The following is a 118,854-nucleotide window of genomic DNA, read 5'->3' as shown; positions in this document are numbered from 1 at the left end:
TGACAAAATTAAAAGATAAAAATTAAAAAAAAAAAAAAACCTATTGCGTCATAGACAATGAATTGTTTTTTCACTTTCCTGTTGTTTCTACAAATTTCATGCTCTTCCATACACTGCTTCACTTTCAAAATTTTGTGCTAACATGCTAGTGGTTACTCATGTAAATCACACAAAGTATGTTTGATGTCCACTTTCTATATTTTCCTATTTGATATACTTTAATACGGAATTCTATTAGTAAGAATATGTATTTGCTTGTGTCCTTGTTTTCATTTTGGTCCGGTTTTTTTTTTTGCTAATGGAAAATATTGTCTTATTTGCTCACTTAATTGTCTCGAGGAGTTTTATCAAGGTCCAGGTTTCCCCTTTTTGTTCTTGCGTCCAAGATTTAATAGGTAATCAAGTGCTAAGTTATGTTAAATTACTTACGGCTATGGATCTAGCCCAAAATAACACAATGGCATGGATCTAGCTCAAAAAAATGTTTTTTAGGGACGCAGGTATACTCAGATTGGCATCAAGAATTCTAGCCTGAAATACCACAGTGGCGTAGATCTAGCTCAAAAAAAAAGTTATTTAGGGACACAGATACAGTCAGATCGGCACCAAGGATTCTGAGGTGTACATGGATCAATTCAGTGAAAGGTCAAGACAATTCAATGAGTACATCAACACGATGAAGTGCAAGGACAACACTATCTTTCATTTTGGTATTATGTTGTATTTTAGTTGTTGTATGCTCTATTTTGGACTATATATTCATATCCATGATATCAAGGTCTAGGTTCACCTTTTTTTTCTTGATTCCAATATTTAATAGGTAATCAAGTTGCTAAGTTATGTTAAATTACTTACGTTTATTTATCTAGCCCGAAATAACACAATGGCAAGGATCTAGCTCAAAAAAAATTTATTTATTTAGGTTGAATAGAGTGGTGCACAAATGGTAGAGACTAGAGATTTGAAAGAGCTGCACTTGTGTCACCATGATATCAAATATAGAATAAGCATGATAATCTAAGTTCAAGATGAAAACAAAGGCTAACATACTAAAGAAAAAATTGGCTACCTCTTGAGGGGAAAAGAAAAAATGAAATGATTTTTGTTGGCGGGTGCGATGGTGTCGTTGGGTAGTTCTACCTACTCCTCTGTTCGGATTATGTCGTCTGATTAGGGAAAGGTGAATATTAAAAATGAGTTTTTTGTCACTGGGTCGTTTTCACCTTCTATTTCGGATTTCTTTGGTCTCTCTGACTAGGCTAAGAGAGGATGGAATCTGTCGTACTCTCCTGATGTGAAGATTATATGTGAGAACAAAGTAGTTTTTAAACTTCGGTCTAAGGATGAGGTCGGTAGAGCTCTCCGTAGTCGTTTCTGTAGGTTACGCAGGTGCCTTCTCTCTTTAGATTTATGGAAGCCTTCCGATCATAATTCCCTCATTCAGAGGAAACTTCTTTAGTTAGGCCTTATTGGTATTCCTCTGCATGCCTGGAACTTGACCATTTTTTAAAAGATTGCAGATGTTTTGGGAGTTTATGTGGATATAATTTGGGACTCATTTTTTGATCATAGACTCAATAGTTGGTGGTTCTCCTATACCTGGAAAAGTTCGTCTTTTTGTGGGAGAGGACACCTTCGAGATTGGAGTTGATAAAGATGGTGGCAAATAGGGAGTTCAAGCTAAACCTGCCTCCTTACAGCCTTTGAATTTGGATCAGGGTAGGGAAAAGTCTCTATTACCTGAAAGTGGGAGGTCACCGGAGACTACATACCGGAAAAATAATGTTACTAAGAAACAGTCTCGGCATAAGTTACACAATTTTGAATTCAAAAATCAAGTAACTCCTAAATTTTCAAAAAAGTGGATTGCGGTGGGTAGGTTTCAGGATCACACGGAGGGTTTTACATACGGTTTTGGTAACCACCAAATTGTGGCTGATTTTATTAAAGGAATTACTAAGATAGTCATGGAAAAGGAATGCAACAAGGTTTTTTTTGGAACCTTCCTCGGATGGGATTAGTGATGACCCCTCTTGCAGATTTTTGGGTGGTCCTTCAGAAGGTATTTTTGATCATGAGGATCCATCATACTTTTTTGAGCCTGGATGTGGCCTTAGTCCTAAGAAGACGGCGGATGACAGGCACTTGATATCCTTGGAAGGGGAAAATCTTCCACCATGTCAGCTAAAACTGGGTGGGGAAGGTACCAAAGTACATGTGGCCTTTATTCGGCTCAAGATCTTCGATAAAGGCATTCAACCTCAAGCTCCTAAGGTTAATCTTCCTACTCCGGCCCTTTCTTTGGTTTTCCTCCTTGTTCATCACAAACCAGTCGGCCAGGCGTGGTGCCTTTTCCTCTTCTATTGTATCATTTGCTCCAAAATGCATCCCCTTCTTTTCCGCCTCGGTGTTGCCAAAAAGAGCTGGTCTCACTTCGACCTCCTGCTTGTTGATCCCCTCGCCATTATGGTGATTGAGCAGGAGGAGCCTATGATGCTCCTAGAAAATGCACATGTTGAGCCTGCGATTGGGGAGGAAGTGGGCCAACGTTTGCTGCCGATGGCACCCATATAGGAGTTTGCTGCTTCTCAAATGCAGTTAGTAATCTCTCCTGAGGTTACGATTGTAAACACCGCAGACATTGAACAACCCTTACCTGACCTAGATTCTAAGGATGATGCACCACTAGTGAGAAAGATGTTGGTTGATATGGGAATGGACGATGCTCCACTTGCTGTTGGGATGGATGCTATTAGGAAGAATTGCAAAGCAAAGGCCGTGACTGCTAAAGAGAAGCAGCCTATGGATGCCGAGTAAGGGACAAAGGCTGTTGAGCATTTTCCATTAGCTGATGGAGACTCTAGGAAGGCAGATGATAAAACACCGATTGGTAAAATGAAGAATTCAGGCAAGAAGAAGAAGGTGTTCCATCGGGGTGTTCACTCTTGCGAGATTGGAGGCACGTGGAGTACCTAAAGGTGGATATGCAGCAGCTGCCCTTGCTTTTCGTGATCCAGAGGTGATAGCGATCAACTCTGATTCCTCGTCCGCGTCTTCGACTGATGAAGAGGCTATTGAGTCGATGATGCTTGAAGATGCCTACTTCGGTGGTGGTCCTTGTGGACCAGGTTCCTCTTCCTCTTCTTTTCCTTTTTAATGAATATTCTGTCTCAAAACGTGATGTGTGGACCAGGTTCTTCTTCCTCTTCTTCTCCTTTTTAATGAATATTCTGTCTTGGAGCGTGAGGGGTTTGGGTGACCCTAGGAGAAAGAGCCACTAAGTTTCAACCTTTTATTTTGGCTTTACATAAAACCAAACTTCCTAGCCCTACTCTTACAGAGGTGAGGGAAGATTGGAGCTAAGGTGCAGTTTCTTTTGTTGGCATTGATGCAGTGGGTAGTTCGAGGGGGCTCTGGATTCTTTGGGATCCTACAGTCCTTTCTTCCTTTGAGACTATTGTCAGAGACAACTTATTGTTGTTGGGGTTTAGGGGTCATAATATGGGGTTTTCTTGGGGTTTTATGAATGTCTATGGACCAAATGTTTCCTCCTTGAAAGATGATCTTATTTATGATATGCATAGTATTGTTCAGTCTGTGTTGTATCCTATCATTATTGGGAGGGATTTTAACCTTTTTAGGTGGCCCGATGAATGTTTTGTAGGCCACCCAATAAATTTGTTTATGAGAAAGTTTAACAATTTCATTGAAGACAATGCCTTTTTCGATCTACCTATTATTGGTGCTAAGTTTACGTGGTCCAATAATAATGTACGTAAGGTTGCCATGTCCAAATTGGACAGATTTTTAGTGGCTGCAGATTGGTTGGAAGCTTTCCCACTTGCCTCTGTGAAGTCTTTAGTGCGGCTCTCCTCTGACCATGTTTCCATTCTTCTACGTCTAGGGTGTCTCAAGGAAGGGCCTAACCCTTTCAGACTCGAGGTGGGTGGTTGGAGGAAAATAGGCAATTGAGATCATAAAAAGGACCTGACTGAATATGGTGGTGGTTGACCAAATGGAATTCCAAATTCATAAAAAGTTGTTGAATGTTAAACACAAGTTATTAGAATGGAAGAGATAGAGCAAGGTGGATATACAGGCAAAGATTGATGTGGTCTTAGCTGATATTGAAGGCTTAAAGGCTGATATTCAGAGTAATGTCGAGCTGACTGAGGCTTTGGTTATTGAGCACAGCTTGAAATTGAAGGAGCTTGAGGAGTTGCGGAGAAATGAAGAAGTTTATTGGAAGCAAAGATTTAGGAATAAATGGTTGAAAGAGAGTAACCTCAATATCAAATTTTTCATACTATTCTTTCCTCAAGGAGAAGGCAAAATGATATCTCAGGATTGACAATCCCTGGGATTGATCCTGAGAACTCTTTGGCCAATGGAAGAGGGAGTTGTAAATCATTTTAAGAATGTGTTTTCCGATGAGGTGTTCTTAAGTCCTAGTTTTACCAATGTTCCCTTTAAGGTACTGCAAGGGAGCAAGCTAGTCAGTCGGAGAGACCTATTTGTATGGAAGAATTAAAAAACGTTGTTTTAGCTATGGCTGGTGATAAGACACCTGGTCCAGATGATTTCCCTATGCTGTTCTTCCACAAGTTTTGGCATATTTTGAAAGATGATTTACTAAGTATGGTTAGAGAGTTTTTTATTAGGAGTCAGGTCTTTAATAAGTTATTAACTCTACCTTTTTTGCTTTAATTCCTAAAAATTTGAGTATCAGTGAGCTCTCTGACGTCAAACCTATTAGTCTGCTTACGAGCGTCTATAAAATCATTGTCGAAATATTTACTGAGAGACTTAAAGAGGTATTACCTTTCCTTCTCTCAAAGTCACAGTCGACTTTCATTAAGGATCGACAGATTACAGATAGTGTATTGGTTGCGCATGAATGTATTTACTCTCATATTCTCAGTAAGGTGTAGGGGGTTATGTTGAAACTGGATATGGAAAAAGCCTATAATATAGTGGAATGGGGGGTGTTGTTAGAGATTATGAAATTCATGGGTTTTGGAGATAGATAGAGGAGTTGGATATTTGGGTGCCTTTCTTCTGTACATTTCTCTGTCTTGTTCAAAGGAAGTCCCATTGGTTTTTTAATGCCTCAAGGGGACTCCGCCAAGGTGATCCACTCTCACTTTTTCTTTATACCATTTATGCATAGTATTTTAGCCTCATGTTGAGTACGGTTGAAAGGAGTGGAGCCTTCTCAGGATTCAAAATAGCAAACTTTGATATCATAGTTTCTCATCTGTAATATGCGGATGATATACTTGTGTTTTGTGATGCGAAGGCAGTGCAATTGGAAAATATTGCTAGATTTTTAGAAATCTGCAAAGCAATTATAGGGATCAAAGTAAACCTCCACAAGTCTTCCATGGTGACCATTGACTGTGAGGTAAGTGTGGCTGAGAATTTGGCAAGAGTTGTGGGATGTAAAGTGGGATCCATTTCAATATTCTACTTGGACCTATCTATATCTGATTCTAAATTCCCTATTGTTGTGTGCAATAAGGTTATTGAAAGAGTGCAAGTTAAACTTGATTTATGGAAGCACAAATACCTATCTCTCGGGGGTAGGGTCACATTGTCGCGATCTTACCTGACCAATCTCCCAGTGTACTAGATGTCTTTGATCCAAATTCTTGCCTCGGTAGGGAGAATAATTGAGAAAATGATAAGAGATTTCCTTTGGGGCTTGAGTGAAGAACACATGAAGTTTCACTTGGTCAAATGGGACAGAGTGTGCACTCGCAAACGTGAAGGTGGCCTTGGTATTTGAAATGTTAAAAAGTTTAATGAAGCCCTATTGTGTAAATGGTGGTGGCGTAGTGCCTATTTTAAAGATCATCTTTGGTATAATGCGCTGCTCTCAAAGTATGGATTGAACAATCACAATTTATGGCTTGGTGAAGGAAGAGGAAAGGAGATTTCTTTCACATGAAAAGCAATTGTTAATTGTAGGCCTATGATCTCAGGTTATTTCAAATGGAATGTTGGTAGTGGCCGGCAGATTTTGTTTTGGCACCATAAGTGGATTGGAGAGTTCCCTCTTAAAATCGCATTCCTTGATCTTTTCCGTGTGGTCTCTAAACCAAATTTGCTTATTGTAGATGTGGTGGAAAGAAGAGGGCATGGGTTTTCTTGGAATATCAATCTCAAATATAGACAGCTAAATGATGTTATTTTCTCTCAATGGTGTGCTTTGATAGAATTGTTGAAAAAAGTATATATATCACAAGATGCGGTAGATGAGTTGGTGTGGGAGATTGAGAGTGATGGCATTTTCTCAGTTAAGTCTTGCTACAATTTGTTCGTCCATGATCGTTATAGATGGTCTTTCCCTGAGATTGTTCAGATCTAGAAATGGCATGTTCCCCATAAAGTTTAAATCTTTATTTGGTTGGCGACACAACATAATATTTTAACTATAGACAACCTTATGAAGAGGTGTAAAATTCTACCTAATATTTGTTTACTTTGTAGACAAGATGGAGAATCTGTTGCACACTTGATGATGCATTGTCCTTTCTCTTCTGGGCTTTAGCATTGGTTGTTTAGCTTGGTTGGGATCGGTAATGCTGCAGAGGGTCTCAGGGATACTCTCTCATATCTCTCTTCCCTTTTACCTAAAACTGAGAGAGTTATTTGGAAGATTGCCATAGGTATGCTGATGTAAGAAGTATAAAAAAAGAAAAATAGAAGAACCTTTGAAGGTTTAGCTTTGCACCCCCCAAAAGGTGATTCAGTTAATTAAGCAGTCAATCTGGTCTTGCCTTTCTGTGACCAAGGAGGGCTGGGGTATTACAAAAGTGGATGTCATGGCCAATCTTTCCAGCCTTTTTTCTCTTGGGGTGAGAAAGTATCGTACTAAGGCATTGTGGGTTGCTCCCCCAATGGTTGCCTTAAGATTAATTTTGATGGTAGTTCTTTGGATAACCCAGGTATGGCTGGCATTGGGGATGTTATACGTGACTGTGTTGGGAACACTGTTCTATCCTATGCAGGACCCATGCGTATGGCAACTTCGAATTTTGCAGAGATGAGTACTGTACTTAGAGGGTTGCTTATTTTCATACACCATAACCTGGGCACCACTTGTCTTATCGAAGGTGATTCATTAAACGTTATAAGATGGTGTAGAAAGGAGCAGTCTGTTCCTTGGGAACTTCGACCTTTGTGGCTACAGATTATGGATGTTTCAGCATTTTTAACTGTTACTTTCTCCCATGTTTTTTGAGAAGCTAATGAGGTCGCTGATGTTTTGGCTAAGGGGGGTGTTGGGCTTGATTCTCTTACTATTTCTTCTGATGTAATTTTCTTTTAGCCTATCAATAAAGTTTTAAACATTGGTAAAAAAAAATAAAAAAATTATTTAGGGATGCAGGTATAGTCAGATCGGCATCGATGATTCTAGCCCGAAATAATATAGTGGCATAGACCTAGCTCGAAAGTTATTTAGGGACGCGGATATATACTCAGATCAGCATCGAGGATTTTGAGGCGTACATGGATCAACTTAATGAATGGTCAATACAATTCAATGAGTGGCATCTACACAATGAAGAAGAAGAAGAACGTCATCTTTCATTTTGGTATTAGGTTGTATTCTATTTGTTGTGTGCTCTATTTTAGACTATATATTCATATCCATGATTATTGTAAGCCTTTGTTTTCAGTGATATGAATGTAATGGTCTGCAAACATCTAGACATGAGAATGATGGCTTAATATTAAAGTATTTTTGAAAAATAATTAACCCCCCCCCCCCCTTTCCCTTCCCTTCCCTTCCCTTCCCTTCCTCATAAAAAGAGTTTGGAAACTCAACAAATACTATTTTAAAAGACTTTTTGTTATTTTTTGAAAAACTTTTAGGCCAAAATTGGCCGATCCAGCCGATTCTCTAATCTAGATAACTGATCCACCGATTCAACATGATATTTAGGTGACTGATCTAGGTCACCGGTACGTTTTTTCAAAACTTTGGTTTTAACTTTTAAGTAAAAGAGAGAGTATGCAAGCTACCGAGCTAGAGTTGTTCTTGAAGCTTCCTGGTCTTTGCACTATGGTCGAAGCTTTCTAAATATGGCAACACATCACATTGAGTATACCATGCAAACGCCTTGATCAATGACGACACCACGGGTGCTGAAATAATCCACACAATTTTTTTAAAAATATTTGGCACAAAATTGAGGCAGAATAGCCCATGATTCATTGCTTTGTAAGAAAATCACTACCCCACTGAAAATGGGCTGTGATCATGGACCTCAAGCCAAAAGAAACTTTGAAGCTAACATCTTTGGTTTTTTTTCCATGGTCAAGTTTTACACAAGTGGTTGAAAACAAAGGCTGTTAATGTTAATGGACCGGGCTGGGCATCAGGCTTCCGGAGCTCATCTGTTAACGGGCTGCTAACAGGCGTGCCACTGTGAATAGTAATGCTTATCAGGCATGGACGGGCCTTGCTGGCCAAGAAAAGGCCCAGAAATTTTGCCCATCGGGCATGACTAGCCCAGCAGCCTGAAATTACCTCAGGCTGGCCAATAAGGTCCGGCGTGGCCCATTTAGATTTTTTTTAAAAAAAATATTCACTCTTCAAAATTTTTTTATTTGTAGTCAGCCAAAAATAAATAAAAAATAATACATGCTAAAATATTTTAAAAAAAAATTAAAACCCACTCTCTCTCTAAAAATCTAATTTCTCTCTCTAAAACCATTCTCTCTCAAAAAACCTAATACCTCTCTCTCTAGAAACCCAATATCTCTCTCTCTAAAAACCCAATATCTCTCTCTAAAATTCCAATCTCTCTCTAAAAACCTAATATCTCTCTCTAAAAGCCCAATCTCTATCCCTTTTGTCCATTCTATCTCTTTAGATAAACCGAATTGCAAAGTCTGTTGAAGCCTAGGGGGCTCTCCAATCCTAGATAGTCCAAAAGAATTAGCAAGGTTGTCCAGATTGGGGCAATTCTCACGGCAACAAACTCTAAAATAGAGAGAGAGAGAATGGGCTTTGAAGGAGAGAGATTGGGTTTAGAGGGAGAGAGATTGGGTTTTTAGAGAGAGAGAGATTAGGTTTTTAGAGAGTGAGTTTTAAATTTTCTAAAAAATATTTTAGCATGTATTATTATTATTATTATTATACTATTATACTATTACTATTATTACTATTACTACTATTACTATTACTATTATTATTACTATTACTATTACTATTACTATTACTACTACTATTATTACTATTACTACTACTATTACTATTACTATACTATTACTATTATTATTAGTTTATTACTATTATTATTATTGCCCATCTAGGCCTAAAATAAGCATATCATTCTTCACAATGGCCAGCCCGTTACAGGCCCATTAACCAGCCTGGCCCGGTTAATTAACAATCTTATGTCTCATCTTGTTATGGCCTCGTGTGATTCCTAAGTCAGATGTTATCATAGGCTTCCAATATCATTTTTCTCAATTTTTTTATAAGACTGTCAGGCTATAAAGTTTTCATTGTGCATGTTAAACAATGCTACAAAATAGATTAAATTTATTATATATATATATATATATCAGGCCACCCTCAAAGGCTCTCAGGGAGCTTCAGCCAAAGGTCATTCCTAGGCTCCTGCTCCAGCTCCTATACCACTCTTGCGCCCAACCAATGGTTTAAAAAACGGATCGGTGACCCGGATCGGGCTTCCAAAAAACCGATCCGGATCGGCGAATCAGCGATCCGAATCGGGAATCTGGTGAATCGGTAAGAATAAAGCTTAAAAAAAATTCGAAAAAATTATTAAAATTCATTATAAATATTGTTTTTTAGGAATTCAATAAAAAATGAGGGTACTCCATTAAGAATTTTCATGTTTTTGAATGAATATGCGAATATTGATATGTTCTTTCCCTGCATGAACCGCCATTCAGCATTTAATTTACAGTATTTCGTGCTCATCCCTACACTGTTGCTGTTAGGACTCGATATGTGAATAATATGGCTGGGATAGGGTGGCCTCAGAATCATCATCTCTCTCATTTTCTCTTTGAATAATATGGATTAAAAAAAAAATAACAAATTTTCAAAAAAATCGATCATGGATTAAAAAAAAAAATCACAAATTTTCAAAAAACTCTATCATGGATTACAAAAAAAAATTCGATCATGGATTAAAAAAAAAAAATCACAAATTTTCAAAAAATTCAATCATGGATTACATAAAATTCGATCATGGATTACATAAAATTCGATCATGGATTACAAAAAAAACAAACAAAAAAAAACAAGAAAAAAAAAACAAAAAATTCAATCGTAGATTACAAAAAAAGAAAAAAACAGTTCGATAATGGATTACAAAAAATTCAATCATGGATTACAAAAAACTCTACCATGGGTTACAAAAAAAGCAAAAAACAAAAAATTCAATCATGGATTACAAAAAAAAAAAAAAAACATTTCGATCATGGATTACAAAAAAAAAACAAACATTTCGATCATGTATTACAAAACATTCGATCATGGATTACAAAAAATTCTATCATGGGTTACAAAAAAAAAAAAAATCGATCATGGATTACAAGAAAAGAAAACAAACATTTCGATCATGGATTACAAAAAATTCTATTATGGGTTACAAAAAACCAAAAAATTCGATCATGGATTATAAAAAAACAAAAACAATTCGATCATGGATTACAAAAAAATCGATCAAGTATTACAAAAAAATCTATTATGGATTACAAAAAAAAAAAAAAAAACCGTACGGACTCGCCGATTCCGTACAGTGAATCGGCGATTCACTGTACAAAATCGTTCGGTTCTCTCTAGAACCGGACGATTTCCGATTTTTTAGACGATCCGGTCCCCTTTTCACGATTTCCGAGTCGAACCGGGCGAGTCCGGTTTGACTCGGCGTTTTTTAAAACACTGCGCCCAACAATTATGCCTTATGTGGTTACGGAAACCATGTCTTCCAGCACTGTAGAACTTCCCTATTTGATAAAGAAACAGTTTTCCCCTAAAGAGGATACGTGCCTTATATTTAAAGCTAGAAAGTAGATATGGCTAGTTCCATAAGAGACCTTAGAACTTGGGATATCCACTTCCTAAAAATCACGTTTTTCCTAAATCATTAAAGTGGATACGTGCCCTATATTTAAGGATAGAATGTAGATATCGCTAGTTCCATAAGAGATCATAGAACTTGGGGTATCCACTTCCTGAAAATCGCTTTTTTCATAAATCACCAAAGAGGATACGTGCCTTATATTTAGAGTTAGAAAGTAGATATCGCTAGTTCCATAAGAGACCATAGAACTTGAGGTATCCACTTTATGGAAATTACGTTTTTCATAAAATCCACATCGCTATTTCCATAAAGGACAATAGAACTTGGGGTATCCACTTCATGGAAATTACGTTTTTCATAAAATCCACTTCCTAGAAATCACGTTTTTCATAAATCTCTAAAAGTTTAGAATAATAATGGGATATAAAAAAGTCAAACAGTTTTTATCAAAAAATCAATGGGTTTTAAGACAAAATTGCCCGTTTTTTCTTTCCTTCCTCTTCGATCTCTCTTTTTCTCTCTCTTTACCTCTCTCCACCCATCCTTTCTCTTTGTCACACTACTTGTTTCTTTCTCTATCCTCCCTCACTCTCTCTCTATTTTTTATGTGATCCGACATACTCTATGCCGAACCAAACATTTTTTTAGAATCAGACCACAAAACAAAAATTCTATTCAGCAAGGAGTGTGCTGGACTACAGAAATTCCAATAATTTATCCCCTTCCCATAATGTGGTCTGGCACACTCCCCGTATAAAAAATGGTGAGAGCGAGTGAGGGAGGGTAGAAAGAGAAAGAGAAAGAGTAAGGGTAGGGAGATAGAGAGAAACGAACGGAGAGAGAGAAAAACAATTAGAGAGTGAGGATAGGTAGAGAGAGGTATAGAGAGATAAAAAGAGAAGAAAGAAAAAAAAAAAAGCAATTTTGTATCAAAACTTATTGACTTTTGATCGGGGGTAAATACAAAAAAAATAGTATTGGTATTTAAGGTATAATACAAAAAATATTGGGAGATTGGATGCGAAGAAAGTTGATTTTTGGGGTATTTATCATTTTCCCAATGACAAATAGTTCAAAAACTCAACATGTCTAAACCAATGTATAGAAACTAAGTGAACCCGATTCAAAGTTGCTCCAGTTACCAAGACTCGGCTGGCTATCAAGTCCGAGTCGAGGTCCTTGACTGTAGCTGAGGGCCATTGTGTGTCCTGACTGGAGTGCTTGCTTTAAAACACTGAATAAAACTATCATCATAAAACCCATAGAGAAGGATAGATGGAGACAAATAAAACAAAAAAAATAAATTGGGAGGTAATTTATCCTCTACAGCAATTTTTAACAAGCGTGCAACTACAAGAACCCTACGCCTAAGAGCCCCTGTGTCTCTTTTGAAGAAGATATATGCCAAACTTACGGCCATTCGGTCAGTCCTTAACTGGTATTAAGCAACGAGACTCACCAACCATGAGCCTCAAAAATTTGTCCCAATATAATGTGGCCCCCACGGAACACCTCAAACTCGCGCACCAAATGCAATCACATTAGAGTCCAAATACGGGTTCCACCATGCTGTACACACCATTGCAATATTGTGGAGCCAATATAAGAGGTGCATAGGATACTTCTAACCTTATTTGTATTGAAAACAATTGTGAACATTGGGGGATGATAGGATACTTCTTACCATTTTGTATTGAAAACAATTGTCAACATTGGGATTTTGAATCATCATTAATTGAAGAAGATTATTTTTGATATCTTGGGTCATAAAGAATGGAAGGATTGAGGAAGATGTCGCACATGGAATTAGGACGGGGTGATCAAAGTGGAAATATGCTTCTAGAGTCTTATGTGATCATCGCATATCAATGACACTAAAAGAGAAGTTCTATAGGATAGTTGTAAGACCAACTATGCTTTATGGTAAAATGTTGGGCGTTTAATAAACAACATAACCCCATAGAATGAATATAAGCTAAGATAAGGATGTTGAGATGGATGAGAGGCAAGACAAGAAATGATAAAATTCAAAATGAATATATCTAAAAGAACTTAAGGGTAGCTCCAGGTGATAAGATAAGGGAAAGCAGACTTGAGTAGGCTGGTCGCGTGGAGCATCGACCTCGAACAACACTAGTTGGGATGGGTGATTTGGTTAATTGGAAGGCTCTAGAAAAACAAGGGGAATGTCCAAAAGGACATGAATGACAATAGTAAGGAAAAATATGCTAACTTATGGCTTGATTGATGATATGACCCTTGATAGAGAGGAATGAAAGAACAAGATTCATTTAGCCAACTCCAAATAATAGGCATAAAGCTCAAATGATGTTGATGGTGATAAACTAAAGAAAAGTGCCCAAAATACACTCTTGAGCAAGTAACGAGTCTCAACGGGCCTATTTAATTATTAGATGCACAGCTGATGAAATTCAATGTAGGCATACTTTGATCAAGTCAGATTTCTTATTTGGGCACCAGTGAAGGATAAAACTACAGATACCTCAATTTGGGAGTTCAAAACATGGCCAGTAAGCCCTAAAATTCCAAGCAACTCAAACTAAGGTGTTCTGAAAAATTTCCTTCAAATATTAAACAAATCATCAAGGGCCTCCAAAATAGAGCAAAACACCACTTAGTAGGCAAGCCACCTGCCAAGATATGTCGTGCACATGGAGGAACGCAAATATCATGGTGGAGATCAATGAACATCCCTTTCTAACGGTATCAATTGTAACCACATTGAAACTTGAAAACTGAAAACAAATTCCCCAACTAAGCAGATCAAGAACGCAAAGAGATTACTTTAAACTTTGGTCCATCTCATGTCAAGGTAACTTGTTATGTGAACCACAATGTATCTCTCCGTCTGGTGAAACTTGATGCTTGTGTTCACCTGCGCAATCTTTGTATTCTGAACTTTCAAAGGGAAAAAGAAAAGACAAAGTAGATGATCTCAAATTATATTCTCCTACAAGGACTTGAAAGAGTCCAACAATCGTGAAAGAAAAGAGAAGCAAGCCAACAACAACAAATATGTTTCCTGCCTTGAAATAAAACAAAACAAAATGCTATTTTCCAATTTCCAAAATCAGCACACTCCTCACTCGAGCAGTTAATCCCAGAGTCCAACATCCTCAATAGTTCTCATTCATAGCAGATTTAACAAAATAACTAGGATTGATCAGGACAACAGCACCCAGGTAATTTAGGCATTCATACAAGTGAAATCAAACATGAAAACAAATTGCAAATACTTTTCCTTTCCTATAATAGCTGGGCAATGAGCATCATGACTTCAACTTCAATAGCCATAGGTTGAAAGTCTCCTATTTTTTTTTTTTTATGAAGTTAACTTTAGGTTGAAAGTCTCCGATAACACCCCAAATAACTCATGCTGAAGTTCCCAACTGTTTGACTAGTGTCATCAAATGATAAATGTAACCAACCAAAAAGCAATTCTTGACTATGCACCCGATTAATGCAAAGCACCTGCAATGCTTCAAAATTCATGCATGTTCCATTTGAGTATCACGTGACATGTTCATGCCCTGTGCAAAGTTTATATAAGAGGCCCTAAACAATCAAACTAAGGCGCACCTCGAAAATTTCACTAGAAGAGGTTGTTTCGATGCCTAAAAATCCTCAAATCGATCATCTCAACCTCAAGATGTAAGTAAATGAGAAAAAAATGGATTTCAAATCTTAGAAATAATGCATCTTGTAATGCATTTTTTGGACAGTCAATTTTCAAGATTTTCAAGTGTCCATAGATTTGTTCGATCTACACTATTTTTAAAGCTTTAAATTTTATAAATTAAAGATGAAAATAAATTTTGAAGATATCCCAAAGATTTGCAGTGCTGAAAGATGTTCTTTCGACACTATTGGAAGGTGCGCCTTACTTTGATTGTTTAGGGCCTCAGCCTTATACAAGCCACAACCATGAAATAATCCAACCAGTAGTGGTAAGAGTTCTTTCCAGTTATTTCAAACCATCAGGCAAGAAGTTCACCACATGATAGTGAGGCACTTCCAGAATTGTCCAGCTAAAATACCATATTATCATTCAGATTTTAAAAGTTTAAATTTTTTATAATACATATCAAACTTCTTAAGCAACCCTGATTGTTAAAATGGTGATTTTACTACTAAATGCCTTGACAACTATATAGTAATCACCAGCAATTGCAATACAGGAAACTATTCGTGTAAAAAAATCAGTTGTCTCACCAAACTACTTAGAGATTAATTTCCATTTTCAAATCTATCATCCCAAATTGCATTTAAAAGAACCATAAACAAACCACATCTTTGCTTAAACCAAAAGAGAAAAAAAACTACAAGTTTTATGTAGGAGACAAAAACATATATACAAAGCCAATAAAACATAAGCTTCTATAACAATTAAAGTAGTCAACTTACAAGTGGAACATTGTGTGTTACCTTGACCCAAAAGAGAAGTTACTAAAACAAAAAAATGGCCTGAAGTTTCACTAGCAACGGCCACAGCAGTTACTGAACTTCCATTGTACAGGACTTCACAAGCTTATCTTTCAAATCCCTTACTTCTCCAACGAGACGACTCAAATGATCATCTTTTGAATCAAGCAGATCAAGCAACAACTTGGATCTACTCTCCCATTCTTGGAGAAAAGAGTTTGCCTTATCTTTCAGTGAGCTAAGAATTTCCCTTCTCTCTCTTTCCCTTTCCAATTGCAATTTCAGCAACTCATCAGTGCTAAGAACAACACCACCCTTTCCAGCATCTCTGTAAACTGGCTCCTCTGGTTGTGCACACTTTCTCCTATACTCAGCAAATGCATTTCTGGTATCTTCTAGTGATTTCTTGTATCCCCTTGCCAAATTAGTAACAACGTAGAGCTCAAAGTTAAGTTGACGAAACTCCGCTTCTTTGTTTTGTTGCTCCTCAATCTTGTTTCTGGTCAAGCTTTCAATGACATATTCCCTTTGCCTAAGCTCGTGCTCAAATCTCATTTGGGAATTGGCATGAGCTTCTTCCTTTTCAGCATGCAACATCCTGCACCTCTCTAGAAAACATTGTGCTTGATCGAACATAGCATTATAATCCATTGTTATCGAATCCCAATGGCTTTCCATCCGCATCTTCTTATGGGGTTCGCCATGAGCCATTCGAGGAGAATCGTCCCTCTCTCTCTTACATGGAAATGGCATATGGGATTCGCCGTGACCAATTGGAGGAGAATCATCCATCTCTCTCTTACATGGAAATGGCATCGAATCATGGAGTAAATTCCCATTATTTTCAACACCAGCAGTTGAGTTCATGATGTGAGACGGCAAACCAAATGTCATCTGGTTCTCCATGGATGACATTAGCTCAGCAGAAGCCATTCTCTCAAGATCTGAGAACTTACAAGACTGAAGCCCTAGGGAAACCCTAATTTCAGGTTCATCCTCCAGTTCTTTACCTGCATTGTGCTTGCTCAATCCTAGATCTCGATTCAGGTCACATGGCTTGAAACACTGATCGCTGATGCTCACCTCTGGTGCATCGTGGGTGTCCATAGGCCACTCACTGTGATCGTCACCATCCATCTCGTGATTCTCCTCGTTGACCGGCTCAGCAACTTCCTTGTGCTCTTCGTCAGCATGATCGGTCAGTTTTTCCGGCAACGCCCCCTCTTCTTCCTTAGCCTGCTCCTCTATTTCTCCTTCTTTCACTGCTTCAAGTTCTTCTTCTTGTGCTCCTTCTTCTTTGAATAGATCAGGCTTTTGTGATTTTATAAGAAGCTGAAAATGTGATGCATAGAAACACTTTTCAAGCTTAGGCCATTCCAAGAGCTCCTTCTCAGCCATGGCCCAAACCAAATTCGCCCAGTTAATCTTCTCAGGTTCACCTTCTCTTAGAAAACCCTCAGCCTTGGTCATCTCATCAGGCATGATCATGCATGTATCATCATCATGGAGAAACATCCAATTGGACATTAACTCAGAAAGAACGGCCCTCTCCTCTTCACTCACCTTCTCTGTACTCTCGGAGTTATCCGACGGGTTCTTCAAAGATTTTACAGGCAGGCTGAGCGCGCGTGCGAGCTCAGGCCTGCTGACCTTAACACGCACACCTTTAACCAAACTCAGACGATTCGGTGGGTCATAACCAGCAATAAAATGAGCCAAGATCTCAGAATCAATAGTTTGATCAAGCTCCAAAAGGGCAAACTCGTACAAGCCCAGACGCTTGAAGAGGCTTTGGTGCTTTTCAACATCGATAGTTTGGCTTCGGGTAAAAGGGATGGGTTGCAGTACGACGCGAAGGACTTCGAATTTCTTCTGGACGGCTGCCATCTTTTCACGGTTGAGCTTCTTCCGCTTCTTGCCGCCCTTGCGAGGAACAATGGTGGTGGGCGTGACGGGGCTCTGAGTAATAGGGCGCGGCTCGCTTTCAGGTAAGGGGGAGGCGCAGGGGGAGCTGGGCTCGTTGGCATCGGCCTCCATGAGTGGGTCAGGGTTTGGGGGGTTTGGGGCTCGGTGAGGGTTTCGTCTGGTGCGCATGAGAGAGGAACACTCTGACGAAGGAAGGAGAATACGGGTGTGTCTCTCTGCGGTTCTTTTGGTTTTTGACCTAAAACTTAAAACTGGTGCATTAGATGTGATCAAGTGGAGTACTGAACGGAGAAAGCTTGATGATTTTCCTATCGAGGGTTTCGAATCTGTTTTACCGATGATTATGAAATTTTTACCTGAAAAATAGTACAGATCTATGAGCACCTAAAAATTGGCAGTTGTGGTAATGTGATACAATATACATTATTTTTTTAGCTTCGAATCTTAATTTTTTCACAACAATAATAATCAAGATCTAAATTATTAATTAAGGGTGTGGTTTCTATGAGGTTGCAACTTTAAACAATCCAATTAACGTGCACCTTCAAATTTTATCATAACATGTAATTTTAGTGAAAAGATTATTAGGATTATCTCAAAATCTATTTTCATATCTAATTATAAAATATTAAACTTCAAAAATGGTTAAAATCAAGTAGATCTATAAATATTTCAAAATATTGAAAATGGACGGTCTAGATAATATATTGCAAGATGCACTATTTTTAGAACTATTTTTTTTATTTTCTTTTCATATTCATACATCTTGATGTCGAGATGATCAATTAGAGGCTTTTTCAACATTGAAACAACATTTTTCTGATGGAGTTTTGTGGTGCATCTGTAATTCTACATTTTAAAGTTGCAACCTTATATAAACTTTTTTTTTAATTAAAAGGTTTTCTAGGGCTAGAACTATAATTTTGGGTGAGTTTTCATGTGAGGCTTTACTATTTTCTTTTATAGAGTACCTTGGCCTTATTTTAACATTTAGTGAGGTTTGTACAAGGAATTTTCCTTGTAATATAAAAATAAATCATACGCCTAAATTTTGTTAAAAATGTGGTTCTCATGTCTGAAATCTCATAATGTCTTGAAAATCTAATTTTAATATTAGTTATAACATTTAAAATTTCAAAATGGTGCAAATCGATCGTATCTATAATACTTCAAAATCCTTGAATATAGATTATCTAGATAATTTATTACAAGATGTCTTATGTTTATAACTTAGAAATTCTTTTTTCCTTCATATCCTTGAGGTCATGATCCTCAAATTGAAGGGTTTTCCAACATTGGAACACTCTCTTCTAGAGGAATTTTGAGGTGCACCTTACTTCGGGTTGACACCTTATATAAACTTTTTCTTTTATTTTTTATTCTTTATTTATATTTTTGGGAAAGATAAATTTTATCAAAATACCCATAAAAAAGGATTAATTATTTAATATTTTACCCCTTTAGAACTATTCCAACTCAATACCATGTATTTTTATGGGTATTTTGAAATTAAATCAAAATACATGGGTAAAGTATTAATGTATTCATCTTTTTATATATAATTTTATAAATCTCCCTTCGGGAAATTATAGTACGAATCTATTTTTTCTAATTATTGAACAGTGATAAGTGTGAAAGGTGTGGCTACATAGAATTCTAAGGTATAAATTTATATTGGTAACTGGAATTTCTAGCTACAAATGCCACAACACAATATATAAATAGAAAGTAAACCTATTGATATCTATTATCATTGATTTTTACTGCCAAACGAAACTATATTCATAATACTAAATACAAACTTTCAATATGAATCCAAAAATAATTAGGAATTCTAATCTAAGTACAACTCTTGCTCCAAATGGGAATCCAAGTCAAAATAAGACTACTATTACAATTAGAACTTGTAAACAAAATATAAATCAATAAAAAACAAAAAAAGAAAGGGGGAAATTACATAAAACCTCCCAAAATGGACTTCCTAAGCACTTTACCCCGCACCTAACTTTTCCTAACAATTTTTTCCCTAAAGCAATATTTTCTAGCAAATGACCCCCAACTAAAAAAGCAAAAAAAAGTAAACGAAAATACCCCTCCCTTACCCACACGTAACCCTAACCCATTTTTTTATATTTTTATCTTTCTACTTTGAGAACCCAAGTTTTCCTATCTCAAACTCTCTCTCTCCACATCGGCCCGACACTTCAAGCAGTCAGTCTGGCAGTTCCAGGAGGTAGTCTGGCATTGAGGCCACTGCAACTCGCCGGTCTGGCATTTGGAAGGGGTAGTCCGGCACTGAAGTCACTGTAAATGGTACAGTCCAACATTTGGAATGGGCAGTCCGGCATTGAAGTCACTGGAATTGATCCGGTCCGGCATTTCGAAGGGGCAGTTTGGCACTTCAAGTGGCCAGTCAAGAAGTTCCAGGAGGCAGTCCAGCACTAAGGTCATTGCAACTCGCCGGTCCAACATTTGGAAAGGGCAGTTCGGCACTGAAGTTACTGTAAATGGTGCAGTCCAGCGTTTGGAAGGAGTCCGGCATTGAAGTCACTGGAATTGGCCCTGACTGGCGTTATGAAGGGGTAGTCCGACAAATACGTCAGTGGAGGGTGCGATGCGGTGTTTGTAAGACTCAGTTCGGCATTTCTTTTTATTGGAATCCGAAAATGATTTGTTATGTACGGGAGTGGTATTTTCATCCAAAAAAAATGAACTTTTTGAGTTGGGAGGTTATTTGCCAGGAAAGATAGATTTGGGGAAAAAATTGTTAGAAAAAGTTAGCTACGGGGTAAAGTGCTTAGGAAGTCCATTTTGGGGGTTTTATGCAATTTTCTCTAAAAAAAAGCCTAATAAATAAAAATGAGAATACTTACTGACCTCTTAGGACTTAGCACATCCGAATAACTAAAATTAGTGAACCGATGACACACTTTGATCTTTAGGTCCTTCTAATCCTCAAAAATTGGGATGTTCCTATGGAATACCCTCTAATTGATGTATGGGGGCTCAGAGTATGGAACAAGACTGGGTTTCTTTGAACCCTTAGACTCTAGGTCATGCCACAAAGGCACCTACCCTTACCTCAAGATAAGATATAGGTTGGGCGTACCCTTAACTTGCCTAGTTTGAATGCTAAGGCATGTAGACACCCTTTTTGAAATTTTAGTTGAAAGTTATCAAAAACTTGCATTTTTGAGCCTTAGGAACAACATTGACCTAGTGAGCCATCCATAGTCCATATGAAGCCATCAGCCAACCCAAATCTGGTCAAAATCATCAAACAATGCTAGAAATCTACTCCCAAGTTGGGTTGGAACTAGACCAGATCATTACTGTTGAGTTCCACATAACCCTCTCCTAGCTTCAATGCCTTCCCTCAGTCCAGGCTCACCTTCAAGCTTTGGCAAGCTAGGGAGGCAGGCTCACATTATGCCCTAGCCCAACAACATGGTCCGGGTCCTCTTCAGGGTCGTGACCAACTCAGTCACATGAGCCACCCCCTTTAGGCAGCTCAATCCCTATCACAATCATGAACTGTAACCACCATCCTTGGGTACAACACACCACTAGCCTCAAGCTCGGTCAGTTCCAACCACATCCCTTTCCTAGACCTACCTAGACCATCCGACATGCACATGCTCAATGCTTCCAAACACATCCAGCTTGCAGCACTGCAGTATGAGCCGAGAGCCCAATCAATCCCAGTGGCCCCACCACCACTGATCAAATCAACCTCTAGCCCAACCCAACCTGATAGTCTCCAAAAGCTCCAATCTGTAAACCTCCAACATATCTTAGTTAGACTATGTTGGTAGTCCAAGCCAACCCTACTAGCTCAACCGGCTTAGATATTCCACCGGTTTAGACTTGTCACCCTTCGGCTTAGCTTGTCCAGACCACACTGCAAGGTTGTATGTACTACTCATTGGTGTAGCCCCTCATGGTTGTGCCACAAGCTCAAGTTTAGCAGATTCTGCATGTTCCACAAATTCAACCCTATCATATCATGGCACATACCACTCCACCAATCCAGACCTATCATGCCGACCTATCATGCCAACCTATCTTGGTTGTTTCACCAACCCAACCTAGCCAACTAGTGGCAAGTAACCAACCTTCCAGTGAAGTCGCAATCGGTTAGTCAAATGAGCTAACCGACCTAAAGGGCAACTTAAAGAGCTTTTAAGACAACTTGGTGATGATGGGGATCCAAGATATTCTACCTCGAAAATCCTATGTTAAGGGCACTCTAAGAGATGTCGAATGTCTCCCACTTAGGTTCATTTTCCTCGAGTTCAAGAACAAGTTTAGTAAGCCCAAAGCAACGTAACCGCCTATTTGTTGACTATCCCTTCCCTTGAGGACTAGCCTCGTGGAATTAAGGTGATGATTCAATACATCATATTTGTCAAACCAAAAACATGGTATCGTTAGGTTATGAATATTTTTTCGAACCAAACCGTCAAATAATCGTTCCAATGATTTGTTATACAATATCACGGGGCCAGACCTAGGCTAGTGACCCATGGCTAGTGCACCAGTACTCAGAAGAAACCCAGTGAGTCATTCACGAACTTCGCCATTAGGTTTTGCGATGCTGCAGTGAAAGTTGTCAACTGCACTCTTTCTGAGCCATACCGCCAGGCCTTATTCCTTTGAGTCCATGTTGGAGAGAGTTGCTCTTTATGAGAAAGCAAAGGTGGCAATGGCTAGTGCCAAACCAGAAAAACAATCTATAACTGTTCCCTAGAATAAGCTCAAGGGAAATAATAACAATGGGAACAACAGAGACCCGGTAGGCAAAACTATTCTCAAACTCAAAACGATCAATTTAGGGAAACTGGTAGAAACAATAATAATAACAATAACACATAGAGAACTTTCACCGAGGTAAAGCTACCTTCTCTTAAAGAACCTCTCACTACAATCCTTAACAAGATCCTGAAAGCCAAGCTTGCCACGTTATTGGATCCAGTCCAGCCATGCTGCGAGGTGCAGGATAGGTCAAATTGGTGCACCTGGCACCACAACCATGCTCACAACATGGATACCTGTTATTATAATGTGGAACACCTTACCAAGGAATTGCTTGATAAATACGCTCTCAACACAATGACATTAGTAAGCCTTTCAAGGACCTGAGGACCCACCAAACGACAACCCCCAAGTCCTAATGCTCGAGGATGAGTAGACAAAAGAAAATTTCTTGATTTTCTCTCTATTCAAAGGGAGCCATTTTAAACCAGCAAGGCTGATGGCCAATACTTTGGAGAAAAGAAAGGAAGACCCTCCAAATAATGGACCGGTCACTTGCTGGTCCCTAGGATGCAGACTAGAATGCCCATGATCTACTAGTTAATTCCTTAGCCTGTAGAGCTCAAATAGGCAAGGTGCTTCGAAAGGCCCACGTCCTTATCGACACTAGATCTGAGCACTAAAGTGAAATGGTCATCTTCTCACTGCTCCAAGCCAATGACTTTCGCAAATGACGACATTCCACCATGGTTTGATCGCTTTCACAATCACTTATTTTACATAACAGTCTTCATAATAGGATATGAGATAAGAAGGGTGATGCATATGTCATTTTCCCACAAAAAATAGTAAAAGACCAAACAAAGGGGCTGTAAACATAACATATGAAAAATCAAGAGAAGTTTTAAGGGGACATGAACTTGAATTTATGAACTTTTTAGTAATAAAAAAGATTAAGAGAGGAGTTTGTCGTGTGAAAATAACATGTGCTAGCATTGTTTTCATTGACAACTATACAATATACCATCACAATCCTCTAAAACAATAGAAATTTGAATTTTTCATTTTTGGCCGGAAAAACAGAGAAATCTTTACAACGATTTATCCAATACTGAGATTGCCCTACAAAAACATATTAAAAAAACTTTATTATGACCACACTCCGTATTGACACGTGAACCCAATGTGTCTGTTAACGAAACACGTTGTATCCTCCTTTTTTTGAGGATGAGAATGCTCATGTCTTTGGTAGGGTTCGAACCCACAACTGTCATGGGATTTAAAGGGTTTAGCCACCATCCCACAAACTTTGTTAAAATGGGGAGATATATATTTATTTGGGAAAAGGTTTCTATACTTCCCCTACAGCATAGAAGATCTATGCTTCCCCTACCATCAAGCCCTTCAATTTTGATCAAGTGAGTCACTCACTGTTTGATCTTAGATCCAACATCTCCGAGTATTTTATTTTTAATTTTTTAATACAAATTTTAGGAGTATGAAATTTGGTACTTGCCATCTTCTCATTGGGATGCACCTATAAAAATATTAAAAATAATTTTGATAAAATATAATGACCAAAATACCCCTTAAAGTTTTCATCGGTATTTTGGTCATTTTATTTTAATGGGAATATTTTTTAAAATATTTTTTAAAAATGAGAGTTTAATAGAGGTTTGGACGCCCAAAATTTGGTGTCAAAATATTTTATATAAAAAAATTAAAAACAAAATAGTATAGAGATGTGATATTGTGATTGAACAATCTTAGCCCTCCATTCAGAATGAACAGTTGGATAAGGGGAAGCATATAAGTTCTGTGTCATATAGGAAGCATAGAAAGCTTGCCATTAGTTTGTTTGGTAAAAAGTGTACAACAATACATTTATTACTATATTTGTCATTCCACACACAATGGATTTTAGTAGTTTTAGTCAGCTACTTGGCAATGCATTTATAAGATAAAGCTCAACGTGAATGTATTTAAGATACTGTACACTTGTCAAATAAAAAAGGCTGACCTTTTAATAAATAATTAATAGTATAAGGGGATTAATAAAGATCTTTCTTATATAAATTTATTAGGAAGTGGAACAAATATCTAAATATTAATGCATGATGTTTAAAAAGTCCCTCATAAAATGTTGTATCAAACACGACTATGCATATATCTAATAAATAAGATTTTAACTGTGGTTCATACTTTAAAATTTAAAATATATTTTGTTGGGTTCAAACTTGTATAATAGATATTTGGAAATATAAATGGTTCTATAATACAAATGTGAAAGATGTTCAACATATATTTTACAAAATATTATTTTTAAATAAAATGATAGTATACATTTTAATTTGCTTATAAATAATAAATTTTTATTTTCATATCCTGATTTTAAATTTTAAATTTATTATTATTTGTATATAATAATATGAGAAAATTACAAAAACCCCAAAAAATAGACCTTTAAGATCACCTCCCCCAACTTAACTTTTTTTTTTTTTTTTTTTGCAACTTTTGACCCAAAACTATATTTTATAGCAAATACTTCCCAAGTAAAAAAGTCATATTTTTTAACAAAAATACTTTCGTTAGTACATGATGGCATTACATCATCGTTGGACGCACAATGTTTTGGGTTTATGTGGCCTTTAAAGGCCTTATGAGTGTTTGTAAAATGAAATGATATAATGGAACATGAACTCAATGGGAGTATGGTCCCTCGTGGATCATACTAAGCAAACGATGTTTGTTGATACCAGACTGTGTTTGACGGTCTAGACAGTCGGTTGGGAAAATCCATATTGCCTGGGCGTAAAGAACAATCGATAAGGGTTCTAATGGGTTAGCCTTTGATAAGATCGGAGAATATACCCGGATGAGTGAGCCGAAAGACTGTGTTACCCTTGTGTGCGATGGTAGCCTACAGAAACGGGGGCCAAAGCCTCATCCATGTGCCATCACATGACATGCATATTGATAAATCATTCAGAAAAGTCAGAAATCCACATTTTAGGGTGAAACGTATGTATGTGCGAGAGATACCCCTATGCACCATAAGAGCTGTGGTTGCATCAGGTCTAAGTGACATTGACTCGTCTTTAGGGGAGGACCTGAAATTCACAGATTGAGATTGCGACCCCTTAGCTCATTGGTCGGACTTTGGTGACCTGCTAATGAGTTCATGCTTGGACTGTGGGTATTGAAAAATACTGGGTCGGTCTAATAAAATAAGTGTGGTCTATAATCCACAATTGAAAGTGGAGTGCCCCATAATTGTTGATTCTTAAACGATATGGATCTTTTTCCCATCAAATTAATTTAATTTCATTTGTTTTATGATGGAATTATTTTAGGATTATTATTTGAATTTTATAAACCCCTAGATATTTATTTATATATTTTTATTTATAAAATTAAATATATTGATTTTACAATGGTTTAAGTATTCAAATAATATTCTAAAATCTTTTTTATTAAGTTTAAATATATAAAAATTTCATGGGAGCCCATTGTGCACACATGGGCTTGCCATATTTCTAGAAGTTGGGCCCCATGAGTGCCTCCCTTGGGTGGCACGTACCACCCTTATTCTCTTTTCTATTTTTTTTGTGATATGGCTTGTAGCCATATGGTTGGAAGATATTGACTTAATATATCTTTGAAAGATTTTGTGGAAATATTGAGTAGAATTGTGTTATTTTTTGGTATGTACAATATTTTGATTAGATTTAATTTATTTAATTTCTATTGATAGGAAAATGGTTTAGGAAAGAAGGATAATGGTTCATGCATCTTCCATAATGTTGATGGCCCACATATAGAATGGATGACTCAAATCTCTCACTCCACAAGTCACCCAAGATCAAATGATTCATATTCAATCTCACAAGAAGAGGCAAGCCAAAGAAAACCCTAAAAAATCCTAATCATATTCAAAGCTTATAAAAATGGATTTCTCTATAAAAAAACCTTTATACCTTATATTTATCTCTTGTACTTAATTCCCATCTTTCTCTCTCATATCCCACAAAGGAGCACACCCCACTTAGAATTTTTCTCTCTCTCTTAAGAAAAACTTATCTCTTTTATGAAAGCCAAGGGGGGCACACACTACTTTCTCCTCTTTGATCGCTCTCTCCCACATTGTGAAAGCCCCACTTAGAATTTCTCTTTCTCTCTTAAGAAAAACTTTTCTCTCTCATGAAAGCCAAAAGGGGGCACACACCACTTCCTCATCTTTGATCTCTCTCTCCTCCATTATGAAATAACCTAAGGATTTAGGTTATGGAGTTGTTTTCTCTCTTATCTCTCAACTATGGATTTATGGCTAAGGGTTTAGCATAAAGATAATCCATCTCTCTCAAACTAAGTTACTAAGAGAATTCACCTAGGGTTTGAATTTGTGATCAAAGGAGTTCATATTCTATTAGTGTGGCTTGGTCTAAACTTGATTTCTCAGTTGAGATTGAAAGTTGATCATTGATCCAGCACCATTTGATGGTAGTGACTCGGGTGTGGAGTGTAATATGCCCGGTTGAGGTAATCTCTAACACTCTTCTTTTTGTTTCTTGTAATCTTATCTTTTATTCTCAATTATAGTGCATAGTTGTTTCAATGGTATGAAGTTGTTAAGATCTTGGTATTATTGTTATGTTGATTTTATTTTGAAATTTATCTTATTGTAATAAAGACCACTTATAAGTTATCTTTTGCCAAATGAAAGGGGTGGAGAAAAAAAAAAAAAAAAAAAAGTATTCCGCTATAAAAGTAACCAAAGACGATTCAACACATATTTATGCCAAATCAATACCATGTCACAAGAACAATAGGTTCATTGCTGGACCGCGGAATACAAGTGCTGGACTGCGGCAAACAAGTATTGGACTGCAGCAAACAAGTGGCAGACCGTGGTAAACAAGTGTTGGACCGACGACACGTATTGCAGGAGCAAATTTTGACTTACCGGACCGAGATCACGATACAATGTTTCTGGACCATGCTAAATAACTACCAAACCGACGATGCATACTGTCGGAGCGCAATTTCACTAGTCGGGTGTGGGAGAGTTGTGAGTTTTCTGGTTGCATTTTCGTCCAATAAAATATGACTTTTTGATTTAGAAGGTATTTACTATAAAATATAGTTTTGGGATAAAAATTAAAAAAAAAAAAAATGTGGTGAGGGGTGGTCGTCTAAAAAGCTTATTTTTTAAGGGTTTTTGTAATTTTGCCTAATATTTATGTACAATGGTTGTATCGATATTTTATGCTAGCACTAAACACTCGATAGAGATGCTGCTACGACAGCCGGTTGGTGTCCGTGTAACGCGTCCTTGTTGAGGGGGCAGTGGCACCATCTAGTTTTTGCTCCAAAACAGAACCGGCTTTCAAACAAGAGACCGCCATTAGAGTTACATTATCTGCAGAGCTTTGCTGCTAAAAAATGTCGAGGTTTTGGAGGCCAGGCTCCGAAAGGCCTCAGCCGTCTTCTCTCTCTGTCCTTGAAGATGATGAACCTGGGTTTCTTCCTTTCTCGACCCTCGCTTCAAACTCGAGGTGGCCATCTCCTCTCCGACATCTTTGGTCTCCAAAACCTAATCTGTTATTCGAAGCTCATCTCTCTGTCTCTCATCCGCCCTTTTCAAATTTTCTCTCTGAAACTCTTTCTCACTCCTAATCCGCACGTTCTCTCTCTCTCTCTCAATCCATGCTTTCCAAACCTCCCCCTTTTTCTTTATCTTAATCCTCGCATTGCAGAACCCCTTCTTTCTCGTGCCCCCTGTTCCACGCTTTCTATAATGTATTTTTTAACTCACTCACTCACTCACTCTCTCTCTGTCACTCTCACACTCTGGCAGCTATGGATATGGTGGGTTGGAGAGGCACAGGCAGAGACTCCCCGTGTTCAAGTATAGGACTGCTATTCTGTATCTTTTGGAGACCCATGCCACTACCATCATTGTTGGCGAGACTGGGAGTGGCAAAACCACTCAAATCCCCCAGGTTCATCCAGCTCTACTCTTCACTCGTAATTATGTGTTTTTCAACGGCTGAATTTTACTCTTTATTATGGCTGGAGAGTGTTCCATGCACCCTATATGAATTGTTCTTAAGTAATCAAAATTTAAATTGGTATTGATGGGGTTATCTGCAATGAGATTCTATGAACAAATGACTTTATAGAATAATACATGCATTGTTTCTTTGAGTGTTCATCAAACATTCCAACTTGGTCTTTTATGTGTTTTCATGCTGTGATTTGGTTTTTATTTTCAGATGACCTTTGCTCAGTGAATTTTTCCGGGGAAAAAAAAAGGAGGACTTCATGATTTGTATCGTCATGGTAGCAAGTATTTCAATTAAATGGGATGATTAGAAGCATTGTTTTAAAAGTCGCTGAGTCTGACAGAGACTTGGGTGAGTGACTAGGAGTGAGTGAAAACCTTGGGAACTGTCTCTGGTTCCCATTTATGTTTTTAAAACTTGGTCAAGTTCGCATTGGACTCAGCAGAGTCTGACTTTCTGACTTGGGCATGGCCCATCCCGGTCCCAGGTCCTAGTCCGCATATAAAAGCTCTAATTAGAAGTGATGGAAACCAACATGTTGCTGCGAAATTGCAAGAGAATCATTGAGTCACAGTAAACACCTGCATTGTTTGGGGGAAGTGGTTAATTCCATAACATGTAACCCTAGAGAGAGAATTTTATGGCTCAAGAAGCTGATTTCGTCATAAGCTTGCCCAACTATAAAATGAAAACAACCTGTCCATTGGATTGGTTCTCCTGGTCTATGCAAATGGTCACCAGTTCATCTCAACTGAAAGATAAATACTTGTTATCCCATTCCAGTTGGTGGTCTTGATTGCTGGCAGCCTGGAAATGTCAGCATTTATGATCTATCTATGACAAACTCCGTAAAACAAAAACCTTTCTCCATTTTGATATGAGACCACAAAAGACACGTTGTGCTCCAAAACACCATTACTTGAATGTCTTCTTGGGTCAAATCCGAGATGTGCTTAGAAACAGAAAACTTTGTTTGCATTCCTGCCTGGGCGCCATTATTGAAAAAATATATACTTTTACTTCTTTCTGTCTTGTTATTTTTCCTATTAATGCTACTCCCCATGCTTCGGCTTTCATTAGATGGCATTTATGTGTACCATGTCCATGTCCTTAGAGTCAGTCCCGGTAACCAAGCCATGTAGTTATTGAAATTTAATGTTATTTCTGCTAGCTTGTAGGAGCACATTTTATTATCATCTTGCTAGCTGAATTTTGGGTTGTTTGTGCTTTTGGCTGGCTCTGTTATATGGTTGCTTGATACCTGGTACTAAGCTTTGTTGTTGTACGAGGTACAAGCATGTGCTGGACACAACTTGGCGGGGTGTTTCATTAAGTAGATTGGTCCTCATGTTTGGTGAGTGTATAGTGATATTGCCCCTTTTACATGTTGTAGTACTGAGAGAGTCAAGTTTTTGTTTTATGCATCTCTCATGCAATGTATGTCATGCTTGACTGCAGTTACTTTGATGTGGATTCCTTTACTTTGTTGGCTTCAATAGTAGAGAAAATATTCAACCTGAGCCCTTGATTTTGAATCTTGGCATTCTGAGAGATAAGTTTGCACATATTTACTTTGTTCTAGTTATTCTTTTGGTTTATGACTATCAGTGCTATGTGCTTTGGTGCTTGTATCAATGGTTTGAGTTCAAGATCTTGTCAATTGGACATCATAAAAATTGGTGCACATCATGACACGAACCTCAGTTGAGGCAGATCTCCCATAACTTAAAGAACATGTGTTGGGCATTTATATACTAAAAGCACCAACTACAAGTGAGACATACACGGGTGTGAGATTCATGCCTTGGGGTGCATGCATTTGGTGGCATGTACATTTCTCTCACATGATAAAATGCTGTAGATACTATGATTGTGCTATGGACTTAGTGTTTTAAAAAAAATTACTGCTAGTTTTGTTGACTGCTATGGAAAGATCACAATTTCCCCTTCCCTTGAATAGAGACTTTTTGTTCGCAAGATCACAGCCTTAAGTGTTCTCCATTCTATTTGAAGTGCCTTATTGCCCTGTGTGACGAGCTGCCCTTGTGAAAGATCACTGAAATGAAGAACCCTTTGGGAATGAATATATATATATATAGAAATTTGCATCAAGTTGAACTTTGAAAGGCCTAGCTATGTGCAATTGACTGTATATTAATATACGAGTCGTGTATTATGTTGAAGCATTTACTTTCTATAGGTATAGTTGGGCTCGTTGAGGTAGGGACTCGTGCATCTAAAAATGTGATATTTCTCTCTTAGCTTGTGCAACTTTTGGTCAATAATTCACATGCTTTCTTTGTTTAAGATTTTTACATGTTCGTTTTGTTTCTGTATCAGTATCTCAAGGAAGCTGGCTGGGCAGATGGTGGGCGGGTAGTAGTTTGTACCCAACCCAGAAGATTGGCAGTTCAGGTGTTTATTAGGATGAAGATTTGACAGTTTATACTTAGAACGGTTCTTGTTTTTCTTCTTAATTGTGTGCTAGCGGTACTTGATTGCATTTATGAATGGTTGAAACTTGGATTTCTTTTAGTAATTATTTACTACTTAGGGATATCGACGAATATTTCTTGAAATATATAATGGAGATACAATCATTCGTTTTTAGCAAATTCAAAACACAAGTTTTAGAAGGAGTGATTGGAAATCAAGGAAAGACTTTGGAGAACATTTTCATAGTCTTTTTAGTATTTTTAAGCCCTTATGCCTTCTGGTTTACTTAGTAATATGCATGCTAACCAAACATGGCATTAGTTTAGAATGGTGCTAGTTATATAGAAATATCATTAATTTTCCAAAAACATTGTTGTAGAATACCAACTACTCTTTCATGGTGCGGTTCACATGAAATGTGATTAATATTAGTATTTAGCATAGTTATGGTTGTAGAATACCAACCGCTGCACATGGTCAGCCCACCTAAGTCTACTTTCCCTCATCTTATCGTCTATTGAAGCCACACCTAAGCATATATATTTATTATGGATTCTATCCTTTCTTGTCTTGCCACTCATCCATCTCATCTCAGCTAAGCGCATCCTATGGATATGTTGTTTCTTGACTGCCCAACACTCTGTCTGATAAAGCATGGCTGGTCTTATAACTGTCTTATAGAACTTCCCCTCCATCCATACAAGTCTTACAACTCATGATAGATGTGTAATGTATTAAAAAAGGTCCAACAACCACTTTTGACACATTAAAAAAAATCCCAATTAGTTTCCTTGGCTGGGCAAAGATCAGATCAAGCGGGTCATATCACAAGAGAAGGGATTCATCGTCCTTTGTATAGAAAACGATACCCGGATTTGAACCGGGAAAAAGGGCTTTGCAGTCTCACATGTTACCACTCAGCTATGCAGTTGGTTTGTCGTCCTCCTCATTGTAGTCCCCCTAAAATCAATGGCATTTTGTCAGAACACATTCTGTCTTTTGACTTCCCCAATCCTCTCTAATATCTTCACTTCATTTTTCCTCACCATAGCAAGGAACAAAAAAGGTAGAAATAGCAATGTCTAGCAATGTCAAACCAAGTAACAATCTCCTAAGTAGCAGCATCATAACATCATAATCCAATCTCCTGTAATTGATTCTCCTAGTGCAAGGCTTAAATCAATGGCTCCAATCATGATTGCTAATGCTACTATTTTATATTAGGCTAGAGTAGTGTAGGAAAAATCGAATCGGAACGCTTAATCAAACATGGGCCCGGAAGCAATTCAACCGGCCTAACGGTCCCGGGTGGTAAAAAAAGTGTTAAAAAAAATACACCTTTCAATTAGAAGTAGACCCTAGAAAAGGATGGTGGCAACTATCGCAATGGCGGTCGGGAAGATCTATAAATGGGTAATTCCGACCTCTTCCACTACATCTTTAGTGGTCCCCTGAAATGATTGAGAAAATGACTACTCTCTATCCATCCCCTTTCGTAGGTCGAGAAAGCGTCGTGTCCAAAGGTAGAGAAAGCTACAAAAAATATAAATTTTTTTTAATAAAATATGGAAATTATATTTAAATTTTTAATAAAATATGAAAATTGTATTAAAGCATATGATTAAACAAGTAACATCGAAATGAAGTTGAAAATTAATAAAAAAAATGAATTTTAAAGAATCGAGTTGTGCCGATCCGTATTTTTGAAATTTTCCAAAAAAGATGGAAAAATGGAAAAATGGAAAAATAAATTTTAATGGCCAAAAAAATTTCCTATTTTTCCCATAATGATGAAAAGCATTAAAAAATACATTACAAACAATATCTTATTTTTTGAGATTTTATATAATATTTTTTTAAAAAATACCCGGTCGGTCACCAAAACCAGAACCGGCCATCGGTTGGAACGGACAATTTTTCCAACAATTGGCTAGAGTATTTTGTTTAACATCATAAACTTGATGCACATAAACCAAAGGAAATTCATTGAAAAAAAACCGTAGTTGCTAGGGTTTGACTCCCCATCTTAAATTTTGAGATCTGAGTTTTCCTCGATCCACACAAACCGAAGGAAATTCACAAAAAAATAACATGTAGTTATTAGGGTTTTTTGTCCCTACCTGATTTTTAGGAATATAGGTTTTCAAAGGCATATCCGAATGCCCCTTGCTTTGAAATCATGTTAAAAAACAACACTCTAGTTGGTTGGGAATCAAAAAGTTTAAGGAAGATTGGAGAGAGATAGAAAGTGATGAGAGAGATTCACATGAGAAAGAGGGGAAGAAAAGATAGTCACATGGTGTCTCCTTGACCCCCATGCCCCACTGTTATGTACTGTAACCAATAGTAAAAAAAATAAAATTACAAAAATACCGTTCAAGTAAGGGAGATGACAAAACTGTCCACAGGGACTTAAATACAAAAAACATAGATAAAAAACTTAATTATTCACAACAAGACCCTAAAGAAAGATAAAGAGAATGGGCACATTGAAAGTGGATGATCTGAACTAGCATGGTTTATATAGTTTAAAAATTTTCTTTTGCGATGCCTGCTAGAACACTTGCATAAATCCAAATATTATAATTGAAACTCAAATAAATAAAAAGGAAACAAAGCATGGATTCTCACTTGCTGTCACTTTCAAAACTCTTCACTACCTAATCAAGAATACATCAAATGAGATTTGTAGCAAGAAAACATAAAACAAGACAATGTGCCAAAAGATTACCTCTAATGAACGTTGCACATCCCACACTGGGTCGCCTCCATCGATGGTGAACAAGATCTAGGTCTTTCTTGAATCTCAGCAAATGAGAAGTAATGCCAAACCCTTACTTGGTAGTATAAAGAGCACACATACAAGATGGGGCCTCTCTTCTTCTCACACCATGTGGGGCATGCCCCTTCTATGTTTCACAAACCCTAGGGGCGTACCCCTTCTTTCTTTCTTAGAGACTATGTGAGAGAGAGAGAGAAGAGTAAGAGAGAGAAAGAGAGGGTGGCATACCATCTATGAGGAAGAAAGAGAGAGAGCTCAAGTCTTAGGTTATGGTTAGATGACCCCCATATGTGATATGATATAGAAGCAAGGCTAGGGTTAGGGTTTGGCCATGCTTATAAGATTCCATCTAGACCATCGATCAAAAGTGACCTATAGGATGAGATATTTTAACCATACATTCCATAGATCATCCATTAGGATCTAATGGAAGGTGTTGGAACTTTATCCCTCATCTTCTTTGACCTAATCCCATTGAATATTTAGTGTAGAGAAAGTATGTTGTATATTTTCTTTTATTTTCATTGAATCTCTACTCATTCCTTTTTGAAAATCAATTAGCCTCTTTTACAAAAGCTTCCATTTCTATTTCAAAACAAATAATTGGGCTTATGACACAAGCCACAATTTTAGGAAGGTGAGAATTAATATATGTAGAGACTTCAAAAAATTTATTTTAATATTCTAAAAATCATTTAAAAAAAAATTAATTAGTTCTAAATTAATTTGATGGGAATCATATCCAACTTTATTGAGAACAAATGTGAAAACACTGAGGCACTTCTGCCACTCCATATTTACCAGTGACTATGTCCCACACACTCACTTTCTTAAATTGACCCAGTAGTTCCCATGACCGACAGTCCACCACAGAGGTTCATGATTGGACTATTAAAGCCAGTCAATAGGTGATGAGAATACAATCCTAGTCTATGGACTACAGGATCTCCCTAGGTACAAGCCTAGGTCACATAGTCCTGTGCACACTCATTGCATTTGGTGCATGGGGGTATCTCTCGCACATGTACATGCAACATCCTCAATGGTGTCTACTTCCCAATACGGCTAACATATTTATATGCCGTGTGATGGTCATGATGGGGATTTGGTCCTCGTCCCTTCAGGCCTACAAAATCACACATAAGGGTCACAAAGTCCTGTGGCCAACTACCTGGGCATCTCTCTGACCTCATCAAGGGGTAACTCTGCAAACCCTTCTCGGTTGTGCGATATGCCCATGTATCATAGGGTTTTAGAACTCAACTTGGTCTAGATCATCAAGCCTAGCGTGAGTCATGACATTAGTATTGCCAACTTCTGCCCCTCTGGACCATACTCGCATTGGAGTTCATTCTTCCACTATTATGAAATTTCAATACATGATCTCGTAAGGCCTTTAAATGGCCACAAAACTCAACACACATGATGCACTATAGGAATGATTTTTCCCCCCCTCCTTTTTTCCCCTTCTCTTTTTTTTTTCTCCCATGATTTTAAAGCTATGTGAAGGGAAAGAGGAAGATGAAGAAAAAGAAGTGGAAGGGAATAAAATCAAGAAGATGTAGGAAGAGAAAGAAGATAAAATCTAGAATTATGTAAAGGGAAGGAGGAACTTAGATTTATGTGAAAGAAAAGAGGAAGAAGAGGATGTAGGTAGAGGGTTGTGATAAAATCTAGAATAATGTGAAGTAAAAGAAGATAGTGTCTTAGAGTAATTAATTAAGTGGAGCGAAAGGTTAGGGTTTTCAGGTGCTAAAGACAGAGAGGAGATACATAACCTTGTGTGAGTGTGGAGAAGAAGGGCTGCTGTTTGTTCAAAGAAGATTGAAGAAGACTTTGGCGGAAGATCCTTGAAGATCTAGGGCTTTCGAACCCACTCTGATACCATGATAGAAAAGCTTTGGGGGTGGGGTTGGGGTGGAGAGAGAGAGAGAGCGAGAGAGAGAGAGAGAGAGAGAGAGAGAGAGAGGTGTGAAAATCTCCTTAATCTCACTTAAGAAGTTCGTGCCTCTCTTTATTAAGTATGTATAAATGTATTCTGCAGTTATGCCCGACTATGACAACATGATACAAAGCAAAATATAAAATGACTACAATTAAGATTATACATGCGTACATATTCTTAACCAGAACATCCAAATGTTGTAACCGGATGACTTTTCTACGTGACTCATGGTGCGGTCATTAGATCACTTAGCCTGCAGGACGTCTTTGTAGCTTGATGATCTGCTTTCCTTCCTCAAGGTAGAGGAAGAAAGGCATAATGGGAAATGAAGCATATATCCTGCAATGTAGAAGAAAGGCATAATGGGAAAGGAAGCATATATCCTGCAATGTAGTGCATCGTATACGATGATCCCTTAGTGCAATGTGAAAGGGGAGCTGTCGTTGAAGCTTGACAGGCTCATCTCCCTCCTCAAGGCAGAGAAAGAGGCACGAATCCTTGGAGTGCGGTGCACACTATCAAACTGAAGTTACTGAACTTCAATGGAAGTTCAGTGGGCAATCCTAGCCTTGCAAGAGTAGGTGGACTACGAGGGGACTGTCGGGGTAAAATGTTGATGACTTATTCGAGCGCAATTCATAAATGTTATGCAAATGATGTGGACGCATGGTTCGCGCTGCATGGATTTCGAAGGGTTGCGCAGAGGTAGACCAATATAATTTGAAGAATTTAGGACGCTTACCAAAAAGGTTTCTGTTTTCCTTTATCCATACTTTAGAGTGAATGCAATTTGGAGAGCCTGCAGCCTGTACCCATACTTCATAAAGAAAAACATATATAGATATGCACCAATTTTGATAGTCTCGAGACCATAGTTGCTGGGGATCTCTGAACCTGGGCGATCCCACTCCTGTGCTCCGGTAAGGGATCTTCAATGGATATCGATTTTTAGAATTTGGGATCGTTCCCTATTGTTAAGGATCATGATCCCTACTATTAGGAATCTCGATGGACACCTAAAGACCAAGATGACAATCAAACTTTTGATTTTTTTTTTTTATAGCTAGCTAGTAGTACAACTATACTTTTAATATAGTTGCATTACTTTCTGACTATAAAATAGAGAGATTCCTACTTTGAAGGGTATATATAGTCCTAGACTGTATACTCTTTAAGGTTGGGATCAATATCACCAAAAGGTTGGGATCTTGATCCCTAACATTTGACTTTCTCGATCCCTGCGTGTTCATTGTACAAATGGTACTCCAACCAAAGGATCGTCTAGCCTTTCATGATCATGCGCTCCCAATCCCAATCCTGATCCCACTCTGACTTTGGATCCCAACAAATATGCTCAAGATACTCAAAATGCCTGAAATTATTGTTTAAAGGAAAAATCTTAGCATTCATAGAGAATTGATTTTGATTTGTATGTGTATCTTGGATATGGGGAAGTGAAGGAAAGTAAGCGAATCATTTGTAATCATAATGTGGAAGTTTGGGGACAAATATGCCCGAGTCATTCCTTTGTCTTGTGCAGGTTTAGGTAGGTCTAAGCTGGAATAAATGTGGACTGATCTCTGATGGTCAGCATTCTTGGCCATTTTTGTCATGGATTTTGAAACGAGTGAAATAAATAGGTCTTCGGCCATCGTCCTTTGCTTTTCTCAAATCCATATGCTGGGACCTGGGCCATGTTGAGACTAGAATTCTAAGAAGCTAGTGAGCTACAATTGTTAATTGAAGGTTGATTATGAATATTTGCATTCTTTTACACTAGGCTTGGAAATTTTGATGAAGGCCCAAAAGGGATGTCTACCTCTTGCCTAGTCCCTTAGGCCTTGGGTTAGTGATCGACATATTGGTACGAGGTCAGGGGTTCAAACATTTGAAGCTTGTCCCAACAAAGCCCAAACAAGCTTGCCTAACATCTTTTTCTTTTCTTTTTACTTTTCCTTTTTACTCTGATGGAGCTATTTCTACAATGCTGTCTATTTCCATATCATCCGAAAAAAATGCTGTGTAGATCCTCTAGGTGCCATTAAAGATGGATGAAAGCAAAAACACAAGTTGCAGTAAGGGACATTCAACCGCTGAAGGTGACTGTCTATTTTTTGTTTTGTATAGCTGTGGTGGACAGGGATGAGATGAAACTTTGGCCACTTTGTACCATCTTAAATGCTTTTATAAACCTTGTATTCCTAAATCCTCATGATCTGATGGATTGACATCTACCTCTAGAGTAAATGCCATATAATGAATGAAGAACACATCACGTATTGCAGGAAACAAAATTAGTACCCTGTATACCTTATAATGTACTAAATCAATGGTCATTTGTAAACCTATGTGGTCCCTTACTTTTAAAGCTGCATATGCATATGGGCGATGGGAGATCCAACCCAACAACTCGAATCGCACTGAAACTTCTGGATTGGTTTCAAAAATGAGTCTCCTTATATTCTATATCTAATTAGTTGAGTACCTTTAGTGAGGTTGAGAAGAAGTCATTTAATTAGTGATGGACAAACACGTATTGCAGGAAACAAAATTAGTATCCTGTATACTTTATAATGTACTTAATCAATGCTCATTTGTAAACCTATCTGTTCACTTACTTTTAAAGCTGCTTATGCATATTGATGACCACTTACCGAGAGAGGTTTCATACCATAGTCTTGATCAGTGAAATTTTGTGGGAGAATTTATTGATATGATTGCTGTTTAGAGAAGATGTTGATAACTAGTCATTAAATTAAGGGGATGCGTTTAGCTGTTTGATGGTTTAATGCTACTGATCTAAATGTTTCTCAAGAAACTGATTCTGAACTACAAGATGCCTTCTTTGCCATGAGATTTGTTTCAAATATTGACTCACTTTCTTTCTTTCTACACTCTCAAATACACCACACATGCATATATCATATTTGATTTGTGTTTCATCTAAATGTCTCATTGAATTCACATCTGTTATTCTAGGATTTACTTATTGATTTCATTCACAGACAGTGGCTTCAAGGGTGGCTGAGGAGATGGATGTCAAGCTTGGAGAGGAAGTTGGATACACAATACGATTTGAAGATTTAACCAAATCAGTAGAATATCTTCATTACTAATCCTCAATCTCCTATCAGATTTTCATGCAAAGGAGTTCAATCAAATAGAAACCTCAAGTGCTTGCAAATTATCTCTCAGCATGATCTCCATAGGATCATTAACTCTTTTTACTTTTTTACTTTTTGAATGTTAACTTGGGACTTTGTGGGAATGGAACTTATTATGTCATGTTGTGGCACCCAGCCACTCTGACATCCTATGCCTTGAGCCCATTCCCAACTATTTATGTTATTGTCTTCATTGAATTTTCACATGAGCTTAGCTAATAATTCTTTGAGTATTTGGCAGGCTGTTACCAGGATCAAATTCCTAACAGATGGTGTACTACTACGAGAAATGATGGATGATCCTCTTTTGTCAAAATACAGGTGTTTACCTTTTTTAAACTGTAAAAAGGGTTTATATTCCCAATTCTAGATACTGAAGGTCATATTGGAATGTTTAGTGAATACTAATGTAATTGGCTGTCACATTGGATTTGTCATCTATTTGTCAATGCATGCTAATGGAATGCTGCCCTTCACTCATTTCACATATATGTAAAATTACTTTGTTAGTTACCTATCTATAACTCCATAATCTTCCATGTACCAATTTTTTTTTTTTTGAGAGTTGTTAAATTGTATTACTAAAGAAGGTCAGAGATTACAAAATGTGTTGGACTGAAAGCACCCTCACTGGGTGGCAATCAGTAAAAAATACATCAGTCGTTTACATGCAGTTGGGCTTAAAAGATTCGCCCTAAAGACAAGATTTACAGTGAGAAAAAGAAAAGTTAAAAACTGAGCAGTGTCTTGGCGCATATGAAGGCGGGCTATCTAGAGCGGCTGTGGTCCTGAACAAAAAAGGAGGTGGACCTGGCCTGGATATCCATATGTAAGCGAGCTCCCTCCTTCGCCAGTAGGTCTGCGAGATCGTTGGACGTCCTCTAAGTATGCTGCCATAAGATGCTCGTACCCCTACAAAGGTGGGTAATTTCATAAAAAATGGAAGACAATTGCCAAGGTGGGGGGGACAAGCCTCTTGCCCAAGAGATGGTGTTCAAAGAGTCTCCTTCCACAATCAGACGAGTGCCCCAGGAAGGGTTGTGAAATCTCAAGCCTAGAAGAAGGGCTGAAGCTTCAGCGTATTCGGAGTCAAAGGTCCCAAGGTGCACAAAGAAGGACAAGAGGACATTTCGCTGGCAATTTCTGAAAACCACCTCAGCGCCTGAAGGGCCTGGATTTCCAAGAGAGCAGCCATCAAAATTTAACTTGATGCTGCCAACTGCTGGTGGCTGCCAGTTGCACGCTCTTGAGGGTTTTGAGGGCATGTGGATGAGGGCATTTTTTCAGTGAGAGAGAAGGGTGTTCCTAGAAAGGCCAGAGAAAGTCTTGTGGTTAGAAACCCAAAAGGTAGTCAGCGAGACAACCTTGTGGAAGAGAGCTGGTGGTGTAAGGTGGGCACCGTTGAAAATTCTGTTGTTCCTTTCAAGCCATAAGGTCCAAATGGTTGCAGCCACCGCGACCTTCCATAAGGCTTTTCCAGCTAGGGGCCACTAGGCTTCAAAATTGTAGGAGATCAAGGCTCCGACCGTGGGTGATGGGACCCAATGGATACCAAAAAGTTGAAGCAAAAGGGACCAAAGATTATGGGAAAATTCACATTGAATGAAAAGGTGAGGGTTGGATTCCTCCTCACAAAGACAGAGAGCACATCTATTGGGTGTAGAGAGACCTCGTTTTTTAAGTTGGTTGATAGTGAGGGCTCTCTGAAACTAGGCAATCCAATTGAAGAACTGAATTTTAGGTGGGCAATAGTGGACCACGCTTTTGACGAGATAGAAGTGGGGTTAAGGGGAAAGGTTGGGGGTTGGGTAAGTCTCTTGTAGAAAGAGGTAACAGTGAAGAGACCAGAGGGGGAGAGGCTCTAGACTATAGTATCACTCCTAGAAAGTGGGAGGAAGTGAGAGGATAGGGCACCAAAAAGTTGTTGGAACAACATGCTTTCTACATCCGAGAGATTTCTACAGAAGGAGGGAGTCCAGGTTCTCTGTCCACCAAAGAGAGGCATTTCATCGGCGACGGTAGAGTTAATATTAGAGGAGAGAGAGAAAAGGGTAGGGAAGGCCTTGCACGGAGGGGAATCTAAGGTCTGTCCAAAACTTGACCCTGCTGCCTTCTCGGGCATGGAATCTAAGGTGCCTTCTGAACTGAGGCAGTGAAGAGGCTAAAGACAGCCACACCCCTAATGCTCTGTGTTTCTGTATCCTCTCTGGCACCCACGTACAATCTAGTATATGGTATTTGCTGCGTAGCACCTGAGCCCAGAGGGAATTTGGTTGAGTGGTTAAGCTCCACCACCATTTGCTTAGAAGGGCAGTGTTTTTTTTTCTGGGGGTTTGAATGCCTAGACCTCCTTGCTTTCTAGGTAGGCAAACAATGTCCCAGGCAACGAGGTGGAACTTGATCTTCTTTACCTGTCCTAACCAGAGAAAATTTCGCATAAGTTGTTCTATGCGGTTAGACACTTGTGTTGGCATCTGAAACAGGGATATGAAGTAAACTGGGATGCCAAAGTCGCTTTGACGAGAGTAACCCTTCCTGTAGGGTAGAGGTATCGACCTTTCCAAGGCGTCTCTCTACCTTGTCTAAAACTTGAGACCAAAGTCTCTGTTTAGGTTTCCCCAAGCCCAAAGGTAGGCCCAAGTAATTGGAAGGAGGTCTTCTACTTTACATTCCCAATCAAGGATGAGCGCGACAACTTCTTCTTTTAACAAGGCTACTCCCATCATTTTGGATTTCATCATGTTAACCTTGAACCCTGTAGCTTTCTGAAAGCACAGGAGGAAGAGTTTGAGCGCGTCGGTTTCTTCTCGGGGAGGCGTCAAGGAAGGCGACGGTGTCATCTGCGTATTGTAGGTGTGACACCATGGGGCCTTGAGAAGTGGTATAGAAGCCTGAGAGGAGGCCAGTCTGGGAAAGCGGGAGAGGGATCTAGAGAATACTTCCGCGGCAATGGCGAAGAGGAATGGGGAGAGGGGATCCCCTTGGCGGAGTCCCCTGTGAGCAGGGAAGTATCCTTTCGGTGACCCATTGATGAGGATGGACAAATGGGGGTCAGAGTAACAACCTCTCATCCAATTTCTCCATTGATTCCTGAAACCCATTCTCCCCATGGTTTCATCCAAGATGGACCAGTCGACGTGGTCGTAGGCTTTCTCTCAATCTATTTTGAAAATTAAACCCGGTTTCTTAGCTAAGTGTCTCGAGTAAAGGCACTCATTGGCTACGTGGATCCCATCCAGAATTTGTCTATTTTGAATGAAAGCGGATTGGGAGGGCGAGATAACAGTGGGGAGTACAAGCTGGAGTGGGGAGTACAAGCTGGAGTCTAGAGGCTAGGACCTTTGCAAGAATTTTGTAAATTTGAGTTCAGGAGGCTGATAGGGCGAAAGTCCTTGATTTCCTCTGCCCCTTGTACTTTTGTACAAGGATAATGAAAGTGGCATTAAGAGCTTTACGGATGATTCCTCTGTGGAAGAATTCATCGAAGAAATTCAGGAAGTCAATTATGAAAGTGCTCCAGAAAGTTTTGAAGGCTATCGGGAATCATCAGGGCCAGGGGCTTTATCAATGGCGAGGGCTTAATAGCTTGGAAGATTTCAGCCTCAGAGAAAGGTAGCTCTAACGAGGCAACTAAGTCTTCTGAGAGAGGCAAAAATTCTAGGTCAGCCATTCTAGGCCTGGGGCCAGTAGGGGCAGAGTATAGGGTTTGGAAGAACTGTAAAATGGCATGCTCAATTAGTGCTGGCTGGTCCAGAAGGCTGTTGTTAACTTTGAGTGTCGAGATGGTGTTGTCCTTTTTGCGACAATTGGCTATGTGATGGAAGAAGGCAGTGTTGAAGTCTTCGATTTTTAACCACTTTATTCGAGATCTCTGGTACCAATTGATCTCTTCTTTTTTGAGGGTAGCCAGGTAGTCTAGTTTGGTTGGAGCTCTGAGGTTAAGTTCTGAGGTGTCCAGGGCTTTGATTTTTTCGAGGTGGTCAAGGCTTTGGATAGAGTCCAGGAGGAGTGATTTGGTTTTGGCGTAATTGCCGGGGAGGGTTTTGCTCCAAGTTTTGAGGGAAGTTTTAAGGAGCTGAATTTTAGTCTGAAGTCTGTACTCTGCTTTACCCCTAACTTGAGTTGAGAAAGATGCCCACCAGGTAGGTATTAAAGAAGCAAGGGACGTCTCTTGTAACCAAGCCAGTTCAAACCGGAAGGGTTTAGGCCCTCTTTGCACAACGTTTGTATCCAGAAGGATGGGACAATGGTTTGACATTGGTTTGGGTAAGACTAGAGCAATGGATCCTGGGAAAAGTTCTTCCCAGCTGGTGGAAAAGTGGAATGATCAAGTTTAGAGAGGGTGGGATTGGGAGAGTGATTTGACCAGGTGAATTGGCTGCCCTGAAGAGGGATTTCGATGAGTTCATTCCTAGTGATGAAATAAGTGAAATCTCTCATGTCCTGGGAGATGGAGGTTGAGGAGTTTCGCTCGTAGGACCATCACGTGATGTTGAAGTCTCCTCCCAAACACCACAGGGGGTGTGGAAGAGCTGCAACGTGGTCCAATTCGGACCAGAGTTTGGGTCTGAGAGAGGAGATGTTAGGCCCATAGACGGCCGTGAATTTTCAGAGGGAGCCGACATGGATACTAGAGAGGAGAACGGTTACCAAGAAATCCCCTAAGTGAGAGGAAATGAGGGTGTGTTCCAGTGGGTTCCAGACCACCCAGATGCCACTTGAAGCTCCATTTGCCGGTAAAGCTACCCACTTGGTAGGTTTATTCCCCCAAATTTGGCGGATGAGCTGCAAAGTGGGCTCTGGTTGTTTGGTTTCCATAAGTGCCAGAACATTGGGAGAGTGTTTGAAAACAAGGTCTTTGACAACTTTCTTCTTGAGCTCTTGACCTAGTCCCCTGATGTTCCATGTAACGAACTTCATGGATTAGTAAGGGAGTAGGGGGTGGAGGCAAGAAATAAGAGGGACAGAGGGGGTGACCCGGGGAGGCTTGTCTTGAAAAGAGGGAGAGGAGAAGAGACTAAGAAGTTCCTTGTGCCCTTTGGGTCTCATCTTGAACCTGCTTGGCGGGTCAGCGGTTAGAAACTTGTGGGCTGGTCCTTCAGGTTCGTTATGGTGAAAACCCATGATTCTGTACATGCCCTTCCTTTTTGCGTCCATGCTCAAATCCTTATCACCTATGGCGTCTCCCTTCCCAGGGCTAGGGGTAAAATCGTTGGGCTGGCTAGGACCAACCAAGAAATCTACAACTATAGGCGGCGGCACTTCGGGATCGAAGGGGGGGTAAAGATTAGGGGGAAGAGGAGGAAGGTGTTCCAGAGATGAAGCTGGCATCTGGGAGGGAGGAAGCTCAAAGATAGGCTCAGGTTCAAAAGAGGGGATGGTAGAGAGGGGTTGCGACAGTGAGGGGGGAGGCTCAGAGACAGGGTCAGGATCGAAAGAAGGGATGGGAGAGAGATGTCCCCGAGAGGAGGGGGGTTGGGGGGAAGTAAAAGCTACAGGGGGCTGATCCAAAGGAGAGGTGGGCTCCTGGTAAGGAGTAGGGGGGGTAGACGGGCCAATTGTAGGCATACTGGTTCGAGGGAAGATGAAACATAAGGGGGGGGTGGGAAGAAAGGGAGGAAGGGAGGTAAGCGAGATAGTGGAAGGTCTGAACCGAGGAAAAGGTGGCATTAAGGCTAGGGTGAGTGAAGGGCCAAGTGAAATGGAGGGAATTAACCATGGTGAAGCGAACCAGGTGGGGTGTGTAGGATAGTTAGGGGGCCAGCATAGAGGATAAGGAAACATAATCAGGGGGGGAAAGGTCCTAGGTTTGGGTGGTGACAAAGCCTTGGGGGAGAAAGTTCCTGTCCATGGATAGTAGGTGTGGGAGCTCAGTGAGTTCCGTAGGGGTAAGAGAGGGAGCGAGGATGTCAGAGAGGCAGAAGGGGTGGTAGGTAATGGTGAGAGGAGGGGGGGGAGGGGCAGGACAATAGAGGAGGTGGGAGGGGGGTGCAGGGCCGGAGTGAGACTCTTCACTGCAGGTTGAAGTAGGGGGGCAGGAAGGCAGGGGTCATTCGGTTTTTGGTCAAGCCCGGTGGGGAGAGTAGGGGAGGGGAGATCAGGAGGCGGCATCATTACACTTGAAGGGGGGGGGGGGGGGAGTCGGGGGCGGCTCTGGTGACAGATGGGCTGAAGGAGCAATCTGGGGGACAAGTGGCAGGGGGTGCTGATCGAGCGAGACGAAGACGGCGGTAGGTGGGCGGTAGGTGGCCGAAGTGGGAGAGGAAGAGGCATGGGGGACAAGTGGCCAGGCAGAGACGGTGACGTACGGGAGTCATCGAAGGAAGTCGGGGATAGGTGGCCAGGAAGTGATGGCGACGTACGGGTGTCATCGAGGGATGAGGCCACGATCGACACGTGGGCAGTGGAGGGGATGGGAGGCGACAGGTGGACAGGGGTCAACGCAAGGGGAGAGAGGGAAAGAGGATTGGAGAAGGATGGGCCCAGGTCGGTGGGAGGGCCCAGGGGGAGGGAGATGGGGAGCATTGCGTCGGGCCTCCTTTCCGGGTCGACGGGGGGGAAGCAGAGGCCAAGCCAAAGTGAGCATGCACTCCAGGAAGTGGGTCGGTGGAGGGGGGGGGCTTGTTTACCACAAGATGGGTCAAGAGGGAGTATCGCGGCCGAGGATAGAGGCGGCGAGGCCGACGACGGCTGGGCCTGAAGATCACGGTGGTAGACAGAGGTTGAAGAAGGGTCTGGGGGCCATCGTCGCCTTCTTCTTAGTCGCGCTTTCTTGGAGACCAGGGTCCAAAAGGCAGACTCAGGATCCTGGGATTTGGCAGGGGTGGCTTGGTGGAGGAAATGGGGGGAGGGAGGGGAGGCCTGAGACCAAGAAGTGGCGACAGGGAAGTAAAGATCGTCAACCTCGATCCACAGAGTCCTGGGAATAAGGCTAGGGTCCAAAACTTCCACCAAGACTTGTATTGAGCCCAAGGGAAGGGTTTTAATCGATATCCAGTGGATCGAGATGAGGGAGTTGCAAACGGCGGCTAGACGCTTGAAAGTATCAGGGGTCCAAGCAAGGAGAGGGATGTGATTGAACCTAATCCACACCCTTTGTTTCTTAAATGACCCCTCAGTTGGCGTCCCGGGCCTAAGAAGGCAAGGGGCTCCATGGAAAGTGAAGGTGTTGGAGTTCTGCATAGCAAGTTGGGCACAACTTGAAGAAGGGAAGGAGAAAAGGATTTCACCTTTAGCAAGGCAACTGCAAGTGATGTTGGGTTCCCTCCAGTGAATTTGTGTAGCACTTTCAATCCCTCTGATGTTATGGCGACCAGGCTGGAAGCGACCGACTAAGACGCAAGGAGCTTGGGCTTCGATTTCGAGGTCTCTTCAGAAGGAATGGAGATGCAAAAAGGGAGAAGAGGAGGCCTTTCGATAGGAGAAAACCGGAGGCAAGACGGGTGCAGGAGGGGATTGCGGGACAGAACCAGGCTTGGTGGAGGCAACCACCTGAGAGAAAGAGGAAGGGATGCGGGGGGGCGAAGAGGCGGGGGACGGACCTTCATACTTTTTTTTGTTCCATGTACCAAATATTTAGCAACGAGGACGATTACTAGCATGATGCTTCATTGTAGTACTTATTTTTTGTAATTGAACATGCATTAGCATTGTAGAAATATACATTATGGTTGAATTAATGCTTGCTGTGAGAGTGATTATTTAAGGCTTAGTCATCATTATATTGTATTTAAGTCTCTAGGGATTTATTTGTCCTTTTTCCATAAAAGGACATTCTTATACAGCAAGTAAAATCTTTTATAACTAATATAAATATATGAGAGGTGCTGGAGGTTAGTATGACCTAACATCACCTTCTCTCTTCTTTCTCTCTTAACGTCCTCTTCCGTCCTCTTTTTCTCTCTCACTTAGCACTCGATCTCGCCATCTTTTTTCTTCTTTTTCCTCATCCTTTGATCATTTACTGCTGTATTTTTAACTTGGTATCGGAGCAAGAAGCTTCATGGGGTTTTTTGTAGCCCTAAAGATGTTATCTGGTTGTGGGAATGTCCTAAAGCTGTACGGCCAGAATACCTAGATCTGAAGAAGAAAAAAGGAGGTTTGAAACTCTATATCTGAGAAAATGTATGGAATCAAAGAAAATATAGTTTCACAGTTGAAAAAATATAGTTTCACGTTTGTTTCCTCGAGTTTTTGATGTATGATACTGGGTGGATGGTGGATTTGGGTACAGGATAGGTGATGGACCAGGGAACCTCTTCTAGGGAATTTTTGAGGTGCGCCCTAATTTAATTGTTAAGGGCCTCATCAGGAACCCTAGATCTGGCTGTCATGGATAAAGTCTGGTTTCGGACCCCTTAGATGGATCAAATTATTGTTTATGAGTTCTGAAACTCAAATTTTTTCCCGAGATCTCTTGCTTGGACAATCTCAGGTTCCCGTTCAAAGTATTTCTGGGGGCTGGTTGTGTTGAACATGTATTTTGTGTGTTTTTTAGGCTGTGTTGTGGCCAATATGTTTAATTTGAGTGATTTAGGCAACTCTTGCACCTTCAGTAGTGCTTTCGGTGTTTGCTTCCACATTGGTATCCATGGAGATAACCCCTGGTCTACAAATTATTACTGTCAAACTCGATGAAAGTTATTTGGAGTGGAAGGGGAAAGTTGGGATATATCAATAGCAAGATTAACCTGAAGAAACAAATCTAGTGCATGAAAACTGGAAAATTGAAAGCCATACTGTTATGTCTTGATTATGCATTCCATGCAGCCATTGATTAGTATGTTCTTTTTGTTTCTTCGAACTGCAAAAGAGATTTGTAACTCTATATATCAAACTTATTCTCAAAGCAAGAGTGCGGCTCGAGTGTATAAACTGAGGCGGGATATTTGCAATCTTTGACAGGGGGAGAAGTCCCTAGCTGAATATTTTTTCTTACTGTGTAGTATGTGGGAGGAGCTAGACAGATGTTTAAACCATCTTGTATGGAAGATGGTGGGAAATATAAAAGAGTTCGTGGATCAACATCGTTTTTTTAAGTTTTTGGTGGGTTTGAATTTACTAGGGTTCAAATACTTAGTAGGGATACCCTTCCATCATTTAACTAGTTGTATTTGTTTGTTCAAAGTGAAGAGACTAGGAAAAATGTCATGCTGCCTAGCTAAGAAGATGATCAATATGCTTTACTTTAGCCTCCTTTCCTCCTAGAAACAATAGAGGGCGTGTGGGACGGAGGGGTAGGGTTAGGGGTAGGGGTAGGGGTGGGGTGGGGTGGGGTGGAGTGGGGGGGGGGAGGGAATAAAAAATTTAGAAAGGGAAGAGAGGGACATCCAGCCCCTTTAAGGATGTTTTATAGTGAGAACTTTGAGTAAGGGAAAATCCTGGAAGGGCTTCTTGAACTCTTTAATTGAAGGCTATAAAGAAGGTTTGCACCTCAGAGGTGCCCGCCTTCCAAGGTATTCTTCAATATCTTCTCTTCTGTCCCATATATTCTCTTCCTCTCCTTTTTTTCCTTTCTTCTCCAAAATTCTTTTGTCATCTCTTTTCTTTCCCTTCTTCCTTTTTTCTTTCCTTGAATTATTGAATAGTCTTTCTTTTTTCTTAAATTTTTTTTTTTCCATTTTTCTTGTTTTCTTTTTTCCTTAATTTTTTTCTTTTATTATAAACCTCCAAACAACAAAGCACCCCATTCAAAGAAACTATCAGAACCCTAAGAATAACCCTGATCTTGTTAGAATTAACCCAAATAAAATCTCTTGAAACCTTAAACCTAATTTTGCATCTAACGTGAAAACTTGAATTTATTCACTCCATTAACTTCAAAACCTTAGAACTAGTTGTAGAGGCATTCCTTAATTAGTATAAAGTTATTTTATACCCTCTTTTTCTCTCAGGCCTATAGCTAGCTTTAAATTTGATTGAAATCACCTGTATTTAGTTGATTTTGTCTAAGGACCGATTTCAACCCGTTATAGATTCAAAATCTCATTTCTTGGGCATTTAGAAACTATCAAATTTTCCTGTTAATTCTCCACAACTGATAGTTCACCGTTTTTCAATAAAATTAGTCATGATAATTAGGCCTATGTTGTTTGGTCAATGTTCATCATAAAGTTATATGAGACAAACTTATAGGCAGTATTACGTATAAGTTCATCTTTTTAAAGAGATGTTTTTACTTTATTCAAATTAATTTGCTGAAATCACAAGTTTTTAGCTAGAAATAGCTGAAAATATGTGAAAAAGACTGAACAAGTTAAATAAGTAAATAAGATTCTACATGATACGAGATTTGTACCATACTGCTAATAGAATAATATTATCCCACATATGTTAATTTGATATAAGATAGTCTGTTCCAAATAAAATTAATTGTCGTGCTAACAGACCCTTAGTTTTGTAGATGATTACCTATTAAAATTGTAGATATTGTAACCTTTTTTGAATTTGAGGTGTTCTCCAAACGTGTTTTAATTTCTTGTAATCGAGGAGACGAGACGAGGATTAGAAAATGGTGGATCTTAGGTTGCTTCAATTTGGTACCAGAGCAAGTTCTGTCCAGGGCTAGAAGTCTACTTTTAATTTGTTTAGGTTCTGTGAACTGTGATAGGGTTTAAGGGCTATCCCTTGGTTATGTCCCTTAGGTGTTGGCCTATTTGGTGTTATGGTGTTCCTTAGTGTTTTAGATGTTAGCCGTGGGTTAATTGGGAGTTCTTGAGATCTTTTGGTTGCTACCTCAGAACTCCTAGGTCAAGTTGTCCTAGTAGCCGTTTAGAGTGCAGGTAGGGTCCGTTCTTAGGTGTAGTAAAGTTCTCTTGAGCTCTCATTCCATGGCAGATCAAAGTAATATGTACCAAGGGTGTGGTCATGGCCAAGACAGTGGATGTGTCGAGTCAGGGGTGGTTGGCAACAATGCATCCTATAAAGACTTGATCGACATTATGACTCCCTCAAGTAGACAAGGGAGTAGTTGGCACAAATTGCATAAGCTGTAGGTGTTATGATTATGCTTTCTCCTGACCCTCCCTGGAAGCCATGTAAAGGTGCCAGTGTGCGTCACACCTAGAGGAGTCAAACACTAGAAAAGGAGGAGTGTGAAATGTATGAGGATAATTCTTGTGAGAATCATAAGAAAAGAGCAAGGATAAGGTAAGAGGTAATCTGATGCAGTGAGTAAAGGGACATTGGCAGTCTTACCTCTTGTGGCTAAGGAAGAACCAGAGAGCCACCAATTACAGAAGAGGTTCAGCTCTTTTTGGATAATTTTAGGAAGCACACCTTCTTGACATACTTCCTCCTATGAGAGATAAATGCTATGTAAGTCTCACTCTTGGATCATGTCTCCACACTTAAGATCCTCACTCTTGGATCATGTCTCCATACTTAGATTGTTATAGTCTAAGTCCAATGGAGCACTAAGAGTTGTATAGGCAGGTCAATGGATTGTGAATAAAAGGACTTATATGAGAAAGTTTGAGTCTATGCACGATCCCTGCACTCTTAACTCTAAAGAAAGATGTTAGTTGGAGAATTTGTTGATAGTCGCACAATTAGTAAGATTACCACCTAGCATAGATTTCCCATACCTAGGCTTGATGACATGCTAGATATGTTGAGTGGCTCTGAGATTTTATCCAAGATTGACCTCGGGCGTGGATACCAACATATTTGTATTCAACCTAGAGATAAATGGAAGACCCCCCTTCAGGACATGTGAGTCTTTGTGAGTGGTTTGACCTCGGGTGTGGATACCAACATATTTGTATTCAACCTATAGTTTGCATTATTCATAAAAAAGGAGAAACAATTGGTTGCATCACTCCATTTAAAGAGATTTATGTACTTGCATATTTGTAGTGTGTCGTCTTCCACCTCGGTTGTGTTATGTTACCCATGAGGGCAGTTTTAGTCATTTTCATTTGTCTCTAGAAATTGGGAATTGTGGCTTTTCTATATGTGTTTGTTTGTTCATTCCTTCTCTTAATCCATTTTATTGCATTTCCATCAATGGTATTCTAGGTAGAGCTGTATTTAGTCATTGCAGAAAATTTGTTTACTTGGAAGTTCATCACTAGGTGACTATGTTCTGAGAGTCTGAACAAGCACTTGTGCATGTGGAAAGGTCTATGATCTTAGAGTATGTGATTCTTAGGAGGATCAGTATGTTGGGTGGAGATTCTTGTAATTTAGTTTGTGTCGCAGGTTCATTTGGTCTTTGTGGATATTTCTTATTTGTTGTGAAGAATAGTACCAATGAGGAAGCACATGTTGATACAACGTAGTTTATGCTCTGCATGGATGAATTTCTGGGGAACAGGGATGCATCTACTACGTGTATTTTAGTCAATATCATTTAGTGTTATATGTGCCTTTGCAAAATTTGCCTCTACTTGTGCTTTGAAGTGCATTTTCCTTTATTGTTCAGGGTGGAAATTCTTGGAATTTAATATTTAACCTCCCAGCTTCTTCTAGTCTTTGTGCATATTCTTATTTGTTGTAAGAAGAGTACCCATGAAGAAGCACATATCGATATAACATATTTCATGCTCTGCATGGATAAATTTCTGTGCAACAATGATGCATCTCTTACTTGGATTTTAGTCAATAGTATTTTAGTTATATTTTCCTGTGCAAAACGTCCCTCTAATAATGTTTTGAAGTGCATTTTCCTTTATTGATTACGTTTCTCTTATAGTCTCATATATCCTGGATATATTTCTTATTTGTTGTCAAGAAGAGTGCCAATCAGGAAGCGCATATCGATAGAACATAGTTTATGCACTGCATGGAACAATGATGCTTCTATTATTCGGATGTTAGTCAATAGTATTTTTGGGTTGTATTTGCCTATGCAAAACATACCCCTACTGATGTTTTGAAGTGCATTTTCCTTTATTGCTCACATTTCTCTTATAGTCTCATACATCCTGGAGTTACAATAATTGAGTAACATGCTCTTGGCAGTATTATGTGCATTTTCAGTCATGCATTGGCAGTATTATTTCCTATTTTACAAAAGAATATCCGCATTTCTGCTGCTTTAAATGTGCTTTTTCTGTTCTTCGATGGATCCATTCTTGACGCACCTTTCTGTGGATCCCACATTCTGTTCTTGTTGATTTCCACTTAACCTAAGTCCTACTTCAAGTTGTTAAGGCCCGAGATGTGCTAAATTTCCTCTTGTTCTGGTTTTATCTTTTATTTTATTTTTTAATAGTTCCTCTTATTAAATATCGTCTGTCTTATATTTTGATCATCAGTCAATATTTTCTATTTAAAATTAAGATTTGTCTGACTATTGATGGGTCTTATTGCTTTTGTGCTTTGTGTTCAGTGTTGTAATGGTAGATGAGGCCCATGAAAGATCCCTTTCAACAGACATGTTATTGGGGCTGTTGAAAAAGGTTTGATTCTAAAATTGATAATTTCTCTGAGTTTATTATGTTGCTGCTCCTCTCCTTCTCCTGCTTTTGGTTATCAAGAAGAGTTACTGTGCTTGGCTATTTCAGATTCAACGTCGTAGACCTGAATTACGTTTGATCATTTCATCTGCAACAATTGAAGCAAAATCCATCGCTGCTTTCTTCAATCAAAGGTTCTATTCTGACAGTTTATTTATTAACTCAAGAGGACATGAGGTGGTTCTGCTGATGTCGTGCTGACATCATATCCAGCATTTAATTGCTTATTTGTTTATTATTTATTATCCTACTATCCATGGATTACTATTCACTAGTTACTGTTCACCTGTTACTGTTCACAATATCATTTCTGGGATTTTTAATATCGTTTAGGGGTGGTGTGGAGCTTTTTAGAATTGTTTTGGAACTTACTAATTAGTGGGGGTAGTTTGGTGTTTTATTATAATTTTAGGACAGAAGAGTGGGTGTTTAAAACTTTGTAAAGAGGCTAGAGGGTAATGTTGCTGTATGTTTCATTATAGAGAGTTTTCTCTCTGTTGGAGCATCTCAAGCTTAAATCTTAGTGAATCTGTTGAGTTTCAGCCCCATTTTCTGTTGGATTTTGTTCAACTATACTCTGTGCTGCGTCAATTGGTATCAGAGCATGTTGATTTTCTTCACGCATCGCGGCATTAAGTTTCTTGGGAAACATGAGGATGGCTGCACAAGGGTTTCAAGGAAGAGGTTGTGTGAGGAGGTCGCAGTCTAGGCGCCGGAGTTAGACCTATGATGGCTGATTTGGAAGTTGTTCTTCAAAGATTTGACACATTGGCTGCCAAGGTGTGCTATATCAGAAATGTCACCCTAGAATTGAGTCCGCAAGGGGTTGAACATAGGGATGATGTCATGCGTTCCTAGGGTTTCAAGCGCATATACAGGATTTGAGTACGGAAGATGGTTCAAACTGAGATAGCCTGGGATCAAATTGGTCGTAGGCAAGAAACCTTATCCAGTTTGAAGACCGGTTGGTTCAGGTTCTTGAAGGCGCTGAACGAAGTATTAGGGTTGATGTGCACGATTTGATAGGGAGATTATAGCCAGATGACTTCCTTGACTGGCTGCAAGGTTCGAGCAATTCTTGCAATGGAAGGATATACAGAGCATAAAATGCTACAATTTTGTTGGTACTAAATTAAAAGGCCCGACTTTGTTGCAGTGGCAGCCAATACAAGTTTTTTTTTGATAAAAGTTAACATTGTATTAATGGGTAAGGATTGTACAAGAGAGAGGAGGCCAAGTTCACCCCCTAAGGGGTGGACTGGAAAAATACAGACAGTGAATCATGTACAAGAAGATTTTGTAAGACCTCCCAAAAGAAAATTTTACATGAAGCTTTCAAAAACTACAAAAAATAGGGGAGGCCAAGAGAGGCCAGGTGAAGTGCTATGGAAGCGAGCTGCGCCAGAGATCTTGTGCAAAAAAGGAGACCATCCCGGCTTGATCTTGTGATTGCCTATTAGCTCCTTGTTTCGCCAGGCGATCATCGAAGTCGTTGGACGTCCTCCAAGTATGCCGCCATAAGACGTCCATATCCTTGCAAAGATGATCAATTTCATCGAATGTAGAGGTTAGGTACCATGGCTGAGTGGAGGCCCTACTAGCCCATGAGAGAACATTCTTTGAATCTCCTTCTATGATAAGGTGTAAACCCCAAGAGCAATTAAACTTTTTCAGTCCTTGAAGGAGGGCCAAGGCTTCAGCAATGTGTGCTTCCATGATGCCAAGGTTCTCTAAGTAAGAAAGAAGTACATTGCCTAGGTGGTCTCTGAAAACCCCCCCTACTCCCTCCGGTCCGGGATTCCTAAGGAGCAACCATCAAAATTAAGTTTGATGGTTCTTGCTGAGGTGGTGGCAGCCAATACAAGTTGATTGAATAAGAAAAGGAAAGCAAGATGTCTGCAGTTGGGAGGTGGAGATATTTGAAGGAAAAATTTCTGTCCACAGAGTATATGCAAAACCTTTACCAGTGACTCCATTTACATCAAAAAAGATGTTTAGTACAGGATTATATGGAAGCCTTCTATCAGTTGTTGAGTCAGAATGATATCGGGGAGTGTGATGACCAGCTGATTGCGAGATATACCAGTGGACCACATTCTGCAATACAAGATGAGCCATGTACACATCAGATTTTTACTTTGGGTGAGGTGTATCAGCTGACTTTGAATGTTGAGACCAAATTGCATAAATTTGGGCCCAATCACTTTGTAGATAAGTGATCAACCACTATGTAATCCAAGGAGGTAGTGGGGCAATGTCTTAATGTGTCCCGTGGTTAAGGTGGTCAGTTCAAGGGTCAAACCTATCAACACGGCCCTAACACAACACAACAGTCCCAAAACAGCAGTGAACCATCAACTTGCTTCAAGTATGGTGAGTTGGGACATCGGTCTTATGACTGCCCAAAGCACCGCGCTGGCATACACTTGCAAGGGGAATCCATAGAAGGTAGTGGGGAGGAAAACATGCACAATGATGAAGTTAGTGAGGCTGATATCGAGGAAGGTGAAGAAGATATATACCTTGATTAACATGAGCTCTTAGTGATTTGACCTATGCTAGCTGCACCCAAGGTTGTTGATGAGCCATGGCTCCATCCTAGCATCTTTAGCACGAGATGCATGGTGCAACGCAGGGTATGCAATAATTGTTGATAGCGGGAGCTGTGAGAACATGGTTTCTTAAGAGATTGTGAGCAAATTGAAGTTAAAGAAAGAGAAGCATCCCCAACCAAAAAGACACGGTTAACGGAGTTCCTGTTGATTTTTGTTCCTTAGTTTCTTTTTCTATCCGTATAGTGTGGTGTATTACCAATGGATGCCTATCACTTGTTGTTGGGATGTCCTTGGTAGTATGACTGTTCCATGATTTGTAATGATCGGAACAATACTTATTCATTTACCAAATGATGGTATGAATGCGAAATATTCCTTTTGATAGATGATGATAAAAAGTAGGTTAAGGTACAAAAGAAAGAAGCAGTTCTGTCCATGCACTGTCTTTTGGCAGAAAGTAGAGAAAAGGAGGTCATGTTTGCCTTAGTAATGAGGGATCATGTTGGTGTTGATGTGGGGAATGAGGGAGTTAAGCCGCTTTTGAATGAATTTAGGATTCGATGCCCTAGGAATTGCCTAGTGGTTTATCTAGCATTGCATGGGCTTGGTTCCGTTGCTAGGACCAAGTTTCGGACCTATTGGCTAAGGGATTGATTCGCGATGGTCTAAGTCCTTGTGTTGTCTCAACATTGTTGCCTGTTGGGTTTTGTGGCTTTAAAGGCCTAGAGAGTTTTGACCCATCAGTACTAGTCCACTTTTAAAAATTTATTTTGGTATTAGAAATGTTTTTATGATTTTTACAATTTTTTTAGAATTTAAAATTTCATTTCTACTGTAAATTCATTAAAAAGGGTATTTTTGAAATTTTCATAACTTGGAAGGGCACATGTGGGGACTTAGGATCCAGCCCCCATGTGTGTGCCACCCATGAGTGGGACGTGTGGCTTTGTGGGGTCCCACATAATGCCTATAGGGTGGCACACCCCACTTATTTATTTTATGTACTACTTTTAGTTTAAAGTTTGGATAGTTAGGGAATCTTTTAAAATTAAAATAGATTTGTTCCCTGTTCATGTGGGAGATTTTAAAATGAAAGATTGTCTTTGACTTCCTAAAAATTTGGGAAGATTTAGATAATACTAAAAGTGGTTATAATTTAAATTCAAATAGAAGTTAGACTTTCGTCAAATTATAAAGGGATAAGGTTCCTAATTTTCGCCCCAAATTATGATGGTTGATTTGTGGGATAAATGACTCATATTTACTCTTTGTCACCCCATAGATTTCCTAACGTCCTAAAAGTCAAGCTGGACAAATAAGTTAAGGCATACCTAGAAGAAATCCTATTCCATGTGGGAGATATATTTCTTTCTATTTAAACCCTATGTGAACCCTTCTCTCAAATTAGACGTAACCTCTCTCTCTCTCACCAAGAAAATCTCTCTTTCCTCCATGCCCCAATGTTTCTATCTCTCAATTTTAAACCACGTCTCTCCTCTCTCTTGCCTCATAGAGTCACGCCACTCTAAAGAAAGAAAAAAAAGGGAGGTGGCACTTTGAAACCCTAGGTGAGGACGCCGTTGTTATTGAAGAAGAAGAGTGGTACATCCAACTAAGAGAGAAATAAACCCTCAAGCCTAGCCCTCCCAATGTTTCTCTCTCTCTCAATGTTTCATTGTAGAGACTTCTCTCCATTGGAGTTTCTATTGTTTCTTTCTTTCTTTCTTTTTTTCTTTTTTTCTTTGGTGTGTGTTGGGGGGAGGGGTGGAGGGAGGGAGGGTTGGATTTAGTTTAGTAGGGAATCACGTAGCCTTGAGACTTCTAGGCATTTTAGAACTATGCGGCATCCTTAGGGTACTAGGATTTCTAATGATATTCAGTTGATAGAATGAATGAATGACTATTACGAGTTAGCTTGTCATTCAAATACTTCTATACCTCCAATGGCCATGGTATTTCATGCACCTCTGCAGTATTGGCCTTTGATGGGGCTTGTGCTAGGCCAAAGATTATACCATTCATAAGGGGGCAAAAAAGAGAAAAAATACTTTTATTCTCCCTAATCTATATGCTGTAAGCACAATACCTCTTATTGTATAAATGAATAAACTAAACTATGTTGCTAGATGTTCATGCTGGGTGACCTTTTAACTGTGGTTTTACTGGATCTCAAAATTGTGAGGTTAAACATTGTAAATAAGAATTATGAAAATTAAAGCAGACAATGACATTCACAAGATTTGTTGAGAATTTCTAACCCAAATCGATTACTAGGTGAATGCAGTTCAAGAATGATCCCTTCACTTAATAATCTGTTAGTTTCTTGTGTTGCTATTGAAGGCTGCTCATAATATACATGAATTCCATATATTTTTTTTTCTTAAATAGGTGGTGCTATCATTCGAGGGCTTTTGCTGTATTACTTGGACCATGATTAACAATTTAGCCACATTCACATCTAATTAATTAGAACTACCTTTCCAGCAGTACCATATCTTCCTTTCCAACTTGACAATCTCAACAATCAGTTTACCATTTCAGTTAACGTGCATGTGCTGAATTGTGGTTTCCAATATATATTGCATGTGCTAGATTGTTGTTTCCAATATATTTAATAGGAAGTCGAACTAGCAACCACTTTTTTGGGCATTAGCTATCTCGTATCTCCTCATATAAGAACCATGAAGATGCCCTATACATATTTCGGAGTGCACTCTACTGCCCAAATTATATTTCAGCATGCTTTGTGAGTATGAATCGATGGCTTCATTGTAGTGCTGCCAAGGATATAGCGGCCTCAGAAATCTGTCACAAAATAAAGCCAAAATCAAGGAAGATAAGTGCATGATTGATGCAAGATAGGATGCCCCTTATTTTTGAAATTTCCTGATTGAAATTTTAAGGATGTATTTTTGTGATCTTTAAGGTTTATTTTTAGGGTTTTAAGTTTTTTATGTATTTTATTTTATTTAAAATCTTTATGGGCTGTTTTTGGAAAAGTAATTTACACACCTATAGAATTATTTTTTTTATCAGGTAAGTGTTATTGCGATATTTTTTAATTAGGACTTTTATTTCAATTAGAATTAGAAGTTCCTGGATTCTAAGTTAGGTCTTTGGTTGTAAGTAGGGGTCCGTGTAGAGGATTGAGAAGCAAAGTTCATTACTGTTTTTTCATTGTTATTTGTAATTCCATTGAATTCTCGGAGCCATTGAAGCATGTATCATCACCTTTCATTAATTCTCAGTCCTTACATTATTTTCTTTGAATATTTTCTTCTGTTCGAATTTGCATTTTCTTGTTGTAGAGTAGGTTCCCAAAGAGCCCTAGCGTTGTTGCAAGTTATGCGGTGGCTGCTAGACGAAGTGGTAGTCCTAGTGGAATAATCACTATGCAGGAAGATATACATGAAATATTGAAGAGAATTGAGGAGCAAGTGTACGAGATATGTCAAAAACGGTCAAAGCGAAGGAGGTTCGAGGATTGAGGAGTTGGTGCAAGAGGTGCACCCAACCCGCTCTGAATGAGGGTAGGTCGTTTAAGGTAAACGAGGATTTGAATCCAGTTGCGGTAGTGGGTTAGATTCAATAAAGAATAGTCCATCTCACATTCAGGAAGAGGTAATCTTGCTGCTTATGAGGATCCACCGGTTGAGCTCTTGAAGAGACAGACCATGAAGAATCTTTCTTCTCATTAGATTGTTTCCAAAACTAATAGGTTGTAAATTGGGACTTGCCACCAATCGCCAATCCGTGCTTCCACGAGGAGCTAGATTTTGTGATTGAATCAATCCATGAAGATGATCGCATTTTTGATGCATGCTCTATCTTTGATCAAGAACAAGATGGTGAATATACCTTATGTGTGTTGGGTTTTTGTGGCCTATTAAAGGCCTTATGAGAGCATGTAACCAATTTCACTATAATGGAACAATGAACTCCAGTGGGAATATGGTCTAGAGGGACCGAAGTTGGCAATATTGATGCTAAGACTCGAACTAGGCTTGACGAGCTAGGCCAATTGAGTTCTAAAACCCTAAGATACCTAGGCATAGAGCATAACCGAGATGGGTTAGTAGGGTTTCCCCTTGATGAGGTTAGAGATGCCCATGGTAGTTTGCTAAAGGATTGTGTGGCCCTTGTGTGTGATTGGTAGGCCTGAAGGGACAAGGGCCAAATCCTTATCATTTTCCATCACACGGCATGTACACATGCTAGCCACATCAGGAAGCAAAGCACTATTGAGGATGTTGCATGTACATGTGCGAGAGATAGGCTATATGTGTGCATAGGTTTGTGTGACTTAGGCTTGTCCCTGGGGGAGTACTTGTAATCCATATACTAGGATTATGTCCCCTCACTTATTAGCTGACTTTGGTAGCCCAATCATGAACCCTTGTGATGGATTGCGGGTCATGGGAACTACTGGGTCAGTTTGAGAAAGTGAGTGTGGTTCATGGTCTCTAGTATAAGATGAACTGCTTTCGTATTTTTGTATTTTCCTTAATGAAGTTGCATCCGAATCCCATTAGTTAATTTAGGAATAATTAATTTGGTTATAAATGATTTTTAGATTGATAAAATAATTTTTTACGAGTCTCTGGATATTTTATTTTCTCATAACAAATTTATAAATAGGCTTAAACTGAACAATATTTAATTATTTAGAGAGAAAAATAAAATAGTAAATATTTTCTAAAAATCATTTTGTTAATTTTAAAATTATTAATAGACATTGGGGCCCATTATACTCTATGGGCCCCAACAAGTTAGAGCATGTGGGGAAGTGCGTGGGGCCCACTAGATGCCCCATGGGTGGCACGCCCCACATTGTGCACCTCCTTCCTATTTTGTTAAGGCATGCAATATGCCATTTAATTGATTGAATTGAAAAGGGAAGTTTTTGAAATAAAAAAAGATATTTGACTGTTTTTGAAGTCATGTGTCAGAGAATGAATAAAATAAAAGGAAAGAGTATTGATTTTTCTCTACACCATATATTTGATGGGATTAGGTTAAGGAAGCTGAGGGATAAGGAGGGTTGGGATGGTGTCATTCCATCTGATTTGAAACGAGTAAAATGGGTTTTTGACCTTGATTGGGGTTCCCAAAGTTGTAGTGGCCGATGGCTGGCAAGGAGTTTTAGGAGGGGTTGACAATCTAGAAGGAAGAGGGGCTGGCTTGAGTTAGGACTCACTTCAACGTGGAAAGAGAAAGTACACCTTGCAGAAATTCGGAAAGAACCAGTTGACTAAAGAGACAAGACACAACCATTGATGATGAAATACATGAAACGAAAAGAGATGGAAGTGGCCGATGCCCCCAAATTCGTATCCAATCCTTTTTTGAAGACTTGCTCTTCACAGGCAATTTTTGGGTACTTCAATTTCTAGAGGCAAAATATTTCGCTTTGGTGTCTGAACTATTATTTTTTTGAGAAATAATAACTTTGTATAAAAAGGTAAAGTTCTGGTGTCAGAATTATTGTTATTATAAAAAATGAGAACATGAGCACTACAATGTTGAAACAAGCGTTACCTATTTCGTTCCAGGATTTTGCATGAAAAATGCTTTCAATCAAAACTGAGTCTTAAATTTTTTGCACAAGTTTATGGATTGCTGAATTTGGTATTCTTGTGTCAATTCTTTATCATACATATCAAGATCCATTTCTTGAGGATTCTTCCCTGCCACACGTAATCCATTAGATATAGGATCAAGCCTCCATGCGCAATGTTCGGTTTGAAGCGGACTGTGGATTTGTCTGCATATTCATCTTGGCACCTTCGTAACGCAAGGACAAGTTTTCTCTAACTAGAAATTGATGCAAGATAGGATGCCTTTTATATTTGGATTCGTCCTAGTAAATATTAAGGATTTATTTTGGAGTTTTAGGATGTAGTTTTAAGGTTTTTATGTTCTTAAGAAAATAGGGATTTTTTAAGTTTTGTAGGATTTTAAGGGCTGTTTGGAAAAGTATCCTGGAGTCCTGAAGGAAGTATTCATTTTATCTAGGGTTAAAGTGTCATTATGAATTATATTTTAATTAGGACTTTTATTTTAAGTAGAATTGGATTTAAGTAAGGTCTTTTGTTATAAATAAGGGGCCCCTGTAGAGGGGATTTATCAATAGAGTTGATTATTATGTTCTACATTATTCTTCTCAATTCCATTGAATTTGCGGAGCCATGAAGTAGGGCTTGTTAACTTCTGTTAATTTTCTGTTAATACATTATTTTCTTTGCCTTCTTTTGTGCTATTCAAATTTTCTTCAAGCATGAGGTAACGGTACCTGATAATATGCATTGATAGTCACTCTGCCAGATTAGTTACTTTTTGTTGTGCATTGCCCTCTATCGATGAAGGAACCAAAAATACATTTGTTTGATTGTCGGAAGAGATGAACTGGTTAAAACAACATTTGGAAAAGGAAAAGCATGAGGTAAATTAGCAATAGGAGAGACAAATAGAAGGACCAAACCAAGGTAAGGATGCTGTACACTTCTACATTTCAGCCCTTCAATGGCACTGGAGAACACTAGTGGCCTGTTCATCTAAATGATCATATATGAAAAACCCAATACCATGTTCTTGAGATTGTCAAAAATAAGCGAGTCATAGAAGCTTGCTTTGTAAACTCTGAACCATAGTCATTGGAGGCAGGAGCAGTATCGATTCGGGATTTGCCGAACCGCCCTATAGTGGAAGCTCCCTAGGGTTAGGATCGGTGTACGTACAATGAACATGACAAGGAGCAAGATCCTTAGGTTTATGGGGGTGAGATCTAATGTCAATGGGTTCGATGTTTTGGCTAGCAGGAATCTAAGCTCCACTATAAAAAAGATGAGGTTGTAAGTAGAGCTAGTACAAGTTCCCTTGGTTAAAGAATCGAGGTTTTAAGTATATCATAAGATGGGGTTCGTCCTGCTCTAATATTGAGATTCTTAAAAGTAAAGAATCAAGGTCCTCAGCTGAGGTCTGCAAGTACCATTTACCAGGGATCCCTTATCAAGTGCCCCTTGCCCTTAGCAATGGATTTATTTATTTTTGCATGAATACCAACAGATTAATTGTAGCTCTATAAGTCGGTGTTTCTTTTGACCACTACATTTTTAGACCATGACACAAGTTTGGCATGCACCATTCCCTCTGAGTCCTCGGCAACCTAGAATCCTACCCACTCAAGAGTCATCTTCTTCGAATGTAGTCTCCTCTGCTTCCATTGTTTCTCAAAGGTTGGCTCTCCGAAGGGGCAAGAGGACGAGGAACTACTCTCTCTCTCTGATGTAAAAGAAGCTTTTTAATGCTTGAAAGGGAAGCATATTCTCATCTCACAACAATAATCAGATTTAAGACTAAAACAATAGGACATCATAAATTTTTTTTTCAAATTAAGAATCTAAAATAATGGAACTTCATGCTATGCAAAAAAGGGATTGGATTTTAACATTGTGGAACTTATGATTCCTAAATAATGGAAACTTCGAAAATTGGCAATTTCTAACCTGGTATCACCTATTAATGAAACTAAGGCATGAAACGAGTGTATTTGAAAACTAATTTAGTTTTATGTCAGGAAGGTCAACAACTGAGGCTATTTTCCTACTTAGACAATTGATTGAGAAGTTTAGGGCGAAGGGCAAAGACGTCCACATGGCTTTTATTGATCTAGAGGATGCTTATGATAAAGTACCTCAAGATTTGATTTGGCGGGTGCTGGAAAAGAAAGGTATCTTAAGACAGTACTTTGACTTGGTGAGAGATATGTACGATGGAGCAGTTACTAGTGTACGAACAACTAGTTGAGAGACAAGTGAGTTTTCAATGACAATAGGGTCTACATCAAGGGTCTGCATTGAGCCCGTACCTCTTTGTCTTAGTTATGGATGACTTAACTAAGCACCTACATGATGAGGTAATGTGGTGCATGTTGTTCGTAGATGACATAGTTTTGATTGATGAGACCCGAACGGTTTTCAACATAAAGTTAGAACTTTGAAAGGATGCTCTAGAATCCAAGGTTTTAAAATTAGTCGGACTAAGAAAGAGTATATGGAGTGCAAATTTAGTAATAACAGGAGTAGAGATGAGGAAGTAGTTAAGATTGATGGCTAGGAAGTACAAAAAAGACTGCACTTTCGATATCTTAGGTTGATAATCTATGAAAATGGAGAGATCAAAGAAGATGTCGCACACAAAATTAGAGCTGGGTGGGCGAAGTGGAGATGTGCAACTGAAGTTTTATGTGATTGACGCATACTAATGAGGCTGAAAGACAAGTTCTATAGGATAGCTGTGAGACCAACTTTGCTCTATGGAGCGAAATGTTGGGCAGACAAAAAAAATATACCCATAAAATGAGTGTAGCGGATGAGGATGTTGAGATGGAGGAGTGGCAAGACAAGAAGGGATAAAATTTGCAATGAATCTATTCGATAGAATTTAGGCATGGGACCAATAGTAGAGAGAGAGGAGACTTAGGGTGGCTGGCCATGTGTGACGCCGACCAAGTACAACACCTGTTAGGAGGTGCGAATTAGCTTAAGTGGAATGACTGAAAAGGGCAAGCAGTTCGCCCAAAAGGAAGTGGTTAGAAGCAGTCCGAAAAGATATAGGGACTTATGGCCTCATTGAGGATATGGCCTTTAATAAAACAGAATAGAGAACCAAGATTTATGTAGCGGACCCCAACTAAATGGGAAAAGGCTAAAATGTTGATGATGATCATCTGTTTAATGAAAATAGAACCCATAAACATGGAACCTAAGATTTTAATGAACTAAAACCTTGGATCATGGTTTATGGGAGCGTGAATCTATTTCAAAATGGATCTGGATTCCACTAATGGATGGAATGTGGTCCCCTTTTTTTGGGAGCGAGATTCTAAAATCGAAACATTGGGGTCGCTACAAGATCCCTTGCAGGAACCATGGGATCGAGATTCCGGAGCGGGATCGTCACCCTACCCACACAGTTCCCTTAACTATGCTCTGAACATATCACAAGTTCACTTTTGGCAGCTGCATTGTGCAAAGTGGAGACCAGCAATGGGACTTCTTCGCTGAACATCTCTGAATAAGGTCACATCCGAGTTACCTTTGATGTCCTAATCTAGTGATCCTCTTAGGTATGGATTTAGGATGTCTTCCGTTTTTGTTGCTTTCTGATTTACGTTGTGATGGATTGTAGTTCTTGCTTGTGTTCAAGTCAAGCAATCTTGATATTCAGCATTACCAGGTTTACCTTCAAATATGTTTGATTTACTCTTCCTGTTGGCTTAGTGAGGACGTCCCCTTGTCTATCTACACATACTTGGATTGGGACCAGTCATTGTGAGTTTAATAGTGGTACACAAGCTGCACTTTCAGTATTTTCTGATAAGTACACATGGAAGTTGGATTATCACTTTATTAGACTTTAAGGTGATTAGGGGTAGGTTTGTTGTTTCCTTTGCAATGCATGTGTAAGTACCACACAAAGGACTAGTTGGAGTAAATTGTTTATAATGTTGTCTCTATAGCTGTATTTCACCCTATTGGGAGTAACTAGTTGGACTGTTGAAGTGTTGATGTTCACATACTGTACATGTTAAGAAACCATATTTGTGTTTTGCTGTTTGTTTAGTCTCTTTTTATTTGTTTCACTTAGTCATTATTATTGAGCTGACCCTAATGCTATTTGCCTTTCCAACTTTCAATCTGTAACTTCGGTTTTCGCTCATCATTTTCTGTTATTGTACTCTTATCATGTTTTAAATAGATTTGGTAGTCTTTTTTAATCTTCAAGTCTGTTCTTGTTTAGTAAAAAGAAGCTACCTGCGAGTAGGGACTTTGGACCTAGTAGAGAACCTGCCATACTATCAGTTGAAGTAAGTTAAGCCTCTTTGTTTTTGCTTTTTGAAGTTGATTTTGTACCATCTGGTTTGTCAATGACCTTTTACAAACTAGACATATTCAATTTTTCATTAGACTTGAATTGTTTGCTTTGTCTAATCGATTGAAGAAAGAAAAGACATGTAAATGGTGGGGTTATTTGCTGGTATGCTGATATAGTTTAAAGCTTACTTGTTCTTCATTATCTCAGGGCAGGGGATATGATGTCCAGATTCATTTTCTTGAGGAGCCAGTATCCAATTATTTGCAAGCTGCTGTCTCCACTGTGTTGGATATCCATAATCAGGTGTGGAATTTTTTTTCTTGTTTTCACATTATTGTCGCCAATTGTACTTTTGCTGGACTTTGCAATACGTATATTAGAATGGGTCCTGGGCCTCCTGGCATAGAGGATAATTGATGGTTACATTATGCATTCCACTGTTAGTGTCACCATATCATTATTGAATTTTTGTTTCTTGAATGACTCAATGAATGAAAGGTGCAGAAATCATGTAAGTGCTGTAGGTGGGAGCAAACTGTCTGATCGATTTGATGCCTCCAGAGTTACACTACTTTTTGTTTAGCTTATACATCACCTAATCAGCCTCTTCAGGCCCATAATAAATATCAATAATGAATAACAAAGAGAAAGTTTCTGAGCTTCCAACACGTTAGGTATCCTCTACAGGATTGCACATTCCTTTCTAAGCCTTTCGATTAGTATTGGGATCTGAAAGTATTATTCTGAACTCATCAAAACCACAATTCGTAGAGCTTGGCCGTAAATCTTGAGGATTCCTGGATTTTAGCACTTGATAATATCACTCTAGTCATTGTAAAATTTTTATTGAAACCTTTGCCTGTTGCGGTTTCCCTTGGAGATGGAAAATTTTTTCGTCCGTTCCTTTAGGGTGTTCATACTATGGTAGCATATTATGGTAATAAACTGCAGTCCCCCATACTTAGTCTATCTTTTGCTTGTTGTTGTAGGAACCCATGGGTGATGTCCTTGTCTTCCTCACAGGTCAAGATGATATTGATGCTGCTGTTCAGATGCTAACTGATGAAGCTCAAAATCTAGCAGCTCACCGTTCAGGTAGCAACTTATCATGGTGTACTGTTGCTTTATATTTTATTGCATCGTTTTTGTTCCTAACGGGTGTCTATTGAATTTGCATTCTTTTGCCTGAATCTCAATCAAATGTTCCTTCTGCATTGGACGCTACTGTTCTGATGCTCCACCGAGATTGAGGCTTCAGTTCATTCTTAGGAACTTGAAAGCTGGTTTTTTCTGTTTATGATGTGTTACAATTATGCTATGTGACAGGTGTTAGATATTATTATGTGTAGCGGTAGGATTAAGTGAATGGGCCAAGTTGGCACTGCCTGTAGATTGATTTGGTGTTTTACACATGGACTGTGTCAGTCTTTTAGATATTATTATGCTTAGTGGTAGGATTAAATGAATGGGCCAAGTTGGCACCACCTGTAGATTAATTTGGTGTTTTACACATGGACTGTGTCAGTCCTTTCCTGTCTGTCTGATGACCTCCCGTAAAATTCTTCAGTCAAGATAAAGAATACACATCTTATAAAATTTCCAGTCTATCAGCCTGAACCTAACAAATAATTGTGTTGCTGTTGAGTGCAAAATGTTGCCCTCCCCTAAGGAAACTCTATATTTAAAACCTTTGTCATGTTGTGATACCGTTGATGTGACTGCTGCTATGCTGCTGACACATCTCCATTTTGGCAGTAGAAATAGTGAAGATTTGCTTCCATTATATTTGTATTGGAACAATTTTGCGAATGGTTTATACTATTGACTTGCGAATGGTTTATACTGATCATTGATTTGCTACTAGTGTTATGCTTATGACCAGAAAGTTCAAATCACACACTGCTTATTAAAAATAAAAACGGGAAATTGTTCTAGGTGTTTCAGTTGGGGTTTCATGTTACCCTGCCTGAATAGTGATTTAGTTCTGAGTCGGTGATTCATTGGGTTGGTGATGGAGGGCAAAATTATACTGATTTTTAATTTTTATTCAATTCAAATGATGTATATTTTGATATTAGTTTTAGTTTATTTTAGGGGTTTTAAGTCTTCTTAGGGATTCCAAGGTTTTATTTATTTATTTATTTACTATTCACTGGTTAGTATTCACAGATACTAGTCATAGGTTATGTTCATATAACTGTTCACAGGGGTAAAATTGGCATTACAAATCTTGTGTTTAAGTTAGTACTTTTTGGTCATTTGATTATTATATGGACATTTAATGCCTTTGAATATTAAATTATAATATATAAGAGGTGTGTGGGGCCTTGGGAAGTCATTCCACATGATTTTTAAAAAATTGAAAGAGAAAAAAAGCTTTGGATTTTGGAACCCTAGCCTATGGTGAGGAGGAAACCTAGGTTTCTCCAAATTTTGCACCTGTTTGGTTGAAAATCGTGCTCTTTTTGCTGTTCTTCAAATTTCTCCTACATTGATCGGGCTTGGGCCTGAGGGGCTCAGCTTGTCGGACCCCAATAGTAAACACATACCAAAATGCTCATGGGAAATTCAATGCTAGATTTGCGTACTAGAGGCATGTTGGTCTTTAGTTGATAAAAAAAAACCCAAGTTTCAAGTAAGCCAAACCCAAGTTTTAAGTAAGGCAATAGTAGATTGTGAACTTGAAACCATTTATATGCATATAAAAGTAATCCTAACCAGTTGGGAACATGTGCCACTGGTATTAACTATTTGACAATATATATATATATATATATATATATATGTGTGTGTGTGTGTGTGTGTGTGTGTGTGTCTTCATGTGTGTGTGAGCACCCCCATGCACGTGCGTGCATGCATGGAAAAATATTATATAAGCAATGAGCTAATCGTGTAGCACAAGCTGCTTTGGAAAGTAGAGGTCTGTTGGTTGCGAAATTTTGCGCACTTGTAGATCACATTTAGGCAATAAAAAGAAAAAATGAATTTGCCCAAAAAATTGGTGGAAAATGAGTATACATGTTTCGGTGAATGTAGCCATTCATTTAGTTTGAGGGTGAATATTAGGCCTTTAACTTCTGAAGATCTTTTTTTTTTCTTTTTCTTTTTTTTGAAATTGCTTATTCAAGACAAAGTTGTCGGGGTTAATTTCAGCCCAACAAATCCCTCTTGCTATGTGTTTTGGACCTTGTCTCTCATCTCAACTTTATCTTTAAGGCTGTTGGTTTTTAGAAGTATGTTAAAATGGATTTTTATTCAAGACAAAATTGTTTATACTTTGTGGGGAATCAAATCTGAGTTTAGATAAAAAATCTGAAGCTATTTATTGTTCAAAAGGCTAGATTTGCAGCGACCTGTACCTTTCTAGATCTGAACCGAATAGTTATAGTGAGGGCGTGAATCATAATTGGTGGAAGCTTGCTATGACTAAGGAACTTCAGGTTTTGTAAAAAATTATATTTGGGGATTAATCCTTCTTTCACTTGGAAAGAATCTCATCAGCCGTAAATGGGTTGTATGGTTAAAACACCTCATTGTAGCATCAATCGATACCAAGCTTGACTTGTAGGTAATGCTCATGAGTATGGTCTACACTACAAGGAAATATTTTTCCTGGCTGCCAAACTTATTGTAATTCATGTTCTTTTATTAGTTGTAGCTGTGAGATATTGGGATTTGCATCAGATGTCTAGATTGCTTTTCTTAATGGCCTTCTGCTGGAAGAAATTATATGCACCCTCCATTAGGATAGGTTCCTTGAAGAAATTACTTTTTTTCTTGTCATGCTATTATACATGGGTATTTGTGTACTTTGTACACCCCAACCATTTATGCAAATGTAATTGATTGCTAATTTTAGTCAATGAGTCTTAAGTTTCTCCGATTCGAACATGGTCAACCTCAACACTGGCTTGAGCCAATCCCTAGTTTGTGTGCTATAGCTTGAACTATCAGGCTTAGTACACATAAATATAATGATGTTAATTCTAATGGTAATTATATTTAGAATTTCAATTTGATGTGTGTGTATGTGTGCACGTGCAGTGTGCATGAGTGCATGCACAACCACACTCATGTAAATGCATTATTCTATCAAGATTTTGTTTGTGAATTCCTAGTTTATTTTTTTTATAATGTTAAATGTATTGAAAACAAGAACGCACATCATGCTGAAGAGGAAACCCACAAACCAGGCCTCTTGCCAAAAAGTAGACTTGCTGAGATGGTAGTCCTATACAAAAAATGGGCTGATACAAGTACAAATATGCTATCATAATAAAAGAAAAGCCATATACAAAAATCCCGGTCACACTGGGTCACGAGACAGCTGAGAGCGCTCCATCTTTAGCCAGCTGATCCGCCAGGGCGGTGGACTCCCTCCAGGTATGCCTCCATGAGACGGCTATATCCTTGCAAATGTGAGTAATCTCATAAAAAATCGTTGCGAGTACCAGGGGCAAGGTGAGGCATCGGAGGCCCAAGTGATGATGTTTTGAGCATCTAATTCGATGATTTGGGGTTGACCCCAAGAGGGATCGAAAAGTTTGAGTCCAAATAGGAGTGTCGTAGATTCAGCTAGCTGTGAGTCTGTGTGGCCCACGTTCCTAGAGAAAGAAGAGAGAATATTCTCGAGGTGGTCGCTAAAAGTTCCACCCACACCTGCCGAGCCAGGGATACCGAGTGAGCACTCATCGAAATTGAGTTTGGTCCGGCCCTCAGGGGACCAGACACCAGACCGAGAACGGCTAGGGGAGCGGTTGTAGATATGGTTTTTCCATTGGAGCAGGAAAGTCATGGAGGTGGTTCCTTTGAAATGCTTGTGGCTTATATAGCCCAAAAGATGACTGCAACAGTTATATTATGGAAGAGGGTAGGAACCTCGGTTTTGACCCCAAGAAAGATTCTAGTATTCCTCTCGATCCAAATGCCCATGCCCCAAATTAGTGGTGTTATGAACGACTTCCACAAGGTGCTGCCTGCTTTGGGCCATGGGGTGTCGAGGGAGAGACGATAAAGGGCCGGGATAGAGGGAGGGGTAACCCAGTTGAAGCCGAAGAGTTGAAGCAGAGAGCCCCACAAATTGTGAGCAAGTTGACAGTGGATGAAAATGTGGGAATTGCTTTCTTCATCCATGAGGCACATGGCGCAGCGATTGGGGATAGGTAACCCTCTATGCTGGAGATGGTCCACCATTAGGGCCTTTTGAGAAATATCAATCCAAGTCAGGGCTTCTGTTGGAGGGGGGGGGGGAGGGGGTGGCGATGGATAACCAAGCCTGAGCAATGGTGGATCTAGGGGAGAGGGGGTAGGTAGGCGGCATCAACAATTTCTTGTACAAAGAGGCGATAAAGACCTTCTTGAGGGTTAAGGGGTCCAAATGATTTGATCAGAGCCAGAGGAGGCCAAAAACGTGGAGTGCAACATGGACGACAGGGTAAGGAAATCAGAGGTTTCGAGGTCAGAGAGAGGCTGCTTGAAAGGACTCTAGACTCTGAGTGAGCCTGAGAGAGGCACCTTCTCTGCAACAGAGGAGAACTTATTCTTGACCAAGGAGAAGAGGGCAAGGAAAAGATCCCTAAGGGTGGGTATGGCCCAACCATAGGTTAGACCAACAGAGCACTCGATGTCCTACCCTAGAGTGGAAACAGATGTTCTAGAAGAGGGATAAAGATGATAAAAATGACTTCCAAGCTCCGGAGGGTCTAATGGTCGAGTTTGCGGTAGGAAGCCAAGCAATGCTATGAATGCGATATTTGTCACGGACTACCTATGTCCAGAGGAGGTTATTTTGAGCGCCAACTGCCACCTCCACTTTCCAAGCAGTGCCGTGTTGTGTTTCCTTGGGAGGCGAATACCAACGCTGCCAAGATGTTTGGGTTGGCAGACTTTCTCCCAAGCAATGAGATGGTATTTTTTGATGGTTGCGTCTCCTGCCTACGAGAAATTCCTCGTAAGTTGCTCTAGGCGATTGGCCACCACAACTGGCATGTGGAAAAGGGACATGAGGTAGACCGGGGTGTAGGGTGGCCTTGATGAGGGTGGTTCTTCCCGCAAAGGAAAGAAAGTGTCCTTTCCTGTCAGCCAGGCGGTGGTCCACTTTATCAATGATGTGGGACCACTAGCTTTGTTTGGGCTTACTGAGACCTAGTGGCATTCCTAGGTAGCTAGTGGGTAGGTCTTCCACTTTACACCCCCATTCAGGGATAAGGGATCTGGTCTCAAACGAAGAGAGAGCAACTCCAATCATAGTGGATTTGCCGAGATTAACTTTAAAGCCTTTGTTTAATGTTGGAATTTGTATCATTAGTGTGAATCAGGATATTCTACTGGTTGTTTGGTTATCATCCCTTGTAGAAATTTATGAGGGGTTAGTTTATATGCCAAATAAGGACGTCGTTTAGGTCTTTAGGCTTTCCAGTTGTATCTTTATTTCACTAGGGATTAGCGGTCTGGAACTTGGTGAACTTGCCCTAGTAACCCAGTTTGTTTGTCTTTGTTCATTGAGAATGGGTGATTGCTGATTTCCGCTGATTTTGTTGAAATTTGAGGAACTTGAACTTGTCTGCGATCTGGGTGACATGGACCCAACCATTATGAAATCTGGGTGACTGGCATGTTTTAACAGAAGGCCATGTCCATAAAGTCCTCTAAAGCTTGCATGTTCTTATTGGGGAGGAGAAAATTTGAGATTCTCCTCCAAAAGAAAGTTGTTGGAAGTGGGTTTGGAAGAAATAAAAGGTGAAGATAGCCAGCAATGTAAAGGAAAATAAAATGGCATTACTTTTGTAAATTTTAAAAGAGAGAAATGTAAGAAGGATAAAGGGGTTGTCCACACGGTATTTTGCTTGATTTGCTTTGAGAAACCTGCAATGGTGACTTCTGGAAGTATATGTGGGTCTTCAAAACTTATAATGCTTTCAACCAGAGATCTATTTTTTTTATTTGCAGTTTAGTGTCTCTATTTGCTTGTGAATGAGTTCATGCGATAATGTGATGATTTGCTTTCCAAACTAGAGTTGGTATGCATGCTTGTACTGCACATATACTGGTGGCTGCTGCAAGTTGGACTTAGCAAAACTTAACTTTTGGTCTTTTTTGGAGTTTGTTGTTTTATGTGTGTTGACCTCGTCTTTTACTTCGTTGGCTTCCAGGATTGCTTGTTCTGCCTTTGTACGCGGGACTTTCACGTGCGGAACAGGTCAGTTTGCTTTTCAATGAGATTCCATAGGAGCTTATAATTTTTTTGTTTTTAATGCTGCATTCACCGGATTGTTTTGTTTTTAGGAACTGGTATTTTCTCCCACACCTCGAGGAAAGAGGAAAGTTGTCATAGCAACTAATATTGCAGAGACATCCTTGACATTAGAGGTATGAGTGGATTTTCACAGCCGATGACATAGTGAACATGGTAGCTTGTTCTAGCATGGATGTGGCTTTGCTTTTGTGGTTTCATATAATTTCTTCAAATTGAATGCAGGGTATGGTCTATGTTGTGGATTCTGGGTTTTCAAAGCAACGTTTCTATAATCCAGTATGTATGAATTCTCTCATATTTCTCCGTGACACTTTAAGATATGATTGCTTTGATGTTTTGAGGGGTCACATTAACTAATAAATAGACATAGTAATAATGGCAGTCATGAAGAGAGTGGAGCAATGACAAAGGGCTAACTTAGAGAGTCAAAACTCTCCTCAAGTTTGGAGAGGTTTGATGGAGCTCTAAGCACCATTGTGTTTATTTATTGGGTCGACTCATTTGATAAGGTTTTTTATTGGAAGGATATCTTGATAGAGGTGCAAAGTGTCATGGTAGTGGGGACTAAATTAAGTGGTTATTCAGCTTATGCTTTGTTGTGGTGGAAGGAATACCAAGTGAATCGTTTACAAGCTCATGCTTTATTATATAATTATTATTAGTTTATATAATTATTGATGTGTATTATTATTACAATTATTTTAATAATAATAATAATAATAATAATCATTATAATATTATTATTATTATATTATTATTATTATTATATTTTGTTTATCATATTAAGAGTGTCAATATAAGACCTGAACTGTCTAATTTCCTTATCATATTATGGATGTATTATTTTCAAGAAATAAATTTTATTGGACAATAGTACTATAGAATCATCAACTTATGAAATGAACGGATAAACTGGTTTAACAACAAATTTCTAAAGCTTGGTTTCCAACTTAGTAGAGCCAAACAGAGGATTTGTCATATATTGGGTTTTTCTAGGAGCTAACTAAACATCACTGTTGCCAAAACCATGTTTTACATATACTAGAATTTGCATACCCAGGTTTTGAGGCATATTCAGGATTTGTATATCCCAGGACCTAAACAACCCATAAAGTTCTTAGTTTATCCATTGGTGTGGCTATGGAGTTTGGCTTGTAAGCTTCTTTTACCATTTCAAATTATTAGCAGGTTTCGCTTGTTTTCCTTTGCGTCAACCTTTAGTTCATCAACTGTTTTCAGAGTTGCTCGATTCTCAAAGCACCTTGGGTGCTAAAACTATGCACGATGGTCGATACAGGAGCTCGTGGAGGCCATGACCATGTTGGGGTTTCTGAGCCTACGAGGGAGGATTTCGATGACTTGTTGAGGCGATTTGAGGAACTGGCATAAGAGGTGTGCTATACTTGTTCTAAGCGGGGTTTAGTTGTCCATGAGAGTGATGAATCAGAACCTGGATAAGAGAACCATTTCCATAACCAGCAGGAGGACGAACCTTCCATTTCTAAGGGACCCCTACCTGCCCCCTGAGGAGCGTCCAATGCGAGCTTTGGATGGGGTGGATCGAAGCATCTGGGTTAATGTGCCCAAGTTCTCTAGTAGGCTATAGCCGGATGACTTCTTAGTTGGCTTCCGAGCATCAAGACGTTTTTCAAGTTTAAGAGCTACCTTGATGAAGGGGCATGCCTTCATCTGGTGGCAGCAATTACAAGCAAGTGACTTGTCGAGAGGCAACAACAAAATCTTGATCTGGAAAAAGATGAAATCATGTATGAAGGAAGAGTTTGTCTAGATGTAATCTTAGAATATGAAGGAAATGTTCGTGCTAGGTTATCCATGCCCAAGATCTATAACAAAGGTTCTATCACTTGCGCCAGATGGAGAAGAGTGTGCAGGACCATAAAGGCTCTTTCCTGCTGATGAGCCATAACGAAATTCACAGAAATGATCAGCTCATAGCCTGCTACTTGAATGGTTGGGGACTCTAGATTCAAGATGAGCTGATCCTACACCAAGTGATCAATCTTATTGAGACGTATGGATTTGCCTTAAAGGTGTAAGCTAAGTTTAAGAGAGGCGCTTCTGTTTGCTTCTCTGAACAAGGATCATGCTCAGCTACCACAAGGCGTGGTGCTAATTTGGGGCAGTGGTAGCCAGCTGCCACCCTAGTTTTTGGCCCAGGGATGTAGTGACAATGGGGAAGAACCTGACCATGAACAAGTCTACCCAAGCTCAGAATCAGAGAATTAAGTGTTTCAGATGTGGTGAACAAGGGCACCTCTCTTTTGAGTACTTTAAGAAGCAAGCCTGTCCACACCTTTGTGAGGCGGACAAATTCCATGAGGGGAATATTGAAATGGAGCCTATCTGTGATGAGGGGCATGATAATGAACTAGAACCATGCACGACGTAGCTGTATTCGGATGTGGGAGATTTCTTGTAATTAAGCAATTATTGTTTGCCCCTGAAGGTAGTGGAAGAGTCGTGATTGCGATAAATATTTCGCACCAAATTTACTGCTTAAAGTCTGCACCATCATCATTACAGTGGGAGTTGCAATATAATGTCGCAAGAGATGGTGGACAAGCTCATGTTGAAGTACGAACAACACCTTCAGCCCTACACGATCTACTAGTTTAAGGGATGCAACAAAACCCCTATTGACCATTGTTGTTAGGTCAATTTTACTATTCGAAAGTCTTATGAATCTATTTGGTGTGATGTGCTTCCTTTAGATGCATGCCATACTTTTTTTGGGTTGCGCATGACAATATGACTGGGTGCCAGTCTCCCAAGCCTTCCCCACTATCACAGGAGCCTAAAAGAGCATGAGGTGTTGCATTGGTTTGTCTCTAAGTTATTGGATCATTATCATCAGGATTCATGATAAGCTTTGGCAAAGTTTTACGTTGGCTGCTAACCTAACACAACCCAGCTCCTTGACCCGGGCATGGGATCGGTTAAGGGAAAGTTTAAGGTCCTCACCCTTCTTAGATCACTTTGAGTTATTAGATAAGGGCCTAATTAGGGACAACATGAGCCCTTGCATTCGTTGTGCCTTGCTAGCATCTGCGGGTTAGTCTTGGTGGATGTGTGTGGATAACAAGGCAATCAACAAGATAATTGTGAAATATCTCATTCCAATTCCACGACTTGATGACTTGATATGCTAACATGCTCAAGGGTCGTCTATAAGATTGACTTAAGATCTGGAGTCACCAACTTCGAATTCGCCCTAGTGATGTTGGAAGACTAAATATTCATGACTCTAGAAGGGTGATATGAGTGGCTCGTCATTACATTTGTACCATCGAATGCCCTTACGACCTTCATGACAGTGATGAACAAGTACTTCGACCCTCTATTGGGAAGCTTGTAGTAGTGTATTTTGATGCCATCCTTGCTTACAGCTCCACTGATGGAGAGCCCTTGGCCATTTGATGCAAGTGTTTGTGGTTGTGTGAAGGAGAAATTGTTTGTAAATACAAAGGAGTGTTCCTTTATAACAGATAGCTGATATTCTTGGGATTTGTGGTGTTGGTCTAAGGGGTTAACGCGGACCAAGCCAAGGTACAAGCTATTGTAGAGTGGTTGACATCAAAGACCATAGAAGTTGGAAGCTTCAATAGCCTCACTACCTTTTAAAGGAGATATATCTAGACTTTTAGCTCATGATCGCCCTATGACCAATTGCATGAAGAAAGGCAAGTAAGGCCTCCGATGAGAGCTTCAAATTCATTAAACAAAATATGACCAATTCTCCAATGCTAGCATAACCGGTTTTTGAAATCTTTCCAATGGATTATGATGAAATTCCTCCTATGTGCGTGGTACAAGCTATTGTACAAGCATGTAGAGCTATTGTACAAGCTATTGTAGAAGTGTTGACATCAAAGACAATAGAAGTTGGAAGCTTCGATAGCCTCACTACCTTTTAAAGGAGATATATCTAGAATTTTAGCTCATGATCGCCCTATGACCAATTGCATGAAGAAAGGCAAGTAAGGACACTGATGAGAGCCTCAAATTCATTAAACAAAAGATGACCAATGCCCCAATGCTAGCATAACCGGTTTTTGAAATCTTTCCAATGGATTATGATGTAATTCCTCCTATGTGCGCATTAGCACTGTCCTTTGCCAGAAGCCAAATCTATAGCCTTATACAGTGAGAAATTAAATGAGACCAAGCCTGATATTCCACCTATAATGTGGAGTTCTATGCGTTTGTGCAAGCACTGCATCACTAGCGGATACAACGAGAGTTCATTTTGTTCTCAGATCATGAAGCATTAAGGTTCTTGAATGCTCAAAAAGGCTCAATTGGCATCATTTGAAGTGGATTTCCTACTTACAAGACCTTTATTATTGGACACAAAGCTAGCAGCCAAAACATGATGGTTGATGCCTTGAGCCGAAGAACCTATTTACTTGGAGCCCTTGCAACTTCAATGGTTGGATTTGAGATCTTTCGACAACTATATGCCGCTGAGCCTTATTTTTATAAAATTGTTGATTGATGTATGCAAGGAAGCAAAGTTCCGATGACTTCATATTGCAGGACAGCTTTCTTTCCAAAGGAAGTAGACTTTGCATTCCGGAGTTGTCGATTCATGTCAAGATCATTATCAAAATGCATGTTGGAGGCTTGAATTGCTAATTCGGCTTCATGGAGAGGACTCAAACTTGCCAATCGACCAAAGGCCAGTCCTAAAACACAAGCTTTTACACCCCTTTGGCAATCCCTTCCGTCCCTTGGACAGACATTACCATTGATCTTGTATTGGGACTCCCCACATTGCATGAGGATGGGACTCCATCTCTTCGTGGTGGATCGGTTTCGAAAACGACGCATTTCATCCCATGCAAGATTACCTCTACTTGGCTGATACAGCTAACCTATTCCTCAAGGAGGTGGTTCGCCTCCATGGAGTACCCAAATCTATCACCTCTGATCCAAATATGCACTTCGTGAGTCACTTTTGGCAGGCTCTATTGAGGAAGCTGGGCATCAAAGTTTAGAAGAGCAATTCTACCAAGCACAAATGGACAAACCGAGGTGGTGGACTGAAACGTGGGAAATCTCCTTTGGAGTCTCGTTGGAGACAAGCCAAGCCAATGCGATCAGGTCCTATACCAAGCCGAATTTGCCTACAACAGCACTGTCAATAGGTCGATGAGAAGATCCCCTTTTGAGGTCATGTATGGCCATCAGCCATGTAAAGTATTCTACCTTTTTCCACTTCCTAAGAAGAAACGAACTAGTCATGATGTAGAGGCTCTAGCCAAGCTACCTCAAGACATCCATAGACGGGTGAGAGAGAAGCAACAAGCGAACTATGCCAAGTATAAGATGACACTGATCAGCAACAACGAGACAAAGGTATAATGAAGATCTCTGGTGATACTGAACCTAAACCAATAATGCTTTTCGATCTGCACCTATCATAAAGTGAAGTACAAGAAGAACAGTCCCTGTTGAGTTCTACAAAGAATAGGCAACAATGGCTACAAAATTGAGCCTCCTGAGGGTTAAAACGTATCCCCTGTCGTCAATGCTGCTGACCTTTATGAGTATTATAGAGCGCCTTTGAGCATAGGCAAGCCGGAGTGGGAAGCCCAGCTACCTAAGCGTGCTGCTTAAGCCATTCATGGAATTTTGTATATTTGGACAGTCGCTACGGGAAGCCCAGCTACCTAAGCATGCTGCTTAAGCAATTCATGGAATTTTGTATATTTGGGCAGTCACTACATGGTGTGATTCGTATAACCAATACCTAGTCTAGTGGAAGGTAAACTGGAGTCAAAGAACTCAGAAGAGGACCTAAAACGGATCGATGAGGAAGCATGGAGGAGGTTCATGGTTGAGCAAGACTTGTGGGCGAGTCCTCCCTAACCAGGGAAGCTTGAAGTAGGCAGTTTCGTGAGCAGTGTGCCTTCAATAGTGCATAAGGTTTTGCTCGTAGCTCAGAATAAGTCGTATTGGTACTCTACGGATAAGTCTTTCAGTGCTCTGCAATGTCGCAACCTGCTCTGCCAATTGTGGAAACTGATTTTGTCAAAAAAGGCCTCTAGAGGCTTGTAAATGGCCTTCAAAGTGCGAACCGTGAAATTCTTGGGAATTATTCCTCAACAACTCCCAAAGAGCCCCATGAGAAAATGAAAGCTCTTGGGCATAGGATCTTATAAGGAAACACCAAGTATGAGCAGTCACTTTGGAAATGTGAGGGGAATCGAATGCTACATCTATGTAAGTGATTGCTAATAAGGGCCAATTAAAGACGAGAGTTCTTGGTAGAGCTGAAAGAGATAACCCAGATGGATAGGCTCTGGAGGACTAAATGGACTAACACCCTGAAATCGCATTGCCATCATGGGCCATTACAATAGGGTCATGTGCTCAGACATATGTGGAGTATAAAAAGACTCTCAGGTCTATACATAATAACAACTCACAAAGGATGTGGTTCCTTCTAAACAGATGGAAACCACACTACCCTGCACCTGTCATTGCAAAAATATCTGGCAACCACACTAGCAATTGTTCAAATACCCATTTAACCCATGTGGTATGCGCGTCTCTTTCTTATTTCCTTTCATTTCCTTGGATTATTAGTTTAGGATGGACTACCAGTATACCATCACATCTATTTTTAGTTTGTTACTGTCTGCAGTTTTTTAGTTTGTTACTGTCTTTTTCTCTTGCACCTCCCATTTTCCATTGCACATTCACTAGTTTCTCTTGTGCCAAAAGCGTGATGAATTGCAACTCATCTTGATTGATCTTGTCATTCTTTACTTTTGTTACTGCTCGTAGATTACAGACATCGAAAGCTTAGTAGTGGCGCCGATATCAAAGGCGTCTGCTAGACAAAGAGCTGGAAGAGCTGGTAGAGTGAGGCCTGGAAAGTGTTTTAGGTATGAGATTGTTTGCTTGGTTGCTGTTCAAGTTTCTGATATTGCTTTTTCCTTAGTTTCATGACATATATAATCTTACCTGTTTGATATCTTACTTCGCGAGATTTTCTTTATTGGCAAGTTTTCTGGTTAAGTAAATCTTTATGCACTAGCATAGCATAAAAATAAATCGTTATGCAATTTATCTACTGTGGAAAATGGGCCTCTTTGGTCATAAAGATCTGATGCTCTTCTCTTCTAAAGGAAGGGCTGCATTTTCTTACATAATATCTACACTCTGAGTTACATCCAATCATTAGGGCTCTCTCTCTCTCTATCTTGTTTGACGAGTGAAGGTTTCAAATCTGAACTCTAGGTATGAGAGCTCAATGTCATGAGGCTATGGGAGTTCTTCCCAACATTTGGGTGTCCTTTGGACTTTATGGATGCGGGCTAAATGGTTTTAAATCACTCTTCTCCATGTTTGATGTAATACTTGTCTTCAACAATGCTTGGGAATCAGCTATTTTGTTAATTTTGATGTTCTGGTTGGATGAGGTTTGTTAGTCAAAACAAATAACCAACATTGTTTTGTTAAATGCTCAATTGTGATAACATTTATAGGACTCCATCAAACTTATGGACTTAATTTTTAGTTTCATTACCTCTCGTCTTATTCTTAAATTGTTACTCACCTGACTACAGAAGGAAGATTTATCTTTTGAATGCCATGATTGTTTCTGTGTCAAAAATAAGGGAAAAAAAAGAGGAAAGAAAATATGTGTTTTATTGGTTGTGTTATATTTTTAGGTATACACATATTTACTTCGTTTCTAACCTTTGTAGATTATGTACTACAATAATTTAGAGAAGCCTGGGTTTTTGGGTTCCTTAAAGCCTTATAGCTGGACTCAGCTTACAAGTAAGGTGGATATCATAAGGGCCATAGGAGCCACGATCTTTGCGACATGAACAAATGCAGACTCGTTTTTAGTGAGATTTGATCATGTGACTGATTTCCATAGTTTGTAGACCCAACTGGTTCTACCATAGCCAAAGCCATATCAAGTTGGGTTGCACACCTAAACTCGAAAGCTGTGTTGGACATAAAAGGAATAGGCTTTATTATATTTGATGGACATAACTGTCATTTATCATGCGTCGAGTTTCTACACGTTGAAGAAAGCAGTACGAAATGATGACAATGTTTCCCCACCTAGAACATTTTCCCTAATTGTTTCATACTCTCCATTAGCTCCCCTCAAAAATAAAAAATCTTCCTTTGTTCCAGTCTCTCTCTTTGTTCCTTTGCACAAAAAACACCCTATGGGTTGATGTTGGCTTAATTTATCCCAAAGTCCACGTAGATGAGCATAGTAGTCTCCTAGTGACAAGTCACTCTAATTAAAATCGTTAACTTGCTGCTCCAATGCATAAACCCTTGCAATAATTTTCGTTTGGGAAAGGGACTCAGAGACTGCCTCCCATAATTCCTTAGAGGTATAGCAATTCATCAAGCATCAACTCATATTAGGCTGCATAGAAAATAGTAACCAATTCGTAATAGCCATGTCTTCAACTTCCCAATCTGCATATTTAGTGTCCTTCAGGTCGGGTTCCCCCCCTCCCCCTGCCATCAATGTATCCAAGTTTTTTTCTTTCCACCAAAAATAGTCTACCTGACTTGGCCCATTCTAAATATTTGATTCCATCTGTTGGGGTTATGTGGTCATTTAAAGGCCTTAGAGAGCATGTAAAACTATGACTATAGTGATATAATAACTCCAGTGGGAGTACGATTTAGTGGGACCAAAGGATTATAGGCAAAAGGAGTCGAAGTTGGCAATATTGATGCCAAGACTCAAACTAGGCTTGACGAGCTAGACCAAGTTGAGTTCTAAAACCCTATGAGACGTAGGCATTAGCACAAACGAGAAGGGTTTGCAGGGTTAGCCCTTGATGAGGTCGGAGAGATGCCTAGGGTAGTTCGCCGAGGGATTAAGTGACCCCTGTGTGTGATTGGTAGGCTTGAAGGGATAAGGGCCAAATCCTCATCATGACCATCACATGACATGTATATTTGATATCTGTATTGGAAAGTAGACACCATTGAGGGTGTTACATGTACATGAGCGAGAGATAGCCCTTGTGCACCAATTGCGATGAGTGTGCACAGTGACCTAGGCTTCTTCATAGGGGGAACCTGTAATCCATGGACTAGGACTATGTTCTTATCACCTATTGGCTAGCTTTGGTAGTTCAATCATGAACCCTGTGATGGACTGTGGGTCATGGGAACTATTGGGTATTTTTAGTTTGAGAAAGTGAGTGTAGGACATGGTCACTAGAGGAGATGGAGTGCCTCTGTATATTTACATTTTTTCTTATGGAAGTTGGATCCAATTCCCCATCAAAATGTTCAATTTTATGATAAGTGATATTTAGAATATTAATGTGAATTTTTAAATAGCTATGGATATTTTATTTTATCAAAATTGATTTTTCATAAATTAAAATATTCATAGAGAAAAATAAAATACTTATGCTTTTCTAAAAATCATTTTAAAATTTATTTAAGCTTGTAAGGCCTAAAAATACATTGGGGCGCACCACATTAGGCTCATTTTGATGGGAGTGTGGGGCCCATTGTGGACTCCACTCTTTCCTCTTTCATGTGTGGTGTGGCTTGTCTAGGAAGCCACCTTGGTGATTTGAAATTGAAATGGAATGTTCTATGGAATAAGGAAGATTGTTTTCAAAATAGGTTGGTGTAGAGATTAATTACATAATATATTTTTTTTAACAAAATATTGATGGGATTAGGTTAAGGAAGCTGAGGGATAAGGTTTTAACACCTTCCGTTAGATCATTATGGCTGATCTAGGGATTGTATGGCTAAGATATATCACCCCATAAGTCACCTATGATCTACGGTCAAGATCAAATCTCCATAAAGATGGCTGAACCCTAGCCTCTCTATTATAAATACATCATATGGGGGGTCCTTTTTCTACACACCAAGTTGCACATCTCTCTTTTTCTTCCTCCTAGGGTGGCACGCCACGCTCTCTCTACTCTCTTGTCTCTCTCACCATCTCAAAGGACTTAGAAAAGAAAAAGAGGACCACGCCCCTAGGATGTTGTGAAAGGGGGCACGCCCCATATTGTTGTGATCAAGAGAGGCCCTATGTTTTATTCACATGCTCTCATATTTCAAGTGAAAGGGTTTACCTAAGCTTCCCATTTGTTGAGATTCAAGAAAGAGTCATACCAACGATCCCGTGTGCCATTGGTAGAGGAAACCCAGTGTGGGGTGTATGAAATCTTTGGGGGTAATCTAAGGCAAGGTAATTGGCAATTCTATTGGCTCCATGTTTCTTGATTGTTCATGCGTTGTATTTTTATTTGATTGTACAGAGTTGCAATGGTATACAAGAGAAGATCTTAGATTATATTAGGATTTATATTTCAATAAAGATATGTAATTTTGAACATTAACAAGTGATCTAGCCGGTAGAATAAGAGAAAGAAAAAAAAAATTTAAACTATGCATATTGTGCTAGATCACATGAGCCTTCTTTCACCATTGAATCTGACTGTGGTGATTTGGGGTTTAGATTACTCCATATTTTCATGCATGTAGAGACATTCTCTATTGTAGTTGTGATGCGGTTGCACCTTTAGATCTTAATCAACAATTGAGATCACAGTTGCTGGAACCTTGTAGGAAAGGTCACGAACCGCCTCCGGTACCTTGATTTCGCAGTTCCAGCTAGGAATCTTTGATGGAATGTGATTCCCTATATTGTGATCTGCGTTCCCAGCACGTTCGAACTGCAGTTCTCAAGTGTGTGACACAGTGCATCTGATTTTTTCTGTATTTGGCACTGATTCATATGCAATGATTCAGTTTTGTGCCCAATGGTACTGTGAACCCATGCATCATTCTTGATCCCTTAAAACATACTATTGTGATTCCTTCCCCGTGGAATCATGCTTCCTTATGACAAGGATCCCGCTCCCTTGATATAGGCTTGTACGGATGACAATCCCAACTACAAGGAGCTTCAAACAATCCATGGTTCCACAGACTCGAGCCCGCTCTAGCTCCCGAAAATGCACCCGCACCTGACAACTATGATTGAGATCAAGTTACACCCTTTGATCTCTTCAAATAAAAGGTTGTACAGATCTGGTTGCACCCTCAGATCTAATCATCACTCCCTTTTTTCAAAAAAAATCAAAAAATTGTACTAACAATACTTCTTTGATTGGGGCATACAAACCCTAATCCATCCAACAGCTAGCTTTTGGAATAAATAGTTGATCGGCATCGAGAATCATAAAAAGATCACCTCCATTGGCACATATACTGTTAAAAAAAGTTAGGATTTTAGGGCATGATGATGTCACCTAACCCAAAGGATGATGTCAGCCCTGAACACAGTTCCTGCACACTTTTTTGAAGATCAACCCCTTGCTGCAGTACCGTGCTACATAACATGTTACAATACCATGCTACATTAACGTGCTATAGTACCGTGCTACAAGTCGTCGAGCTCGGATACCACGTTGAAATTAAAATGGAGAAGAAAACAATTTAATAGGATCTAAAGAGGAGGAAAGAAAATAAATATAATGGAGAAGGGGGAGAGAGAGAGACATGTGAAAGATAAAGAGAGAGAGGGGAATTGAGTGGCTTCAAAGGTCACTTATGACCTCTACCCCTCTTATGACATTAAATAATAACCCTAATTACAATTTATGGACAATGTTACCCTTATTTAGAGGCATAATACAAATAAGGACTAAACAAAAATAAATGATAGTTATGTCCACCAAATACAATAAATCTTATTCCTTGTATTTCCAACATTGAAACAACTAGGGCAAATGTTCTTAGTGGTGAGACTTCGCCATCACTATGTAATGTTTTTCTCCCTTCTTTAGTATGAAGAAACTCGACGCAAGATAAATAACAGTTTTGTCCATTAAATACAATGAAGCTTATTCCTTTTATTTCCAACCAACTGAAGACACGGGTGAAACTCCATAAATCCAACCAGTTCTATTGACTCGTAATATGATATGTCAGAATCAGAATACTCAGTCAGTTCCATGTTCCTTGTCAGAAAGTAAGTTACTGTACCTAACAGAAAAGAAAGTAATGGGAATCTCACTTAATGGCCTATACAGGTTCCTTACTTTTACTTTCTGGAATGCTTTTTGGAATGTGAGTTAATCCACCTACACAAAACAAAGAACATACATTCATGCTAGAGAAACTGAAATCATACTTACTAGAAGGTAACCTAGTTCACTTGTAAGGAGTTTGAGCCCCCTTCCTTCTTTCCAACAATCTAATGTATGGCCCCATTTCTTAAGATCCTAAATTCAGAGAAGCCAAAACATTTCATGCTCCTATGGGACTATATTGTGCATCTACTCCCTCGGGCAAAACTCATACTAGGAACATTTTTTATATCCAATTTTTTGGGATTATATCTGTAGAACCTTAAAGAGAGAGAAAAAAAAAAAAATCTCACTATTTATGTTCCTAAAAAATTGACATCCCAAGATTGGATAGGAACTGTCCAATTTTTGGAGGGAAAGATCTCGATATTAAAGAACTCGAAATCCATCATCTAGTTATTTAGATAGATCCCAAAACAAAATCTATTTTTTTTTATTTTTTTATTTTTTGAAGGAGGGGGGGGGGGGGGGAATTCCAAGTATAGCTGTTTTTACCTGGGGGAATTTTTGTGCAGTATGCTTATGCAAGAGCATACAATGCGCGCTCTTCAGAAAAAAGGGAAATAGGAAAGCCATCAAGGATGTCCCTTCCAGAACTTTTTAGATTTTGTGAAAAAAATTTGTACTGTAATTTTCTTTGGGAAGAAGATTGAGAGAGGCTGCTAACAATAGTGACTTGTTTTTCTTTTTCTTTTTCTTTTCTTTTTTTCCTTTTTTTTATAGAAATGCTTTCCCCAACAAACATGGGCATTTTTCTTCCTTTTTAAGATAAGTGATCTTTTCTTCCTTTTTTCTCTAGGCTTTCCTTTGTTCCTTAACATAATGGGTGGAATTTTATTATTTTTTTCCTTCGATAAAAATGAAATAAATTCCCTTTTTTATTTGCAAAATTTTTGCAAATATGTTATATATTTCATGTATTTGAAATTTTGCAAATATGTTATATATTTCATGTATTTGAAATGTATCCCTTATTTTTCGTATTTTATGGTCATGTCCCATATTTCAGACCTTTTTATTTTATGAAAATCCCCCCGTTCCAAACTTCAAGTTCTGAACTGGTGTCCTTTTTTCTTTTTCTTTTCTGAAGTTACACGTTGGTTCAAAACAAAAGTTTCAAGCCGAATTTTTTTTGAAAATTAAGGGATCTAGAACATGAAGTTCCATGCCACTTATTCACTCAGAAGAAAGACCCAATGTCAACATTGTGGAGCTTCATGTTCCAAGCCGAGGATAGTAATTTTTGAGTGAATAAGGGTTTTGAGACTTTAAAATGTGTAAGCACTTAATTGAAAAAACAGCAAAATCAGTTTGGAACACCGTTTCTAGGGCATTTTGGGAAAAATAAAATACGTCATCAACGTAAAAAATGAAAAATGTTTTAAGTCTCGTAAAATATGTATGATATTTATGAAAGTTTGTGTTTTTATTTTTCTTTGTAAAAGACTCATAAATCAAGTACTAGTTGGTCTGTGGAACAAATCAAATAAGGCAAGTATGGTCTTTTATGTTCTCTTTGCAAATTTATATCGTTTATCAAATATCGTTAACTTTTGGAACTTTTTATAAAGTTGTGAATTTTATGATTTCTTTTTTATTTGAACCATGATTTGGGTTTTTGATATGACCTAGTCGAGTCAATGGGGTTGGGTCACAAGCAACAGGATCCCTTTTGTGGTTTGGAAGTCGAGACCAATGTCAGCTCTTTTGAGGTTGGACCATATACAAACATCATTCAAATAACTTTTTTATTCTATTTGGACATTTATAAAAAATGTCATTGTTCTTGTGAAACAGTGAAAGTTAATTGCTTGACCTTTAAAAAAATTTTCCAAACTGATTCTTGATACTGGAAGGAACCATATTTGATATGTCTCTCATGTTCATCTTTACTATTTATTTGTCCTCACGTCTAGTTATGCATATTGTTAGTGGTGGATAGTTGTTGCTTCTCCCTCAGATTTGTATGTTCGTTGTATTTTGTATTTGTTAAATACTAATGCGTTATTGGAACTTTTGTGTTCAGGCATTGATCCCATCATTATGTAGTTTGTTTTTTTAGTGAAAACTATTTGTTGAATTTGTTTAGTTATGGAATTGTGAGAGTCCTAGTTTTGCCTTCATATCCCAATGCTTAGATTGATTTCTTATTCAAGCAGATTGTATACTGAGGAATACTTTGAAAGTGAAATGCCTCTGGAGGGAATCCCGGAGATGCAAAGGTCCAATCTTGTTTCATGTGTTATCCAGGTAAGTTTATGAGTGCTTGCAGGTATCCTTCCTTTTTCATTTTCATTGCACTTGTACATGGGTAGTCATTATCATTTAAAACTTTTGTCTTCCAATATATAAAATTTACTATAAATGTTTAGTTGTCTTTGTTTGTTTTAGTTATTAGATTTACATGTTCAAATGGAAGGCTCAAAAAGGGCAAGAGGTAGGCTTAAAAGGACATGGTTAGAAGTAGTGAGAAAATATATGGGGATTTATGGCCTCATTGAGATTATGGCCTTGGATAGAGCAGAATGGTAGACTGGGATTCGTGTAGCCGACCCTAGATGATGATGATAATGATGATGATGAGTTATTAGATTTACACACGTACATCTATACGTACAAACATTTACTTACATGGGAAATGAGCTCTCCATTTTCAATTATCTTGTTGGTTGGTGGCTATTTTGACATTTTATGATTGGAAAATGAGCTCTTTTTTCTATAGTTTGCAAAATCAGTTGGTCAACTCAGGAGTCACCTGAGTTGATGAGACCCTAGCCACAGCTGGTCAGTGTGGGGTATGATTCAGAACAGGTTTTATCATGTACGCACATAGGGTTGGAGTATATACTTTTAATAGAAGATCAAAACATGCCACTTGGTTGGCCTGCTTAACTCATTGGGTTACAAGGCCTACCCAAATCTAGTAACCATTTGCATCTGAGTTTGGGTTCAAGTTTGCAATCTTCGCGCCTTTATATTATTTACCTTTTTTTTTGTGGCTTTTGAGAACTTTTTAATTATTGCCTATTTTTTGTTGTGTTGATTAATCTTTTTTTTTTTTTTTTTACGCGTCAACCCAAATTCTGTTAACTGATATTAAATTACAGAGAAACAAAAAAACACATAAAACAAAGATCAAGAGATGTCAAGACCATAATTACCCAAATCTCTCACTAAAGTTTTCGATTCCAATTCGAAACCCCAATTCGGTGATTTCGACTAGGAGTCTTCACAGAATCTCTTTCCGTGACGTCTAGAATCTCGATTCCTTATTTTAGGAATCTCAATTATAACACTCATAGAATCTCGTTTCCAATATTTATTGATTCTTGATTTCCAATATTGATTCTACACTTGTTGATACTGGTTTCCACATTTACCGGAATTCTACCACTTCCACCTTTTTTGTTTTCTCTTTGCTTTGTGAGAAGTGATGTTTAGAAATTTTCAAGGCATCAAACTACTCGAGTTAGACATTTAATCTCAATCTACAAGGTGAACCAAAGTGGTGGTCCATGTTCTCTACTTAATTATAGAAGTATGCATTGTATGGATCCAACAGAGAGATTGCAACTCTAAGATGTTATAAATAATGTAATACAAATAATGTAATTATACATGTATGGCGTGTCGATTAATGAATGACATTGAGACATGTATTATTTCCTTCTCAGTTCCCTCTCGATTTCAAAGACGTCGGAATCTCGATTCCATAGATGAAGGAATCTTAATTCTATATCAGTCGATTCCAACTTGGTTGGAAACCTGATTCCAAAGAGCTAGGAATCACGATTCAATCTATGTAGGGATCTCGATTATATTTTGGTCGAATCTCAATTCCTAAAATTAGATTCTCATCCCCCACGATCCCTCTTATACATACGTCAATTCCGAAAACAGGAATCTTCCTGTTGGCGACGATTCCATGCTTTCGATCCCTAAATTAATTTGGTTTCCGAATCGCTTGAGGTAACTATGGTCAAGATTGCATCAACTAAGAGTGACTCTTGAAGAACCTTTGATTGGCAAAGGTATGAGCCTTTGGTTAGCTCCCCTAAGAATGTGCACAAAGATCACACCCTTAGTGTCACTGATGTTGAAGATCTCGCCAAATGCCACAACCACTCCCCTTGAAATAGAAGCCTCTTTATGTGCCCATCTTATGGCATTCAAACATTGCCATAGTACTGCTAATGGAAGGGGCTTATCTATATACTTCGAAAGCAATACACGGGTTTCCACCAATGAGGGGTCACATTTACCCAATGGTCCCAAATAGTTTGTGCTTTCTCCCAATTTCATCCTTTAAAATTGCTCCAATACCTGCCGGGCCTTGGTTATCCCTTGATCATCCATCAAAATTGAGCTAACAAGTCCCTTCTACCAGAGTAACCCAAAGTGCTCTCGTTTGAAACAAGAATAGTCCTCACAAGGCTACAAGTTTCCCATCCTTGGTCAAGTCTATAGCCCTAAAACAGTGAAATGCTGGTTGAGGACCAAGCAAATTCCATGAGATCACCATATTGCTAGTCCTCTCTTTGAGGGCCAACTCATGCATCTTATGATATGAAAGTACTACCATTTTGGTCTTTCCAAATACACCAAATAAATTCTCAATTGCCAAAACACCCTGCCCCTAGGTGGGATTGCCATACAGATCCTCGACACTGTAAGGTCCTCAAGTAAAGCCAGGCTCGGCCATGGGCCTTAGATGGAGCATGTTTTCATGTTGATGACAAATTGCAATGTGATAGTGATAATATTATTTGAAGGTATATGATTGTGGGGTATATACATTGGGAGGCAATTCATTAGATTGAAATTTATGCCAATTGATTGGATGGATCCACCTCTCAACTAATTGTTTTGATACAAAATTTGTGGACCTAACACTAGAAGTTACTTTAAGGTTGATGACTTGTTTACCATTGTAAAATTCATTTTCTTAATAGAAATTGGGGATGCATGCAAACAACCAAATTGGGGATGTGAGCACACAACTGCACCTATTTAAATAGTTTGTTTCAGTTTTTTAAAACTTAGATCGGCCAGGAAAACAGGTCATCTAGCAAACTGGTCTAGGTCATCGAACCACCAATCCGGATCGATGATTCTGACTGAATCTGTAGTGTGAGAAGTGGTCCATTAAAAAATAAAAAAATGAAAGAAAAGGGACAATAAAAAAATATATTATGTGGGAGCCAGGCGATCTGGGTGGTCCGGATCACCACAAGATCGCCAATCTGGCGATCCACGACCGAGTTGGACCTATTTTCGATACTTGCTGGAAACCGATTCACCATGGAACAATTACTAATCTAGAGTGGTGGGTTTTTAAGAAATCCTTCTAGAAATGCATTATTGTCATTTTATTGACTAATTGATAGAATAAATGGAATTTTGTTTAATTTATTAGTAGTTCGAGTATGTCTTACTTTTCTTGTAAGCCCTGATTGCAAACATTCATTATGCTAAATTTGCAGTTAAAGGCCCTTGGAATAGATAATATATTGGGCTTTGATTGGTTGGCTTCACCATCACCAGAGGGGATGATTAGAGCACTTGAGGTTCTTTACTCATTGGGCATCCTGGATGAAGATTCTAAACTAACTTCTCCAACTGGTTTCCAAGTTGCAGAGATGCCACTGGTAAGTTCTTGATCTTCATTAAACTGTACTCTCAAATTGAATAATTTCCATGTCTACAACATTAATTTTTCACTTTATTCATGTAAATTATTGGTAAACTTATGCGGGAACTCTATGCCAATAAAAAAGAGTACATGTTTCATGTGGGGGCTACTTTTATTTTTGTGTTATTTTATTCATGTAAATTATTGGTAAACTTATATGCCAATAAAAAAGAGTACATATTTCATGTGAGCTACTTTTCTGTTTGTGTTATCTGTACTACTTAATGTCCCTAAAAGTTTTGCATTTGTCAAATGGAATATTCCTATAATGGATTATTATGCATGTCAGCCTCTTCTTCTCTCCCTAAGCATCATGCCATATTGTACCCTCAAACATGGTGGCTTCAAACTTCCGCAACCAATGTGGAAGGACGGCTTCAAGTTTTGATCAGCCTTACTCTCTTGGAGTTTGTTTGAAGAACATCATGACTTTCTTCAATTTGCAGACCATATTAAGCTAAAACTGGCTATGAAGCAAGTGCTTTTGAACTGCTTCCTGGTTTCATGAACTCCACCTTGTTGAGTTCAGATGTCATACCTATGCAGGGAGAAAAGCAACATGATATGCATGCCATCATTACTAGTTTAACCTTTACTAATTCCTATGCTTTGTTAGTGTTGTGACTATCCTATTGCCTTGTATTTGTTCATTTCATACTTTCAATAGAAGAAGGGGGGGGGGGGGGGGGGGGGGGGGGGCGAAGAGAGAGAGATTTGAATAGAGAGCAGTCTACGATCCCAATAGACCTAACACACCTCTCATATAATCTTTTGATATCAATGAAATATGAAAAATGGCAATGGTGCCCATACAAATTGAAATAGAACATATAGATCCTAATAACTTAACTCAAAGAGTAATAAATGCAAAAGTAGAAATGAAGATAAAGTGACTTTTAACACTCCCCCTCTGGCTGTTACATAAATTGCACCCATACCCAACTTGGAACAAATTATTTAGTATAGATTATGACCAAGGGCTTTGGTGAAGATATCTGCCAATTGAACCTTAGATTTCACATATGGAGTAGACCCCTGCTTACTGTTAACCCTCTCCTAAATAAAATGACAGTCTACTTCAATATGCTTAGTTCTCTTGCAAAATACTGGATTGTTGGCTATATAGGTAGTAGCTTTATTATCACAATACATCTTCATAGGCTCAGCAATAGTAAACCCCATCTCTTGCATCAGTGTCTTTTGCCACATTAATTCATGTGTAGTATGTGCTATTGCTCTATATTCAGCTTCTACACCAGATCTAGCCACAACATTTTGTTTCTTACCCACGTAACCATATAACCGTATTTCCACTAATAAATGTACAATAACATGTGGTAGACTGCCTGTTAAATGAGAACCTTCCCAATCAACAGAATAAATCTCAATGGTCAAGTGATTATTTGGCTCGTAAATTGGACCTCGACCTAGAGCTCACTTCAGATACCTCAAAATTCTACGGACAACATCCTAGTGAGGAATCCTGGGAGAGTGCATAATTCAAGTCACTATGCTTATCATAAAAGCAATATCAAGCCTAGTGATGGTCAAATGAATCAGCCTGCCAACCAGTCTTTCGTCGTGGATCCTCAAACAACGCCCTGTTGTCAGCCAATACTTTTTATTTGAATCTATAGAAGTATCGATTGATTTAGCACCTATTATTTCCAATTTTTGTCAAGAAATTAGTCGTGTACTTTCTTTGAGATTCTTTGATCTGACTACTTCAATTCCTTGAAAAGACCTTAGGGTACATTTGACAAAATAGAATCTGAATATTCAAATTTCTAAAAAACTGGAGAAAGCCCTTGCCTTTTTTCATATATATATGAATTGTATATTATACCAATATATGTTTTCTCTTTCTCTCTCTATAAAAAGTGACTGGATATGCATGACACGACTCTCTTTCTCTCTCTGCTTTGGCTCTCATCACACAGTATGGGGCTTGGATGAATTGAACAGGAGCGCCTCTTCCCTCAATATCTCACCAAATTGAAAAGCAATTAGCCATTAAAGAATGCCCGGTGCTTAAAGCCTTTCCACCACCTATCTTTCCATCTGAATTAAAATCAAATGCTACAAGTCCAAATCCACTTCCCTCTGTCTAGCTCTCTAACCAAAATGGGGTTTCGAGGTATGAATAGCTTAATGAATTACAGGTAAGCCAACAATCGCCATGGGTGGAAAAGAAGGCAGGGCATCAAAAGAACCCCCACCTTGTCCCACCATTATTCTACTAGGTCGCTCTTTAGTGGTGCATTTATTCAAAGGAGGCTCAAATATAAGCCCAGGACCCATGGTCCCTGTCGCTTCCTTCTCTAAGATCGTTGTTGAAACCGAGTACCGCTTTTTCTCACAATTACTTGCAGGTGCAGGAATCCTGCCTTTTCCTCCAGGACTTCTGTCTTTTTGGTCGAGAATTTTGGTGAGGATTCAGCCATGGTGAAACAAAGCGAGCCTTTGATCTTCAACGTCCAAATTAGAGAAGGCAAAAGCTTCAGGGTTCATAAGGAGGGGTTGCCTCAGTTATGAAGAGGCTTAATGGAGTGCCATTTTCTAAACAATTGAGAAGCTTGGATTGATGGCAGGGGGATGTTTATAGGCCACATGTGTCTGCAACTGTTTGAGGTTTTGGTGAGAGCTGCTCCATTGAAGGTAGAGTAGGTCAAAATTTGGACCTAGCCTATTACCCTTTGTGCTTGCAACAAAAAAAGCAGCGATAGAGAGAGAGAGAGAGAGAGAGAGAGTTTCTAAAGTTTTAGACAGTGTGTGCGTATTTGGAAGGGGGCTGACTTCTTTGATGGCTAATTTCTTTTGATTGTTTCATGGTGGCACCAAAACATGGCCATCACCAACAACGAACATACTTTTGGCAAAGAAGCAGAGGAGTATTGAAATAGAGAGAAAGGTGGTTCACCAAGGTGAGACGAGAGTGAGAGAAAGGGCTGGACAAGAAAGAGGTGTCTTGGCCAAGAAGAAATTGCCAGACTGAGAGAGAGAGAGAGAGAGAGAGAGAGAGAGAGTCGATTGTGTGGAGTGCCACTCACACAATTTTTATAATCCTTGAAATTTCAATTCAAAGTTGAATTTTTCCAGACTCAGATGTTAAACGGTTATCTAAATATATCTTAATATGATTTGAGCCCATCAAACATGGTTCTCTAACTTCCATAATCAAAACTATATTGGATTTTGTAATATCCTGAATATCAGATGTTAGAATGTTATCATAAAGATCCTTCGCTGGCCCAAATGCTTGTATGAACTTATTGATTTATACATCTCTTCAAATGACTGATTCGTTTTTATCATTCTTGTAATGACAATGTCATCAACATATACAACTAAGACAATTATCCTGGAGTTATGTCTCCAAATAAACACTGAATGATCTACATGGCTGCATCGTTATCCATATGCTACAGCAAGTTCACTAAATTTCTTAAACCATGCATACGGGAGCTGCTTCAAACCGTAAATTGCATAAGGGTGCTGCTTCCGATTGTAATTGCTTTCTTCAAGTTCAATACCTTGTCTAAGTCCCCTTGAGCAACAAACCCAAGCGGTTGCTAAATGTACAACTCCTCTTGTAAATCACTGTTTAGGAAGCATCAAGCTGCAACAGTTGTGTTTACTACTATAGATATGAATGATTACTCAAACTGAGTTAAGTTTAGCAACAAGAGCAAAAGTTTCAGAGTAATTAATGTCGAAGGTTTGGGTGTATCCTTTGATAACCTCTCTGGCTTTTATTCTCTCAATGGTGCCATCAGGCTGGTATGTTACTGCATAAACCCAATGACACCCAACAATCCTTTTTCCAATTGGTAAGTCAATGTATCATTCAAGTTGAGTGCATTTCCTCTTCCATTGCTTTCTCCCACTCAGTATGAGAAAGTGCTTTTTGATAAGACATAGGGAGAAACAGATAAAGAGCTAAAGCAAAACTTTGATAGGATGGAGACTAATTTATAAAGGTAAATGAAATGAGCAATGGGATGTTAAGTACATGACCTTATACCTTTATGGATGATGATAAGGACATTGTTATCAACTGACACAGGATGTGAGTTGGAAGCAGGAAGTGGATCTGTAGGCGAAGATGATGATTGAGTGGCTGGTTGACATCCTGTACTTTCCTTCTCGTGTAAACCTTTATGGGTGACTCTTGTGGGACATCATGATGTGGAGAATCAATACTTTCAATAGGTCTAGGTAACTGAGGTAAAGAAGAAGTATCAACAGGAATAGGAAGAGAACTATAGAACATGAGGACTTTGGGACTCCTTTTGGAGCAGGACAAAAGAAATTTGTGTCATGCATATGACCCTCTTCTGAAAAATAAGGAGTTATTTTAAAAAAACGGTAACGATAACCTTTTAGAAGTGTGACTATCCTGGAAAAACACACTTGACTACTCAAGGATCTATTTTTTATTACTAGTACCTGAAACATGAACAAAGCAAATACACCCAAACACCCAATGAGGAACGACAAACAATGGAGTATGAAAATAGAGAAGAAAATTGAAAAGGGCATAAAATTAATTCAACAACATGAGGTCACCGAGGCAACTCCCTGAAACTTTAGGAACATGCATATTAATCAGCAGAGTGCAGGTCACTTCAAGTGAATGTTGATTTTCTTTTTAGCAACCCCAATATGTTGAGGAGTATGGTCATAAGAAGTTACATATAAAATTCCATTTTAAGCAAAATAATTTTGAAATTCTCTGGAAAGATACTCTCTAGCATTATTGGAACGTAAAACACATTCTTATTGAATTATATTTGAATGTCTTTGAGAAACAGTTTTAAAATGGAGAAAGTCTCAAATCTCTCTGTTATTAAACATAACCACATTCTTCGTGAATAATCATCCACGAAAGTTACAAAATATTTATGACCAAGCTTTTTACTCTAACAGGGCCCAGTTATCATAATGAACAATTGTAAACAGAATAGGTCTCCGTTTATCAATCCTAGGACGAAATATACGCTATCATGCTTTCCTAATTGACAAGCCTCGCACTCTAAAGTAGTCAGAAACTGTAAAGAAGGAACTAATAAGTTATAGTTATAGGAGAGTGATATCTCAGCCAATAATGCCATACGAAGGGTGAAGTCCAGCACCAATCATGTTATGATCCCAATACTATATGCCACCTGACTCAAACCTGTTATGAATTGTCCTCCTTGTCCTTAGATCCTAAGAAACACATGAGAAGGATTAAAGGTTACGAAGCAGTGAAGTGATTTTGTACTCAGCCAACAAACTGAGAGGAAACTTTGTAGTTATAGCTCAAAGGACAAGGAAAAGGAAGAAATGGGCATAACTTTACCCTTTCCAGCATTGCTTCTAATGATCTTAGGAGCAAGCCAAAGTAACTGAGGAATTAGGAAAACACTTATCTGAAGAAACCGAAACAGAGGATTCATCACGTGTGGTCGGAAGTAAGTTCTTGAATCAATAACCCAAGGAGTAGAGGTTCTGCAAGAAACACAGAAGTACCTGAGTTAGCAAGGGTGTACATGGAAGTGGAAGGGGAAGGTGGACAATAAGCTGTTGTACTTGTTTAATGAGTTTATTATATTCTTCTCTTGAAAACACAACAGAGTTGCTGGCAGAATTTGACTGTTGTTGATGACTACTACATAACCAAGTCATAATTATGTAATTCTCTCTCATCCACTTTCCAAATCTACTATTAGATTCACTAGACTTGTCCCTAATCAAGTATTTCAATTTCCCCTAGCACCAAGGGATACTTTAACAGATTGAGCCATGTAACATGATTGGATTCATTTAATTTCATTGAAGTAATTTGTATTCCCACATGTTCAAGAAGATTGAAGGTTCCATGTTTAATTTCATTAGCCCTAAGTATACGGAATAAAAGATAAAGGACGCAATCAAGGTCAACAGAATATAATTACTCACACCATTCCTAGTGGATTGCTAGGAACAACGCTGAAAAAACGAGAGATATACTTACCATTCAAATCTGAGCATAGTCACCTTCTCACACTTAGACAAACTAGGGCAATACCACATTATCCAAATTTGAGCATCACCACATTGCTACTCTTTGAGTAGACCAGGGCAACACCTATACACACGAAATATTTAGAGTTTTTGAGATAAAACTCTAAGGGGCCGTTTGGATACCTAGAAATATATTGTCTGTGAAATATATTACTGGCGTAATATATTACTGCATAATACATTACATACAAATGGATTGTTATTGTTTGGATAGTATTTAGATGCAACTTGGGCAATACATTGCTACTGTATGGCAATGTTTGGAAGAAATATGGGAAATGCATTACCAACATTTTACCAACACTTGCCTATAAACTATCATTTCTTTCTTTTTTGTCACAAAATTCCACTGAAATGTAGAATTAAAGTCATCATCACACCATTCCAAAAATATTTTCTAATAATATCATCACCATTCCAAAATTTTTTTTAATAATAACTTGTACCATACTAAAGTCATCATAACACCATTTCGTACTTATTTTGCATGCCTTTGGCACTTACATGGAATCACATGTCTTCTAACATGATAAGTCATTGGAATAATATGATTGGAATAACATATTTTATTGTGATAAGCCTTATTTTTATTTATTTTTATAGAAGTCTTTCAAATGTCTCTATATAATTTCAAATAAGCAATAAATTTATGATACCAAATTCAAAATCTTTATGGTACAAATTAAAAAATGGGAGGAAGTTTGATTAGTAAACTAGAAGGTTTGGTAATTGCACTGGAAAATTTTGAGGCATTGGAGGAGACTAAAGAGGTAGAGCTTATCCACACCAAAATAATTGTATTTATGAATGCAGAGAGAGAGGCCCTTAGAGACAGAGGGGGTAGGGCTTACCAGGACTCTCCTGCTTGTCTCTCTTCAGGTTAGCAGCAGCGACTCACTGCTTCTCTCTCTTCAGATTAATAGCTGAAAGGAAAAAGTCCAGATGAGAGAAAGGGGGCTTAAAGAGAGAGGGAGCGCCTTATGAAAACTAGTTATTAGGGCTCAAGAGAGAGAGAGTTGGGGCGGGATTAGAGAGGGAGGGAACACCTATGCAAACCAGTTATTGTGGCTCAAGAAGAGAGAGAGAGAGTAGGGCTTACTAGTGAAGAGAGAAGTGTCGCTTTGGTAAGTTTCTCAGACGAGTTTGAGAGAAGGACAATGGCGGGTTAGCATTTTTTTAAGCGGGGGATAGGGTAGAGAGAGAGACACGAGAAAGATTTCCCAAAGATTACCCGTCAAGGTGCGTAATAGATTTTTCACCCCTCACCAAGCGTAATCGGTTTCGTGATTTTTGGGAAAATCTCGGGTTATCTCTTTTCATTTTCTTACTATTAAAGTGTACCCAAACAGTGAAAATGCCATATTTACTTGTAATCTAATGTCATGTAATAGATTTCCAGGTACTCAAACGGCCCCTAATGGATCATCCAAGATTGCCCACAAACCTGGAGACTAGGTAATGATTCCTCTATTGATCTCGATCTTTAATGAGGAATTACAAAAACAGCAGCACAAGCACACTAACTGCAGACCCACATGGAGTCCTGCCTACAAAACCCTATGAAACAAGCCTAGAAAGTGACCCTAGTTCTTTTTTTTTTTATTTTTTATTTTTTATCACAAACCCCATGAATCGATCCTAAGGTTACATTAGGGCTGGCATTAGACCCGTCTCTGGGTCGGGACCTATCGGGTACACCTGACTGGGTCCGGGTATGGGTCCAAACCTTGGACCTGTGGGTAGGGTCCAGGTCCTTCATAATGGACCTGAAGATTCTCAGATAGGGGTCCGGGTCTACTTGGGACCCAGATTTAGCATATATAAATTAATATATTAGTTTTACGTAAATAGTGATTAAATATTAATCAATCGATTAAAAAATTATTAAATATTTTAAAAAGTAACTATTTAACTTAACTGTAACCGAATTAAAAATAATCTAAACCCTAAATCATTTCAGAACCCAAACCTAAATCATTTCATCCTTGTTACACTACCAACCACAAGCCCAGACTTCAGAAGCAGAACCCCTAGGGGCTGAAGAGAGAAAATACGCCTCCGCCTGCGATTTGAAGAGTTGATCCGAGGGGCTACTTTCTATGCTTCGGCGCTCCACTTGCCCATGGAGGTGTTGTCACACAACTCTTTGCTTAGTCATGATGCCCCAACTTTGCAAAGCTCAAAATTTTCGACCCCAAAGCCACAATCACCCCTCTTCTCCAGTTGAGACCACCAGAAGCAGGACGCCAAACCTATCTTTCTCTCTCTACGCACAGTTTGTTGGTTCATGTAACAACCCCAACTCAATTAGTTTTAAAACAAACCTTGACAGCCTCTCTCTCTCTCTATCTCTAGTTTTCTCTCTTTATGTCTCTGCAACTGAATCCAAGAGCAAAGATTGGTTTCTTACTCTCTATTTGCAGTCCAAAGCTAAAGGCACAAAATTCCTTCTCTCTTCTTTCTCTCCCTATCACTCAGCAATGAAAAGAATACAAAGGCAAGGATTGAGGGCGGTGTTCTTGTTACTGAAATCTTGGAGACAAGTGACCCTTCCCAAGTAAAAAGGCAAAGATTGAGGTCAAGTACGGATCTGTGTCTGGGGTCCAACATCCTCTCTCTTGTACAGGTACGGGGACCATTATTTTGGACCCGATGGGTCCGGGTCTGGGTCCATTGGACCCATTGCCTCCATAGGTTACATTAAAAACGAAGCAGACAATAAAAATAATAATAATAAATAGGGTAAACAAGGTAGAAAAAGGATAAAGAGCAAGAGGATCAGTGCTTTGATACCATGTTAAAGGGGGGTGAGAGTCTAATAGACTGAGGTATTTTTTGTATTCCAATAATATGAAAAAATTATACGAGGGGTGAGAGTCTAATAGACCTCACACACCTCTCATATAATTTTTTCATATTATTGGAATACAAAAAATACCAGCACTGCCCATTCAATCTGCAAATGGGACATATATGTCGTAATGACTTAAAGTATCATCATCTGAGCCTTTCCCAACTATCTGAGGTTAGCTACATGAATCATGTTCCACCCATTTGGTCTATCAAGGGTCATACCCTTAGTAAGATTATATGTCACCATATATTTTCTCACTACTTTCATCCATGTCCTTTTGGACCTTCCGCTTGTTGTTTTAGAGTCTTTCACTTGAACCAAATTACACCTCCTAACCGGTGTTGTATTGGCTATACGCTGCACATGGCTAAACCACCTAAGTCTACTTTCCCTCATCTTATTACCTATTGCAGCCACACCTATATTTCCACCTAAGTCTACTTTCCCTCATCTTATTACCTATTGCAGCCACACCTATATTTCCTCTAATGTATTTATTCCGAATTCTATTTTTTATTGTCCTGCCTTTCATCCATCTCAACATCCTCATCTCAGTTGTATATGTATATGTTGTTTCTTGACCAACGAACATTTTGTCGTATAAAGCATGTATGGTCTTACAATTGTTCTATAGAACTTCCCCTTCAGTTTCATTGGTATGCAATGATATCACATAAAACTCTGGATGCACATCTCCGCTTCGCCTGCCCAATTCTAACTACTTCCTTGTTTCTAATCCTATTATTATTAAACTTGCATTCCATATATTCTATTTTAGTCCGACTAATTTTAAAACCTTTAGATTTTAGAGTATCCCCCAAAGTTCTAACTTTATGTTATCGTTGCCTCTAGTCTCATTAATTATAACTATGTCATCCACGACCAGTATGCACCACGGTGCCTCAGCTTGTAGGTGCCTAATTAACTCATCTATAACCATGACAGAGATATGGGCTCAACACTGACCCTTGATGAAGGCCTACTATTACTAAAAATTCACTTGTCTCTCCACTAGTTGTTGTCATACTAGTTAGCTCTCGCTCGTACATATCTCTCACTATGTCAATATAGCCTCTGGAGACTCTTTTCTTTCCCAACACCCACCAAATTAAATCTCAAGGTACCTTATTTCAGGTTTTCTCTAAATCAATAAAGACTATGTGAAGGTACTTTCTCTTTTCTCCAAACTTCTCAATCAATTGTTAGGTAAAAAATTGCCTCAATCATTGACCTTCCTGGTTTAAAACCGAACTTTTGATATACACATTTCATTCTTTAGTCATTGCTCGATCCCACACCTTCATAGTGTGGCTCATAAGTTTGATGCCTCGATAGTTCATTCAATTTTGTTTGTGTCCTTTGTTCTTGTGATAGGTGCCACAATACTTGTTCTCCATTTGTCTGGCATTTCTTTGTTCCTAACATCTTTTTGAACAGCTTGATTAGCCAACATATACCAATATCCCCCATGTACTTCCAAACCTTTATTGGGATAACATCTAGTCCTAAAGCCCTTCCTATTTTCATCTTTCTTAAATCTTCTTTCACTTCAGATTTCTTAATCTTGTGAATGTATCTACGATCTCTACCGTCATTTATGTCAAAGGTTCCTCCTAATGTTGTTTTCCCATAGTGTTCGTCATTTACAAAAATTTGAAAATAAGTTCTCTACCTCTCATTGACCTCGTCATCCTTCACTAGGACCCTCTGATCCTCACTCTTAATACATTTAATATGATTTAGATCCTTACACTTCTCTCTCTTGTTTGCTAGTTTGAAAATATCTTTTCTCACCGCTAGTTTATTGTATAGATTATCATACGCCTTAAGTTTAGCACTACTATTTACTTAGCATTTTTATATACCTCTAAGTTTTGGTCATTTCTATTACATTACCAAGCTTTATAACATGATGGTTTTTCGTTAAAAGCCTTCTGAACCTCTTGACTCCACCACCAAGTTTGCTTATCGGAAATTATTTTCCCTCTATATTCTCTTGAAACTTCTTTTACCACTTTCTTATTACATGCAACCATCTCGTAAATAACTTAAAGGAAAGAGAAATAAAGATAAAAGGACTTTTTAACGCATACCATTTTACAATTTTAGTCTTGTGCTTCATTCAATGAAATTTGTTCAAATTTCACAAGCGATTGAGTCATGTAAGATCTTGTTTTATATTCTTGAGGATTTATTTTGTAGTCATATATCAATGCTCTGCCAAAATTCTGGCTTGGATGAACCGTACTAGTAGTTTAAATTAATGAATTGGTGGGTGTTTTGTGTTCTATGCATCTGTATCTCTAAGGAGTGGGATGGGACAGGTTTAGGATTTTGATGTCTTCTGTTTCATACTTTTCCTTAATGAATGGTTTGTTGCTTTTTCTTTGTAAAAATGGTCATTTACTTAACTATCATACAATTCTCAAATTTCCTTTTTTCTTGATGTTTTGAAGGATCCAATGCTATCTAGAATGATCATATCAGGAAGTCAGTTTGGTTGCTCTGAGGAGATGATCATAATTGCAGCATTTCTGTCTTTGCAAGTATGTGATTGTTTTCTATGCCAACCAACTTTGAATTGATTTGAAAGTCTTTACATGTGTTTCTCAAATTTGTAGATAAGAGGCAGTGATTCCTCTATTTCTCAATCTTTAAGTCAATATCTTCTGCTCCAATTTGCAGTCCATCTGGGTTATTGGAAGAGGAACACAAAAGGAGTTAGACGAGGCAAAGCAGGGATTTGCTGTTGCAGAGGTGTATTGGCTTATGCCATGAAGATTTTGAGCGATATAGCATGCTTCATTTATTGAGCTTTGAGACTGATTGTTTACTTATTCCTCATAAATTTGCATTTCATATATTCTATCTTAGGCCAGCTAATTTTAAAACCTTTAGATTCTAGAGTATGTAATTCTTACTTTGCGTTGACGCCATCTCTACTCTCATCAATCAAAGCTATGTCATCTGTAAACAACATATACCACAAGACGTCATCTTATAGATGCATAGTGAACTTGTCTATAATCAAAGCAAAGAGATATTGGCTCACGACTGACTACTGATGTAGGCCTACTGTTACTGAATACATAATTGTCTTTCCACAAGTTGTCGTCACACTAAGTAGTGGTCCCTCATACATATCCCATGCCATGTCAATATATCTTCTAGAGACTCCCTTCTTTTCCAATACCCAGCAAATTAACTCTCTAGGTATTCTATTGTATGCTTTCTCTAAATCAATTAAGACTATGTGGAGGTTTTTGCTCCTCCTTAAACTTCTCAATCAATTGCCTATGTAAGAAATTAGCCTCAATGGTTGGAATTTCTTGGTAGAGAACCAAACTGATTTTTATTTTTTTATTTTTTTTGAGAGAAAAACTGATTTTTATTTTAAGTGGGCTGAAGATAAAATGAAATTTTTTTTTTAATCAACAAACGAAATCCCACAATGTGATCTTCTTTGTATTCTTCTCCTTTCTCCTCCTTGTTTGCATGAGTGAAACGTTTAAGTATCATGCCAATTAGGAAAATCGTAGCTACCTCAACTAATGGTGCGTCTTGTGATTGCTAAGCTATTCCAGTGTTGAGATGTTCAACAGAAATTACCTGGTCAATCTCATGTTCATTGAGCTAGTGCAACATGTTCTTATTGAGGTACTCAGTTTTCAATACATATTTCACTATAGCATCAAATAAAGCACTTGTTCTGTGAAATGATTTGGAAAAAAATAGAACTGTATCCTTGCACTGGATGTGATATAATCATATCTTTCAAGACAATCATCAATTAAAATCATAAGATGTTTTTGAATTTGTAAGAGGCAAATGGTTGGTGCCTAAACATATCAATGTAAAGTGAGAAGGGTTTCATTAGATGGAACACTTTGACTAGGACTCTTCGTTTTGACGACTGACAAGTTATTTTTATTGTCTTGCCATGTAATTTTCGTCGCATAGAAGAAGGATAAATGATATCCCACAATGTGCTAGTTTTGTGAAATTTTTAGGAGGAAAATCCACATAATTTGCAAATAGGATTCTAAAAACCTTCTAACTTGGTAGACTTGTATAGTTTTCTAGTTAAGGTAACGTAATTTGTCGTAAATCATTTCCCCGGGTTGTAGAGCTTCTTGTTGTGTAATTAGCTTGTGATGATGTTCATTAATATAATGCACCATTCAAGCAATTCTCCAAGATGTTTAGAGCTTGAGTTTGGGTATTTAGTTCCTTATGCTATTCACTAATGTATCCTTTTCAAGTAACTCTCAAATTGGAAGCTTTTGAGCAATTATTCCATTGTAAAACTGAAGAAACGAACTTCTATTTTGTTTTTAATTAGTTTGTGATACTTATTTTTTGAACTCTGTTGGCTCTCTACCTATGTAACTTTATTTGATCAATATTTCCAAATTTATTTTATGCTGTCTAATATCCATGGTTATTGTGCAGGGTGACCACATTACCTACCTAAATGTATATAAAGGATTCCTACTTTCAGGTAAATCGTCCCAATGGTGCCACAAGAACTTGATAAATTATCAAGCCATGGTGGGTACCTCTTTCTGTACTGTTAATATCAATTGTAAAAAGACATTTATCTGATTGCATCTTTGAATCCACACACTAAAAAAATGAAGAATCCCATCAAGGCATTCCAAATAGCCTTTACTGGTTCACTGGATCCCATCACATATCTATATGGAATACATTGTTATGGGAGATTGCTTACAGTTACAGTAAATCATGTGCAGAAGAAAGTCCTAGAAATCAGAGAACAACTCCATAAATTGGTGCAGCGCCTTGGTCTTGTCTTAAAGTCTTGCGGCCAAGACACACAGGTTGTTTGTAAACCTTCTTGGTGACATTCCTTTGTAATGGCTTTGTTGATTTTTTTTATTTTTTTTATTTTTTTTATTTTTTCTTCATCCTGTATTCTGATTAGTGTGTGATCTTGTTCTTTTACTGGTTCTGTGCTTGTATAGTTTGTTTAATGATTGACCTTTAGCTTTCAGCTTTTGTTATTATATTTTTTGCTGAGAACATGAGAGGGCTGCACTTTACATGTTTTTAAAGGATAAAACCTGATACAGATGAATAGTATTGTGAATTCTCTTCATGAAATCATGGATGTTGTTTAATGTTTAAGGTTATTTTTTTATTTTTTAAAAAAATGTTTTGCTATTTAAGGTCTGTGTTTGGTTCGGTAAAATCATATTAAATACATGTTTCCCTTGAATAAAATCATATTAAGTATGTGAAACCCCCCTTTATTTTCTAGTTATTCATGTTTATGAGAAATATTCGAAACGTCATTTTGTTGGGAATTTTCTTAGACCTTATTTGACTTTGAATTTGCATGATTTGCATGGTCCTTTGAAATATTCTAAAATAACAAATTTGAGTTTCTTATTAGCAAGTTGTCAACCATTGGTAATTACCTTCTAGCTTGTTGACCAGTGGTTAGATTAGTCATTTGCTGCATATAATCATGAAAAATATGATGTTTCTCCTTTTATTTGTGTTTTAACAAATGAAATTTGTTATAGTCTACTTATCAACACGGTAGACATTCTTCCATCTGCTTTTAACTTGTCCCGATGGCTGTTGATACCCAAATGTGAGCATTTTCACTTGTCAAATAATACTTAAAGAAAAAAGATATATTTTTACTTATCAACAAGTTTAAAAATAATGTTTTAGTTTTTCTAAAAAAACTTTTCATACATATTTTGGAAGATATTCTCCATCTATTATAGGACATGCTCTTTAACAACTGTCCCCACTACTTATTGCCTTGAATTCTAATTGACAATGGATAAGCATTGCCTTTTATTGTTAGCACATGTATAGAATATGTTCCAGTGCCATATAATTTGGGAAGATCATTTTCAAACCCTTATAAGATTTTACCATTATGCTGGCATGGAAACATTACTAATGCATACTTCTTTTTTTTCCTGTGTAGATGCATAAAGCCCATGAATCTGACCTCTTCATTTATGTTCGTTTATTAAGAGAGAAATTCGTTAAAAATTTGCATATTTGTTATCTTCCAAATGGACAAACTCATGTTCATTGGTGTTCTCTTTCTTTAGGTGGTAAGAAAGGCAATTACATCTGGATTCTTTGCTCATGCTTGTCGCTTGGAGGTAGCTGGATTTTAGTGCTAGTTTTTTATTCTGCATTTGAAGTTGCCTCCTGTTGAAGACTAATCATGTAACATGGGTTGAATAATTCTTATACTTGTATAAACTTTGCTACATTGTCTCGACTTCTTTGTGAATATTGCGTAATTGACGTGCTTAGTTTGTTTCATATCTATTCTCTCCGTGATTGAATTATAACTTACTGTCTAACCTAGAGTTTCTTTTTAATGTTGAGGTGTTCATTAAATTTTCCTTGTATATATTTTGGGGCCTCATTAGATGATAATTAATTTTATTTGGAATTAGACTATCTTAACTTCAATTAATATACTCTAGATTATTGCTTGACGCTGCTATACTTATAATTATAAAAAGGAGAGCACTCTCAATTACATGGGAGCATACCTGTGGGCAGAGCGTTAGTTCTACCCTGGAGTACATGTTCCCCTGGGTTTGCAGTAGTTTTCCAAAGTGATGATTGAGTTGGCCGAGATAGTGCCAACTCACTTTGGTCCTCTGTTGCAGGAAGGCCATATTATTTTGTTGGCTGTTTGGTATGTACTTTGTATTATATATCATCATCATCTAAGCCTTATCCCAACTATTGGGGTCGGCTAATATTATTCATTATTTAACTTTTTTCCCAATTTTCAGCTATTTCTGGCTAAAAGCATGTGATTTTACTAAATTACTTTGAATAAAGCTAAAACAGTTTTGCAAAAAGATAAACTTATATGTAAAATGACATATCAGTTTATCTCAGATAACTTTATATAATGGACATTGTGCAAACAAAAAATAATTCGCTATCAAGATTTATTTTATTGAAATAGTGAATTATCTGTGAAAATGAGTGCATTCAAACATGTCTTTGAGCTGTAAGGTTGTTTCTGTCCAAGGCAAAGTTTTACATAAAAAAGGACATACTTATGTGAAAGCTTATTTACATTAGCAATTAAATGCATAAATGTTACATGTGGCAAATGTAGTCAGTGAATTCATGCATTCACCACATTCTTTGGACATAGATGCATAAATAGAAGATAGAATACTGTGGTACACATGATGTACACATTGTGTTGTGATTTTTTGTGTACTAACATGGTATGTAAAAACTTCTAACTTGAGATCAATTCATGCAAACTCAAACCAAATAATTGTGGCTCTAAACCAAATAAACTCTGAACCCAATGGATATCTATTCCGGATCGTGATTGCGTCATATTATGTAGGCATGTTAGGTGTGCTCAATACTGACTTGCATTCTCGTTAAAAGAAGTACAAATCTCTTAAAGTGCATTCTAGTGTATTTTTTAATGAATATTCAGATATGTTTTTTGTTTTTTAAATATAAGAATACTCATTGTCTGATTATACACGATGATTTAGTATTAATTCTTCTGTATTTTTATTTGAACAACATGCTTCCTGACACTCTTTCCGTGTGATCCTTCAACACGTTTGTTGCTTGTAGAATGGCTTGTATTTGTCCAATTATTGTTGTGGATTCCATGAAACTGCAGAAGATCGGACCATCGTCCACGTCATTGTGAAATTTGTTCTTTAATAGAATTGCAATTAACGTGTATTTGTGCTAATCAAAATGTTGCTATTTGCTCATTGACGAATATCTTTGACGTTTTTTAAATTGTCAATTGCAACAAGTTAGCTCTTTTTATTGGGTTGCTTTCCTGAGTATAAACACTGATAACATGGTAGATCTCATAGTTTATTGACTTATTCTACCCGTAGAGTTCCAGTCATGGAGGGATGTACAAAACAATCAGGACTTCTCAAGAGGTTTACATTCATCCATCATCTGTTTTGTTCAGGTTTGTGTTCCAAATTTTCTTGTTACAAAGTTCATTTTCTTTATTGTACACTTGGTAAGCTTCTATATCTCTCTGTCCATGTCTGCATGTGAATTGAGTTGCGGTTAAGAATTTGAGCAACTTACGCACATCTTAAATGAAGACTATTTGTGTTATATTCAAGTCCTTTCACCAGATTACCATTAGATTTTGTTTCTTTAGCTTATTTTGATCAATCGCTAATTCCTCTTAGCATATATCTGTCCCTTACTAAACCGGATGTCCCATCACCCCTGCGCGAGAAAGGAATAAGGGATGTTGCAGTCCATCCTATTGAACATGGACTAAAATTAGACCTTGAATTTTCTTAGTTTTACTTTTCTATGATTAACTCAGTTGTTACTTTGTTCTATTTTCTTTTCTTTCTTTCTGCAGAGTGACTCCAAAGTGGGTTGTCTACCATTCTCTTGTGTCTACTGACTGTCAGTATATGCGCAATGTTATTGCTGTGGACTCCTCCTGGTTCACTGAATTGGCTCCTCACTTCTTTCAAATATAGAAGCATAATCCCACTCCTTACTAACTGATGTTTGAAGAGTGGTGAGGATGCTCAAGCTGGTGGTATGGATTACATGTACTTTCTATGTAACACTTCTGCTGGCTAGTGTGGAGGGAACATAGATGTGAACGTATGTTTCTGTTACGAACGTGAGTAGTTCCTAAATTTTTCAAGGAACTATGTCTCCTGTTTACTGTCTGATATGTATGATATAACTGTTACTCTCCACATGCAATTGGGAAGTACGCCAGTGATGTATGACGCATATAGTACACCACAGTTCTGATGACAAACAGTGGAGCTGGGTGCAGTTATCTTCTCATCCAAGATCAAGAATGGACGCTCCTATGGTGTTAGCACACAGCAGTGGTGTATGGTGCACTTCTGCTTTACTTAATGTGTGGTACTACATCGACCAAGTTTGTGCTGGCCTGTAGATGAATCATACTTACATGTCTATCTTACACAACTCTCTCTTATTGAGGGAAAATAAATAGGAGTATGAACTCTAAGTTACTTTTAGTTTTTTCCCTCCAATTTTCCTATAATTTCTCTTCAAGAAAATGAGTTACGTTTATAATTATTAGATCATCTATCTCAAATTTTTATTCTCGTTCTATCTCACACAAATCTCTGTTACTAATGGAGAATAAATGGGAACATGAATATTAAATTACTTCCATGTTTTCCTTCCCTCCAATTTTCCTAAAATCTATCCTTAAGAAAATAAGTTTAGAATTATTAGATATCTTACATATTATTCTCATTTTCTAAAATCTCTCCTTAATAAAATGAGCAAGTTTAGAAGTATTAGATATATCTCATATTATTCTCACTCTTTAATTCCATGTGCATTCATCTATATTTATCTTTAAAAACCAATTCCTCAAGTATGGGAAAAAGAGTCCTCATTTATTTCTTGAATTTTTAGTGACTCCTTTCGACTCCCCCTGTATGCAAACTCGTGTTGAATCGTAATTTGATCATAGCAATGGTCTCAGGCTTGATGATCAGGTTCTCAACGGTACCGCGTGACATCTTGAGTTCAATTTTTATCACTCTAGTGTAGAAACGAAAAACAATCCACGAAAAACATGAAAAAAGAAACAAACACAAAAGAAAGAAACAATCAACTACAATGTAAAGATATACGTAGTTCAGTAACGAGCTTATGTCCACAAGAGATTAGAGCTTTTTTATTTGCAGTGTAGAAACGAAAAACAATCCACGGAAAACAAGAAAGAAGAAACAAACATAAAAGAAAAAGACAATCAACCACAACATAAAGATATACGTGGTTTGACAACGTGTATATGTTTACGGGAGATTAGAACTTTTTTACTGGCAATGGAGAATAGGGTTACAATTCACTCACTTTTTCACGGCTCTGTTTTAATTTAATTACAAAAAGATCTATATGATTCCTTTAACTCTTGCCAATGGCAACGATATATATCAAGTCGCTGATAAATGGTACAAATTATCGAAATATTCTTGTACGGATATATATTTCAAGTTTCAGATATATCGAATTTCATATACGGGTATATCCGAACATTGACAGATATATTTCTTCAGAATACAAGACATCAATCCTCAACAATCTCCATCTTGGCTTGAATTCTGTTGAGCCATCTTAAAGATGTCTTCATCCTCGTACATACATAAAGGTACGCTACTACACCCCCACCTGCTATGGGGTGCTTTCCATACTCTCAACAATGAGAGACATTAAACAAGTACAAGCAAAGCTTGAATTTCTCCGAGGTGATCGGCTTTGTAAGCATATCTGCAGGGTTATCATTTGTATGAATTTTTTTTAAGTGAATGATTTTTTCTAACACAAGCTCTCTAATCTTGTGATATCTCACATCAATGTGTTTTCTCATTATATTAAACTTTTGATTCTTTGTAAGATTTATGATACTTTGACTATCACAATGCAATACAGTACCTACTTGCTCCACCCCCAACTCACGAGCCAAACCAATCAACTAGATCGTCTCATTTGCAGCTTCAACTGTTGTCTTATACTCTGCCTCTATTGTAGACAAGGCAATCTTGGGTTGAAGTATTGCCTTCCAAGAAATAGGTCCATCTACTAGACATACCCTGTAGTAGACCTTCGCTTGTCTAAATCACCAGCATAGTCGGAATCGACATAGCCCATCAATTCTGTAGAGCTTTTCTTCCTGCTGAACATAATTTCGAGATCTAACGTCCCGCTCAGATATTTGAAAATTCACTTAATAGCATTCTAATGCTCCATTCCAAGATTACTCATGTATCGACTAACAACACTAACAGCATGAGATAAATCCGGTCTGCTACAAATCATAACATACATGAGGCTTCCGACTGTGCTAGCATATGGCACCAAAGACATCTGCTCTATCTCATCGTCCGTAGTAGGACACTGTCGATAACTTGAAGTGACTCACCAATAGAGTGCTAATTGACTTAGTCTTTTCCATGTTGAAATGCTCCAGCACCTTTTCAACATATATTTTATGAGTTATCCAGAGTTTACTTATACTTCTATCTCTATGAATCTTCATACCAAAATATTCTATTAGCAGCCCCTAGATCATTCATATCAAACTCAAAACTTAATATAGACTTGAGAAAAGTTATGTCACATGCATTCTTTGCAGCGATGAGCATGTCATCAACATAAAGCATCAAGAGAATAAGAGAATTATCATCAAGAACTTTAAAGTAAACACAACAATCATACTCACTTCTTGAATAGTCAATCCGTACCATGAAATAGTCGAAACGCTTGTATCACTGCCTAGGTGATTGTTTAAGATCATAAAGCAATCTCTTGAGCATGTAAACTGTATCTTCCTTTCCATGCACCTTGAAGCCTTCAGGTTGCTCCATAAAGATTTGTTTCTCCAAATCACCATGAAGAAACATTGTCTTCACGTCAAATTGTTCTAGCTCCATATCAAACATGGCTACTAAAGCAAGCAATAGCCTTATTGAAGTATGCATGACAATTAGAGAGAATATTTCATTGTAGTTCACTCCCTCTTTCTGAGCGTAGCCCTTTGCTATGAGCTTGGGCTTGAATCTCTCACATTCCATTTTTGTTGCTGCCTCTTTTTTCTGAAAGATTCACTTGCACCCAATCACTTTCCTTTCCTTGGGCCTCTTGACAAGCTCCCAAGTCTTGTTCTTTTTCAGAGACTCCATCTCCTCCATCATGGTTATCATCTATTTATCACTTTATGCATCACTTAGAGCATTTTCGAATGAGTTTATTCCCCCAGTACCAACAATTAGAGCAAAGGCTACCATGTCTTCAAAGTCGTATCTCATAGGGACTTTGTGAACACGCTTATTTCTGTCTTTTACCAAACTGTAGGGTTCACCATGTGATTGTTGCTGTTCTGGTATGTTGCTAGATGATTTTTCATCTTCTGGTGTTTCAGACTCTTCTAGCTCCACCTGGACTGTCAATCTTTATTCATCACTTTCATCTACTTGCACTTTATCATCTTGCATGTTGATTGACTTTACCATCTGAGATTCATCAAACACAACATCTCTGCTAAGTACAATCTTATGTGACGTAGGATCCCAAAGCTTGACTCCCTTTACTCCAGTCTCAAAACTGAGAAAGGTGCATTGCTTAGACTTAGAGTAATTTGGAACGTTTCCCACTTTGCACATGGACATAGGCTGGATATCCGAAAATCCTCAGCATAGAGTAATCTACTGGCGTTCCTATCCACATCTCCTCTAGAATTTTGCAATCAATTGTTGTAGATGGTGACCTGTTAACGATGAAACATACCATGTTAACTACTTCTGCCCAAAAACTTTTCTTCAAATCTGCATTCAATATCATACTACGCGCTCTTTCCAAAAGAATCATGTTCATCCTCTCAGGCACACCATTTTGCTGAGGAGTTTCTAGTGTGGTAAAGTGACGTACAATCCCCTCTTCTTTACAGAATTCTTGAAATTCTTTAAACATGTACTCCCCTCCATTTTCTGATCTCAAGCATTTCAGTTTCTTTCTTGTATTTCTTTTTACCTCTGCTTTCCATTATTTAAACTTTCGTGAATGCTTCACTTTAGTGTTTCATGAAGTAGACCTAGACATTTCTTGAGTAATCGTCAATGAAAATAATGAAGTATTCTGCTCCACCCTTGGATTTGATTGGTGAAGTCCACTATACATCAGTGTGTACATAGTCTAGCATATCCTTGCTTTTATAAATTGTAGTTTTGAATCTAATCTTGCACTGTTTACCGAAAACACAATACTTATAGAAATCCAGTTTACAAGCTTTGACACCCTTCAACAATTTTCTTTTATGAGGTTCCATCATACCTTGTCACTCATATGCCCTAAGCGCATATGCTACAGATTTGTGTCATCTGTGTTGAACTCAATATCTGTGGTTATAGAATCTCCACCTATAATTGTATTCCCTATCAACCTGCATAGGTTCCCAGTTATCTGACCTTTCATGACAACCATAAATCTCTCACTAACTTTGAGGACTCCACATGTTGTTGTATACTTACAACTATTCAAATCAAGAGCCCCCAGAGATATTAAGTTTTTCTTTAAGTGTAGGACATGCCTCACATCCGATAATATTCGTACTATCCCATCAAACATCGTGATTTTGATAGTTCTTATTCCAATGGTCTTGCAAACCACATCGTTCCCCATTAGAACAAACCCACCACTCTATGATTTGTAGGTTTCGAACCAGTTTCTATTTGGACACATATGAAAAAAAATAACCAGAATCTAAAATCTAAGAATCAGTAAATTGATTCTTACCTGAAGATATAGAGAAAAGATCTCCATTATCTCCGTTAGAGCTATCGGTCAGGCTAGCTTCATCAGATGTTTTTCTTATTTCTATCATCTTTATATCATCCTTTCTTTTCGGGCAGTCTCTCTTCATATGACCTTCTTTTTTGTAGTAATAGCAAATAAACTTGTCATTCCCCTTCGATTTTAACCGACTTCTGCTTCTAAACCTCATTTAATTTAATCTGCTCATTTCATGATTCTTTTTGTGTTTTCCAAAGAAACTTTTTCCTTGAGATTTAATACTGTTAGTCTTCTTCCTTGTCTCATTTGACATAAGAGTAGCATTGACTTCGTCCGTCTCAAGAGTACAGTAAAGTCGTAACCAGGTGATCATATGATCTTGGAAGCGAAGCCAATAGAAGTAGGGTCTTGTCTTCATCCTCGATTTCGACCTCAAGGCTTGCTAATTGGTGAAGTCGCTGAGATGTTCAAGCTGATCTATATCTTGTTCTATCTGAAGAGAATACAAGTGCTTCTTCAAGTACAACTTGTTCGTTAGAGATTTCATCATGTAGATACCCTCGAGTTTTGTCCAAACCTCCAAGCAGTTTCGAGATACACCACATAACGCAAGGCGTCATTTGAGAGATTCAGACGAATCACACTTACCACCTTTTCCTCCATCTCTTGCCACTCTTCATCGTCCATCTTTACTAGTTTCTTCGATTTCCCTAGCAAAGCCTTAGCCAAACTTTGTTGTATCAAAAGATCATTAATCATTCATCACCAAAGGGTGAAATTGTTCTTTACATTGAACCTCTCAATGTCATACTTGATACTTGAGCCCTTTCCTGTCATCGTGGTAGCAAACTCCAGAGCGCGGAATAACCTTGTAGGCTCTGATATGTGTAGAAATGAAAAACAATCCATGAAAAACAAAAAAGAAGAAATAAACAGAAAAGAAAGAGACAATCAATCACAACGCAAAAATATACATAGTTTGGCAACGTGCCTACGTCCACGGGAGATTAGAGCTTCTTTATTGACAATGGAGAATAATGTTACAATTCGCTCTCTTCCTCACGCCTCTCTGTTTTTATCTAATTACAAAGAGATCTGTGTTTTTTCCTTAACTCTTAACGTTTTGGATGAACCCCCAATCGCAACGATATATGTCGAATGCCAAATAGATAGTACAAATTACCGAAATACCTTTGTACGGATATATATATATATATATATATATATATATATATAATCCTAGATATATCGAATCTTATGTACGGATATATCCGAACCTTGGCAGATATATTTTCTCATAATACAAGACATCAATCATCAACATGCAGGGGATCCCTTACTCACTATAACTACCAAAAAAAAAGAAAGAAAAAGAGAGAGCAAAGAATAAAAAAGAATTATAATATGATCATGCCAAAAAAGACCAAAGAAAAAAAAAAGAATCATAATATGTTCATGCCAGGCTTTTGTTATACTAGGATATTGGGATAGAGGTGTTTGTACAGCTTCTTGATGGAACTCAAGTTATGTCAATTCGTTATTATTATCATTATTGTTATTTGTTATTATTATTATTATATTACTATGATATTTATTACAATTTGTTGTTATAAATAATATTCGATATGATATTATTATAATATAATTATTGTATATTATTATTCTTATAATATTTCATATATTGTTTTAATTTTAATAATATTTCAAATTTACTATCATATATAACCTTTAGTCAGCAGCTTTCCTTTCATTTTCGGAAGGTAAATACATATTTATTTGATGGCAGATATTGTTATTTTGTACAATACAGAATAATACATGTTGTCATATTCATAAATTAAAAAGTAAATAAATAAATGCTTTACCAACTCATTGCATCATGATGTATTATAAGATTATGAGTATGAAAATAATAATAACAATAATGACTAACAAATAATAACAACAACAATAAGAGTAGCAGGAGCAGTACTAGGAGAGAGAAGGTCGCGCTCCTAGTGAAGTTTGCTTTATATGGTCCAGTTATTTATAAAATAAAATAAAAATAACACTTCTGTCTTTTTTTTTTTTGCTTTGTACTTTTTGCTTTTTGACAGTTTGATCGGGGAGAAAAAAAGTCAAATAGCTTTCTAACATTCTCAGGTATCCAACTAACCCATAAATCTTTTATTTCAATTTGGCATTAATTATTCAAAAAATAAAAATTTAAATATTATAATATTGAAATGTTAGAATAACTAGATATTATGAATAAAATTCTTTAAGAATAATTTGAGAAATTAGTTTTTATATTGTGGTAAAAATTAGCTAAAAATAAAATAAAAATAAAAATGCAATTAGACATGGAAAGTAAGATATAGTAGGACTCAAATCATGTGTTTTTTTAGAACGTCAAATCTGTTGTTTCGAATAGGCGTTAATTACTTTTAAACTAAAAATATTTTGAAAAAATCATGAGGTGTTGTTTATTGAAGGCTTTAAGTCTCGTAGAAGGTTTCGGTGTTTTATGCCTTACATTTTAGTTGGTATTGCATAGATAAAATGACACTGTTAAAAGACTTATTAAATATACACCAATCCAACTAAAATGAATGATGTAGAACACTTAACTTATATTTTATATCAATTTTTCCCTTGTGGAATACCTACAAGTTCTTCACCGTGTGCAGTTTGTATAGAGCCAAGCCTCTGAATAATCAAAGTAAAGCACACTTTCAAATAGTATCGAGAAATACGGTTTCGATGCTGGAAATCTTTGAGATAGCCTTAAAATATATTTTCATCTTTAATTATAAAATTTAAAGCTTCAAAAGTGGTGTAGATCTATAAAAACTTGAAAATTGACCGTCCAAAAATATGTTACAAGATGTATTATTTTTAAACCTTGAAATCCTATTTGTTATCATGTCCATACACCTTAATGCCTAGATGTTCAAACTGAGGATATTTAGGTATCAAAACAACCTCTTCTAATCAAATTTTTGAGATAATTATTTAGAACCTCGGCTCTATATAAACTTTTCCCTTAGTTTGAATGATAGGCCCCATTATCTTTTTTGGTGTACATCTTGCCTTTTAAGTGAGAGAGAGAGAGCCCACGTCTTATCTTGTTTGTTGTACATCCTGTTTGCATTTAAGTCGAGAAGGGTGGCATAAAAATAACGTATCTGTCGCCAAATGAATACATAATATTATAATATATTATAATATATTATAATTATGAAATATTATATAAAGAGTAATTATCCTATGAGAACTTTTCACACTTATGTGTGTAGGATCTCAAATGATCACCATTAAAGTTGGTATTTATAGAAAAGTCAAGTCTCACACCCATGTGATAATTTTTTTAGAGATCTGTATCAAATTTAATGGTGATCATTTGAGTCCTACACACATAAATATGAGAGGGTCAAGATCATTACTCTTATATAAATATGATAATATTATAATCGTAAGGCCTCTGAGCGAGTCAATTGTCAGCTCACAAGGGGTGTGCTAGTACAATACACGGATGTATGATGATACACTATGTAGATGTATGATCGTATGAAACTGTACGATTATAATATATAATACAAAATTAATAGTATTGTATTTGTTGATGGTTTGTTCCCAGGGGTGCTTGTGGTTTGCCACTTTCCATAAGAGAATAGTGAGATGGGAAAAAATAAGTTTCGACTTTCCGTAATTTTACTATTCTCAAACGGCTGAAAATTACAATATAGGAGAATAAAGGAGAAAGTGTGAGACTTTCCCCCATTTTCTCCGTTATCAAATGTCCACTAAGTAAAACTCAAGTTTTCACGAATAAGTCTCCAAATGGAAATACAAAAATCGGGTATCCATATGCTATCCAAAACAACGTATACCCAAAAGTCAAAGTTTAAAATTACCTAATATCAAAATAAAGAGTACAACATCCATAGATGTGAAAGCTAAAATGGTGCACAACCACCTTCCCACTAACCAATATTAGAAATGAAGAAATAAACAACCACACCTTCCTTTCATTTTAATTTTTCCTTCTGCAAACATTATTAAAGTGAAATTTTAAACATTTATACATTTCAGACACATGACTTCTCTGAATTCATTTCCTTAAGCCAGTTTAATAAAAAGAGTATTCTACTTTCATTGTTAGGCAGGCATTAGCAAATGGAAAAGTAGCATGTGACTTAGGGATCGCACTTCTCAATAGCATCCCTCATGCATGAAACATTCATCCCAGTGATGGATGTTAACAAAAAGGTTATCTCACAAAAAATTAAAATAAACAGTATTCACATCATATCTGAAAAAAATATATATATATTTAATTTTTTTTTCATATGGCATGAGAACATTCGAAATAATAGATCACACGCTTAGCCCTACGGCGTAATATATAATAGCTACGGACTACAACCTTCCTGGGCCATCCTCCATCCAATGAATGGTTAATCCAACGGTGATTAGAGCTAGCACTGAACCATTGAGAAAGATTTAGGGCTTGCCTTACCCACCACTTTTGACGAGGTGGATTGGATCTAAAAGAAGGCATTTTGTGTCTGGAGAAAAGCTTGCCTTTGTGGCCTCGAAACTGCTTAGCCAAGGACGGACCAACTCATAGTTTCATGAGAAATCCATTCCTTCGGGTAACTTAACAAGGAAGCATGTTTCTTCCGCTGCAATAGAAATGATTCATTGCCTTAACCCGTAGATAAGGAGTAGATAAGGTTTCAGTCTCGCTTGATAGCTCACTTGTCTCGCATCATCAATCGCTTGGATTATAGGGGAAAAGAAGACTCAAAGCAAATGGAGTCATTACTAATCTAACAATTTATGCTTATGTTCCCATGGTACCCAAGCAATGGAGATCAGTCTCAATCCTGTTCTTAAACCAGGATAAGGTAAGTTCTTAGTCCCCGAGGAAGACACACATACCTAAATCTACACACTATCTATTCACAAGAAGAGTTATACACTATCTATTCATAAGAAGACTTACTATATCGATTAGGAAAATATTAAAATCAACATTATTCACATCATATCTGGAAAAAGAATTTATTTTTACTTTAAATTAGTTTTCAGGTTCTTACTCATCATTGTCGACATTTTTATTTCCTAAAATTTAGATCCAATAAAATAAATTTTAAAGAGAGGACTCACGTGAGACGGCCGACACATACAAACCTTGTCCTGCAGTATATAACTGTTGTAATTTGATTTTCCGCGTCCACCTAACTTGCGATTAGTGCAGCTCACATCGTTGGGAACACTTGGCACGTCTTGGTCAATTTGTCTTTTTTTTTTTGGAATGTTGAAAGCCATGTCTTTTTGGCCGTTTGCTAATAAACAAGGGTGCGGTTTGTATAGAGCCGAGGCTCTAAACAGTCAAAGAAAAACACACATTCAGATAGTATCGAAAAATGTGGTTTTAATATTGAAAATCTTCGTATTGGTCTTAAAATATATTTGTATTTTTTATTATAAAATTTAAAGCTTAAAAAAGAGTGTAGATCGAGCAGATCTATGAATACTTGAAAATTGACAGTAAAAAAATATGTTATAAGATGCACTATTTTCAAAACTTGAAATCCATTTTTTTGTTTCTCATGTCCATTAATATTGATATCGAGATAATCAATTTGAAGATATTTGGGGATCAAAACAACCTCAATGAAATTTTTGAGGTGGGTTCTAATTTGATTGTTTAGAGTTCAATTCTATGTAAACTTTTTTTTTTTTTTTTAATGTTGTAAACCTTGTGTTTTGGGCATAAGTAATAACCCCACCATTGGAAAGCGCCCAACATGTCTGTCAATCTCCCACATAATGAATGGATCACTGGGAGTCCTCCAAGTGTGAAGACAGCCCTAAAAGTCGAGATGGGGCTCACAAGGATGGGCTCACACGGATGGGTGAAGTGTGAAGATAGCCCTAAAAGTCCAGATGGGGCTCAAAAGGATGGGTGAACAATTAAAGGCCATCTGTCCCATAAAATGCTCAAAGGTCATAGCAACTTTAGGACCGCTTGAAGAATCATTCCAAACTTCTTTTAAAATGTTCTCAAAATGTTTACACTGTGCTTCTCCATATCTCCCCTCTCAAGAATTATGTATATAAAAAAATAAATTTGAAGCTCTAAAGGTACTCTCACAATATTTTATGTGGATCGCAACTGTTCTTTTGCGGCTCAAAAATCTGCTCCGTTCAATGAATTGACGGTGCGGATCGCACACATATATCGAAAACAAGGAGCTGTCACCAGCAGCGACGGTCCCCCTCACTCACAGTACTTTTTTCCCATTGTTTTTTCTCTCTTCTCATATCCTAATGTATTATTCCTTTCTCTCACATTCTCTCGTAGTCTCACTTTAAAAGTGAGAAGAGGCGAGAATGCGAGTGGAGGCAAAAATGAGATTGGGTTTCTAGAAAGAAAATATTTAAAAAATGGGTTGGTGTTTTAAAAAGACTTTTTTAACTGCGAGGAGTGTGAGCCACTAATAATTCCAAATAACACGACTATCTGTATGCATTCCACACGATCTGTACACATTCCGCACGATCTGTACACATTCCACCAGCCATCAAAGTCATTACGACATTCCTTAAGAATGCTAAAATTAATCAAATTTAATAATAATAGTAATCGGTTACTCATAGTCTTTATCCGATGCGGCTAGCGTGTGGCAAATCAGCACATATAGAAATGCATGCTTGGCAATAAATATAGTTTTTAAATATAATTTGATATTAATTTTTAGAGAATATATAATCTTTAACAACATGGAGATCATCAATATGATTTTTTTTTTGAAAACTAAAAATTATAAATATATATAAAAAAAAAAAATGGACCTTTAGTTACAATTGATATTTAAATGGACCACCTATATGCGTCCAAATGGGTGTTTTATACCTCTGAACCGCATATTGTACACATGCTGTCCAGCTCGCATGAAACAACTGTTTGAGCAGAATTTTCAAACGCAACACTTAGTGCGCCCTCGACAGTAAACAAACCGTGCAAGCGTTCTGTACCATCCTGCACGAATCCATCCCC

General features: G+C 38.2%; 2 protein-coding genes across 43 annotated transcripts; one reads left to right on the top strand and one right to left on the bottom strand.

Moving 5' to 3' along the window:
- Window positions 1-15,448: 15,448 nt before the first annotated feature.
- On the bottom strand, window positions 15,449-17,900 carry LOC18442230 (uncharacterized). Its single transcript, XM_006852453.4, has one exon. It carries the CDS (start codon window positions 17,610-17,612, stop codon window positions 15,591-15,593), a length of 2,022 nt encoding a protein of 673 aa, XP_006852515.2. The 5' UTR covers window positions 17,613-17,900; the 3' UTR covers window positions 15,449-15,590.
- Window positions 17,901-27,487: 9,587 nt separating this feature from the next.
- On the top strand, window positions 27,488-107,518 carry LOC18442229 (RNA helicase family protein). Of its 42 annotated transcripts, none has more exons than XR_016056146.1 (25): window positions 27,488-27,754; window positions 28,057-28,201; window positions 28,475-28,615; window positions 29,561-29,618; window positions 30,605-30,679; window positions 38,433-38,522; window positions 38,833-38,912; window positions 51,925-51,994; window positions 52,100-52,185; window positions 64,408-64,474; window positions 64,690-64,785; window positions 65,472-65,577; window positions 71,634-71,680; window positions 71,767-71,850; window positions 71,960-72,013; window positions 78,551-78,651; window positions 86,043-86,133; window positions 89,367-89,531; window positions 100,934-101,023; window positions 101,163-101,234; window positions 102,930-102,978; window positions 103,232-103,318; window positions 104,576-104,629; window positions 106,379-106,458; window positions 106,873-107,518. XR_016056146.1 is itself a non-coding variant. In XM_088867762.1 (25 exons), the coding sequence occupies exons 12-25, from the start codon at window positions 65,535-65,537 to the stop codon at window positions 106,994-106,996; spliced, it is 1,191 nt and encodes a 396-aa protein (XP_088723888.1). In that variant the 5' UTR covers window positions 27,488-27,754; window positions 28,057-28,201; window positions 28,475-28,615; window positions 29,561-29,618; window positions 30,605-30,679; window positions 38,433-38,522; window positions 38,833-38,912; window positions 51,925-51,994; window positions 52,100-52,185; window positions 64,408-64,474; window positions 64,690-64,785; window positions 65,506-65,534; the 3' UTR covers window positions 106,997-107,518. The 42 variants fall into 42 exon arrangements, 22 of the variants coding, with proteins under 22 accessions (XP_088723888.1, XP_088723817.1, XP_020527984.1 ...); XM_088867762.1 differs by having other exon boundaries at window positions 65,506-65,577; window positions 102,930-103,028; XM_088867691.1 differs by having other exon boundaries at window positions 102,930-103,028.
- Window positions 107,519-118,854: the final 11,336 nt, after the last annotated feature.

Source organism: Amborella trichopoda, chromosome 1, assembly GCF_054954075.1.
Source record: "Amborella trichopoda isolate Santa Cruz 75 chromosome 1, AtrichopodaSantaCruz75HAP2 v2.0, whole genome shotgun sequence".
Taxonomy (NCBI): Eukaryota; Viridiplantae; Streptophyta; class Magnoliopsida; order Amborellales; family Amborellaceae; genus Amborella; species Amborella trichopoda.
Note: the sequence above shows the minus strand (reverse complement) of the source record. Positions and strands in the feature narration are given on the sequence as shown.

Bases quoted from the DNA above. Each gene is read 5' to 3' on its own strand.
- LOC18442230 (XM_006852453.4), bottom strand. From the start codon at position 17,612: ATGCGCACCAGACGAAACCCTCACCGAGCCCCAAACCCCCCAAACCCT.
- LOC18442229 (XM_020672325.2), top strand. From the start codon at position 27,642: ATGTCGAGGTTTTGGAGGCCAGGCTCCGAAAGGCCTCAGCCGTCTTCT. The intron at 30,680-38,436 runs GTGTTTATTAGG...ATTCACAGACAG, and splicing joins CCAGAAGATTGGCAGTTCAG to TGGCTTCAAGGGTGGCTGAG. The intron at 78,652-86,042 runs GTATGAGATTGT...TTATTCAAGCAG, and splicing joins AGGCCTGGAAAGTGTTTTAG to ATTGTATACTGAGGAATACT.